The sequence below is a fragment of the Marmota flaviventris genome, chromosome 11, assembly GCF_047511675.1.
Source record: "Marmota flaviventris isolate mMarFla1 chromosome 11, mMarFla1.hap1, whole genome shotgun sequence".
Lineage (NCBI taxonomy): Eukaryota > Metazoa > Chordata > Mammalia > Rodentia > Sciuridae > Marmota > Marmota flaviventris.
The window spans coordinates 20,150,711-20,294,254 of record NC_092508.1 but is presented as its reverse complement, the minus strand read 5'-3'; the positions used below and the strand labels follow the sequence as shown (position 1 = coordinate 20,294,254).

The following is a 143,544-nucleotide window of genomic DNA, read 5'->3' as shown; positions in this document are numbered from 1 at the left end:
GTCTAGATGGTGGGAACATAGAAATGACACAACCCTATAGGGAGGGGGTAGAACCTCCTTCTAGTAGATGAAGACTAGCTGTGAAGTCCACAAGTAGATATACAGTAAATGCTTTGTGGTCTGGTGGCTGTGCAACCACACAGGAGGGTCACTTCATCTAGGCTGTGAATATCAGAAAAGTTTGATCTGGGAAAATTAATGTTGCTGGAATTTCATTCTTAATAACTTAAGAAGGAACAGGAATTATGTAGCTGGTTGAAGTACCTGAGGACCAGTTGAGGATGTCTAGCTCATCCTGTGATGATCATGAGCAAAGTCACCAGCTAACTTTGTCCCAACAACTAGCAGACAAATAGCTAATGAGGGAGCAGAGGGGACTGGTTTGGAGGTTGGGCTCAAACTACACTATGTGGGTTTCCTGATTCTGACTGTCCCCTAGCTATGTGACTCCAAGAATATATTTAATTTCCCCTGCCCTCAATTTCCCTATCTGAAAATGGAGCAAATAACAGTCTCCATCTCAAGGAGCTGAGTAGAGATGAGATGAGGGGAGTGCTCTACAAAATACTGAGCAAAGACAGAGGCCTATGCATGTTAGCTGGTATTTTTATCATTATTATATTTGATTGCATGGACTAGCAAAGGACCTTGCTTTCTTGGTACCCACAGGGCCTGCGCTAGATGGGCCTGATAGGCACAGGCTGGGCATTGAGCAAGACAGGAATTAATTAAGTGGATAAGCGGATGCAATCAATGAATAATGCATTGACCCTTGTACATACCATGGACGGGTAAGTGCATGTCTGATTGGGTGGCTCTGTTCCCTGTGAACTCTCTGAGATGTAAGAGTAGGGGTGGTCACACAGCAGTAATGTGCTGCCACATCCTGTAAAACAGAATCAGAGTCTTTGTTTGCCTTGCAATCCTCCTTTGGGTCCCTAGAGGGAAAGAGAAGGCGTGACTATGACTGCAAGCTTTTCATACTGGCCATCTGGCCACTTTCAGCCTTGGTTCACCTTCATCTGTATGTATACTCCCACCTCTGACCCCCACTCCAGCGTGCTTCCCCCATACACCCATCGCAAATGAGAATGAAAATGAGGCTCAGGAAGGCGGCCGGGCTGTGTTCTTGGAACAGAGGCTGGGCAGGCATCAGTCTGCACTCTCTGGTTTACAGTCTCAATTTCTCCCTACTCATGCCTGGGTCAGCTTTTAAGGAGTGCCTCTTCCCCATTTGTTTTACTTACTTATGATTCTGGAAACTTTGGAAAGAGGTTATATTTAGAGCCTTGGTGATTTTAGAGTTGCTAGAAGGGCTGATGAGAGGTGCTGAAAGAGGGAGGGACAGCCCCTTTCCTTGTGGGTTATTTGGAGTGGGGAGGGCTTCGTGTCCTGTCATCTCTGTGAAGGACCAAAATCTGTGTTGGAGGGGGTGGGTAGGAGGCCATCTCTTTGACAGTGTGTGTGTGTGTGTGTGTGTGTGTGTGTGTGTGTGTGTGTAGGGTCTATACATCAGAAAACATCTGATGTTTTCAGAGGGTACCTTGGTTTGGAAGGTGGTGGGTATGGATTCCTTCTCTGTTATCATTGGCTATAGTGCCTGTTATATATGAGCTTTGGGGGGCTTTCTAAGTCCTAAAAAAAAAAAAAAAAGATACTCAAAGAATGCTGCAAGATCAAAATTAAGGTATGTTGAATTAAAACTTCTCCTTATGTCTTCTTTATTATTAAACTTTGTATTTAAAATTTTCCGATGTAAAGTTTCAGCTAAGGTTGTTGTATTTTGCAGGAATCCCAAAGAACATGTAATAAACATCCAGGGATTATAAGTGACCACAAATTTATTATTGTTTTTACTGAGATGGGGTCTCACTGTGCTGTACAGGCTGGCCTTAAACTCCTGGGCTTAGGTGATGCTCCTGCCTCAGGCTTCTGAGTAGAAACCAGGACTATAGGCATTTGCCACAGTGCCCAGCTAGACTGATGTTCAAACTTGAAAAGCAAAACTTGCTTTTGAGTTTGCATGGACAAAATTACTTATTTTGATGTGTTGGATTGGTATACAGCTTTCCCCAAAACAAGTATCCAGTTGGCCTTGCCAACACCCTTTACCAGCAGCTTGGCTTCCTCACATGTTTTTTGTTCAGTGAGGGAGCTGAGCTTGAAATCCAGTTTCTTCTTTACCTCACAACCTGTGAATAGTTTTATTTTTTCTATTCTTTCTTTCTTTTTTTTTTTTTTGAGATGGGGGTCTCCCTTGTCAAAAACAGACACCAAATGAGACATTGCTGACTTTGATCTGTTTTTGTAGGACAGGATTTCAGTATGTTGCCCAGGCTGGCCTGGAGCTCCTAGGCTCAAGTCATCCTTCTGACTCATCCTCCTGAGTAGATAGGGCTATAGGTGCACCACTGCTCCTGACCCCTGTTTTTCCTTCTTTTATCAGTGTATTTTTCAGCCCATAAGGTTGGACAGATGCCATTATGTTTGTATGTGAGCATTATGGATTGAATGTTTGCACCCCCATTCATACATTGAGGCCCTAAATCCTGCTGTCTGTATTTGGAGATAGTGAAAATGTGGTGAAGGCTAAATGAGCTCATAGTAATGGGTCCTAACATGTTAGGGCTTGTGCCTGGTGAAGGAAGGTAGATACACTGGAGATCTCTCTCTGCCATGTGAGGACACCATGAGAAGGTAATGGTTTGCAAGCCAGGAAGAATATTCTCCCCAAGAACAGAATTAGCCCATGTTTTCAGTCAAGGTTCTCCAGAGAGAACCAGGAGGAGATAGATAGGTAATAGCTAGCTAGATTAGTAAGAATGGATTTGTTAGAGAAATTGGCTATTGTGATTTGGGAGCCTGAAAGTCCCACACAGGCTGTCTGCAGACCATGGGATACTAGTAGCCGAGTTCAGGCACAGGACTGAGAACCAGGGAAGCTCGGTGTAACTCTCAGTCCAAGACCAAAAGCCTGAGAACCTGGGAGTTTATATGTAAGTCATAGAGTCTAAAGGTCCTAGAGCATGGAGTTCTGATGTCTAAGGGCAGGAGAAGATGGGTATCCGGTTTTCAGGACAGAGAAAGAGAAGAAAAGAGAGATATTGCCATCCCTCTTGTCTTTTTTGTTCATCTGGGCCCCCAGCCCACTGGGTGATGACCATTCATATTGTTTCCCATTTGGTTCACCAACTAGTATGCCAATCTCCTCTCATACCCTTACTGACAACACAGAGATGATGCTTTACCAGTTCTCCAAGTACTCCCTAATTCAGTCAAGTTGACACTAAAATTAACCACCACTGCCAGCACCTTAATTTTGTGCTTCTAAAGCCTCCAATTGTGAGAAATTTTTGTTGTTCAGGCCAAAAATACTAATCTGTGGTATTTTGTTCTGGCAGCCTGAGCTGAGTACTACAGTAAGTACATCTAAAGGTTAAATCAACAGAAATAGAAACACAGAATCATGCAGTAAAAGAGTATATGTATTTACAAATTTGGTAGAGGGTACCCACTTTTATTCCTACCAGCAACAATGTGTTCACCATCATGCAACATCAAACTGTATGCAAACTTATGGGTTTTTTTTTTCCTATATCAGGGTGAAAGTGACCATTTAATATTATTAACCAAATTTTTAAAAATTGGGGTGTGGGGGTATTGGGATTTGAACCCAGGGGTGCTTAACCACTGAGTCACATCCCCAGCCCCTTTTATTTTTTTTTTTTATCTTGAGACAGGGTCTACCTAAGTTGCTGAGGCTGGCTATGAACATGCGATTCTTTTGCCTCATCCTCTTGAGTCACTGGGATTACAAGTTTGTTCTACCATGCCCAGCTTAACCAAATTTATTTACCAAGGAAACATTCTATTGTTATTATAAATGAAAACCTAGCATATTTTTCATAAATAAAATGTGACTGACAAAATAAAAGAAAGTAAAACAAAAAATACTGTTATATTTGTCCTGGATGCTGTTGTCTACAGAATGGTCTGAGGCTGAGATCTGTTAAAAGGAGAGGTAAAGAAGTCTGTGATTTTTTCTTTTTTTCTTTTTATGGTACCTGAGAATTGAACATGTTAGGTAAGCTCTCTACCCCTGAGTACAGTCCCAACCAGAATGAGGAAGCTAGAAGGGATGTTAAAGAATAGGCCCAAACTTGCCAGGAGTAGTGGTGCAAGCTGGTAATCCCACCTCCTGGGAAGGCTGAGGCAGGAGGATCTAGAGTTCAAAGCTAGCCTCAACAAAATTGATGAACGGAGCAACTCAGAGACCCTGTCTCTGAATAAAATACAAAATAGGGCTGGGGATGTGGCTCAGTGGTTGAGTACCCCTGAGTTCAATCTCTGGTACAAAAAAAAAAAAAAGGCCCAAACTGAAGCTTCATGTTGATGCATCAGACATCATCGTTCTTACTCTGGTCCCAGATATGCGAGAGCTGCCACTGTGTAGCTGAGGGCTGAGTGGCTAAGTGTCCCTCATTTTAAATGCTCAGGACCAGAAGTGTTTCTGATTTCAGACTTTTGTATTTTATTTCTTTAATACTTGTGCATAATATATGGGGAAGTTTTCTTGGGGATGGGGCCCAAGACTAAGCATGAAATTTATGTTTAATATGCACCTTAAACACATAGTCTAAAGGTCATTTTACACAAAATTTTTAGTGCATCTGTGCTTTGACTGTGACCTATCGCATGAGGTCAGGTGTGGAATTTTCCCCTTGTGGCATCATGTCAGCACTCAACAAGTTTCAGATGTTGACGGGTTTGGGATTTAGGGATACTTAAACTATCTGGTATTAAGCGAGCATATACATGGTGTTCCATTACGAACATCTTACTTAGCATACTGTATTTATTACAATTACTGAACCAGTACTGATACATGGCCATGTAATAAAGCCCATTGTTTATTCAGATTTCCTTAGTTTTTACCTAATGGCTTTTTTCTATTCATGGGCCCCAGCTGTTAGTAATTGTTACATATATACAATTGAGCAAAGTACAAATAACTGGATTTCTGCCCTGGAAAAAAGCTAGTTAAACGTGTTTCTCCAAACTATCAAAGAACTACAGGTAATTTTTCTGGCATCAGTTTTTTTGTTGTGGTTTTTGCATGACTGTGGCATCCAGGATGCATTAAATTGAGGTGTCATGACTCCTCAGACTTTTCTCAGCCATGACACTTTCTTAGACTTTCCTTGTTTTGATGATTCTCCAGACCCAGAGGAAGAACTAGCTCAGTTTCTTCTACTCAACACAGGCCACTTCTGTGATGCGGGTGTGTGAAGACTGCTCCCTGCCAGTAAGAAAGCCACTGAGTCTGCAGCAGACACCAGCTGCTGTCCTCTAATTCACTTCTGTTCTGACACTCTTCCTGGAAGTAGCATCAGATCCCACAGGTTGAGGGCTCAGTCTCAAAGACTGGCCCCACTTACTTTAGGTGCCAGTTGCAAGCCTCAGCTTGTGACCTGTTCTTCTGGCTAATCAACTATAAACTAGCGTTCTCACAACCCCCTCCTCGGAATTTTTAAGTTTGGTGGAGTAGCTCACAGAACTTAGAGAAACACATTTACCAGTTTATTACAAAGAACACAGATGAAGAGATGCATAGGGTAAGGAATGGGGGAAGGGGTGTGGAGGTTCTCTACTCTCTGGGCACACCCACCCTCCAGGATCCTTCCGCTCTCTGGAAATTATCTGAACCCTATCTTTGGGGGGGTTTTATGTAGTCTTCATCGCATAACCATGATCAAAACACGGACAACCCTGTAGAGATGTGATTGGAACTGGGCATGGTGGCCCTTGTTTATAATCCTAGCTATTCAGGAGGCTGAAGCAGGAGAATCTCAAGTTTGAGGCCTGTCTAGGCGACATAGTAAGACCCTGTCTTAAGATAAATATGAAAAGGGCCCGGATATAGTGAGTGGTAAAGTATCCTGGGTTCAATTCCCAGTACCACAAGCACACACAGAGAGAAATAAATAAATAAATAAATGTGATTGGACACAAAGGGTGTAATGTAATGCTAATAGACTGACTGGAGAAACCCCACCAATTCAGATTTTCTTGGCTTCTCTGTGCAGCATCCCTTTCTCTGGGGTATGGGGCAGGATCCTTTCTGAAATGAGGGTCTTATGACTTACTTAATCAGGTATGGTAGGTCAGAGAATTTCTTTTTCTTTTTTTTTTTTTTCCACGCCAGGGATTGAACTCAGGGGCACTCGACCACTGAGCCACATCTCCAGCCCTATTTTGTATTTTATTTAGAGACAGGGTCTCACTGAGTTACTTAGCACCTCGATGTTGCTGAGGCTGGCTTTGAACTTGCAATCCTCCTGTCTCAGCCTCCTGAGCTGCTGGGATTACAGGCATGTGTTACCGTGCCCTGCTGGAGAATTTCTTTATGGTCAGGTGAAGATTAGGATTTTTGAAACCTGCCTTGGGGAAGAGAAGTTTAGTTTCTGTGGCCTGCCCTTAAGAGGGAGTTATGAGCCAAGAACCACAAACAGAAAACAAAAGATATATCATAATGGTCATGATGACCTTGACAGTTCTAAGGAGCACTGGTCAGGTATTTTGTAGAAGATCCCACTTTTGGAATTTGTCTGATGTTTAGTTTCATGAGTAGATTGGGGTTCTGGGTTCTAGGACAGGAAGACCACAGAGTTTAAGTGCTATTTTTATAACCTCGGAGCAAGTGAGCAATTGCTATCGATGTTGACCTTGATCACCTGGCTGAGAGAGTGCTTGTCAGGATTCTTCACCATGCAATCCCCTTTGCTCTCTTTCCATGCTTTCTTCTTCGGAGGGAGGTCATTCTTCACAGGCCACCCTTAAGGAGTTATGCTCCCTCTTCTGGGGGCAGAGTATCCATATAAGTTACTTGGGATTCTCCTATAAGAGATAAATGAGAGATTTATTTTTTCAATCATATATTTATATCAGTGTGGATTTTTGGATATTTGTTTTATATGTACTACTTTATTTTACTGATCAAAATTTTCCAGCTTTGTCCATTGGAGTCTCTTTCAGTTGGTTCATATTTCCCTTTGACATTCTCCCATCATTATAGATTTAATTTAATTTAATTACTCAGAGGCACTTGACCACTGAGCCACATCCCCAGCCCCCCGTTTTTTTCTTTTATTTAGAGACAAGGTCTCACTGAGGTGCTTAGCACCTCGCTTTTGCTGAGGCTGGCTTTGAACTCACAATCCTCCTGCCTCAGCCTCCTGAGCTGCTGGGATTACAGGTATGTGCCACAGTGCCTGGCTTGTAGGTTTTATTTATTTATTCTATATTGAGCACTTCATTACTTTCTGGCATTACAAGATGCTTCAGGCTTATTGAATATTTGCCACAGTCTTACTATAATCAGGCATTTCTTCAGGGAATTCTACTTCTTTTATAGGACAAAGGTATTAGAAACCAAGATCTGAGTGGTCAGTGTACTTGTTGCTATTGGGGTGTCAAATCACATTTTTAATTTGCTAATAGCACTCAGGATACCCATATTTCTAATCTCTCCTTAACTTCCTGATAATTTCCATCAAAAACAACTGATAACCTCACCGTTTCCCCAAATTTTTTTTTTTTTACTTTTTTATTTAAATCTTTGCTCACACTTTGCCTAAATCCCTCCCATCCTTAGGGCCTCTCTCTTCTTTCTGCCACCTGTTCCCCAGGTTCTTCGATGACCCTGCCTGGGGAAATTCTGAAAACTCAAACGCAACAGAAACCTAAGATACTTTTAGAAAGAGAATTCCATAAACATCAAGCAGGATGGAATAAAATAGGAAAGACAGCATCTATGTAGCATCTTTGTCTTCATCTTTTCCTGAAACAGTTTTGATGTTTGAATCCACATAGCCTAACCATTGAGTTTTATTAGGGCCTGCCCCCCACCCTCCTTAAATTTTCTGATAGAATCCACTAGGTTGAGTTTTATGATTCAGAACCAGAGCTGAACTATGAATCCTGTAACCAAGCATAGCACCTGTGCAGCAGGTACAGGGAGAAGCAAGGGAAGTAGGTGATGCTTTGAGATTGCTTTATCCAGCTTCTTCATTCCAGTTTTATGGACGGAAAAACTGAGACCTAGGGAAGAAAAAAATCATGCAGTGATTAAAATAGTTTGTTCTAGAAGAAGTTTGATTGCTGATATGTGCTCTTTCTGTTGTGTTAAAGGCTTAAATAATTCCCCCCCCCAATAAATTTATTTTAACATCTCTATCCTGTACCTACATAGGTACCCAATGACACCCTGGTGGAGGGGGCAGCCCAGTTTTTCAAAGATGCACAGGTTTTGGAATAAGCGAGACCTGCATTGAAGCCTAGCTCCACCCTTAATAGCCATTTGATCTGTAGGCAACTTCTCAGAGTCAAGTTTCTCATCTGAAAAATGGGTCTGGGTCACAGGCCTGGTCTGTAGCTAAAGCAAAAGTATGGAGACGAAGGCACCTGGAGCGTGCCAAGTCTGTAACCTGTGCTCAGAGTTTGTTCAAGAATCTGAGAGCTGGGATGCTTCTGTAGCTCCTCACCTGCACAGCTTGGACCTGGAAACAAATAGGAAGTGCCATTGCTTTTGCTTGTTTAGTATCTTTACAAAGCTGGACACAGCAGGTGCTCAAAAGCACTCCCTGGATGAAGGAATGCCACAAAGCAAAATCTGCCCTTTGGAATTCCCCCACAGGCAGACACTGGCCTGGGAGTATATGAAGCCAAAAAAGAAAGCCTGCTCCAGGCAGAAGGCAGGTGCCAGGTGCAGGAGGCAGATGGCCCAGAGTAGCCCAGCCAACCTCTCATTTTATGTACAAGAAGACTGAGGTCTCAGGCAGGTAGGTGTGGGGTCAGATTTGCGGAGCTGGGCCTCTGCCCATGGTCAGGGTGGAGGCTGAATACAGGATCATGGGGCCTGGCACCTCCATGCTTTCATTGTTTCCAGCCTGCCCGCCCTGTCTGGGCCTGGGCACATCCACAGCTGAACAAGATGTGGCAGGAAACCATGAATCCTGGGGGCAAAGGAATTCATGAAACCAAGCTGGCTTCTCTGTCTAAATCCCTTACCCTTTGCTTCCAGGCTTGCTCTGGCCTGTCATCCCTGCCTCTTGGAGGCTAGTGGCTCTGCCTTCCAAATCCCATCAGGAGCTGGGTGACAACAAGAATCAGGGCTGGCTAGGCATGCATCAAGTCAGAATCCAAACCCCAACTTTTATTGCTGCAGGGAAGGATGCCCTTTTTGAAGCATGACTTTTTATGAAAAAGGACGTTTTCTTGGCAGTAAGTTTATCTGTAAGACAGCATGACATGGAGCTGGGGTCAGGAAACTTTTCTGTAAAAAACTAGAAAGTACATATTTCAGGCATTGATGGACATGCAGTCTCTCCTGCAAACACACTGTCTTGTCTGTTCAAGCACAAAAACAGCCAGACGTTGTAGAAAGAAGCAGATGTAGCTGAGTCCTGATGAAACTTTATGGACACTAAAATTTGCATTTCATACAATATTCAAGTGGTGTAAAATATTAACCATTTTTCAACAATTAAAAATATAAACCCCATCTTAGTTTGATGGACATACAAAATTAGGCCCAGGTCAGCATGCAGAAGGTAGTTTATAGACTCTAGCACACAGCGTGGACTTGGGAGTCAGACAGACCTGGGCTTAAATCCTAGCTTGGCCACATGTTTGGCATCTGACCTCTGATGGGTGACTTGATCTTGAACCTCAGTTGTCCGATCCCTACATGGGGGTAAGAATGTTTACCTCATAGGATTTTAGTAAGCAATAAATGAAGTAAAGAGTACCCGAGACTGATATGGATTATTTGAAGTCCTCAATAGGTAGAGGTTATTATTATTATTATTGATTTTTCTCAGCCTAATCTCTAATCACACTAGTAATGAGAATGGAGAGTGATATTCCATTCTTCTTTGCCTCTCAGAATCTGGGAAGTCTATGGATAAAGACAATCATCATAGGCTTCCAATAAAACTATAGCCTTTTGCTCTTTGCTATAATTAACTCATCTTTTTTGTTTCTAGTTCACTTTGATTTAGCGCACCCTCACAGAGTACAGACTGTAGGGGCTCAGGTGCCGCAGGAATGGAAAAATGAACTTGACAAAGAGAGATATCTTAGTGGGGGAGATAAGATGCAAACCCAAGCAACTAGCAAAACAGCATGTGGCAATAAGACACCTTTGGAAGCCATTGTGTGTCTCATTTTTTGAGCTCTAGGCCCTGTGCTAAATTCTTTCTGTATATATGTGAATCTTTATTTATAAGCCCATGAGAAAGGGATTATTATTATTTCCTTTGAGAAGTAGTGAAATGGAGACAGGGAGATGATGTAGGTAGTGGCCAAAGGTCACAGATCCAGACCTGGGTGAATGGAGAACACAAACCTAGGCCTGGCTGATACAGGGCTGGAACTTCCCATCTCTGGAGTTCAGAAAATCCATCTGGCCCGGAAGGTTCTGGAAACTTCACCGAGAGAGCAGCTTTCCAAATGTCCCCTGAAACCTAAGGAGAGCTTCTTTAGGCATTAGGTAGGGACAGGGATGGGAGATTCAGGCTCAGGAACAACATGAGCAACTATCCCTTGGTGGGAATGTGGCAGGTACTAGGTGTGTTTGGGGAGTGCAGGGTCGGGTGCGATTCATACAATTGCTCCCTCTTCACTGGACTTGCGGCTGCCTGAATTCAGGAGGGAGTGGAGGCTCACATAAATAGATCTTCCTCTGGACAAAGTGAGACCTTCTCATTTTGAAGCAATTGCTGTGCATGGCAGTGGATTCTTCAAATGTGCTTTTGTGTCCTTAATTCCTCCCTGGCTTCCAGAGGCAGCCTTCCTGGGGCAAAGAGAGGTGTGGTGGAAACAGCGCAAGGCAAAGCACCCAGCAGGAGCCGTGTGACCCTGGCCCGGTCATGTCCCTCCACTTGTTTTCTTCAAATGTAAAATTAGCAGTTAGGTGACCTCTTTTCAGTTCCGAATTATGGTGCACGAAGCCCATTTCAGTAAGGGAAGCCTCCTTCACCTCTAGCTTACTACAGGTGAGGCTGCTATGTGGCAGCATTTAATGGTTAACTGTTGTTCCTAGATATCTTGGGGCCTTAGTTTGAATTCCAGCTGTACCAGCTCTCTGTGATGTTTGAAAATTTCCAGACTCTTTCTGTGCCTTAGTTTCCTCTTCTATAAAATGGGGATAATAGTGGAGGCTGCCTAACAGGGTTGTGAGGATTGAATTGATTAAATATATTAAGTGCTTAAAATCACTCATGGCAAGCAGGAGGTACAATATAAGCATTTGCTATTACTATCATTCAAAGCATTTCTTGTGTGCTTGGTACTATATTAGCAGCTTTTTCTAAATAATTCATTAATCTTCTCTAAGGTAGGCAGTACTAAGCCTGCTTTTTATATGGCTGGCTCATGCCTGTAATCCCAGAAAATCAGGAAGCTAAGACAGGAGGATTGTAAGTTCAAAGCCAGCCTCAAAAACTTAATGAGACCTTTTCTTTCTTTTTTTAAAAAAATTTTTTAGTTGTAGGTGGACGTAATACTTTTATTTTATTTATGTGGTGCTGAGGATCAAACCCAGGGAGACACACACACAAGACAAGCACTCTACCACTGAGCCTCAGCTCCAGCCGAAGATCTTTTCTTAAAGTAAAAAAAAAAAAGGAGAGGGGTGCTGGGGATGTAGCGCAGTGGTAAAGCTCCCTGGGTTTAATCTCTGGTATTAAAAATAAATAAGATGAAAGGAAGAAAGAAAGGAGGGAAGGAAAGAGGGAGGAAGGGAGGGAGGGAGGAAGAAAAAGAGGGGGGAGAGAAGAAAAGGGAGGAAAATATAGAAGGAAAGAAAAAAAGAAAGAAACTAAGGTTTGCAGAGTTCACATGACTTGCCTGAGGTAAACCACTGCAGGGGACACATCAACAGGACCAGATGAGAAAGGGCTGGGAAGAGCAGGCAGTTGCACCTCCTGTCCCTGTCACTTAACTTAACGACCATCTCACTTGCCTCCCCTCTGTACTGCTTGGTTCCGGCTCCAACCCGGACTCTTGTCTTGAACCGTGTGAACTGTCAGCACGTGAGAAGCATTTGCAGCGACTGGGGAGCGAGGTGATTTAGGAGCAGGGGAGGGAGGCTCGGTGAGACCGGAAGACTGCCACTGCATGGTTCATTTTGGAGCTGCCTCTCAGCCAGACCAAATGGGAAACTTCCTGTGTAGAAACAATCAGGACATTAATCCTCAGATGAGTGAAGACACACATGTCTCCACTAATATCCCAGGTGGATCAGACCGATTATGCTGCGCTGTAGTGCAATTTCCTCTCGGTTTTTATTTCTTTGGCCTGACATTGTGCAGATGGCAAGCTCTGCTTACTGGAAGTAGGTATGGAAATGATAAGTAGAAATACGAGACATCTGAGTATCACTTAGGCTGAAACTTGGCACCGTAGGCCTGACTGAAAATCCAGCAGGCCTCTCTCATGACCCTTTGTCCTGGCTCTTCCTTTGCTAGGAAAGGCGCCTGCTGGACTCCCCCAGCTCCCTCCAAACCCCACTGTTGTTAGCTCTGGCTCTGTGAGCCTGACTTCTTCTCACCAGGAACGTTCGACCAAATTATCCTCACCGCTAAAGTGCCAGGGTGCATGCGTAGGCACATGCGCACACACGGACACAAAACATACCATGAATACATACATGCATAATGCACGCACACACACACACCACACATGCACACACACCACACACGTTCATGCATGCACACATCATGTGCACCACGTACCACACATATGTAGGTATGCACACACGTCATGCATATCACACCCACTGTACGTGCATGCCATCCGCACATTGCACCACAGGCCACACTACACACATGCAGACATATATCTCCAGATGCTGCTCAGATTCCCACCTAGTAGTGCTAACCTCCTCAGCAAGGGCCTCCTTCCTGCTGCCCGTTCTGGCTCCTTGAGTTTGTTTCTTATACTTTCTATAGGACAAAGCACCCTCCTCTGTCCTTGAGCTCTGTGTCCTTTCTCTTTAGATCCTAGCACCTGGAGTGCCTCTTCCAGAAAGTTCTTCACTCAGGTCCTTGTCTTTGCCTAGCTTTCTGTTTGTCTAGTAGCTTGTACCTGTTTTCAAGTCTGCTCTTGACACAAATACAACTTCCTGAAGGCCACAGGATGCCTCTTCCCACGTGTTGGACCTGGAGCCTCACTCCTCTGTCCTCCTGTGCCGCCCATATTGACGGCAGACTCAGATGCAGCGTGGCTCCACAGAGTACCTGCAGCAGGTCTCATGGGAATTCTTGAAACCCTCTTCCCCACCCCACTCTCTGGATAGACCAATTTGAGTTTATCCAAACCTCAAGACTGTATTTTTGCCTGTCCCCTTTAATGATTAACTTGCTTCGAGGAATCCGAGAGCCCAGACACAGTGGCTCCTGACCTGGTTACTGACCCCTCCTAATGATGTCTTTCATGGGGTTTATCCTCAGGACTCAGCCTATTTCCTGTGAGAAAGTGACTCCCATTGGGTACTGATTTTGCTTCTCAAGCCAGGTGGAAATACTGGCCCGCCCCTTGACCCAACTGTGCATGCAGTTTGGTGAATAAAGGTCTGTAGAGTAGAAAGGTTTGAGATTTGGGGTTTGAATCTCTTTAGACGCATTTTGAAGCTCATTCAAGACTGATCCTATTAAGAAAGACAGCAGCGATTGTGCTTCTGTCGCACAACTCTGAGCCATCTGGGGCCTGCCACTCAGAGCTCAGCTGAGGATGGTAAGGGGCGCTGGGTTCCCCATAGCCTAGGGCAAGGCACAGACATGCAGGTGGCCAGCGCTCCTGCACAGGCCCCTGCACACCCTGCAGACTTGTTTCTCGAAGGCTCTCCTGAGTCATTGCTATCTACACCCAGGCAGCTATATTAGAGCACCACAGAATAAGGCTTTCAAACAACAGAAGTTGATTTTTCACAGTTCAGGAGGGGAAGGCTGAGATCAAGATGTCAGCAGGATTGGTTTCTCCTGAGTCCTGTCTCCTTGGCTTACTGTCTTTTCCTATCTTTACACAGCCTTCCCTCTATACTGTTGGGTCCCCATCTCCTCATGAGGACACTTATCATATCATATTAGAACTCTCCCCAATAACCTCTGTTTAACTTTGCTTTTCAAAAGACTCTCCAAATACAGTCACAATCCAAGGTGCTGGGGGTTAGAAAGTTGACATAAAAATTTTGTGGGGAACACTCTTTAGATCATGAAACTCTACTTACTTAATGTACACTGCTTGGTTTTAGGGCATCCTGAACATTAAGTTTGCCTTCTTCGGGAACATTTCCTCTGTAAAATGGAATTAGTCAGAATTCTGCTGTCTTCAGGTTGTTCTGAGGAGTCCATGCATGTAAAGCTTAGATAGTCTGGCCCATGTTGCTTAGTACATGTCAGAACCATTTAAAGAAATAAAAGTGGTGACATTGCTGAGAAATACCACATTATTAGCAGATTTCTTGGTCACAATGGCGTTCCTTCTTTATAGCATGTGCTGGTCATTTGGCTTCTGTCGCTTTCATTTTGCTCATTTCTTACCTGGAGTCTTCACTGTGGCTGCCTAGCACCCCAGATTCAGGTCAAAGCCCTGCTCCCCCAGCCCTGCCCACACGAGGGTTGTGCAGTGCTGTGGCAGGATGAGGCCCTGGGCCTGCCACCTCGCCCATCTCCTCTTGGTAAGCAGGAGGTCTCCAGACTTCCTGACTTATAACTCCTCCACTCAGGCATCTGCTTTTGACCTTGGCACTTCCCCTGAGCTGTGCCAGGTCCTGGGGCACTTGCCAGCCCTCCCAGGCTGCCAAGCCAACTCTCTTCCATCATTTGAATGATGTGGGAAATCCCATCTCCCCTCCTGCATGGAGTCTCCCTGGATTGATCACAGGAAGGTGCTGACATTCAGGCACATGGTGCTGCCAGTCTCCCTTACCCAGATGTGTGGCTTGTGCTTAGAGCCCCTTATGATAAAAGGCTTTCTGCTCAAAATTCCCTCTGTCAACAAGCATCCAAGTGTCCACCTCTGTCAGTATTTTTTAAAATCTTAACTTATAAGGCTGGGTCTCATTCCATTCTCTGTCCTATGCATTACATGTGCATAAACATGCCCAGAGGAGAGGCTGGGTCTCTACAGTTTACAAAGCAGTCACGCATGAGCACTTTCTCCCTTCTCCACCCGGTTTCGTGCTTCTATGACTTTGCAGCTGCTGGTTCCCCTCTGCTTGAAAGCACGTCTTCTGCTTTGTCCCTGGGGGGACACCTGTCCTAAGTCACACCTGGGCCAAGGCTCTGGGAGTTGCCTCACTGACCCTGGGGAGAGCCTATACCTCCCTCCTCGATGGCTCCTTTGTGCCCTTGGGGGCATCTTGTCCACATTCACCCACTGTACTGTGGTTGTCTATGTGGCCTTCCTGACTGGACTGGGAGCTCCTTAAGGGCCGGGATAGTGATTCATTCATCTTTGTCTCTGCAGTGCTCAGCACAGAGCTGGCTGCAGATGAATGAAGCCAGCGAGGAGAGCTCTGGGCCCCGGCCATGCTGGGCACTGCCTTTCATGGCATTTTCCGTTTGGCCTCACCTCTTCCTTTGTCCTGTTTTTAGCCTAATTCCTTTCAAGGCTCTGGCATGGGACTCTGAGCTCATTTTCATGATTGCTTTAAATATTTGGGGCTGTTGGCATGCCAACACGGGGACCCACGCTAAGGAGGGAGAGGAATTCTCTAGCTCTCTGGGTCCTGCCCAAACTCAAGGAATGTGCCAGAGGCAGGGGAGGTTCTGAGAAAGTGCCAGCTTGGGTCGAACGAAACAGCTTTCCTACCTGGCTTAGAGAGCCAGGAATTTGAGTAGGAGACAAGAAAGTGGGAGAACACAGAGGCCTCGGGGAGCTGGAGTGGGAGCCGGGGAGGGACACTTTCCGGGAAACCCAGGAGGAGCCCTGGGTGGAAGAGAAGGGCAGCAACAGCATTACCTGAGCTGGAGACACAGTGTCTCCATCTGAAATGGCGAGAGCTCCATGGAGTAAGGCCGGGACAAGGACAGCACCAGAAGCACTTCTGAAGACCAGAGAAACAAGAACTCTGAAGTCTTGTCGTGGGATAACCCAGAACATTCAGCATCAGGAGGGACTTGGGGTCACCCCATACTGCCTCTGTAGAGATGAGAAAAGGAGCTCAGAAGATGACCAAGGCCTTTGGTTCATGGTGGTGTCACTAGGACTGGCACCCAGGTCTCCTTATGTTCTTTCCAAGACTTCTGTCTTCTCAAGTACTGGAGAGGAGCTAGAATCAGGATGCTCAAGTTTTCTAAATAGAACAGAGAGCTTTCCCTCTGCTTGGTGGATTCTTGCTATTTGGCAGGCACAGTGTTGTGTGGTTTACATGTTTTATCTCTTCTCAAAGTGGCTATGTGAGGTAGACATACTTATCCCCATTTTAAAGATGGGGAAACTGAGGTTCAGAGGCTAAAAGCTTTGCCTTAGATCAATTACCTACTGAGAAATGAGTCCCCTAGATTCTAAATCAAAGACTGACTCTGGAACTCAAGTTTTTAACAACCGTTTTCTAAAATCTTCCTGCTTGACCTTTACAGTTCTCAAGAGACTGGGTCAAAAGAAAGATAGCCTCCAAGTTCCTGATGGAAATGTAGCACCTCAGCCCTCTTCACAGTGGGACTTCAGGCATGGGTATTTGAAGGAGGTGGGACATTTTTCTTCCTGAAGATTCATCAATCCGAAAGAGGCTTGTGGTTATAGTGGTAGAGAGGGACAGATGACCCATGCTGGAGCTGTCAATTCAAGAGTGGCTTCAAAAGAGGGCAGCCCCAAGGAAGGAGACAGGGTTTCTGACTAGCTTCTCTGGCTGGCTGCTGGCTTTGGAGTTCTTGCTTCCCCTCCGGCCCATGGCACTTGACATTTGTACAGCCATATTCAGCTTGCAAGTGTTCCCTGAATCTGCTGTTGGTTCCCCTCACTCCGTACTAGGGGCTGAACTCAGGGGTTCTCTATACTTAGCTACCTCCCCAGCCCTTTTAATTTTGAGACAAGTTCCCACCAAGTTGCCCTGACTGACCTCAGGCTTGCTATCCTCTGCCTCAGCCTCCTGAACAGCAGGGATCACAGACATGAGCCCTCGTGCCTGGCTGGCATCTCCTCAAGAGTTAAGACAATATCTCCATATGGTCTCCAGTGGATCCTCTTCAGGACTTTTTGACATGCACTGGATCCATGGCTACACCAAACCAGGCCAGGACAAGTGGCAAAGGAATGCCATGATTGTCTTAATCTAGTCAGGGTAAAAATAGCAAGTGCTCCATAAATATGACGCTGATTATTACGTGCCAGGCACTGTTCCATGTGCTTCACACACATTATCTCAATGTCATTAGTAATGCTTCAGGAAAAGTACTGTGTTTTCTTCCCCCTTGGCGGTGCTGGGGACTGAACTCTGGGTCTCACACATGCTAGGCAAGTGGTTTACCATTGAGCCACATCCCTAGCCCTCAAAGGGTTCCATTAATGGCCTCATTTTATTTATTTATTTATTTGTTTATTTATTTATTAAAGAGAGAGGAGAGAGAGAGAGAGAGAAAGAGAGAGAGAATTTTAATATTTATTTTTTAGTTATTGGTGGACACAACATCTTAATTTTTTGTATGTGGTGCTGAGGATCGAACCCGGGCCACACGCATGCCAGACGAGCGTGCTACCGCTTGAGCCACATCCCCAGCCCATGGCCTCATTTTATACATGAGGAAATGGAAGTGTGAAATTTAAATAACTTGCTCAGGGACTGACTATGAGGCTAGGAAGTGGCAGGCTAAGGTTTGAACTCTGGCTCCAGCACCTGTGTCTTAAACTATTCACTAGGACTAGGAATGAGGTCTGCTTCTCTAACCCAAAGTTGTGCAGACTTGAACCAAAGGAGAAGAGCAAACAGGAACAGAATTGAACTCAGTCAAGAAGAAGAAGGGAAAAAGGGTGCTGGTTAGTGTTTGCTACCATGTACCCCTTTGGCTCTTCCATCTATAGGTTTCCTTGTGAGCAGGCTAACAAATATTTGAATTGTTGAAGCCATTTTGAGAGTTTCTCCAACTCTTACCTGTAGCTCTACTCTCTTAATTATAGTGGGTCATCATTGTGGACTGCAGTGGTCAGAAAAGCCTTCAGGGAGGAGAATACTTTGAAGGATAGACAGGATTTAGAGCAAAGGGACATTCTAGGCTAAGAAAACACAAAAGGCCAGGTTCAGAAGGCAGAGCTAGAAATAAAGGATGGGGTCAGGTCTTTGAAGTCCTTGAATGGCACAGGGAGGCGTACGGCTTTATTCAGCTGGCGAGGTCTGCAGAGGATCCTTGAGGGGGGAAATGTTGGGTGTTTGGAAAAATCCATCTCCTAGCTGATCAAAGGAAGGTGTATGCGGGGGACAGCTGGTTGGCAAGAGGACCTGCTTTGTGACAAAAGTTTGAATAGGAGGATAGTATTAGAAATGTAAAAAGAGAGACAGTCCAGGAGAGATGCAGAAAAAATAATGCATGGGACCTGATAACTGCTTAGATGCTGGAGGCTGGTAAGGGGTCCAAAGTGACTTTGAAGTTTCCAGCTGGGGCAGGAAGATGTGAACCAAGAATCTGTCTGAGGGAAGTAGAGAAGAGGGAGCAGAAAGTTGTGGATTTTGTGTTGGACTTGGAAATGTGAAATGATGGCACATCCACACAGAATGAATAGTAAGTGGGATATAGGAGTAAGATCTTGGTGACACCTAAGAATAAGGGGTACCAATTAGGGCGTAGGGGATGGCTGCAGTGGATGAGACCTGTGAGACAGGATGCAAAGAAAGGGGAGAAGACTGCTGAGGTCCAGACCTCAGGGACTATCCAGCACCACCTGGTCCCAAGAAAGGGGATGTAAGGCAGGAAAATTTTGTAATAACTAAAAGTTTGTTGAACACTTTCTCAACAGATGATGCAGTATTAAGAATGATATTGTTTTAAGTACTTCACATTGAATAACGTCCTTATCTTTAAGACAACCCTATAAGGTAGGTACCATTAATACTTTCTACGATAAAGAAAATGAGACACAGAAAAACTGCATTATTGAGCAAAGTCTAAGAACCAATGAATTATGACATGGGGATTGAGATGGGAAGAATAGCTCTAAGGCTCCCATGTTCTTAACCACCAGGCAGTCTGGCCTCTTGAAATGATTAGAAAGGAATACAAGTCTCACCCTGAGGGTATTCATTTTGATGTTATAATAACAGGAAATAATCTGAATGCCTAACAGCTGGAGATTGACTAAAGAAAATATGACCTCCAAATGAGGCCATGCTATATAGATGTCAAAGCTCATCTTGTAAAATACTCAATGACACGGGGAAATGTTGATGATCCATTTTTAAGTAAGAAAAGCTGTTTTCAAAAGAGTATGAGCCCAAATATGAAAAAGGAAGATATTTGCTATTATTCACATGTGTAGATATTGGCAGCTGAACCGGGCTAGATTGTCTATGCTATGCCCAGGTACCCTCTTCCAATTTCACCCCGCCTAGCCTGAGGACCCCACCAATGGGGGTTCTTGTCCCTATGCCAGTTGACTAAGTGCTGTATATTTTAAGAAAGGAAAGATAAGCGATGCACGGTGGAGTTTCATGCCCAAGGTGTCACTGTCCCTTCAGATAATTCCAGGAACACTTTCCAGATGAAGCAGGATTCTTAGGGAGTGCTGACTAATGGCAACAGTGGGGTAGAGTTTGTAGAAAGAATATCTCAACTGTGTTGCCGCTTGAGAGAGTTCAGGGAGAGGATGGGTCTCTCAAATATAAAGGATCCTGCAAAGTGCCTGAGAGGAGGAATTCTTTCCCCATGAATTGTGGAAGATGGGACCACTCCCCACCCACTCGGGGCTGCCAGCTTTGCACTGCAAGCAACAGAGCCTCAAGATGATTTAGAAGCCCCACTCAAAATCCTCTTGGCTTTCTGTCCCATACTTCACCCCAGCTCTGCATCCATGTTCAGGCAAAGCCCAGAGCTGACTGCTTAGAAAAATATTTAATTGAGATTCCTCCTACAGTGCCTATTTCTGTCTCAATAAGGCCTTGGCATGCCATGGGTGGCTAAATATATTGGCTGTTTCCTCTCCAATGCCAACCTAGTTTTTTAAATGTTCCCAAGTACATCTGCCCAGCTTTCCTCTGAGAGAGAATTTACAGCATTGGCCCTCTGTGACCTAAAAGAAAAAACTCTAAGACTGTTAAGACAGTATTGGCTTACTTAGAGAAGAGAAAACAAGGGATTATGTATGTATCTTTCTTCATTCCTTCCTTCTTTCCCTCCTTCCTTCCTTCAAGTAAATGTCTGTTTAGCTCTTTGAATTATTGTTGGCACTGCATTTAACATTGATGAAATTAGACCTGATCTCTGACCTCAATGTTGTTCATAGTTGTTCATTGTTGTATTCATAGTCCAGCTCTACCAGATGTACAAAATATCAAATGTGGAAGATTTGTAAAGCAGAACTGAGAGGAGGGTCTTCGATACCTTAGAAGGAGAATACACGTTTTCCCGAATAGAAGCATCTCTACCTGTCCTAGAAGTACCTAGCAGTCAAGAGAATGGGCAAAGCTGAAGGCGAAGCACTAAAGGTAGATGGATTTTACATGCATGTTACTTTGGTTTGGGGTCAATAGCTTGGGCACTTTTCCTGGGAGAATTATTCTGCTGGATTTGATAGCTGATTCCAAAGAAGTCTTAAGTATAATTAATTTTTCTTCTCTGGGCTTTCATTGCTTTACAAAATTTACTAGTGCAGCCAAATGTTTTATAGACTCTTTTTTTTTAGTGCCACAGAACTGTTTTTGCAAACAAAAGCATATATGGTATTCCAACAGTTAAGACCGACAGCATTGGAGCCACTGTGATTGAGGCATAGATAGGAGATCCAAAACCAGTCCTGATCTCTCACCGTCTCCCATTAACACACCTCAGTGGACTCACACTGGCTGTAAGCCAGTGTCTTGTATTGTCTTTCTAACCTCTATTCAGCCACATGGATGGTCCTTGCCTTCAGGAGGAGTCAGCACTGCTACTTGGGACTTCTGATGGAGGCTGAGGGCGGGTGATCTTGGAGTGTTTGGGCTCATCAAGCCCTGAGAGCAGTTAAGTCATAGTTCTTTGGGTGGGAAGAAGGTAGTTATTCTCTGATAGCAGAAGGAGTATTGGCAGCCAAAAGGATAAGTCCTGTCTGATGACCCCTCTCACCTACCCATAGAGTGCTTCTGGAAGATGATCTAGGGTGAAGAATCCTCATGTTCCCCTCTCTTTGGCTGATACTCTCTTAGTTCATAGGTCTCCCTGGATCTTTTCAATGTGCTAGGGTCTTTGACGTATCAGATGGACTTTATTCTCTGCAATGTCAAGTGAAGCAATCATGGAATGGTCTTCCCATTGAATAGATGTGAAAACTGAGGCCCGGTGTGATTGTCTCTTTCACAAAAGGACACTGAGACTCTGTTGAGACTATGTCTTTATCTCACTTCTCAGACCGCCCCCCCCCCCCAATTCTCTTCTCTTTCATCTATTTCATTGATTTAAACTGTTTCCTCTATGTTTGTCTCTTTGCTTCGAATTTTCCAGAAAAACTGAAATTGGACTTCCTTTCCTACTCAATATTGCACAGAAAGCAATAGAAATCTTAGGGAGTCTGAACGAATGACCCACGAGAGTTGTGTCATCTCTGTTCGAGAACAATGTGGTGGTAAACTTGGCAGGACACTGGATGGCGGACCTAATACTTTTAGGATGAGTGTGATTTCAATCCTGGGGACTCTATAAATCTCTAAATCTTATTAACATTGGCTCTGAATACCAGACGTTCCTTTGGGTCTATGTGCTGATATTCTCAGCCTTTTCTAGCAGTTTCTCTACTAGGCTGAAACCTTTTAGGGCATTCCAAGCCCCTGCCCCTCTCCCCGAGTCCCAGGCCTGGCCTGCAGTCAAGCATCTTCACACTCTGCTGCTTCCATCTGGAACTTCCTTCCTCAATTCCTGATGCTGGCTGCCTCTGAGCCTGCTTGCTATTCTGGTGCCCAGAAACCCACACAGCTTTGCCAGCCAAAGCCATGTTAATCTGCAGCAGCAGATAACGGGGGCTCTCCTGGAGGCAGAGTACATAAGCAAGAAGACCGATCCGTGGCACTTTGACAATCCATCAAAGTGTACCTTAAAGAAAGTGGAAGGATAAGGCAAGCTGGAAGAAGCTATTTGGAATACATATAATCCAGGAAGGACATTATTAAGAACATAAACAGAACCTCTCCAAGTTTCCTTTGGGCCCAAGGATTCTAATATTCTCTGTAGTATTGACTCCCCCACCAAGACATGAGACTTTGCCTGGTATGGAATCAAATCCTTTCCAGAAATATTTCTTCTGAAAAAAGATGGAGGTGTCTGACCAGCCTCAGCAACTTAACAAGACCTGAAGCAACTTAGTGAGACCCTGTCTCAAAAAACAAAAAGGGAAGGGGAAATGGCTCAATGGTTAAGTGCCCCTGAGTTCAATCCCCAGGACAGAAAAAAAAAAAAAAAAAAAAAGATAGAGGAGTCTGAGCACTGCATGAAGGGAACACTAGCTGATGTCTCCAGAGACCCAGCTAAGTCTTAGTAAACACAGGTGTTGAGCACACCTCTGGCTTCCTCTGGACAGATTGTATAACTCTCCGCCTCCAGGCAGATGGAGTTATGGATTCAGCTGAGTTTTTAGGAAACATGATACTGGAGTACTGAGAGGTGGGGGTAGAATTAACTAGAAGGGGAACCAGGCTCTCCCCCTCAGGGGTATGCACTCTCTGGAAGAGATCCACCTGGAGGCCTGTTGTTCAGGTGTCTCACATAAACTTGTTCAAAATGACCAAATGGTTTGCTTCAGGCAACCTCCTTTCTAACTTCTGAGCTTCCAGTGCTGTCAGTGTGCTTCCCTGGCCATCCTGACTCAAACCAGGAGGCCCTCCGCTTCCGCTTCCCTTGGGTCCTCATGCCAAGCTCTTGGAGAAGCTCCCCTCCCTCCTTTGCTGAGGAATTCTCCCACTGGTCCCTCCGGCTGCCTCTTGCCTGGAGAGAGGAGAAGCCTTTAGCATTCTTCTCCATATAACTTGATCTCATCCTATCAAAACCTACCGCTGACCCACTTCCAAGGACAGCAGGGCCACCCTCAGCCTGGCTTTTCAGTGTCCACACACCATGCCCTACTCTTTCCCTGTCATTTTGTGCTGCTCCTCTCCAAGGCTTCTCTTCTTTCTCTGATCAGTCTTGTCTGTCTTTCTACACCTCCACAAACACGTTGGTCTATTCCTCCCTCCATCTCGGGTCCCGAAATGCTAGCCTCAGTTCCTCTCTAACTTCCTAGTCCTTCAGAACCCATCTCCTCTGGGAAGCCTTCCCCCTCAGGGCCATCCCTGTTATGCCTTTACTATTTTTGTATTGATTAGTTCCAACCTGGCGCCAATTTGGTAGTTTATCATATAGTTCTAAGGAGTCTTTTCAATGAGGTTGTATCATAGTGGTAGGGACCTGGTAGGACCTGTTTGCATCATCTTGCTGCACTGACATAAAGATGTAGAAATAGGAGAATTAACATTTTTTAAAGTCTTTAAATAATTTTATCATTGTATCCTTTCAACTCCAAGATTATATATATATATATATATATATAAATAAACTGGGGCTTGTTGACAATGTTAAGCACTTTCACTATTCCATGTCTCTATTCCAAGGTGGGCTGTAGGGTGTTCAGAAATGCATTGAATCAAAAGAAATAGTTTGACATATGAAGTTGATGTGTTTTCAGAACCACTGCAAATGGTTCTATGTTTGTTTTTATCATTCCCTGAAAGCTTACATCCTAGACTAATCTACTCTAATGCTCTCCCACCACCCACCCCAAGAAGTTAAAGAATTTAAAGGCAATTTTTTGATTGATGTCTCTTTTAAAATATCGTATTTGTTTTCTGGGGAAAAAAAGAATTCTTTTAACAAACCCAGGGCTGTCTGATGCTGCTTCTGAACTGGACAGACAGGGAGATGGTAGAGTGTCTCTCTGAAGGCTGGTGTCTGCTAGGGTTTGGATAAAGGTCCCCCAAGGGCCCATATGTGGAAGGCTTAGTCACCAGCCTAAGGTACTAGTGGGAGGTGGTAGAACCTTCAGGAGGTAGAGCTAGTGGAAGGAAGTTAGGTCACTGGGGTGTGCCTTGAAGGGGATATTGGAATCCTGGCCCCACCCTGTCCTAGCCACCATAAGATGACAGCTCATTTCACCATGTACTCTCATCATGATGTACAGCCTCACCACCTGCCTAAAAGCATGGCTCAACCAACCATTGATTAAAGTCTCCAAAACTGTGAGCCAAAATAACCCTTTCCCTTCCTAAGTTGATTTATTTTGGGCATTTGTTAGAGTAACCGAAAGCTGGCTAATACAGTGCCACAGCAGAAAATGTCCCTGCCTTTGCATAGGAATAGATTATAAAAAAAGGAACAAGGTCATGGAGCAAATTCCAGAAATATACATACCTCATTCAGGTTCCCAGATGTTAGAAATTCCCCATGACCCCAAAAGGAAAATATCACATTTTGTTAAATTGTGGAGGGGAGAGAGAGCAAGAGTGAGGGCACATGGAAGTGAGTTTTATTTTCATCATTACAGAAGTAATCCATGCCTTTTGATGTACAGATAAAGAAAATACAGGAAAGGAACAGAGGAAGGCTGGAAGGAGGGCTAGTAGAAGGTTTCTCTTAAGAGGATGAATGTGTCTTGAGTACCTTTCCTCCCCAGTTTTTTTTTTTTTTTTTTTTTTTTTCATACCCCCAGCAAGGGAAATACATGGCCTGAAGGTTTGGGATTTAGGCTGAGTTGAAGCAAGCTGGCTGGCGTTCTCTGCTCACCAAGCTGGATTTTACCTGGCCAGTCCCTGTGCTGCTATGTCCTGTCTCTTGGTCCTTCCACTACAGGAAAAAGGAGAGGATATGGTTGACTAATTTCATCTCAGGCAATACCAGTACCCTTGACCTTGATTCCTAAGGACACTTACTCTAGAAAACAAAGATGACTAGGGAATAACAAAAGAATTCACACAGAGCTTTCTGCAGATGTAAAAATGGCACCATGCTCTTAGTTCTTGCACTCAGTCTCTGTGTATCTCTTCATGAGCCTTCGCAGTCGATTGTTCTGAGGGAATTCATAAGGCCCAGGAAACAGAGGAGATAAAATTATAGAATTCACATTTTTCTCTGTTCTTGGCTCTAGATATCTTGTGGCCACAAAACCCACAGCCCTTCTGGGGCCTTGGCAAGAGGGGCAGGTGTGGGTAACAGTGAGTCTCTGTGGTTTGCCTTCATCAAGGTCAATGCCCAAAGGACAGGCATTTGTCATAGTCAGACGATGGGTCAGGCAATGCTCCAGACAGTCCCTACTTAGGTAAAAGTGCTTCACCTCCCTAAAAGGAAAAGCCTGTTTCACAGAAGCTGACATACCAGAGTGGAAACAGAGGGGCTGAAGAATCCTATATTCCTGGATCAAATCCTAATTTAGCCACCAAATATTGTGTGATCTGGTAGTTTTATCTGAGCCCACGTGTGGCCACCAAGGATGGTTGTTTTTTTTTTTTTAATATTTATTTATTTTTTAGGTGTATATGGACACAACACAATGCCTTCATTTTTATGTGGTGCTGAGGATCAAACCCGGGTCCCGCGGGTGCTAGGCGAGCGCTCTACCGCTGAGCCACAATCCCAGCCCCCCAAGGATGGTTTTGAGAACTGAACAAAATAGGTGCCAGAGCGGTCCTTCATATCTTCTGGCTTTTAGAGCTGACTCCTGGAGTCCTTGTTGGAGGAGTTGTGGGAATCTTCAGGAACTGGAGGTTGTTCAGAGTTGTAGGGACACAGCAGGTGGAAGGAGGGTCTCAAGCATGGAAGAGACCCAGGCTGTGGGCGATGGGGAGGGGGAAGAAAGGAAAGGAAATAAAACCAAACCAAACTGGGCTTTCCTTTCCCAGGAAAAGGCAGGCCATTTCTTCCCCCCAACCTGCTCATCCCATCCATCCCTTGTGAGCACCTCAACGTACACGTTATGATCTGGAGCAGCCTCTCCAAGCACTGATCTTGCCTGTGCCGCTCGGTGGCAGTTTTAAAACACAGCCCCCCAGTTCTTTGGCCCTCCTCCCACCGAGAGGTGGCATCTATCTCCCCTCCCCTTGAATTGGCCTTGGGACTCCTTGACAAATGAATACAGTAGAAGAGGTGCTGTGCCAATTTCTGGGCCCAGGCCTTCAGAAACTGGCAGCTCGCACTTCCTGTCTCCTGAGACGCTTGCTCTTGGAACCCAGCCACCATGCCGAGAGAAAGCCAGAGCGGCCTGGGGGAGGGAAAGCCCACGTGGAGCGGAGCCGAGCTGTTAGCCCACAGCTCTGGCCTAGCTCCTGGGCAACACCAGCATCAGCGTGCCAGCCCTGGGGGCAGACATACTGGACACCCCCAGTCAAGCCCAGCCCAGATGAGAGCAAAGGAGCAGAGATGAGCTGCTCCAGCAAGCCCAGCCCAGGCCATACATCAATGGGTACAACAGAGGACCACCACCCTTTCACCTTTAGGTCGTGAGGTGATTTGTTATCAGCAATAGAACACTGGAGCACCTGGCTCTAGAGAGCAAGTCCCTCAGGCTGCCACATGGTTACAGTTATTTTTCTTAAAACAGCACCCACACCAGCCATCCCGTGAAGCCGCCCTTCTTTGGCCAAACAAAACTCAACCCACAGAGGCACTGTCATGCCCACCTGTAATTCCAGCTACTCAGGGGGCTGAGGCAGGAGGATCACAAGTCTAGTCCAACCTGGGCAATTTAGGGAAAGTCTGTCTCAAAAGAAATAAAAAGGGCCGGGGGTGTAGGTCAGTGGTAGAGTACCTCTGGATTCAATCCCCAGTACTGTGAAGGAAAAAAAGAAAGAAAAACGGAAAAACAGCCCATTACTCTGAATGGAAATGGGGATTAGCAGGAGCCCACTAGCCTTGCCTTCTCCTCTCACTCTCTCTTACAGTCCAACCCTTCTATTCTTCCCTCTTCCTCTCCTAGCTTTCTGCAGATGTAAAAATGGCACCATGTTCTTAGTTCTGGCACTCAGTCTCTGTGTATCTCTTCATGAGACACACAGACATCTTCTCAACCCCAGGCACCTTGCTGCAGGCCTTGGAAGGATCTTTGCTAGTGCGCCTGTGTGTGCAGGTGCCTGCTGAGGATGCTGATAGAGATTGCGGGTGGATAGCGGGGAGTAGGTGCTGATCATTGCGCTTACTCATGTATTTGGTGGGTCAGTTGGAAACCAACCCTTTTTCTTTTTAACCATTCTGCATTTTCCAAGTGTTCATCAAAGGACATGGATTACTTTTGTAATGATGAAAATAAAACTCACTTCCAATGCCAATGTTCAGAGCTGAACAGACTTCACCTTCTGGCGAATTTCCTTCCCGCCTTTTGTCTGTATTCAAACGTCTGCCAGTATTTGTGATCATGCCAATAAGTAGTTTTGGCTCTTGACTTTTCTCTGTCCTTTATATTTTAGGAGTCCCTCTCTCAATTAATATTTTCCAAACTCGATTTCTAATGATTTTATAGTGTCCTAGCATATATAGTTTTTTATAGCATAAAGAATTTACTCTCTTGTGGGTGTCGTGGTACACCCGCCTGTAATCCAAGCAACTCAGGAGGCTGAGGCAGGAGGATTGTGAGTTCAAAGCCAGCCTCAGCAACTTGGCAAGGCACTTAGCAACTCAGCAAGACCCTGTCTCTAAATAAAATACAAAATAAGGGGCTGGGGATGTGGCCCACTGGTTAAGCACCCCTGAGTTCAAATCCCTGGTACTGAAAAAAAAAAAAAGAATTTACTCTCAATTATTTAATTTGTTTATCAGAATTTGACATTTAGGTTGTGATTTTATATGCATATATATACATATATATATGTATATATATGATTTTATATACATATATATGTGTGTGTGTGTGTGTGTAAAATCAGCCCAGCCAAGCACTGTGGCTCACACCTGTATACATACCACAGTTCTCTCCATATATATGGAGAGAGAGAGAGAGAGAGAGAGAGAGAGAGAGAGAGAGAGAAAGTTGTATATTTATATGCACACATGTGTATGTATGTCACATCCTTATACATAAATCTCTAAGTCTTTGAATGCTTAGATCTTTCCACTTTGATTTCTAGAGGTGAACCATGCAGGTTAAACATTAGGAACTTTTAGAAGGTTCTTGGTATATAGTAGAAAATGGCAGAAACCAGACCTTCTGTACGTCTATTTGCCTTCGGACATCATCTCCTTATCATTTGGACATCTCTTGCCCTTTTATTCTCAAGAAAAAACCAGGAATGGGGAGTCCAAGGGAAGAAAAGACCAGGTAAAGTCATGGGAGAGAGTAAGCAGATGGCAGAAAAAAGTCAACTTAGCTTATGAATATTCAAATGACTTGTGAGATAGTTTTTTATCTTCCCAGTCTAATGAGATGAAGGAAAAGATGGGGACTAACAAAGGTCACATGAATGATGTCACTTCATCCGCACAAGGACTGAGCATTTGGACTATTCCTATTCTGTAAATGAAAAACTGGGCTTTGAGGGGTCAGACAGTTGGTAAGGGCGGAGCCCAGATGTGGGCCCAGGACTCTCCAGCTCAAGAACCAGAGGAAGGAAACGCTCCAGAGGCTCTGCCTTTCTACAGCAATGTAGGGGGGAGGTGAATGGGCTTTGTTTTTCCCCCTTCCTCCCTCTCTTCTTGCCGTCAGTGGCTCTTTGTCCTTTTGAATAGGACTGACTGACAAGGAACCCCTTCCTGAGGGTCACAACATCCCCCAGAAGTTATTGAACCTGGTCCTTTCCCCACAAGATGTTTGAATCTGAGCAAAGCCTCCTCCTTGAGGGTCTGAAGCTGACCCCGCCTGGATGACCTCTGGGTCCCTGCTGGGCCTGGAGGATTGCATGGGTTGCTGGGAGCCCTTTGTGGCAGTTCTGACCTGCATTCTTGCAGCACATGTCATCTAGGAGCAGAGCGTGGGCAATGAGGAGAGGGAGGGCGCTGCTGGCTGGGAAACCCCAGGGAGTCCAGCAGATCACGGACTATTAACAATGTGGCTACTGGCTATGAGGCCTGTTCCCAAAGTCTGAAGCAGGCAAGGGCCACAGAGGGCAGTGGAGGGCAGGGGACGTTCATGCCACTCTAAACACTGCATTTGCACCACAGCATGCCACAGGAGGACTGTCCCTAATCAGAGCTTCTGTCCAGCCCCCATTCTTCCAGCCACTAAATTGCATCTCTTATCCCTTCAGATTTCCTTTGCATGATTTGTCCTCTTCGGAAAGCCACCCCAGATGGACCCCATGTGGCTCTGTTTACATGCCTCATTCCATGTGGGCAGCTTCATTTAGGGGTGACAATCAAGTTATTTAAAAACAGTAAAGATGAGTCTAGTCCTAGACCAATCTGAACAGACAGCGACTCTGAAGGTGGGAGTGGGCTCCCAGAGGCCCCAAGCAGAGGCAAGGGTTAACTCATTAGCTGCTGTGCTGGAGGGAGGTGCGAAGATCCCAGGAGGGAGAGTGGTGAAAGGCCCATGGGTGTCGGGGGAGTGACTATTTCCCAAAGCTGCAGAAGTGTTCCAATATTTTAAAAAACTGGTAATGGCTGTGCTAATACATACAGATATGGTTGGGGCTCTGCCACATAGGCAAAAATGGAGAGGGCTGGGGTTGTGGCTCAGTGATAGAGCACTTGCCTGGCATGTGTAAGGCCCTGGGTTCAATCCTCAGCACCACATAAAAATAAATAAATAAATTAATTAATTAATTAAAGATTCATTGACAACTAGAAAGTATTTTTTTTAAAAAAATGGAGAGCTACCTATAGCTTCTCAAGGTCATTGTGTGTCTTTTCTAACTCTTTTAGAGACATGGCATAGGCCCACCCACTTCCTCTGTATCTTCATACACAGAGCCTAGTGGTGGTTTTGGAGTCATGTTCCAACAGCTGGCATGGTCCAGCTCATGAGAGATGTGCCTAACCAACACCTGTCTCCAGTTCCAAAAATGAGGGGCCCGCAGTCTTCAGGCCCCCAGTGCATATGTAATTCCTGGTGCTTGACACCCAGTCAAATGTGTCTGGCAAAAAAAAAAAAAAAAAATAGAACTTTGGGTCAGTTACATTACGAATGAATTCCATTGGGAATTTGAGTTAAGGCCTGCAGTTCTCAAGGGCAGTGTGGCTGGGGTGACACAGTCTGTCCCCAAAGGACTTCACTACTCCTCCCTTTCATACTGCTGAGACTGACCTGGGATTCCAGAAGCCGGTTCCACCACCACCAAGGGTAGGTCTCTCTGGGCTCTCTGTCCTCTACTGTAGAACGAGGTTTGGGAAAGCTGGCTTCTCGAGCTGATTCAGGTTCTCAAATGATTAATTCTGTGGTCCCCTCTGATTGTTACAATGCTACAGTGTTTACTCAGGTTAAGAAAGTAGACTGGTGAGCCAGTAGGTCAGAGTTCAGCACTGGACCAGGTAGATGCCACCCTTGGGCAGAATGGTAGGGACAGTAGTAGATTTGGGAAGGTTCAATACATTAAGTTCATACTGGGGATTGTTTAGAACACTTGATCCTTTGTAAACCCTCAATGAATGTCATTTATTTTTGCTGCCTTTAGTTAACCCATAGGTTTCATAAAGGCTGGGATCTTTCATTCCTATAAACAATGCCCAAAGCAGCCAAATTCTAAACCTTGGTTGAGCAACCTGCAAGCAGGTTACCACCAACTTCTTATCAGAAGTAAGAGAACTGCTGTCCATTGAGGTTGTACTCTGGGTCAGATGCTGTACCAGACCCTGAACATATACTATCTTATTCTCATACCAGTGACAAGCATTCAGTTTTATTCTTCCCTTATTTTACTCCTAAGGAAATAGAGGCTACAAAAGAATAAAGCCACATGGCTACTAGGTAGTGGATTATGGAATCAGACACAGGTATATGGGTTCAAATGGCAGAACCAAAGCCTATGCCAGGGAGAAAAAAAATGAGTTCCTTTGGAAAGACAGTTTCCTGTCCATTCAGGCTCTCCCCAGGGCAGAAAGATGACACTTGCATTTAGAGAAGGATACCATCCTGCAGGGGAGGAGGGTGAGCATTTCCTCTAAAGCCTTTTCCCTCTTCGTTCCAGCCAGGCTTAAGGATCCAAACCACAAGCAAAGATGAAAGACCCTTGTTGATGAAGTCCTCTACCCTGGGAAGAAAAAAGATTAAAAAAGAAAGGAAAAAGGAAGGAAGGAAAGAACAGAGAGGGGGAGGACAGAGAAATCCTTGACAAATATTTCTGTTAATAAATTCCATTTTGCCTCTAAAATGTTTGCCAACTATCTAAGCAGGACAAATATTTCACATACCAGGGCAAACCATCGCCGAAATGCCTTTCCAATCAGCCTGCCCGCAGACCCTGTTTCCATAACCTCCCAGGCAGCAGCTTCTGGTGGACTCTCTGTGGTTCTCCCCTGAGAAGGCCTTCTTCCCTGTGAAGGAGATTCAGGGGGATTGAAGCACGACTTCCCCCAGACCAGGGCAGAGGGGCCCTAGCATCCCTGCATGGCTTCCCGTGTCCCCACCTTCCTCTCCTTCCCCCTTCCATTCTCTTCCCTCCTGTTATCTGGAATGTCCCCCAAAGGCTCATGTGTCCAAGGATTGGTTCCCAGTTGGTGGCACTGTTAGTAGGTGGTAGAAACTTCAGGAGGTGGGGCCTAGGTGGAGGAGGTGGGACATGTCCTTCAAGGGTACATTTTGTCCCAAGACATCTCTCTTTCTCTTGCTCTCTCTCTGCTTTGCAGGAGGTGAACAGCTCTGCTCCACCATGCCTTCTCTGCCATGATGCTCTGCCTCACCTCAGGCCCAATCAGTGGAGTCAGCAGACCATGAAGTGAAACCTCTGAATCTGTGAGCCAAAACAAATCTTGCCTCCTTTTAGGTTGTTTTTCTCAGGTGTGTTTTCACAGTCAGGAAAAGCTGACTGACACCACCCCCTTCTTTCCTTTCCATCTCCTGATCCAGATGTTAGGACACTTGTCTTCATGGCTCTCCTGGTCCCTTCCAGCCTCATCCACCTCTCCGCAGGTGGGAAGAGTCTTCTTCTTTCCCTTTCCTTTCTCCTCTCCCTCCATCTTCCTTTTCTCTTTGTTCTTCCTCATCTTTTCCCTCCTCCCAAACTTGGTTGGTTTTGCTGGACTGGGAGGGAAGGGGTTCTCAAACCATTAGCATCATGTGCCTACACTTCCAACCCTCTGCCTTCGTGCATTAATGGATCCAACATATCCAACATTAGGGCCTGCTGGTGGATTCCATTTTGAAAAGTGCACCAGGTCTCAGTATTGAGTTTGGAGACAATTCCAGTTAGTGCCAAGGACTTGTTCATTTTGTTTTATTGAATTTACTTAGGGATAGACCTTTTGAAGGTCCTGTGAGTAGAGGTATGCCAAGACATACACCATCCAGGGACTCTGGAAGCCATCTGCAGAATATCTGGATGAAAATGACAGGCATTTGTGAACATCCTTCTGCCAAGCTGGAGAGCAAATGTGGACCTAGTTAAAATGAAAATGAGGCCACAGCATTGGCTATTTTTTCTGATGGACTGTCTTTTCTACTTCCAGCTTGACTTTGCCCTTCCAGCTTGACTTTTGCCTGAGTAGAAAGAGGCTGACTTCTCTCACAGAGTCTTTACAGGACCAACTAGGGGAATTCATCCAATATGGCTGCTTGTCTCAGAAAGAAACATGTATTAGCTTCTGTGGCCTGGCCTTGGGGTGGAATAACTCTTATTTTCCCCTGATGGTATACTTTGGAAACTTTCTGAAAGCCTTATTCTATGAGATCACTTCCAACATTTATTCTTATTTATGTGTGAAATAACACTGATATGTAGCATTGGTTGGGCATGACCTCTAGGGCCTGGGCCCAACCTCCATTCAAAATAATCCTGCCTACCTCTCTCCTTTAGCAACTGTTTATTGGCACTTCCTATCATCTAGGCATGGTGTTAGATGCCAAGAATGCAATGATTATTATATAAGACAGAAAGATTCTTGCCTTCATGGAACTTATAGTCTAGTGAAAGAGATACAGAAACACAAATATATCTCAGTCAGTGTTGTGGAACAAGCTTAGTAAGAGTCAGCTTTGATCTTTCTGATATCACATACTTTGACTTTTGCAATGAAAACCTTCATTTCTTAGCATAAGCTATTTGACCTGGTAATTTCACTTCCAACATTTATTCTTATTTATGTGTGAAATAACATTGATATGTAGTTATAACAATATAATAGAATAATGTTTGGTTATAATGACATTATTGTTGTCAATGTAATTCTTATAATAGCAAATGATTAGAAATATCCCAAAAGTCCATTTAATAGGGCATTAGTCAAATTAGTATAATTTATCCACATAATAGAATTATTTTCCACTATAAAAAATCAAAATGAGGAAGTTATTTTTGTACAGACCCGCAGGAAGTAATCTTTAATAGATAATACTGAGAGAAAACAGCAAGGTAAAGAACAGGGAGTATAGTGTGTTATCATGTGTGTGTGTTTGTACAGAATATCTGTGGAAGGCTACTAGATAGGGGAGCCACGTGGCTATGGGACAAGAGTTGAAATCAGACTGCTCACTGTGTTCTCTTTTTCACACTTTGACTTTTAAACATGTGGATGTAGAACTTCTTTGAACATTTTAATTTAACTTTTAAGGAGAACAGGGAAAGAACAGGAGACATGGCAAAATGACATGTGACTTTGTGTGGTGGCAAAAATCACACAGTTTTGTCCATTATTGGTGGTGGTAGGGATGATGCAGGTTCAATATTGCCAGGTTTTCCAGTTCTTCAAGAGAAACCAGAAATAATATGTTTGAGGAAGCATTTGGTATAAAATGTTGGCTTAAATAAAAAAAAATCAGGGTGCACGAAGCGGGTGTAGAACTGTATCCTGTTAGAGCCCATCAATGTGGAATCCTTGAGGGTCTCCAGCACCCCTTAGGAAGCTGCTGTGTTTTTTTTAGGAGAGAGGTGATGAAGACCACCTGCAGGTGGTGGGATGCCAGGGCAGGAACAAATGTAGTGGATAGAGACAGTGTATGGTGGAGAGATGGGGAGGGGAGGTTAGAACACAGAGTCAAGTGACATCTGGATGCAGCAGAGAAAGAAGGCGCAAAGACTCTGAATTGGAGCTTGAGTGGTTTGTGGTAGAGTGATTAATATACAGCCTGGTGTGAGAGTGGCTGCAACTTCAGAGACTTGAATTCTCATTTCTCCCACCATGTGGGGCAATTTTTTAAAAAAAATCATTAAATGTAGATGTTAGTATCTACCTTATGGGATAGATACTAAAAAAAAAAAAAATGCATGTCAAATGTTCATACCGCTCAAAATGTTAGTTGTCCCAGACATTTGCTATTTTTGGTGGCCCTATTTCCAGATTAAGGAACTTGTTGCCTTTTAGAGTCTCTGGTCCTAATGGAGCTCACTCTCCCTCCAAGAGGCCAATGGATGATCTTATTCTCTTGGCAACAGCACCAATTTGGGGTGGTCCTATGACTAGGTCATGTGACTAGTTCTAGACCACCCAGAGCCCATTGGAACTGGACTGGGGTTAGAGGTGGGAGCCTGGACTGCTTCCACCATCTGGCCACCATGGAAGAGAACAGGTTTGAGGTGGAGCCAATCATAGTTCACAGAGCTGAGACATGAGGAGAAAGAAATCAAAGCCTGATGGCTCTCAGCTTACAACTGAGCTGGCAGCACTTTCCCTGTTGTCTTGAATAAATGTATTTAAGCAAACAAACAAGCACAGGTATCCACAGACAGAACACAGGCCACTTGGTGTCCGGTGTCCTGGCATCTTGAGACGCCCCAGCTTCCTAATTCCCTTGGAAACCCTGTGAGGTGGGAGGTAGTGAGACAGCTGAGAAGTCTTGGTGCGCACCTGCCACAGCCCTGTGGCGGCATTGTAGGAGGCTTCCAGATTAGTGAAAACATCCTCAGGTGTGAGCCAAAGGTGAAAGAGAAGGAGACAAAGGGCTGGAGACAGACGGGCGGGGGCAAGACTGGAGGGCTGAGGTGGAAACTGATGCTGCGTCTGGATTCCTGGGTGTGAAGCTCTGTTCAGGGCCCTGGGATTGCACGGCACTGAATTGAGTGGGTCACTGCCAGCGCCTTGCTGCCCCACATCACGTAGCCCCTGCGAGCACTAAAACAACAACTCTGGCATGGGGCACCTGCAGAGAAACATCAAAGGGCTGATGGTGTTCAGATGGGAGATCGTGAGGCCTCCCTGCTGGCCAGCACTGTGCCCTGAACTACCACCTGGCAAGACTTGTGTCTGTCTTTCATTGGAATGGTCAGGGTGGGCTTCAAGTTGCACTCATCTCAGTACCCTTCAGAGGAACCAGCTGAAAAAACTAGAATACAACGTGTTTTGCAAAAAGCAAACTAGAAGACTTCTATGGACTCTTCTTCCTAGAGTAGCAACCTTAAACACGTGCACAAAACTGGGGACAGAGGAGCTGGACAAACCCTGTTGTGAATTTAGAAAGCAGTATGGGTCTGAGCCCCTCAGAAAGATGTCAGTCTTTGGGCTGTTCCTTTCCCTGAGGGATGTTATGGGGATTGGGGTTAGTTGCCTTGACATCAGGTTTCCTTGCCCTGCTTCACTGGAGCTGCAGGCTCAAGGGCATGAGCCTGCAAATTAAAGGCTCTATTTGGGAGAAAGACAGCCCAGAGCTTCAAGCTTTGCAACCCAGCTCCCCTGCCTTTAAGGACCAAAGATGATGTACTGTGTTTTGAGGAGGCTGGCCCTTTAATTACTTTCCAAGCTATTAACTTCTAGATGATTCTGTGACAGCTTCTAAATGATCTGCCCTATTCTGTCCTCACTCCCTTCCCAATTAAGCACCTGTGCAGAAGTCCCTGCGTCTCAGTTGGACTCATTGGGCAAAGAAGCTGTGTGTTGCCACCTCATACCTCAGACTTCCTTTGGGCAAAAAGAAAATCTGATTTTTAAGAGTAGGAGGAAAAAAAATGACTACTGGAGTGGTTGGAAGATTTAAAGGCTTCTTTGATTATATATATATATATATTTTTTTTTTTTTTGTGATGCTGGGGATTGAACCCAGGGCCTTATATGCAAGGCAAGCACCCTACCAACTGAGCTATATCCCCGGCCCTTAAAGGTTTCTTTGGATAATTTTTTAAAATTTATATATGACAGTGGAATGCATTACAATTCTTATTATACATATAAAGCACAACTTTCTATATCTCTGGTTGTATACAAAGTATATTGACACCAATTCATGTCTTTATACCTGTACTTTGGATAATAATGATCATCACATTCCACCATCATTAATAACCCCATATCCCCTCCCTTCCCCTCCCAGCTTCTTTGGATAATTAAAGACCTAGGTTGTGACCCTCACAGTGCCACTTATTAGCATGAGGGCTACTGAGCAGTTCAAATTAATTTATTCATTCAGTGAATACCCGATGAGAACTATGGGCCAAGTACTATGCTGTGTATCAAGGATTCAAAGCTGACCAGGGAATATTTTCTTCCTTCACAGGCCTATGGGGAGATAGGCAGCCAGTATAATTAATGACACCATAGGGTGATAGATATAGGAGGAACTCGGATTCATGGGGTTGTAGAAGAGGACCCCCTTCTGTGATCTTCCTTCCCTGTCTGTGCATTAACTGTGTGACAATACATCATTAAAAGAACGTGAGACTTTGACATATCTGGCAAGGTCATGCCTTGAGAAGGAACTTGGACTCAAAGCAAACACTGAAGAGTGCTTCTCTAACAGGTGCATTAGAATTAGATGCATTCAAATTAGGATGTGGTAGAGAGCTTGTTTATGAAGGTATATTCTTGGACCTGATTCTACAAGTTCTGATTGATTGGATTGGGGTAGGGCCTCATAAGAAGTACCTTGGGTTGATTCCGATGCAGTTGGTTCATGGGCCATGCTTCAAAAAAGATTGTCTCTAAAGTCCCGGACAACTCTAATGTAGTCAAATATCCCTGACTATGTACCTGTACTTGGAGTTAGCAGATGTTCCTGAGAGGGCCTGGATTTTGGCTTCTCTCGCATGTATGGTATATGCTTTGGTATGGGCTTTGACTTTTTTGCTATAGGACTAGTTAGTAATAATAGCAGGCTGTTGGTTTGTCAGAAATCATGCCTATTCATGCAGCTATTCTTCATTCAGATGCTTGCAGAGAAACAACTGCAATATGAAATCTAAAATAGTTTCTTGTTAGAAAATTCCATGAATGTCCTAAAGAAGACACCAGTGAAAAGTATTGGTGAACAGCCTGGGCTCTGAAGCCAGTATGCCCAAGTTTGCAATCTGAGCTTTTTCACTTACTGGCTTTGAGACATTGGACAACTTCACCTCTCCAAACCTTGATTTCCTTATATGAAAATGTAACTGGGAATAGCCCTCAAGGGGTGTTGCAAGAATTAAATGAGTTAACATGAAGGATAAGCACTTAGCACTTATAAAGAAGAAATACTACCTGTTATTGACAAAGCTGAGTGCACAAAAAATATCCAGGAACTAAATACCAAGAGGGAGCTGAGACTAGCAAAGCAAGAGAATGGTTGTCCCTCGCAGTTCCCAGGGACAAGGGGTATTGGAGCTCGTGTTAGAGGGTTGGGTTTTAATACTGTCCAGGGACAGGAAGCAGTCTTGAGCCAGAGGGAGATGACATGTTGGCACTGAAACTTCCACATAAAGCCAGGACCCTTGAAGGACAACATGCTTTTAAAAATTGTAGGGCATAAAAAGTCAATCTCTAGTGTGGATAAATGAGAAGAAAACTTGTTTATCTTGAACTGAGCTCTAGCTCAGAAGGGGAAAATGTCTCCCTGAAGAATTCTAAACCACTGGCATGAGCTTTTGGTGGGTTTGGGGTTTGAATAAATAGTTCCTGTACAACCTAGAAATCCCTAGGCTAAGAAATAACATAAAATTTGGTCTGAGCCAATTATACTCTGTTAGAAGCAAACACTTTGATTACACTGATTTCTCCAGATTAAAGCCCTGCTGAAGATGAGCTCACAATCTGAAATCATGCAACACAAAAGAAAAAATATGAGCCAGAGTCTGCAGGTCCAAAAAACAGCAGGATTAGAACTTCTAGAACCTTAGATTACAGAGCTGTCATAGGAGATCATAAACTAGGTATGTTAAAATAGCTAATAACATACGGTGAACCTTTAAAAACAAAAAGTTCTAGAAAATGAATAAAATTAAATCTTAAACATAAAACAAATAGTACTTTTTCTCAGAAATAAAAAGAAACAATCATTAAAAATTGAAACCCCATGAATAGGCTAAGTAGTCCATGGACTACTTGGTTGAGAAAGAATTGGAAAACTTGGGGATAAAGCTAAGAAATTATCTGGATGGTGAGACCAGAGATGAAAACTGAAAGAGATATTAGGAGAAAATGAAAAAGTCTACCACATATCGAGGAGGAATTCCAGAAGAGAAAATAGAGAAAGGTAATGGGGGTGAGGAAATGTTTGAAGAGAAGTTGATTGAGAATTGATGAAAGATGAGAAATTTTCAATTCAGAAACTACAATAAACCCTAAACTCGATAAATAAAACCCACTCATCTTTAGATACACCATAATGAAACTGCAGAACACCAAAGACAAAGAGAAACTTCATCAAAGAGACCAGAGGGGAAAGAGTGAGATCCCTCACAGCGGAGGGAGCCAAGAAAGACATGTGAATGGGAGCTCCAGCTGGGACTCATGGCCTGGGAATGGAGCCAGCACAAGTGTCCTACAGTGAATCAAATGTGACATGGTTGGTCAGAGGCTTCAAAAGCAGGCAGAAGACAGACTTGGTACAGAAGGGTTCTAGGAGCATTGTTGCAAGGATAAAATGAGACAAGATACATAGGCTTGTTAACTAAAAGAATTTTCCAAAGAATTGTTTTGCAGTGACTGTGGTGTGGAAATGAACCTATTCTGGGACTTTTTGTTCTCAATTCCAAGCTGCTGATTTGTTTTGTCTTGCTCCCCCCAAACCCCCTCCCCTTCTTTCTTTTCTAACAGCACAGAGAGGTTTTGCAACCATCTGAGGTGCTTTGAGAAAAGTGTTAAATCAGTTTTGAGCAAATGCTTTGCTCTTTCGCTCTTGATGAACAATTCTATGAGACTGATCCTAACTGATCCCCTCCCAGGCAGCACCAAACGTGTATTCTCTGGGTCTGGGGAATTTCTCTGATAACTATGATTTCATATGCAGATTGGTATTTTTATGTAGCCTCCAGTCTTCTAAGCGGCTGTTGAAAAATGGGAAGTTGGGAAGCATTTGCCCAAGAATCTTTAATAAAGAATCTGAACAGCCGGCTAAAGAATGTGAGTGAGTTAGCAAAGGCTGGCCCCAGGGCAATGAGGAGATGGGCTGGGTACCACTCAGCTTCCCTGTATCATTCACCCAGAAACTTTTATCTCAATGACCTGTGACTTGAGGACACATCTGGCCCAGGGAGAGCCTGTTCTTTCAACACTCTTTCTTTGATGACCGTGAGACAGTCAATGTACACAATGTGCTAGGGACACTGAGTACTCCAGAGTCCTGATGCCTGGAGCTTAGAATCTAGCATGAAATGCAGAGAAGCTGTTATGATATAGCTTTGTAAGTGCTAGAGGACGGCTGTTGTATCAGCACAATAATGGGAGACTTAAGAACCAAGACTTAAGAGGACTAAGAGCAGCTGAGGGAATCATAAAGAGAAATATATGTTGTTCCATTTTTATGGATCACCAAAATGAGAGGGGAACAGCAAGAAATGTTCCTGGTAAATCAGGTAGGAGCCAGCTCAGAAACAATCCTGTAAGCCGTGGTCAGAAGAAGCCTTGATCTGGAGGACTCTGAAGGGTATTGTGCAAGAACCTGTTCGGATTTTCTTTTCAGAAAACTTAGGATGTGCTGACTGAGGAGACATTAGGGAGAGAAACGGCAGGCAGGGAAATCCATCAGGTGGCTTATGTGTGATTATAGGAGGACCCAGGTGGCTGTCGTGGAGATGCTCAGCTGTTTCGGCAGGAAGCTTGGTAGGGCTTGATGTCTGATATGGGCTTTCATGAGAGAGAGGGATAGTGTTCTGAGTTCTGGCTTGAGCATTAGGAAGTTGATAGGAAGAAGTTCTCTTCCCCTGTGTCAGGACAGAGCTATAATCTGCAGGGGAGCAGAACAGATAACGTTCAAGGAAACCTGGGGCCATCTTCATGGGTGATCAACCTGTGAGCTCTCACAGGCTCACACTAGGAAGGACCTTGTGCTTGATTGAAAGCTCTGATGGCCATCTTGAAATCTGCAATAATCTTATCTTTAAACTCGTGTGTTGTAAGCAGAGACTGATGGGACAATGGAGCACGATTATGAGCAGAGGAGATATGTGCAAATGTGTCTTCTGTTCCTGTCTGCACCCTTCATTTAAAACATTCAGGATGCCCATGAGCACTAAATCCCAGTGGGCACCTTGGGCATGGAAGTTCAGAGACTCAGATGGGTACAAGATTGTACGTCTGGAAGCTGGTGGCTTTTAGTCTCACTGAACACTGGGATTCCCCACTCCTGTCCCCTGTAAACACGACTGTGAGTGGGGCACTGATGGCCCTGAAAAACCATGCTTGCTATTCAAATCAGAACTTGTTTCAAATGCAGAAAGAAAGTGTTCTGAGACACAACACGACTAGGGAAGAATTCTTAGTCATTTTAGCTAATCATGAAATGATTGACCCATGCAAATGATGACCCAGAAGGGAAGGGAGCTACCAGGCAACACAGTTTCCTTCAGGTAGAGAGTGTTGGCTGGATGCACATAACTCAGGAACAGTTGAGTTAGTTTTGTGCAATGTTTTTGGTTTTTTTTTTTAAATTTTTTTAGTAGTCGATTTACCTTTATTTTTTTATATGCAGTGCTGAGTATCTAATCCAGTGCCTCACACATGCTAGGCAAATGCTCTACCACTGAGCCACAACCCCAGCCCATGATTTTTACTCTTCTGGCAAGAATGAAATAAATTTGCATGTCTGAGCTACAAAATGCAAATTGCATAATTTCAGTGATTCTAAGTTAATATTCTTATATTTGCATTTAAAACTGGTGTTGCACAATATAAAGCAATATAAACAGCAATTTCATGCTAATAATCTGAAGGTTTAATTTTTGTTTACTTAGATGATATCTAATAGTAAATAAAAACATTGTGACAGCAAGAATGCAAAATGGTATGGCCACTTTGGAAGACAGTTTAGCAGTTTCTTACAATGCTAAACATTGTCAGCAATCACACTCCTTTACCCAAATGAGTAAAAAACTTGTATACACACAAAAACCTGCATATGAATGTTATAGGATCATTGGTTATAATTGCTAAAATTTATAAGTGAATGAGATGTTTTTCAACATCTATTTGTGAATGGGTAAATAAGTTGTGGTATATCTAGGCAGTGGAATATTATTTAGCAACAAAAAGAAATAAGATATCAAGCCATGAAAAAATGAGATATCAAACCTTAAATACATATTGCTTAGTGAAAGAAGCCAGTCTGAAAAGACTATATATTGTATGATTCCAACTATCTGATATTCTAAGATAGGCAACACCATAGAGTCAGGGAAAAAGATCAGTGGTCACCAACAGCGTGGGGGAAGGGGAAAAGGACAGGAATGAGTAGGTGAAGCACAGTGGATTTTTAGAGCAGTGAACTATTCCATACGATACTGTAGAGATGGATACAGGACATTATGCACTTGTCAAAAACCGTAGAATGTACAACAAAGAGAGGCTGCTTACACAGCGTGGCTGGCGACGGTAGCCCCGACTCTGTTGTCGCCACCCAGAAGGCAGCCAAGTGCAAGAGCTAAACTTATCTGCCTCTGTTTTCAAACAGACTCATGTTCAACTTTTGGTCATGGTGGGGAAAAAAAAAAAGCTGGGAAGATTTCATTAATCCTTATTTTTTTAAAAGTCAATATAAAATTATAGCAAAAAAAAAAAAAAGGAACCTGATCTTTAGTAGCACAGCTGGAATAACTTGCAGAGATGGCTGTGGCAACAGTGAGAGATTTAATTCAGTTGGTCTTCTGTGGTCGTTGGTTATCCACTTGTCTCCGCAGTAATGGAAGCTACACATGTTTTTAAAGGGACTGAGAAGCTGCTAGAGGTTTGGTTTCCACAGCAGTGACCCAACATGAACCAAGGAGCTGGGGACCTTGTCATCTTCCAAGATCTGAGTAGAACATGCTTTTGAAGGGTGTGTAACGTTCAGTCCTCAGTGTGACTATTCAAAAATGTTTTCTAGAGCTGGGTGTGGTGGCGCACGCCTGTAATCCCAGTCATTTGGAAGGCTGAGGTAGGATGAACGCAAGTTCTGGGCTAGCCTCAGCAATTTAACAAGGCTCTAAGCAATTTAGCAAGACTCGCCTCAAAATAAAAATAATAAAAAGGGTTAGGGATGTATCTCAGTGGTAAAGTACCCCTGGGTTCGAAAAACATTTTTCCTTCTGAAGACATAAGGTACAACCCTCTTGCTGATACTCATTCCCCTGCTGAAATGTGCTTGGGACTTCAGTGGCTTGACTCAATTCAGCACTTCTCTTATTCTCTGAAGAATTTCATGAAGCCACTGGGCACGGTGGTGCATGCCTGTAATCCCAGGAGTTTGGGAGGCTGAGGCAGGAGGATCTCCAATTCAAAGCCAGCATCAGCAACTTAGTGGGACCCTGTCTCAAAATACAATATAAAAAGGGCTGGGGATGTGACTCAGTGGTTAAGCACCCTTGGTTCAATCCCCAGTACCTCATCTCCTGCCAAGGAAAAGAATTTCATGAACCCTTCTCACCAAGAGTACCCACACCACACAGGGATTTTCAGGAAGAAATAGGGGTTTATATGCACTTTTTCCAAATGAAGCAGTGTATTTTATGGGACATATGATTTCTTTTTTTTTTTTTTTATTGGTTGTTCAAAACATTACAAAGCTCATGACATATCATCTTCCATACATTTGATTCAAGTGGATGACATATGATTTCTGAATGTTGGTACTAGTATACTCTGAATTTCCCAGAGTTGGGTAATCAGTGGACCTGATCAAATCCTGGAAATTTTGACAAATGAGGCCGACCTACAGTTATGAACAAGTCCTGCATGAAAGGTGGTATTGCCATGAAGGATGTCTTCATGAGAATGGAATTCACGACCCGATGCCAGGTTCTGTCATTGATGCCACAGTGTTTGTAAAATCCTTGTGGGTAATTTGATCAAGTGGAATGAAAGTGGACAGAATGCACTGGACTATTCACATCACTCCAGAACCAGAATTTTCTTGTTAGCTTTGAAACAAACTCATGTCAGACCTCCTGTGATGACCTGATGGGGAAATTGTAGAAGTCTTCAGGTCAGGAAAATCTGTGTTTGTTAATCAGAGTTCTAAATGCTGCACAGTGTTTTCTTCAGCCCCCAAGACTGAAGATTTTAAATGTCTTGATTGCCAGAGTGCTGTTCAATGATTACAATTTTGCTTTTACTAATCTTGCTAAGAAGCAGCAACAATAGCAGCGTTGATGAAGAAAAATGAAGAAAAAACACCAAAAGAGAACACACATCGAAAGTGATGGCTGCTTTCTAGATGTCAATGTTGGGGTCTTTGCTTTTCATAACCACAACCTTGTAGTTGCAGAAAAGCCTTCATAATGATAAGAGCCCAAGTAATGATAGTGTAATCATTCTGAATTGAATGCATTATTCTGTCAAGGACTTAGATATCTTGCATGAATTCTCCCTTCTGTGTGTTGGTATTTGCTATAGTTTCTATCTTAAGTGTCTTCCAAAGGTCTAGGTGGTAAAGGCCTAGTCCCCACGCATGACACTACTAGGTGGTAGGTAGTACCTTTAAGAGGTGGGGCTTGGTGGAGGGGTCTTATGGTCTCTGAGGGGGCGGTGCCCTTGGAGGGGATATTTGGACCCCAGCTTCTTTTTATTTTTCTACTTCCCAGTCATCAGAGGAGTGTTTTTGCTCTGCCACACATTTCCACCATGATGTGCCACCAGAGGCCCAAGGCAAGGGAGCTGACTGGTCATGGATTGAAACCTCTGAAACCGTGAGCCAAAATAACCTTTTTCTCAGTATAAGTTGATTATCTCAGGTATTTATTATGGTGACAGAAAGCTGACTAGCACAGCATTCTGTGCTATTCTTGACGTGAAATTGAAGTGCACATAGAAAAACACATTTTACTATGTGACACTTTACCATAGTTGTGAAAATGGTCTATTTGGCTTGTGCACAGCATACAGTTTCTCCCAGTATCATCTGAATTCCTCCACAGATGAATTTTCATCCTTATTAGGCATTGGCCTCAGCCGGGATTGTTCTATTAAATCGCTGGGATTGTTCTATTAAATCGCTGTCAGAGTTGGGTGTATGTGACGCAATGCCTGTAATCCCAGTGACTTGGGAGGTTGAGGCAGGAGGATCACAAGTTTGAGGCAAGTCTTGGCAACTTAGTGAGGCCCTGTCTTAGAAAATAAAAAGGATGGTGATGTAGCTCATCCATGAGTTCAACTCCCAGTACTAGTTAAATAAATAAAGAAGCTGCTGCCAGAATCTTCTATCTGGTTACCCCCACTTCCTAGAATATATTTCATATTCATGTTATGAAAACCAATTTCTGTATTATAAAGATAGTTTTTACAACAGTAATTAAAGTTTTTTTTTTTTTCCCCACAAGTCAAATCTTCCTTTGTGTGTGTGTGTGATCCTGGAGACTGATCTATATCTCCATCTTTTCGTTTTTAATTTTGAGAGAGGGTCTTGCTAAATGGCCCAGGCTGACCTTGAATTTGGGATCCTCCTGCCTGGGATTACAGGCATGCACCATCATGCCCAACAAGTCTAATTGATTGTAAAGGCTAGAGAAGTAAATGTAGCTCAGTGGTAGAGCATTGTCTAGCATGTGCAAGGCTTGGGTTCCATTCACAATACTGCAAAAAAAAAAAAGAAGAAAAGATTCCAGTTATTCATTTTGTGCACCATTATTTAAACATTACTACTCCCGCATTTGTAGTCCTTTAATTGATTTCTGGTCCCCCAAATAAAGCAATACACTGTTGCACTTGGGTTCATGTAATAATCTCATGCCTAGGTAGAGAAGTGCAGGGGATGCTTCCTGGCTTAATTTTCTTTAAGGGCATGGAGATTTGGCCTCCTTTTGAGTGGCATGGGCTCTTTTGGAAGACAGTGACAAAAACAATTTTCCCCAGTGTGGATTAGCAGGGATGATCCAGGAGAGTCATAAACTGAGATTAGGGAACTGACTGAACTCTATGGTAACCATGTGCTGCTCTGGGCTCCTCAGCAAATGAGAGAACTTCTAAAGAGTACCATACCTTTACAAACTTGCTAAGTAGGAATCATATAAAAGAAATGTTTATCACTAAACTGATTAGGAAAGAAATCTAGCATAAAAGTTGTACTTGATTCAGTAAGCCAGGCCAGCGTGGATCATTTGCTTTAACTTTGACTTTAGCAGCCATTTCTACAAATTCCCATTAGTAGTGTACTGTCAACTGTTGCTCAAAGCAGAAGCCAAGGTTTTTCCATCTTCTGATCATATGACACATGGGAGTGTTCTGACTTCATCTGTCCCTTTAACTATGGTCTCCTTTCACTGTGGCATTCACAGGATCAAATAAATGACTGTCCAAAATGAGAACATCTAGGTTGTTCAGATATACACCATGAAGCAGAATATATGAAAGAATGAATACATAAAACACAACATAACAGGGTTCCAAAATATTCAATGGGAAATGTTGAGTAATGCAGGCTTTCTAAAGTTGACCTTTTTAAGCTACATTTGGAAATACTATGGAATTTTCTCCACTGAGAGAACAATGGTCGACCAAATTTTATATTTGTTGTCCTCACAATTTTTTTTTTTTGGTAATAATTTCTGGTTCTGCATCAAAACCAGAAATTATTGTTATTTTTGTCTTTACAAATGAAACCCTTTTTTGTGTGTTTCTAAACATGAAATCTGCTTAGTTTACAATCAAGTGGTTGGAATTTCCTTTTGACTTTTATTTTAAGCACATTGTTGATGGAAAGTTTCATTGAGGAAACCTGAATCAATGCAATCAATTTGATTCTGTACTGAGCAGGGCACCTAATATCTCAAAGAGCTGTTTTGAGAACCAAAACTCAAAGTGGATCTTTTCCTTCAACAGTATCCCAGTAGATTTAATGATGTTTATTAGCTAGAGGTATTTTTTTCCCTAAAATATTTAAGAATTCTAATGTTTAAAGTCCACAAAAATTTGTATGAAACAAAGCCTAGAAAAATAAAGACTGTAAATCCAGCATAATCTAATCCTAGCATGATAGAGAAAGTTTTGGGTGCCATAATTTCTGCCTTCATTGTTGGACTGAAATAAGTTGAAATGTCTTTCTATACCACATTTTAAGCTCCAATAAGAATTTGTTTAATTTTAAAAAGGGCAAACCCTAATATGACTACTGACTTTGGTTAGTAGTAATGTGTCCATATTGGCTTATTAATTGTAGCCAATGTAGCACACTAATGCAAAAGTAGAGAAAGGGTTTATGGGAGCTCTCTGTACTTTCTGCTCATTTTTTATGTGAAAAATAAATCTATCAACTGGAAAAAAAAATTTAAAAGAAACCTTAGTTGCGTAACATATTGACTTTGGGGCAAGTGATTAAGAAGCAGAGGTGACAAACACTCTAGAAAGTCCCCAGAGTGACCAGCAGGCCTCTTTCTCTCAGCTTGGCCCCCCTTCTTTGTCAACAAGGAGTGGAGTGATCAAGGACTTTGTCACATGCTGGTACTTCCTCTGGGCACTGCCTGGACTCCAGGTAGTCTTTGCCAGAGACTCAAGTGGTTTTTTTTTTTTTTTTAAACTCTGGGTAGGGCATGTTTTCCCTGCAAATCTAGAATTCATGGGAGTCTCTGGGCATCCAGTTGGTTGTTGGCATTACCAGAAAAATAGGCTTTAGGAGACTTGGGATAGAGCACTGGCTTATTATGCTCAAAGTCTTGGGTCCAATTCCAGCATCAGAGAGACAGAGACAGAGAGACTGACTTTAGGACCCTCTCTGCCACTCACTGGGTTATCTTGAACAAGCTGCTTCACCTCTCTGGGACCCTCTTGACCTATGTATAAATGAAACATGATGGGAAGAGTTAGGCGAGTTTTCTAAGAAAGCTGTCAGAGAACTTCTGTATGTAGTAGAGGGAGCGGGCTCCTGTGGCTCAAAGCAGGGAAAGAACCCTGAGTCTCAGCTCACCTCCCACCTGTCCTAACTCATTGGTACCCTTGAGCTATAGAAATTCCAGAAACCCCCAGATACTATGGAGCACAGTTTGAAAACCCCTGTCTAGTCCACTTCCTCATTTTATAAAGGGAAGGGCAAAGGATTTACTCAAGGTCACACAAGGAGTTAGCAGTCATGACAGAATCAGGCCTGTGGCCTCCTGACCTCTAGGTCAGTGCTCTTTCCCTTCACGGTTTTGTCCCAATCTGTTGTGGCCACTTTTTGTTTATTGAGTGGGAAACACCCTACAAGCCCAAACATGAGCTCTGCCCTCTGGGAATGGAAACAGCAGCCCACACACAAATCGTTGCCCCCATCCAGGACTCCAGTGAGACAGCTCTGACTCTGGCAGGTTGTTTGTGTTTGAAACCAAGCAAAAATGCTTTTGGAGCTGGGTGCAGGAGCTGGAATTACACCTGTAATTCCAGAGACTCGGGAGGACGAGGCAGGAGGATCACAAATCCAGCTTGGGCAATTGAGTGAGACCCTATCCCCAAATTTAAAAATAATAATAATAATAAAAATAAAAAGGGCTGGGGATGTACCTCAAAGATAAAACACTCTGGGTTCAATTCCCAGTGCAAAAAAAAAAAGCAAGTCCTCGAGTTCTCAGGGCCTCTGATACGATAAAGCTCTGTCTAGGACTGGGATGAGCTGTTGGTTTAGATTTTCAGGCAACCTTAATCACACTCTATTCAAGGCCATCTGACCTATTTCTACTTGTGAAATGGGAAGGGGAACAACATCAGAAGACAGTGCCAGAGAGAGGAGAGGTTTTGAACCTATTAGAAGGGCATGCTCCCGATGCTCCCAGCATGGCTAAGGTGAAAACAAACTAGGCTTGCAGCCAATGACAGCATAGTAGAAATGGCACTACCCACTTGGAACATGTACTGGGGTAAACCCTTTGGATCTCCGGGAATACTAAAAACAACCTTGAATGGACTTACTCTTATCACATTGTACAGATGAGGGAGCTGAGGCTCAGGGGAGGGAGGTCACTTGGACAAAGCATCAGAACTGTGATTAGAACCCAGATAAGCTCACTTCAAAGCCCAAGTTCATAGGTTCATATCAGGATGACCAAAGGCAATATATTGTAATGTGTTTTGAAAGATCCTATGGGTAGGCTGGGGTTATAACTTAGTAGTAAAGTGCTTGCCTTGCACGTGTGAGGAACTAGATTCGATCCTCAGCACCACATTAAAATAAATAAATAAAATAAAGGTATTGTGTCCGTCTACAACTAAAAATATTTTTGAAAAATCCCATGGGTAGTATAAATAGCTTGTGGATCACATTTTTTTCCATAGCTTTCTGCCTGACCTTTAACCTTCTGCCAATTTTGCTGTTTTCCCCCCTCCCATAACTTCTCAATTAATTTAGGATACCAAATAAAATGGCTGAAGAATATAGATCCAGTGATTCTGTAAACCAGGTATATTGTCGTGGTTCAGAGACCTCTAGGGATAGGGCAGGAGGAGTGCTGGTTGAGACATTAACAGCCAGAGATGGAGTAATGGATATAGATCATCTGCAGGATTTATCCCATCCCCAGAGGGTAATAAGCACTTTGAGGGTAGGGAACATGTTAGCAGTTAACATCCTAAAGTCACAACATGTTTTAACTGGAAGGAACATTGGAGGTGACTTCATCCTATAACTTTATCCACAAATGGGGAGGCAGAGGCTCAGACAGGGAAAGGGTCATGTTCATGGTCACCAGTTCCATGGTGGCAGAGCCAGCTCCAGACACTAGTTTTCTGACTACTTCACCATGGTGTGCTATTGTACTCGACAATGACTAGGTGCTCAATATGCTGATGATTCATCCCGCGATTTTTACCACTAGCTCAGCTGTCTCTCCAGAACTCTTGACTTGTTAATCCCACTTCCTACTCAGCATCTCTACTTGGATAAGTAACAGCCATTGCCACATGTCCAACACTGAACAGGGAGAAGACTGTGTGCATGTGTGGTGTCAGGGGACTGGGAGTCAGCACTTGTCACACATTAGCTTTCTCTTGGCTAGAAACATTGCTCTAGCCAATATTTGGGGTGCTAATAGATTACACATAGTGAGAGCAGGCATGTGTGCTCTCTGTAGCAGATGACAAGAAGCAAAGTTGACATTGTGTTGGGGAAATTTCAGAGCCTGTCCTTACTCTTGCCCAGACATAAAACTAGCACATGCTGGCCACTGAATATATGTGCATATTTAATGTCAGAGAGTGTTCTAACACTTATATCATTGATAGGTTGAGACTGCTATGTTCGATTCCACTTAATATAAAACAAACTGCTTCTGAGAAAGAATTTTATTATGGCCTCTGTAGTGCTTTATATATATTTTTTTAAAAAATCTGATTTTCTTTTTAAGGGCTTTATCCTATTGGGATTGTCTATGTGAAAAAAATTTCAAATGCATCACAAAGTGGGAGAATGATATTACTTTGTATATATAATTGATCAGAGGTTGAATGAGCACCTACCAAATACAGATGCCATCATTGATGCTAAGTTTCTCCCTCTGACAAAGATAATCAACACATTCAACTGCTCTGTAAGTCGGTGATAACAAGACAGTGTAAGCCCTCCAATTTTCTATGGCAGGAAATCATGCATCTGGTGTCCTTAATGGCCAACCAATTTGTTTAGCTGACAGAAGGAGTGCTGGTTGGGACAGGAAAGGCTCCGGAAGGTGTAGTCCTTAAGCATCTCTAAAATGGGAGATTGTGTTTCCCATAAAACAATCCTTCCTCCTGATTTCTGCAGTTGAGTTACCATATGCACTTTGAATAAAGAGTAATATAAATCAGGTGTGCTGGTGCACACCTGTAATCCCAGTGACTTGGAAGGCTGAGACAGGAGGATCACATGTTCAAGGCTGACCTCAGCAACTTAGCAAGATCCTAAGCAACTTAGTGAGAACCTGTCTCAAAATAAAAAATGAAAAGGACTGGTGATGTGGCCCAGTGATTAAGCACTGTTGGGTTCAATCCCTGGTACCAAAAAACAAAAACAATAAAAATAATAATATAATCAAGAACTATGTCATTTATGCTGCCTTCTAACCTTAACTGAAGATGGGCCATCCGTTAAAGAACCCCTCAGAAAGTCTTCCTGGCATTTATTATGTTTCCTCTTGTAGTATGAGAACAATTATATTCTAAAGCAAGGCATGGTGGCACAAGCCTGCAATCTTTGGCAACTTAGCAAGACCCTGTCTCAAAATTTAAAAAGGGCTAGGGGAGTAGCTTAGTGGTAATGTGCCCCTGGTTTGATCCCCAATACCTGCCCCCCCACTAAATTATATTCTAAACTTTATAGAATAAAAATTAGGTATAAAACAGAAAAGAAAAAAAAGGGATGCAGAAGAAGACCAAGGCACAATCAAGTTCTCGGTGACAAGTACATCCCATGTGTGGTTCTTCCGCATCCCTGGGGAAGCTGTCTTCCCTCCTGAGGGATTTTCCTTACAGTGAGGCAAGCCCAATGGCCCCTGAGATGAACACTCTATTATTTCATGAGTTGTGCCCCACCCAGACTGGAGGCCAAAGGTGACTTTGTCTCTTGTCTTCAATGTATCCAAGGATTCTGTCCCAACAATGGAAGAAGAGAGCAAAGGAAGAGTAAAATGAACTTCGGAGGCCTGTTGTAGTTTGAGAGAAAAGGAATCAGCAAGGGGTTGAGTGAGGTCTTGCTGTGACGTGCAGAACATGATGACGTTGCTTACAAGGTGTTTTTATTTTTTCTTTCTTTTTTTCCATTTGTTTCTTAAAAATATTCTTTTAATCAGCTGCTCATTTATCTAGTGCTGTGAACAAACCACTCCAGAACTTAATGGCCTAATCCTAACCCTAACCCTAACCCCTAATGGATGAGAAGTCAAGGGTCCTGGGTTCCAGTCCTAATGGCCTAACATAAGCTCCTTTTATTTATGAGTTTTCAGTTTGGTGGGGCTCACTGGGCCGGCCTTCAGGGGATCTTCCAGGGTCTCCTAGGCAGCTGCATCAGCGACTGTAGAACCCTGACCTTAACTCCTTGTGGTCTTTGACCTTCAAAGAGGCTAGTGGGCTCCTCTTCACATGACAATGACAGCGTCCCAAGAGAGTGAAAACAAACCCTGCAAGGCCTTTTAGGACTAGCCCCCAAGTCATAGAGTGAGGCTTCTGCCACATTCTGTTGATCAAAGTTAGTCCCAAGGCAGCTCACATTCAAGGTATGGAAAAGTCAGCTCCCCCTCCTGACTGAAGCCCTACGTGTACTTGACCCAGCAAAGGGAGGTAGGCACAGGGGAGGCGTGTCCACTATCAGCACCCTAAGGCCATTGCCAGGGTTAATTGTTAGAGCCAAAAAGGACCAGGACTGGAACCCAGGACCCTTGACTTCTCATCCAAACCTTTTCCCACTGAGCCCATTGTTCCCAGCTTCAAATGTGGAGAGCCTCCTGCCCCAAGGGAGCCCCAGCTTCTTCCCGCCCTTCCCCAATCTTCACGCACTATTTTTATATGCGTTCTAGACTCAAAACATTCTCCATAAATTTTAATGAGTTGGTAAGGAATTTCTATAGTGAAAACTTTTTTTTTTCTTCCTGAAGAAAAATCAAATAACAGCAAACACTTCATCAGAGGGGCGTCTGGGAGAGCAGCCATTTTTTAAAAGAAGAGTACACGAAGTCACAGGCACAGCTGATTCACTTTGCAGTGTTACCATACATGCCTAACTAAATATGGAATGCCAGGAAATACTCCCTGTGCATCATGTTCCAGAAACTAACTTTGCAAGTGGTCTTTTAAGATGTGCACATTTTGTGTATTTGAGGTTTATAATATCTATTTCCCTCCTAGCACACTGAACTACTACTCATGCATTTAATTCATCAGCATTATCAAAGGGAAGTCCTATTAAGTACATAATTTCAGATGGGGCAGGGCAAAGAGAATTCCCCAGGCCTCATCCTTCCTTCTAGAACAGTGGTTTTCTACTAGGAATGATTTTGTCCCCAAGAGGACTTTTGTCAATGTTGGCAGCACTTTGTATTGTGAATTTTGGAGGCACCTACTGGGTAGAAGACAGGGATATTGCTAAACATCCTACAATGCACAGGATGGACCCCCAGACAAAAAAATAGTGTGGCCTAAAATGTTGCTCGTCCCACAGTAGGGAAACCCTGCTTGAAGAATTTGGGATTATGACCTGGGGCTCACCTCTTCCATGTTAATGAAAATGTAACTGTGGAGCTCTATTGGAAAAGTTGCTTTCCTCCATTCAAATGTGTTTTAAAATATTTGGAAGAACAGGCACATGGGAGCACATTTCTGGTAGGAGTTAAGTTATGAAATATGTAGTTTAAGGGAGATTATTTTCCATGGTGATGAGGCATCCATCACAAGGGCGGGACAACTAAATACATTAAAGTATAATTGCCAGGTAAATATTTTTTCTGACTCCAAAGAGATGTCATGGGGTTTTACTCAGGGATGGGGAGCTCAGATTGGCTGCTACTTGTCCTTCATTTTTCTGATTCTGCTCTGGAGGATGGTCAGCATGCCTGATAAAGAAACAAGGCTTTGGAGACCCTTCCCCATTACTAATGGGGAACTAGGTTCTTCCCATAAAAGGCCTGTGTAGTCAGGCCTGGTGAGACCAGGAGGGTCTGTCCTTGTCAGCTTCTGAAATAGGTGGTTGTGGAATCAGATCTTCTCTCCAAGGAGTCCCTTGGCGATCAGCTTGAGCCTGGCCAGGTGTTGGTAGGTAGTCTTATCTTGTTGTGAGGGCCAGGAAGTCTGGCCCAAGGAACTTACATGATCTAACTACATATAACTGGGAAGAACCGAAACAGTTCCTGAAGCCCTGTCTTCTCCTTTCTAGATTGGGTCACTTTCTCATTGACCAGGTATGTTGGAAAAAGTACTGGATGGAAAGTAAAAAATAACACCAAGTTTTCTGTGACTTTGGACAAGTATTTTTTTTTTGGGGGGGGGTAGGTACTGGGGCTTGAACTCAGGGGTACTCAACTACTGAGCCACATCCCCAGCCCTATTTTGTATTTTATTTAGAGACAGGGCCTCACTGAGTTGCTTAGCTCCTCACTGTTGCTGAGGCTGGTTTTGAACTCGTGATCCTTCTGCCTCAGCCTCCTAGCCCCTGGGATTACAGGTCTGTGCCACTAAACTCAACTGGACAAGTATTTTAACATCTCTACAACCACATCTTATCTTCCGTAAATAGCAATAATAACTAGGGTGTCCATGATCTCTGATAATTTCCACAATCTTGCTAGAGGCACCATCACCCTCAAGACTTTTGAGAATTCTAGTTTCTTCCATCTACATGGATGAGGGGTGGCTGACAGATGGAGGATAGAAGGCTGCTGCTGCGTGGGTGAGGGGTGAGGGAGAACAGGAGCTGCTGCTTCAACTTAGGCTCTCTCTACTGGAGCATCAAAGAGGCAGAGAACAGAGAGGGTGTGATGGCATGAGCCACACAGGATGGTGGATAGATTGGGACTGTAAAAGCAGCAAGAATAGAAAATTCAAGCTCAGGAGAAGCTATACAGAATGCTGAAAAGCATCATCTCAACTCTTTAGTGTACAGAAAGTGTCATCCATCCATCCATCCATCCTTCCACCCACCCCTCTATCCATCATCCATTCATTGAGTTTAGGCTCTGCTCAGGCACCCAGTGGAGAGCTAAAGTTAACTGGTTCCCTTCCTTTCTGGGGTTTGACATGGATTAGGGCATGGGTGTGGGCATCAACCACCTGGGTTTGTTTTTCAGCTCTGCCAGTTTATTGGACAAATTCTTTCAGCTATCTGTAAAGTTTGAATAATGACAGTATTAAAAGTATTCTCAGAGGATCCAGTGAAATAATTTAGATAAAGAATGTAGCACAAGATGGATTCAGAATGAGCATCCCATCAATGCTAGCTATTGCCATTTCTGTTAAGGGATGAGACAGATGGAGATGTAACCAGGCCACTGTTAGTTCTCCATGGAGCCCTGAAAGATGGTACTCATTGAAAGTATCTGGAGTAGTAAGTCTCAAAACAAACAACAAAGAATGAAAAAGATGACCTCCCCCCAAAAAAGCCATTATGCATTTATGTATATGGCTGGTTTTGTTATTGTTTATTTTGCTTCCATTTGGGGAGAAGAATAAATGTATAGAAAAGTCTCTAAGAGGCCACTAAAATGTAGATAGTACTCACCCAAAGCCAAGCAGGTTGCTCCCAACATGCCCCTGAGGTCTCCTTTGATGTGAGAGCAAGCCCTAAGCTAGGTGCCACCTCCTGTGCCCAGGTCCTAATCTTTTTTTTTTTTTTTTTTTTTCTAGGGTGGCTGTACCAAAGCCCCACAACCTGGATGTCTGGAAACAACAGAAATTTGTTTTCTCACAGTGTGGAGGCCAGAAGTCTGAAATCCGCTTCACTGGGTCAAAATCATGGTGCTGCAGGAGTATTCATTTGATAGGGTTGTCATGACAAGAGCCACAGACTGGGTGATTTAGGCAGCAGAGGTTGGAAGTCCAAGGTCAAGGTCAGCAGGTGGGTGTCTCCTGAGGCTGCTCTCCTGGGTTTGTAGACAACTGTCTTCTCACTGCTGGGTTCCTCCTCTGTGTACCGCATCTCTGGTGTCTCTCCCTGTTTATAAGGACACCAATCTTATTGGCTTCCTCAATAGCCTCATTTCAACTCACTTCTTAAAGTCCTTATCTCCAAGAATGGTAATATTCTGAGATAGTAGTGTTGGGACTTCAGCATATGAATTTGGGGTGGGGATGCAATTCACTCTGTAGCAGTAGGATCAAAGTACTCTCTTGGCAGGCCCTCGGGGACAATCAATTCTTGCCGTTTCCAGATGTCGCATTCCTTGACTTGTGGGCCATGCTCTGAGCTGTGCCTCAGTGGTCACATTGCTCCGTCTTCTGTGTGAGCAATCTCCCTCTTTCCCTCTTATAAGGACATTTGTGGTGGCATTTGACATCCACCAGGATAATCTCAACTCAAGATTAGGACCTGGGGGGCTGGGGATGTGGCTCAAGCAGTAGCGCACTCGCCTGGCATGCGTGCGGCCCAGGTTCGATCCTCAGCACCACATACAAAGATGTTGTGTCTGCCGAAAACTAAAAAAAATAAATAAATATTTTTTAAAAAATTCTCTCTCTCTCTCTCTCTGTCTCCCTCCCTCTCTCTTTTTATAAAAAAAAAAAAAAAAGATTAGGACCTGGGTATCTTTGGGGGGCAGATGTTTTCAGTCTGTCACACTATCCCATTAAACATATAGGAAAACTGAGGCTCCGCATAGTAACACAACCTGCCCAACTTTGTGGAGAGAAAGGCAGAGGCAGAGTCTCCCACAGAGTGGTCTCAAACTCAATCAGCTGCTGCCTCCAGTCCACGTAGCTGCAGCTGTGACAATCAGGATGAGAAAAGTACACCCTTAAGGAGGAAGAGGAGGAGCTCTCTGAGAGGCTCCCCCTCAGAGGGGAGCACAGCTGCTCAGCAAGGACTTTGGGGTGCGATGACCCCATTATCGGTTTACTTGGGGTGACACCAGAGACTCATACTGTGATCAAACAAGTTCCTAGAAGCAAGGAATGTGGTGTGAGCTTCAGATCCAGAGAAACCAAATTTATTTTGGAAAATGTCTCAGGAGTGAAGGGCCAGGGCTGCTGGAGGAACTGTGGCGATTCCAGTGGGCAGGCCACGGGGGGACCCAGTGTTTACCCTCCTCAGGAATGAAGCAGAGGACCTGGAAGAACTTGCCGGGTCTTGTTCCCAGAGACACTGGAAGGCAGCCAGACAGAGTGAGGGTGGCAGCCTGCTGTGAGATGGGACCTGGCCGTGGGGGAAGGTGCTTGCTGGGACCCTGACAGGTACTGCCTGAGCAGAGGGAGCAGGTAGAGGGACCAACCCACCCTGGTTTGCAGAAGACTCATTCTTCCAAAGCACTGAGAGTTTCATATGCCAGGAAGCCCCTTATTCCTGACAAACAGAGGCAGTGGGTTGCCCTGGTCCCCGAACTCATGTGAATGTAATTACGGCCCCTGAATCTATTTCAGATGACAAGACCAAAGCCACAGCTCTGCCTCCCCAATGTCTGTGTAAATTACTCCCAAGCTGGCAACATAAGAAAGAGATGCATTCATGGCCAAAGAATTTAGTGGGCTTAACAGAGATTAGAAATAACTGCCCTAGACTTACTAGAAGGTCATTTCTCTTCCAGGTAGCCTGGGCCCGCACAGTTCAGAGCTCGGTACATTTCCAGGATCAGAGGACCCAGGTTCCTTTGATCTTGTTGCCACTCCATCACGGGGTCTGGCTCCAGTTCATGGGGTCTACCATGTTTATGTCCCTGCCATCCTCTCTTGGCCTTCTCAGCTCTCTCCCATCTCCACAAAAACCTCTATGACAAGTCCCCTGCTTAAAGCATTTTGAGTTTTCTGCTTCCCTAGTTTGCTGACACAGTCTGTGACCTAAAAATGGGAAGAGCTAAAGAGTCTGGACAAAGGAATGCCACTGATGTCCCTTGCAGACATATCTCACAAGACCCAGGAGCCTGGGCATCTGGGCTTAGAGATGGGGAGAGTCTTCATGCAGAAGGGTACATACGCCATTTGAGCTGCATGAAGCTGCTGACTGTAAACCTGGGTGGAGGCTGTGTCAATGGCCTCCTGAGTGGAGGACCCAAAGATAGGAGTGGACTTAGTAACAGAGCTGGGGTGAGGACAGGTGGTTCTCAATGGATTGGCTGGAGGATGTCCCGTCTGGCAGGACACATTAACGTGGGCAGCGAACCTAGATGGGCAGGAATGAAGGGACAAGAGACACAGAAGGATGGCAGCAAGACAGGAGTTCTGATCAAGCTGCAAACTTTTATTGTTCACACAGGGGTATTTATATGCTGGGGATGGGGAAGCTCTCTAATCAGCAATTGCTGGATGTGGGTGGTAAAACTGCCAGCTGCAAGATGTCTGATGATCCTGATAAAGATGTCTGATGATCCTGATAACCGCAGGATGTTCCAGGGAGATAGGTGGCTGCAGGATGCCTCCCAGGGGGCTGTCAGGCTATTCTTTGAAGGAGAATTTCCTTCTAGTCCCTGACAGGAGGACGCAGGGGTGAAGCCAAGAAGGATCAGGAATGGGCCAGCAGTGGAGCTATCAGGATTCTGGAAAGAGGAGAGAACAGCTGTCAGTAAGAAGAGGTGGCAATCTTAGCTACTAGAGAGGCTAAGGCAGGAGGTTCATGAGTTTGAGGTCAGCCTGGGCAACATGGTGAGATTTTTGTCTTGAAATAAAAAATAAGAAGAGCTGGGGATGTAGCTCAGTAGTAGAGAACCTCTGGGTTCAATCACCAGTACCACAAAAGAAGGAGAAGGAGGAAGAAGAGGAGGAGAAGGAGGAGGAGGAGGAGGAGGAGGAGAAGAAGAACAAGTGATAAGAGACTCCTGGATGGTGAGGAAGTTCAGCAGGTGTCATTAGTTAAGGCCTGTTATGAAATGAATTGTGTCGCCATCTCTACTCCCCAAATTTATATGTTGAAATTCAACCTCCAGTACCTCAGACAGTACTATTCCTGGAGGCAGGGTCTTTAAAGAGGTAATTAGGTTAAATGAGGTCATTAAGGTAACCCTAATCAAATGTGACTTTTGTCCTTATAAGCAGAGAAAAACAGGACCCAGACATGTACAAAAGGAAGATGATATGAACACATAGAAAGAGAAGTCTCATAGATCACCAATCCTGCTAATGATTCCATCTTGGAATTCTAGCATCCAGAACTATAAGATAGTTAATTTCTGTGATTTAAGTCTCCATATCTGTGCTATTTGTTGCAACAGCCTGAGCAGACTGATACAGTCTCGTATTTATCAAAGCATTTTGAATTTTCCCTGCAACCTTATTGGATCAGAGCATTTTGCCTGATCAAACATTTTTCATCTTTCTTTTTTTATTTTCTTTTAGATTTTAAGAAATTTTAGGACAATTTAAAAATGCATGAAAATACAAAAAATATTAAACACTCATATCCTTGTTATGCAGAGCTAACAACTGTTAAAAAATTTTCCCATTTGATTCCAGATCTTGCAATAAAATAATTGAAGCATAATAAGTATGATAAAGTCCCTTTGACCACAACCCTCAGATTATTCTTCTCCTCCCTCAGAGGAAATCACCATCAAGTAAGTGAGTGGATTTTTTCCATGTATCTATGGATAACATTTGGTATTGATTTATGCAAGTTTTTCGCGTTTGCTACGTGTTTTGTGAATCTTATTCTGCTGCTTGTAACCTCGTGTTTGGTATTTCCCAAAGTAAACCACAGTAGAAGAGATGATGTTAACTGGACAGGGACTTGGGGAGTGGGCATTAAATAACACTGAATAGACTGAATAGTGACAAAATTATTCCCTGTAGACTAAGTCAAAGAAAAGTCTCAGGGAGGAAATATTTATTAAATACCTGTTAATTTTCCTCTTTAACAAAGAGAGAGTACAGGCTCCATACTGTCAGCAAGCACAGTCTCTAACTAGATTTTCATACCACTATTGATTTCTATGTATTTATTTTTTATGATTACCTTCTATTTAAGGCCGATGATATGGGTCTCTCATTTATGACACTAGTTACCTTATAAAATGTAATTGCCCTATATGACAAAAGTAAGTAAATTTTAACAGAAAAATATTAAGTTAATAATATTAAGTTAATAATGATACAGTTGATATGTGGATACTGAAAGTTATTGAAAGGTGTTCATAAGGAAGACGTGGGGAAAAGCCAGTTCTGGCCATGGCATGGTGTTGTCTATATTTATTGAACACTCTGTCTCTGGTACAACAGAATGTGTCCTATACATTATTTGTTGTAATACTAAAGAAGGGATGATTAGTTTCCTTTGGCAAATTAGAAAGTGGGGCACGAAGAGATAATGTCAGTGGCCAAGCCTATATGCAGTTCCAGTGTATAAGTTCTACCTAATGATTTGCAGTCTTGTCTATAGAATGAGGCATAAAGAACACTTGCTCTGAAGAATTCTAAGACTACTGAGTCAGAATAAGGCAATGGTGTCCATGTGAAAACTGCTTCGTGTTCTCAAGGGTTTCATAGACATCTGACTGGGGTTGATGGTCTACGGCCGCCATCTTGATTCCTAACTTTTTTTGACTGTGTTGGTAAGTCAATTCAGATAGAACAGTGGACCATTCACAGAAGCTTGGAGCCTAGGCTTGCCTTGGGTGCATCTCTTACTATGTCCCTGGGATTCTCTGCCTGGTCTCCCTCTTCCATTCCCATCCACAAAGACAGTCACCCTCTGCCCAACGTATTAGTGGGCCATGTTCCCCTGCTAACCTACCCTGACCTGGGTGCAGGAACAGACAGGGCTGGAGTTGGCAAGTTCCTCAAGGTGTCTCCCTTGGGGCAAGGTGTGGCAGTTCCTCCCCAGACTTTCAGTGCCAAGACTTGTTTAGTGGCAGCTGAGCACCCTTCATCCAGAGACCCAGAGTCCAAGCACTAAATTTGCAATCCCTAGGGAAATTGCCTGTCCACTCTGGGGCAAGGCAGTGATATTCTCACAGGAAGGGAGGATTGACTTCTCAACCCCTGACAGGCCCCACTTCCCATTTTGCTCTGGACTCCATAAAATTCTGTAGCTCGAACTGAGTGTCTTCCAAACATAAGGGAACATCTCATGTGGGTCTGAGTGCGTTCTGTGTGCATCCATGTGGAAAGGCAAGACACAAAGGAAAAAGGCCAGAAGATAGAAAAACTATCTGTTGGAAGTCTCAAGGGGTGGAAGAATCTGCACAGATATGGCCAAATACAAATGGCAGAAGTCCCCAACCTCAGTGATCCTCTCAAATCTACCAACTTACAATGGGCCTCTGTTTACCAACCTATAAAATAAGGAATGGGACCAGCACAGAGTCTCTGAGAATAGAATGGGAATCAATGGACTGTGTCCTGGAGAAGTTAAACAAAATCATAATTCAATAAAAATTCAGAACCCTAACATTCCCACGTAACTTCAGACTATCACAGCCTTCCCAGAAACCCATCGCTGGACCACAGGGATTTATGGTGAGGAATTCCAGGACCTGAAATTCTCTCAGATTCCTTCAACCAGGCAGTAAGAGTAAACAGTTTAAGAAGGCTGCTGGGCGTGGTGGTGGCACATGCCTGTAGTCCCAGGGGTTCATACCTATAATCCTAGGGACTCAGGCTGAGGCAAGTAGATCGCAAATTCAAAGCCAGCCTCAGCAACTTAGCTTAGGACCTAAGAACTTAGCAAGACACTGTCTCAAAATAAAAAATAAAAAGGGCTGGGGATATGGCTTGGTGATTGAGCTCCCCAACCCCCAGGTTTAATCCCTGGCACCAAAATAAATAAGTATAAAAATAATAAGGCTCAATGGAATGGGCTGATTTTTTTTTTTTTTAATTTAGTACTGGGAATTTGAACCCAGGAGTGCTCAGCCATTGAGCCACATCTCCAGTCTTTTTTTTTTTTTTTTTTTTAATTTTAAATTTTGTGACAGTGTCTCGCTAAATTGCTCAAGGCTTTACTAAATTGCTGAGGCTGGCTTTGAACTCCTCCTGCCTCAGCCTCCCAAGCCGCCAGGATCACAGGCAAGCACCATCCACCACTGCAACCATTTTGAAATGTTAAACTCTCTAAACCAAAGACAAGCTTAGAGAGATGTGTGGAAAAAGTCCAATGAAGAAGATGGCAGCGTGTCTGAAGAGTATAAAAGCTTCCCAGGAAACCAGTCAGTCAATTGGGGAAAAAAAAGACAAAGGAAAACAAAGTTCACTTCCAAAGAGCAGAAATTGATGGGTTAGCAGCTAAAGACATTGAGGAGGAGTCAGAGACTGCAGGAAATGGGAGCATTCCAAGAGGCAGAGCTGAGTCACCAAGAAATATTTGCGCTGATGACCCCCTGCGGACCTTACCTAAATCCCACAGTGGGAGTGACAGCTGCCAGCCTGGTCTCTGATGGGCCACTGAGAGCTTTTAGGGGCCAGCTGGCCAAAGCCCTGGAAAAAAAAAAATAGAATGGGTGGACATCGGTTCCAAAGAAAGCAACTCAGGCCCTGGGGAAAAGTAAGGAGGGAGGCGGAGAACAGAGCAGAGCAGGGCAGAAATGCTTCAATTCAGGAAAGGACAGCCCGGGTGGGGAGAGAAGGGAGGAATGACGCATTCAGGGGGAAGAGGGGACCACCAGAAGGCAGAGGGGGAGATGGGAATTTCTGCGTCGGTCAGAAACGTGAGCTGTGGGTGTTTTTATTGGTGGAAGAGGTTGTGAGTTCTTGTGTTCCACATTCCATACGATAATTGCATAATTTGCACAAAATTTAAAAGCCACATGAAACAACACCAGATGTTACTCACCAACACCTGGACTGAAACAGAAGACTCTCCAAGGAATGGGTCAGGCTGAACCCAGTGGGGAGAGTTACTTTTTCCAGAGCATATCCCCACTGCCACCCTGCTGAGTTACACGGATGGGTCAGGAAGAGCTCTGGGAATCAGATCCGGATTGAAATCTGTACTCTGCCACTCTGAGCAATGTGATTGTAGTTATTTAAGTTATTTTAAGTGCTGTTACATTATTCATCAAAAAGAGAAAGTGGTATTTGTGATGCCGGTACAGCAGGGGGCTTACAGGCTCCTGTGGAATAAGTGTGTGTGTGTGTGTGTGTGTGTGTGTGTGATGGCTTCGTCAGCTGTAAATCACTTCAAATACACCACATTAATTCTTTGCTCATTTATTTGTTTATTACCAATCCAACTACTCCCTTGATCCCAGCTAAACAAAGTGTTTTCACAAAGTTAAACAAAGTCACAATACTATAATAATTCAGTCCACTCTGTCCTTCCTTTTATTGCTCTGACGAGTGAGACGTGGGCCTGGACAGGGCTTTATCCAGTCATTCTTGCACGTCTTTATTTTTTTATTGGATCATTATTCATTCAACCCCATGGTGACTGAGACCTTGATGAGGGCCAGAATCCCACAAGTCACCAGGGAGAACAAATGTGACACTTTCCGGCTTGGGGGAGAACATTGGCCAGGGAAGGCTTTTATGTCCCACCAACAGAAAAGAAGGAATTCTTTCCATTCTCTCCCTTCACATTGGAGCTCATCGAGGTTCTATTTTAATTTTTGCAAAGCCAAAGCAGATCTTCTCTGTTCTAGAGATTCGTTTGGCTCCTCCCTGGGCTGCTGCTGGCTTCCCTCATTGTAATTTCCCTGAGATCCACCAGTTTTCTGCATACAGTGTAAATCAGCCCCATCCTTGAAAAGATAACTTCTTTTTTTTTTTTTTTTTAATTTGTCACAGCTATGGACACCCTCTCCTCAACAGCCTTGTTTCTCCCAAATGACCCAAGACTTGAAGTCCTGCAGCTCAAAATATGTTGAACGTACTGGCATGGGAGTCTATCATTGCTCTGGGGAACCCAATACTTAAGAAGGAGGCATGGACGCTTCTCTTTAGTTCTGTTCCTTTCTCTGATGACATCCCATTCCATGAAAAGCCAAGTCCCAGCCACATTTGTGCCCTTTGGAAGTTGACCATAGCTGGCTGCAGAAGTTCACTCAAGGGCTGTAGGAGGTATTGTGAAGAGGTGGAGGAAGGTCATGATTGGAGGGAGGGTGGGACAAGGGTACTGTCCCAGGGAGGGCCAAGACTTTCTTTGGCCACATAATGTGGATCACAGTGGAAACAATATTTAATGCCAGACACAAATCTTGAAGCCTCCTCCCAACAATTTACTTTAAAAAAAAGAATCTACTGACATCCTCTGTGACAGCTCCTCCCCAAGTTCATGTCTCTACCAACTCACTGGCCACCCCATGGCTCCCTACCAGGGTTCTTCCCCTTTTCTAATCCCTTCTACTGCACATCAAGAAGTTTTGTTTTGTCTTTTTTTTTTTTTTTTTTTTTCTAAACACAAATTCTCCTGCGTCTGGTGCTTCTTCCAGGCATGCTTAGGGGTATCCATACTTCATCTTCCCCCAAAGAAACTTGCCCCAGGGGTTGTGCTTCCTCTAAAGACTTCACCTCCTGACTCTCCTGGGAGCACAGCCGCCATGGCTCCCATAGACCCAGTTCTTAAGATTATTCCACTGCCATCCATTAAATGCTTTCTATTTCTTTGTTGTGGTAGAATATACAAAATATGGGATTTTGCCATTGTACCATTTTAAATTTGAGTTGTTGGGGATTTTTTGTTGTTGAGTTGTAGGAATTCTTTATCAAATGTGAGTACTGATTCCTTGTCAGATATATGAGTTGCAAATATTCTCTCCCATTTTCTGTTGTTATGCTCGAGTTTGGGACCCCCAAAAGACCACCAGAGACCAAGATTGATGTAAGCAGCAAAGAGGTGTTTATTGCGAGCTAGCTCGGTCCTCTGCGCACACAGCAACTGGTGAAGCTGAGAGGCCCCAAGCCCAGGGTTTGCAGCAGTTTTATACACTCTTTGGGGGAAGGCAGGGACTTCACATACATCATAGCATCTCTTAGCAAATCATCACACACCTCTGGAAAGTCAAACAACAACTCTTAACATTGATTAGCACATTCACTGGCGGGAACAAGTTGGGTAAGGGTAATTAGTTAGTACAAGAGGGGGATTCGTTTGAACTGATTGGTTTAAGCCATGAGGGGAGTACGTGCTAACCTACATGGTTTCCCAACATGTTATCAACCACCATAAACTACTGGGGGTCATCTGGCATCCCAGGTATTTTCTCTGTCTCATGCTGATTGGTGGTTTCTAGGGGGTTGCTACGAGATAGAGACACCTTCAATGCAGATCTCCTGTTATTTGCAGACAAACAACTCAGCAGGGTGGGTATGTGCCTAGGAGTGCTTTGTGGGTTTTTTCCAAGGACAAGGGTCACGCCCCCTTCCTTGGACAGGCTTTGAGGTAGAAGCTTTTTTCAAAAATGGAGTCACATCAGTTTCTTGTTGTCAATCCATTTTCTGTTGATAGAACAGAGAACCTGACACTAGGTAATTTATAAAGGAAAGAAGGTTATTTTGTATCATAGTTTGGAGGCTGAAAGTCTAAGACTGGTGGCTGCATCTGGTGAGGATCTTGTGCTCAGCATAGCATGGCAGAAAAGTAGAAGGGCCTGTGGATGTGAATGGGAGAGAACAAAGTGAGAGAGTCAACCTCTCTATGACCCACTCCTCCAGTGACTAACCCCAGTCCTTTGAGAAAGACAATTTGTCATCTTAATAACCTAATTACCTCTTGCTGGGAGCCATTAACCAAGTAGGTATGACAATTTCCTTGCCAGCGTACCCCATGTTGCTGACATGTTGCAGCGACATTGAATGTAGGTGACCTTGCTCAAGGACCAAGGCAGATTAGGGTGTTCCCGGTTTTATGATAATCGTGTTTAGGGCGTTCCCAGTTTAGGTTCCAGGTTTAAGGTTTAAGATTATTCCTCCTGGGAATAGGGCGTATCCTGCTGCCTGAGTTCCCCTTGAGTTCTCACGGGATTCAGACAGTATATTTTGGAGATAGAAGCCCAGTGGAGGGGAACTTGGGCAGAGAACGTGGATTTGGGCAGAGAACGTGAATTTGGGCAGAGAACGTGGATTTCCCCAGAACGTGATTGTAGACGGCTGGTGTGAGTTCGGGAATAAAGAGTTGCTGTTTGAATCTACAAGCTGTGTGGTGGCTCGTGATTTTGTGCCCAGCCAGACTGCGGCATTTGTGCCCAGCCAGACAGTGGCATTTGGCGGCTCGTACGGGGAACTTCTGAAGCTTGGAGGTAAGTGAAATTGCTCGCCCCTGAGGAAGAGAGAAAGAATGGGTAACCAATTGAAAAAACAATATGCTCTTGTTTTGATTTATTTTGTTTTTATTTCAAGTTGCCTGTTCCTAGAACTTTCTCAGGCAAACTGGGGAAAATGGTTGACTCAAGGTTTGAAGTTGTTCGCCTCTGAGGAAAAAAAATTGTTAGAGGAAAGAGGCACCCCAGTAAGACCAAGAACAGTTAGGACATATGTTGATACAATACAAAAATGTAGCCCATGGCTTTTTAAAGACAAGTTATTAAGTATATCAATGGGACCATCATGGTATCCTGTAGAAGGATTTTTCTTCAAGAAAGAGATGACTAGTTCTGTTTACTACATTTGTCTAAGATCTTGGTTTTTACAGACATCTGATTAATTTACAAAGCTAAAGTGTTAAAATATCAACCACTAAATATGAAATCAAGTACTCTTTACTTATTAAGTTCCATAAGGTAATATATTTAAACATTATGTGTGTTTTCATAAATTGGTAAATGGAAAAAGGTTTAATATTGCTTTGTGTCTGTGTCTTTGCTAAAACAAGGTTACTAAGAGTTAAGATTCTATCGTGTAATTTATATACAAAGAGTAGAAAAATTTTCAGTTGGGTTTCAATTATAGTATTATAGTATCATAAAAAACATGAAAGTCTTCTTATTAAAGTGGAGTAATTTGTCTAAATCAGAAATTTTATAAGAGTTGTTTCAGAATGTAAATTTATAAAAAGGGTTAACAGTTAAAAAAGAGATAAAAAGATTCAAGATGTGGAAATATATTTTAATATGAAAGGTTAAAGGAGAAAGAAATGTTTCTAGATGAGATAATCTCTGTGTGGTAAAGTAAAAAGTTGTAAAATGCCATTTAAAAAAGATTTTGAGGAAACTAGACTTACTTTAAAAGCTTGAGAAAGGAAGAAAGAAGAAAAAGATATTTGTACATGGCAGATTGAGACAAAGCTTCTCAATGGAGTTAAAAAAAAAGGCCTTTGGTTGAAGGGCAGCCATGTAAACTAACATTGAAGCGATTTAAACAAAATCTAAGCCTCGTTTAAAAGAGTGAAGTTGTAGGTGGTGAAAAAGTACATTTAAAAGTACAGTATAGATGATAATTAAAAGGTTAAATTGAAGGTGGTCGAGATACCTTCATGGTGGAAAAAAAATTGCTTTATTGCATCATTCGAAGCCTAGTTAATCTTAAAGGCATTACTTAAAAAAATGGGAAGATAATAGGATAAAATATACTTAGATAAAGAAGATTAAAAATTTGAAGTGAAAAACTTTAAAGACAGAAGAATAGAAAGTTAAAAAGAAAAAAAGATAAAGAAGATGTAGAAAGATAAAAAAGATGTAGGAAGACAATAATTTTAAACCCACAAAATAGAAAACAACAACAACAACAAAAAAAAAAACTAGGAGGAAAATAAGCAACTAAGGGTAAATATACAAACCTTAGAAAAAAAAAACTAGAAGATAGAAATAAGATAAAAAATGGTTGAAAATGTCAAGTAAGGTATTTCAGATAGAAAATACAAAAAGCTAAGACAACTATTAGATACAGACATATACTTATTAAAGCAAAAAGAGAGAATTGGAAGGGGGTATATATCCCCCAAAGATAAACTTAAAATAACGCTTTTTACTCTAAACTTTTTAAATTTGGATTCATCAGGACTTAGTGCTGCGGAAAGGCATATGTATCCAAAAAATGTACATAAGCCTAAGGTACTTTGGAAAGATATTCTAACAGGACAATGGAAAGGTCCTGACCCAGTGATTGTCTGGAGTCGGGGGGTCTGTTTGTGTTTTTCCACAGGGAGAACAGCAGCCGATTTGGATTCCAGAGAGATTAACTAAAACAATTTCTACAGATCGAAAAGAAGATGATTTGACTCAAATCCATAACAGCTGATATCCAGAACTCCAGCTTGGCCATTCTTACATCTGCGACAGTGATTAACCAGGATGCTTTTTTCAATAGCTATTTTATTATTGCATTTTTCCACATCATAAGGTTCTATTTTTATTTTTTGAGCTCATACAAACCTAGGTTAATGTTTTTCTGATCAGTTTTATTTTTTGACTGTGGAGTTTTTAAACATTGCAATGGAGATTTCACCTAGGTAAAGCTACAAGGCCTTTACTATTTTCTTATGTGTTGTACGTTTATGTACACTCTTGTGTTTTGTGTTGTATGTCTGTATGTGCGTATGTCCATATTTCTTATATGAGGAGCGCTCATGAAAAAATGGATCCGAATTATTATTATTTTTTTTATTCACGTGATTTAAATGGTTTAATTTAAATTAGGTAAACAGCTGTTAAGGATTGTTTTTAAAGGTGGTTAACAGATCTGTTTGTTTACTAGTTTAAATTAGGTAAAAGGCTGTTAAGGATTGTTTTTAAAGTAGGTTAACAGATCTGTTTGTTTACTTTCACCTTTCCTTTTCATTATATTTAATAATTCTTTTCAGGATAATGTCTCTTTAGCATCATTGCCAGAATTCCCATCTCCATCCCAGTGCCGGTGAAGAACTCAACAAGTAATGCTCAATCAAAGAGTCAACTTACTTTGGGAGGAAATGGACATATTGATAGATTCCTCCGCTTTGAACTGCTTGCAGAACTTGCCTGGACTATGTAACTATCGTTTGGTGCAGCGAATTGTGGTAATGCTGGCATATCTTTGCTGATGGTGTCACTAGTGATGCAATTTTTATTTCCTTGCCAGCGCACCCCATGTTAATTGTGGTAGTGCTGACATATCTTTGCTGATGGTGTCACCAGTGATGCAAATTTTTCCCAAGGAGCCGTCAATTGGCTTGGTGTCGTGGCATTTCTGTATCCTCCTCCCTTCTGCTAGTGATGGTCTAAAATTTGGGGGCCAATGGCTTATGCTGGACCGGTAGTCAGTGACGGGTATGATCCAATTGCAGTGGTATCAACCTAAGACAGGAGGCTGACGCCTAAAGGTCAGTTTTCCGATGACGGGTAAGAACCATATGTTGAATTGGACAACCTACCAGGCACGGTCCTTAAGCCACATTGCTTGTTGTTTAATTAATCAGAAGGGGGGAGATGCTGGGAGCCATTAGCCAAGTAGGTATGACAATTTCCTTGCCAGCGTACCCCATGTTGCTGACATGTTGCAGCGACATTGAATGTAGGTGACCTTGCTCAAGGACCAAGGCAGATTAGGGTGTTCCCGGTTTTATGATAATCGTGTTTAGGGCGTTCCCAGTTTAGGTTCCAGGTTTAAGGTTTAAGATTATTCCTCCTGGGAATAGGGCGTATCCTGCTGCCTGAGTTCCCCTTGAGTTCTCACGGGATTCAGACAGTATATTTTGGAGATAGAAGCCCAGTGGAGGGGAACTTGGGCAGAGAACCTCTTTTTTTTTTTTTTTGTATCAGGGATTGAACTCAGGGACACTCAATCACTGAGGCCACATCCCCAGCCCTATTTTGTATTTTATTTTTAGAGACAGGGTCTCACTGAGTTGCTTAGCGCCTTGCTTTTACCAAGGCTGGCTTTGAACCTGAGATCCTCCTGCCTCAGCCTCTCAAACCGCTGGGATTGCAGGTGTGTGCCCAGCTCTTAATTACCTCTTAAAGTCCCATTCCTTTTCAATACTATTGCATGGGGGAACAAATTTCAACATGAGTTTTAGAAAAGACAAACCTTCTTCTCCTCTCCTCGTTCTTCTTCCTTGCAATACTTGGGGTTGAACTCAGGGACATTCTACCCCTGAACTACATCCTCATTTCTTTTTAAATTTATTTTATTTTGAGACAAGGTCTCACTAAGTTACCCAGACTGCCCTTAAACTTGGGAGCCTCCTACCTCAGCCTCCAGAGTTGCTGGGATTGCAGGCATGTGCCACTGTACCTGGTGAAAAAAATCATATTCAAATTATGCCTTTTTACTCTTTTGCACAAAAGTTTTTAATTTTGATGAAATCTACTTAATCTATTTAACTTTTATTGTCTGTGATTTTACTGTCACATTTAAGAAATCACCATCAAATCCAATGTCATGAAAACACTCCTGTGTTTTCCTCTAAGTGTTTTATAGGTTTAGCTCTTTTGATTAGGTCTTTGGTGCATTTTGAATTGATTTTTGTATAAGGTGTAGGGTGAGGTTCTAACTCCATTCTTCTGCATGTGGCTAGCCAGTCTTCCCAGCACCATTAGTTGAAAACACTATCTTTTCCCCATTCGGCAGCCTTGGGACCTCTACTGAACTCAACTGTGCATATTTGTTACTCTTCTCCTGAAGTCTCCTCTCACCCACGTCCCCACCTTCACACCTTCATCCTCACTGCCATTCGTCCAGTACTTGTGTGGCACGTTAGTTAGGGGACTGCCTGAGTGGCAGGACCCTATTTTACTGCTGTTCACTGCAGATATCATCATTGATGCAGGTGGTTCTTGACCTCCTCAGATAGTGCCCTCTAGTCTGATTGAAATGTGGCATCCAAAGAGCCCAGAAAAACAAATTTCAATAGCTTTGAACTTGAGCTAATGGTTTGCTCACTCCATAAATGTCACAGAGGCCTTAGGCAGGAAACCAGTGACATGGGCCCGGGCTGAGGCTCTGCACCCTCCATGTGGAGATCAAGTAAGTCCATATCCACATAGGGATCTATCTTGGCCTGACCGCAGCCACCTTGCCTGCCAGGTGACCCTGGAACACATTCCAAACCCTACAGGATTAACAAAGTCCTTTATTTTGTGCCATGACTGAACTGTTTCTTGAGGAATGTTTGATATGTTAATAGTTTTTTTGAGAAAGGGCCCATACATTCCAGTTGACCTTTGTCTAGCTTAGCACATAAACCCCTTCCTCTTGCCTCACGTTGAAGTGCTCTCCTGTTTTACTGTCACTGAAGACACATTTCTGTCCCTAAGTCCATAATAAAATTGCATTCTGTACAATCCTGCATTTAGCCACCTTTTTCTTCAGTCTCTCAGCACCTTCTGGTTTGGTGGCTGGTTCTCCTGCTTGGGTTTTTTTTCTGAACCATACATTGCTGAGCATGATTGTCGTGATCCACACAGGAGTCCCTCACTTTGCCCCATGCCTGAACACTGCCTCCAACCCAAGCAAGAGACAGTTCATCATAGAGTAAGTCTCCTATTGATGCCTTGACAGTGTGGAAGTGATAATAAATGGGGTTTGGGCCAGACGAGGGTGCTGTGGCACATGCCTGCAATCCTAGCTACTCAGGAGCATGAGACAAGTTCAAGGCCAGCCTCAGCAACTTAGTGAGACCGACTATCTCCAAATAAAAAAGTGCTGGGAGGTAGCTCAGTGGAAAAGTGCCCCTGGGTTCAATCTCCAGTACAAAAAGCAAACAACCCCCAAACCAAAACAAAACAAAACACTAAAAACAGTAAAAGAAAAGAAAATGGGGTTCAGTAAAACAGAGGTCAGCCTTCAAGACTCCTGGCCTGGGCTGGGGATATAGCTCAGTGGTACTTGCCTGGCACCCTGGGTTCAATCCCCAATATCTCAAAAAAACAAAAAAAGCACAAAAAAAACATTGAGGAATGTTTGATATGTTAAAAAACAACAACAACAAAAAAAAACAACTCACGGACTTTAATCTTATCCTCAAAAGCATGACCCTGTCTTCTGTGTGTCTAACCAAGCAAATTCTCATCCCAAAGAACTAAATGATTGGAGAAAATTTTCCTCCATATACCATCTTCTGCAACACCCACACCTACGATCCATTTACTGATTTGATCTAAGGCAGCATTACAAATGTTGGTTGGTTGAACGTTGGCCTTGGGTTTTAGCTCACTCCCTCTAATCCCCATCAATGCCTCTCCCAAATCCAAGCGAACCCTCTTGCTTCTTTTCAAGCACAGCTTCAAGATACATCCACAAGAGGCCTTTCCCTCCCGAATGCCCCACCCTCTGTTAAGAGGACTGCCACCACTGCTGTCCTGGTGGCAGGGTCACGCGTACTTATCCCTTCTACATACATCATAACTGTGCTGGATCCCCCCCCACACACACCCAGGCAGCTGCTCCAGCTCCCACCAAGCTCTGATGACACCCTCTTTACCTTCCTGTTTCCCTCCATCTGTTGATTCAACCTTTGGTGATCACTGAGATCTGCCCCAAGGGAAGGAGCCTGGGGCCATGGTGGAGCACCTAGCACTGAAGTTTGCTAACCAAGCCACCTCCCAACTCCGGTTCCTCTCAGCGCCTTCCTAGTTGGATGAGGGCAGTGGAACCATTTCCAGTTCCACAGGTCATGGTAGTGTTTACTTTGCTATCCCCATAACTTGTCCAGATGCCTCAACAGCCAGCCTGTGGCTGGGTCTCCAATTCCTAGCAAGTTTTCCTTCCGACTTCCTGCTGTGCCCTTTTCTGCTCGTGCCTGGCTGTAGCTTGTGCTGACCATTTGTTTTTCCAGCCTCATGTCTCAGATGGTGAGGTGTTTTGGGAATCAGATCAGGCCCCAAGTTTGCTTTGTTTGCTCACTGTTACTAAGGACTCCTCTGGACATTTTTTTTTCTTTCTTTCTTTCTTTTGGGGCACTAGGGATTGAGCTCAGGGGCACTTGACTACTGAGCCACCTCCCCAGCCCTATTTTGTATTTTATTTAGAGACAAGGTCTCACTGAGTTGCTTAGTGCCTTGCTTTTGCTGAGGCTGCTTTGAACTCGCCATCCTCCTGCCTCAGCCACGGCACCCAGCTCCTCTGTACTGAAGGATCATTGCTCCACCCCTCACCTTAGCTATTGTGAACATTTTTTTAGCCCATGTTGCCATGTCCAGCAAGCAGATCTACCCAGTGCTGGATCTACACCTTCTGAGGATGCATTTTTCCCAGGCATTCATCTGACCATTGGAACCAGCCAGGTTTACTCTGCTAGTGTGTATGCCCTGTCCCCTAACGAGTCCTAAAGGATGCTTAAAACCAGCCCTGAACCAGGCCTGTGGCCCTGGCCTGTCTGGAAGCATCATTCTGCGAGGTGTGTGCTATGCTGGTTCCTAGACTTCTTTCTCCTCTGGCTGAAGCTCTGGTTGCTCTCAGTGGTCGCTGGCCTGAAAGGTGCCCTTTATTGAAGGCCTTCCTTGTCTATCTCATTGCTCCTCTTCCTTACTGCTACTTCCTAGAATTGACTCTCAAATAAACTACTTGTCTCAGATTCTTGTCTTAGAGTCTGCTTTGAGTGATCCTCAAGCCAAAACACATTCCCTGCTCTATCACCCCCCAGCTGGTAGCCTCACTTGTGGAAAAGCGAAGGCCAGTGGCAATCTATGGGGAGAGGCCCCCATTTGTCTCTGTTTCCAAATCTTAAAACTTCTAAGTATTTTCACATGTTTTAGCATCAGAAGAGACAGACTGCCTGCCTTTCCTAGGGAGTTCTTTCTATGTAATAGGGTTTTCTTTCCTTTTTCTTTGTGGTACTGGGGATTGAACCCAGGTTGCTTAACTACTGAGCCACATCCCCAACCTTTTCATTTTTTTTATTTTAAGATACAGCCTCAGCTAAGTTGCCAAGGCTGGTTTTGAACTCACAATCATCCTGCCTCAGCCTCCCAAGCTGATTATAGGCAAGTGCCACTGTGCCTGGCCCACTATTCTTTTTTTAATAACCTTTCTTCCTTCTCTTATTGAGTTCTTCCTTTCTGCCTTTAACCTGTTGGAGAAAAAAACTATACAACTTTCCTTGGACCTGCCCCATAGCTTATCGCCTTCCCGTATTCCGAAGCTTCTCCCAGAATTGTAATATTCATTTTCATTTGGCCCCGTGTGTCACTCAGCTTTACCTCACTATAACCAAAGCTCTCAACGAGAACAATTTATAAGAGGAAGAGTTTACTTTGGGCTCATGTTTTCAGAGGTCCAGTCCATGGTTGGTTGACCTCGTTGCTCTGGGTCCGAGATAAGGCAGAACATCATGGTGGAAGGGTAAGATGGAGGAAGTTTATGGCAGCTGGAAAGCAGAGAGAGAGAGAGAGAGAGCAAGGAGCCAGGCACACAATATAATCCCCAAGGGTATGCCCCCAGTGACCTACTTCCACCAGTCACACCCCATCTGCTTACATTTACCCTCCAGTGTCCACTCAATGATTAATCCATCAAATGGCTTAGTCTAACAATTAGGGTTCAGCTCTCAGAATCTAATCGTTTCACCTCTGAACATTCCTGAATTGCTTAATATGAGCTTCTTTGGGGACACATCATATCCAAACCATATGCCCTGCCTATCCATCCCTCTTTCCTCTGTGACCTGTTCTCCACCCAGGTTGTCCCCAGGGTGTCATGACCAGATCACCAGAGATGCCACATTTTCCAAATTCATTGGTCTTTGTTTATCTTCCTGTGTTTCTTAACTGTTCATCTTTCCTCCTCTTCAGCCTGCTTGTCATAATTAGCTCCAAGTAATATAAGTGTTGTGATCATATATTATTACTCTCCTACCAACTTCTTTTGGAGAGCTCCTAATGTTAAAAGAATAAAACTCTATTCAGGAAGCTGATGTAGGAGGATTGCAAGATAGAGGCCATCCTAGGCAGCTTAGAGGGAACCTTCAAAATAAAATTTAAAAAGGTCTAGAGATATTGCTCAATGGTAGAGCACTTGCCTAGCATGTGTGAGACCCTGGGTTCAATCCCCAGTACTGCAAATAAAATGGAAACAAAAAAGGATATTAAATTTTTAAAAAAAATTTTTGCATTTCAAGCAAGAAGTAGAGGAGCCCTAACTTTCCAACTTATCTTGCAGAACTTTCAATAGTGGTCTACTAATTAGCCTTAAAGTATCCAAATAACCATTATTGCTTAGAGATCCCTCGGCCAGATGACCTCATTTCTTCTGACTTATATAAGCCATTCCTCAAAGTTGTTCCTATTTTCTCCCAGGGCTGATTCCTCATCTTTGCTCCCAGGGGCACCGTGGACTGTCTGCTTTCTTATTTTCCAACTCCTTTCTTCATGCCTGTGCCTTTCTCTTTAGGGAGACAGGGGCTGTGACTGACCTTCATGCCTGATATGTGGCATTCCGTGTAGGGTTGTGGTTGACAAAGCTGAAACAAAACACCTAAGCCAGCCCCAAGGAAGTCATACCCTTGCTCTCCTGTGCCTCCTACTCTGGCATTTGAACAACTGAGACCCTCCTCCCTCCCGAGGAGACAGGCATGGTGGTGAAGCTGGCTCTTCGGAGCCTCTTCTCTCTTCCCTCCCTGGACATCATCCCAGGCTCTCACCCTAGGTTTACTGTCTATGACACTACTTTGGAGGCTTGTGAGAGGCAGGAGACCAAATTATCTCTGGCGGAAAAGTGCTCCTAGGCCACAAGAGGGAAAGCAATTGTCTAAGGACAATATGCTAAAAAGAGGCAGAGTCAAGATTAGAATTCCTGTCTCCTAGCCAGGCGGGCACCATGACCCATGCCTGTAATCCCAGTGGCTGGGGAGGCTGAGGAGGCTGAGACAGGAGGATCGCAAGTTCAAAGCCAGCCTCAACAAAAAGTGAGACGCTAAGCAATCAATGAGACCCTGTTTCTAATAAAAATACAAAATAGGGCTGGGGATGTGGCTCAGCGGTTGTGTGCCCTGAGTTCAATCCCCGGTACCAAAAAAAAAAAAAAAAAAAAAAAGAATTCCTATCTCCTACTTCTCAACCCAGAGTGCCTGCTGAAGGCCTGTGAACACTCACTGTACCTCTGTGGGAGCAATGAGAGAATGTCTAGCATCTAGGAACAGACCACAGCTCTGGAGGCAGCTGGGCCTGTCACTTGCTCTTTAACCTTAGCCAAATCACTTACTCTTTGCATGCCAGTTTTCTCATGTACGTAAATGGGCATAATGGCCCCAAGAGCACACTGAATCGTGTGGTGTATGCAAAATGACATCGGGAGGCCAGAGCGGGCTGTGTGGCAGGGCAGGGCTTGCGTTCCAATCCTGACTCTAGAACTTCCTGGCGGTGCAATCTAGCGAGAGCTGTCGGACATCTGCTCTCAGGACCTCAGCTTCCTTTTGTGTAAAAAGAGGGTCACTGTGGGTTGGTTGTACTCTCTCCAGAGGATAAAAGGGGACGATGGTACTTGGTGCCTGGCACATGGTGAGCCTCCTGTTATTAGAGGCAATCCCCCGATTATAGGCACACCCCAGACTTTCAGGGAACGTTCTTTTCCATCCTTCCTTTGTGAACAAATACAATAAACATGATAATGGGAACCATATTTTAACTAGGAGGGAGAAGGGAAAAGGAGATTAAAAATGTTTTCTGGGACTTTAGAACCTTTTAGATAATCACTGTTACTAATTACCAGCCCATTCTGTTATTTGTGTCTGGGTTTCTCTCCAGCACTAACCTACCAGCAGCCCCAGGGTTTGGTCATGTCTATTCATCTTTGGTTTCCCAGCAAGTAGGACAGTATTGGAGACATAGTAGGTGATCAAAAAATGTTTGCTGAGCTGGTGGCACATGTCTGTAATCCCAGTGTCTCGGGAGGCTGAGGCAGGAGGATCACAAATTCAAATCCAGCCTCTACAACTTAGCAAGATCCTGACTCAAAATAAAAAATAAAAAGGACTGGGGATATAGCTCGGTGGGAGAACACCTCTGGGTTCAATCCCTAGGACCCCATACACATATGCAAAAAGAAGTTGCTGAATTATTGTCATATATTGACTGCGGAAAAATTTTTTTAAACTATTGCATAGACAAGGAAGTACAAAGTAGCATGAATATTTACTTGGTGGGATATAAATATAAATAATAAAACCCTAGGGGCTGGGGTAAAGTGCTCACCTAGTGTGCATGAGGCACTGGGTTTGATCCTCAGCACCACATAAATGTAAAATAAAGATATTGTGTCCATCTAAAACTAAAAATTTTTAAAAATTAAAAATAAAACCCTAGACTGTTTTCTGCCTGTCAAATACCGTCCTGAGGCCATGAGGATGTACTTAGACCTGACTACAAATCCATGGAATGTGTGCTGTTGTTGTTCTCATTTTATGGATGAAGAAACTGAGGCACAGAGCAGTTAAGAAACGTGCCCAGGGTTACGGAACTAGGAAGTAGCAGAACCGTGGTGAGAACATAGTGGCTTGGCTGTAGAGCCTGGTCTTCCGACTATTATTCTGTGCTCTCCTTCCCCTCTCAATTAAGCTCTAAATTGGTTTCAGACAGTCGTGAGGATTACACGACTGTAATGCAAAATGCCCAGAGGTGGCACATGGTGGACGCCCGGGGACTATTTCATCCTTACAAAAAATGTCCCACTGAGTAACACGGCTCACAGCACCAGAGCTCTGTGCCTGACAGGCTGGCGAGGCCAAAGGGCTTACTTCTGGCAGAGTGTTTGCAATAATAATAGGGTTGCCTTTTAAAAAAAATGGATTTTTTGCTGACTAATTAAGCAGCCTCCCCCTCTCCCCACACCTCCATCCCTACACTCTAGTCTGCAGGTCAGGCAGACTAGTCCCTCGTGTGGTCCCAACTGGACAGAAAGCTCCTCGAGGAGAGAGACTGCTTGTGCCTCATTAATCTTTCCATTTCCTGCCGTGCCTAGGACAGTGCTTGGCACCGAATAAACGTTCCATAAATAGTTGTGGAACTTTTGAACTAAATTAAATCTTCACAGTGGAAAAACAAGAATGAAATCGTCCATGAAAAATCAGAAAGTAATCTGCACCGTCACAGTGCCAATGATTTATGAGATTTTATGCCTTCTTTTCAATAGGCTGATAATGCATGTTCACAGAAGAAAAAATGAGAAATCATCTGTCACTCCACAGTTACCATTTTCGTTTATTTCCTTCTGCTTCTTTTGCTTGGTCTCTGCCCACTGTTGATCATACATACAGAACCATTTGGGTGCAGTGAGAATGCATGTGATCACTTTTCCCCCTCTATTTATTTATTTTTTTGTGGTACTAGGTGTTGGACCCTACGCCTCACACATGCTATGCAAGTGCTCTATCACTGAGCTACATTCCCAGTCTTTTTTAGTTTTTATTTTGAGCCGGAGTTTCGCTAAGGTACCCAGGCTGGCCTCCAACTTGTGATACTCCTACCTCAGCCTCCCGAGTAATTGGGATTATAGGAATGTGCCATCATACCTGCTCCCTTAATTTTATTTTGTATAGGTTTTACTTTACATCCACATGTTCAATAAAAGAGTCTTTACTATTAACATTCATTGTAGTTAATTTGGAAGATCAAAATGCTAGGAATAAAAAAAAAAAAGAGTAAAAAAACAATTACAACACCCATGGTTAATGCCTGACTCCCTCCTTGTTCTTTCTCTCTCTTTCTACACACAAATACACACACTAACATTGACATTATATACATAGTTTAAATCCTTAAAACAAACCAAAAAAAACTCTTATAGCTGCAAACAGTGGTGCACGCCTGTAATCCTGGCAATACAGGAGGCTGAGGTGGGAGGATCACAAATTCAAGGTCAGCATGGACAATTTAGGGAGACCTTGTCTCTACCTAAAAATGAAAAGGGTTGGGAATGTAGCTCAGTGTATTGCACCCTGGGTTGAATTTCCAGTACCTTTTAAAAAACAACAAATGACTCTTTTGCAAATACTTTTTCTTTTCTTTCTTTTTTTTTAAAAATATTTTTATTAATTGTTGATGGACCTTTATTTGATTTACGTATTCATATGTGGTGCTGAGAATAGAACCCAGTGCCTTACAGGTGCTGGGCAAGCACTGAACCACTGAGCCACAACTGCAGCCCCTGCAAATACTTTTTCTATGCCTTCTATGTGTTCTTCAAAAGTATGAATTTCCATGGTTACCTGTCACTCTATTAGGTGGATGCTGTCATATATGTTTTTAAAGGGCTATAGACTATTTAGTAATGGGCAAATATTTAAATGCCCAAGATTCAAAAGATGAATCGTTTATAGGCAATTATTTTTCTTTTTAAAGCAACTTTATGGAGGTAGGAGTATAGTTTGGTAACTTTTGGTAAATTTGTACAACCACACCCATAATCCAGTTTTTAAATATTTCCACGTGGCTTAAAGGCAAAAGTCCATCATTTCAGGTGGGCGTGGCAGAAGACAGGTGGGAGTTGGGCCATCTTTTTGCAAATTTGCACCTCATCTGGTCATCTCCACTCCCCAGCGACACAGGACACAGTGTGCCAAGACAGGGAGCCAGGGGACCTGGGAGGCCGGGCGCTCTCAATTGCTGTGCATTCCTAGGGAGTGGCTCCGTTCTCTTCCAGCATCTTTCCGGAACCCCTCAGAGCGGCAGAACTTTCCATGCCCCAACTTAGCAGATCATTTTAAGTTTCACATCTGCTTTTCCCTTATTTTCCCTCTTTTTCTTGACGTTTTGCCCTGTCTGTTTCCCACTCTCCAGGACTGAGGCAGGTAGAGCAGCTCTCCTATCAGGCATCTCTGGCATCTTGTCATTTAGACACCAACTCCATTTTCATCCCTGCTTTGGTCTCCCTGAAATCCGATCTTTAGCCTGCCGCCGTCCTGGTCCAGATGTGATCAGAGTGTGATATTGCACTGCCCGAAGTTGTCCTGTGGCTTCTCATCACATAGAGTCAAATGCAGACTCGTTGATATGGCTTTTAAAGCCCCCAGGCCTGTTCTGCAGCCTCTTTCTTTCTTCTCCACTTACTGTTTTTAAGAAGACTTCTTTCTAATCTCAGTTGGTAGAGTGCTTGCCTCACATGCACAAGGCCCTGGGTTCTAATCCCCAGCACACCAAAAAAAAAGTCTTCTTGCTTTCTCTTTCTCATTTCATTTGATTCGTGGTGAAATGTACCTCCTTAGAGAGACCTTCCAAGACTACTAAATTGAGTGTGGAACGTGCTACCATGAAACATGGCACTGTGGGGGCCTCTCTCTGGCTTTCCACCACCTTTCTGTGTCAGAGTTGGCCAGGAAAGAATTCTCTAACCTTTCTCCCATTACAGTAGATCATAAGACCTTCATGTGATAGGTGTCCTGCCTTGTACCTGGAGGAAAGGAACAAAGACACAGAGATACCCAGAAAAATCTAAACAAATGGGCTTTGTTAACTTTCCCTTAGCTTATTACCATTAGATCATCCTGTGTTGTCCAATCCTAGTTCTATAGGACTGTTCTTTACTGAACCTAAGTATAAATAATAATAATAATAATAATAATAATAATACATAAAACCCCTAGTCTTTGGGTCTTTTATTTATTTATTTATTTATTTTTGGTACTAGGGATTAAACCTAAGGGCACTTAACCACTGAGCCATATCCCCAGCCCTATTTTGTATTTTATTTACAGTCAGCGTCTCACTGAATTACTTAGGGCCTCACTAAATTGCTTAAGTTGCTGAGGCTGGCTTTGAACTTGCCATCCTCCTGTCTCAGCCTCCCAAGCACTGTAATCCGCTGTGCCCAACCAGGTCTTCATTTCTAATGTCTCCCTGGTCACAAAAACTTGGAGAGGTCTGGGGTGATGGCTCAGTGGTAGAGCGCTTGTCTAGAATGTATGAGGCATTGGGTTTGATTCTCAGCACCTCATATAAATAAAATAAAAATAAAGGCCCACTGACAACTAAAAAAATATTAAAAAAAAAAAAAAACTTGGAGAGCTGGGGATACAGCTCAGTGGTAGAACACTTGTCTGGCATGCACAAGGTCCTGTGTTTGATCCCCAGTATAGCCAAAAGAAACAAATCTAAACTTATTTGTACGTTTTACTCTTATTAATCTGGCTTTTACTACAGGGGGTCGGCATGAACCTGTGACAGGTGAGGAAAAGATCTTAAAATTTTCTCCCCTATACTTCTCTCTTTTAATGTAGCTGAGCTCTCCTCCCTCATCACTCCCCATCCCTGTACCTGCCTTGCCATGGTCCTCTCTACAGCAGGATCTGCAGTTATAGAGTAAGTTCAACACTCACTGAGTGAATGACATTACTGCCTCATGGAGACATAACCATAAAAGTATGATCTGGATGATCTGACTTTATGGTGGTACTGTGCTTTGAATGATGGTGTCCTCTACAAAATTCATGTTGACACTCCATCTTCAGTGACACAGTATTAACAGGTGGGGCCTTTAGGATGTGATTAGGCCATGAGGGATCTGTCATTCGTGCCCTACAAAAAGAGTTGAGGGGCTGAGCTACCCCTCCTGGCTTTCTTCCATGTTAGGACACAGTCGCTGTCCTTTCTGGAGAATGCATCTATGTGGCACCATCTTGAAAGAGGAGATGGGTCTTTCCTAGACCCTGAATCTGCAGGTGCCTTGATCTTGTGCTTCTCAACCTCCAGATTTGTGAGAAATAATCTCTGTTCTTTGTGAGTTCCCAGACTCCATGATTTTGTTATAACAGCACAATGGAACCAATACAGAGTGTGTAAGAAGCCTGGAAATCATTGGGACTTCTCCCAATAGTCTCTGCCATTCATTGCCTGACTTTGGATCCACCACCTGAAATAAGGGATGATTTATAGTGTCCGCCTCATGGGGACTTTAAGAAGACTAAAGGCTCCTGTCATCATTATGATTGTCACTCTAATTGCCAAATTAGGGGCCTAGAATCTTAATAATGTCTCATGAGAAGCTGCTTGGGCATCATGTAGAGAATTACCTGGGCATCCTTGTAGTATTCCCAGAGGCAGAGCAACTGTTCTCAGGTCCCCGAGGTCATCCACATCAGCATCACCTGGGAGTTCATGACAACTTCTCAGGCCCCATGGCAGACTATGAAATCAGAAACTATGGTGGGCCCAGCAATCTGTGGATTTTTGTTTGTGTTTTTTTTTTTTTTTTTTGTCTCACTGGCAATTGAACCCAGAGCCTCATGCGTGCCAGGCAGCTGCTCTACCACTGAGTTACCTGCCAGTCTCGTCACCTGTGTTTTAGCAAAGTTTCTGGGTGACTCTGATGCATGAATTTGAGAACCATCAAGAGGAGACAGAAGACTAATCTGCGGGCCGAGTCAGGCTCACAGATATACTTGCTTGGCCTTCATGATGGTTGAAAATTTTGAGATCAGCTTTTAGCTAGCATTTACTGTTTTGGAGATTTGACAAAAAATTTTAGCTTCCTGAGGCTCTGCTGGCTGGTGTGCAGTTGAAGCTGCCCTTTAAGACACAGGGAAGGATTGCTGTTGCTGCTGTGTTACACCTGGCCCTGTCACTCATTCTCCCTTTACCAGTCTAAACCCTGCACCAGCTGTTACAATGTACATATCAGCATAAGGGGCTGGATTTCACTTATTAGAAGCCCCCCTTGGCCCAGACAAGAGTGCAAAATTTCCAGAGGGGAAATTGGCCAAGTCTCCACAGACCCCAAGTAATGTGACTCCCAAACCCACTGTCTTAGGGAACCAAGAGGAAGAAAGGGGCCCAGAGAATCAGAGCCATTCAGCACCCTCAACACGCCAGCCCAGGGCAGGACTCCAATGCTAAACACCAAGGTATTTTCAAGGGCGACTTTAGCCAATAGACACCATTTCCCTTTTGCCTAGGCATTTGCATGTGAGGGGGCTGGCAAGCTCCTGATGATCTGTTAATTATTTTTCTGCTCAAGGTGACAAAGGACACTGGGAGGGGCTGTGTCCAAGAGGAGCCCAGATATTAGGTTTTATCACAGAAAGCTGGCATCCCTTAGACATTAGCTGAAGCTGGAAGGCTCTGGCTCAAGTGACCAAGGCCACTGCTAAGTGGCCTTAACTCTGAGCAACCAGGGCTATTTGCTTTTCATGCTTCCCAGGGTTCCCCCAGGAAGAGGAGGAGCACTCTAAGGCAAGCAGTGGACCGGCAGGCAGTGGCCAGCCATGCAGGGGCCCTTGGGTACACTGTCTCCAGCCTTTCCATCCTCCTTTCCCCGCCACTGCCACCTCTCCTCTGCAGCTGGCTGGGAAGAACACATCTTTGACCCTTGACTGTTTCAAGGGCTCCCCTTCCAGGTGTCCTTTCCAGCTCCTTCTCCCGCCTCCATCCTTTACACGCTTAATCCCTCCCCCCACCCCCCAGGAATGTCTTCCCCTCTGAATTGACCCAGGCTCCAACTTCATTGGCCCAAACCTTGCTCCCTTCAGTTCCTGCTCCCTGCCCATCCCATTCCTGGTTGCCTTCCTCCTCTCGGGCCAGCCCAGCAACCGCCAGTGCCCCTGTCTCCCACTAGTCTGGCAGCCAAAGCACCTTTTGGTTATCTTACTGTGGGAGGGGCCTGGAGAGGGAGCTGGACACATAAGGGTCAGGGAGGGACCAAAGGCTGAGGTCTGTGATTCAGATGACGGAGGAAAGGATAAGGATGAATGTGGAGTGAGGACGAGAGAGAAAAAGGAAGAGGAGCAAGAAGAGGATGTAGAAAGGGGAGGAGAGGAGAACCATGTTTACTTGAGGGTTAGAGGGAGCCAAGGGGTAGAAAAGTGTGAAGGTTAGAATTATGGGTGTTAAAAGAAAAAAAAATTCTATGATACGTGTTAGAGCACAGCAAGGAAGACTTTGTTCAGGAGGATTGTGAGAGGTACAGGGACAGTGCACTGTAAGGGGGTCTTGCAGTGTGGGAGACAGATGGCGCTCAACTCTGCATGGGCAGGTGGTGCAGGGGGCAGGGGGCACGGTGCAGGTTGGGGACCAGTGGATGGAAAATTACTGAGAAACATCAGGGATGAGAGGGATCCTGGCCAAACAGACCTAACAGGAAACTTGCTGAAGCCAGGTCCTTGGTGATCAGATTCCACTTAGGGACAGGGAGATGGGAGATATGGATCAGATTTTAAACAGAGTTATTTGCCAAAAGTGGATTTTACAAAGATGTGCACAAATGTACCTAGAATGTGCTTCAGACATGACCAAAAGCCTAGCCAAAAAACAAATCCTTGTCATGGGGAATGGTAAAACCTAAAGCAAGTGTTGCAATTTTGGCTGTGGGGAGCACAGGAAGAAACATTTTACATCACAACACAGTTCACTGCACTGCTCACGTGTGGACACGCAGCAGACTCAAGTTTACCCACTTACCCTTTCTCCTTGTGATACTCCTATTTTTCTATTATACCCTTCCTTTTTTATATGCTTGACTTTTGTTATATAATTATAATACATACTTATTAAACACAGATAATACTATACTTATTAAAGTGATTTCACAACCCATCAGTAGTTCATGACTCACAGGTTCTACAACAATGACCTGAATATAGCTCATTGGATGTGAAATTTATTATTGGCTTCTAAATTGCTGAAGGATGATTAACAATGACAGTAGTAAATAATGATAGCACACATACATGGTTCTAAGCACTTTTTTAAAAAATACTTTTTTTTAGTTGTAGATGGACACAATACCTTTATCTTATTTTCATGTGGTGCCTTCATACTTAAGAGACAAGTACTCTACCAATGAGCTACAACTCCAGCCGGGTTCTAAGTACCGGGTTCTAAGGATGCACTGTTTTATCCAGTCTTACAAATCCTTGAGGTACTATTATTATTCTCATTTTACAAAAAAAAAAAAAAAAAAAAAAAAAAAAGAAGAAGAAGAAAGAAATGGACACAATGCGAGTTTATATGGTTTTTGCTCAAGCTAAAAAGTGGCAGAACCAGGATACAACCATGATGTCAGAGCCATGTTCCAGGGTTTAGCTACTTCTGCACCAGTGATCAGACATGTTTATGGAGTCATTTGTTCAAAGCTTTGAGCTCTGTTTTCTGAGCTACTTCTTGAACGGTGACAAGGGAGCAGGTATGGAACAGGGAAGTACTGACATGTGAGGACCCAGGGAACCACCGAGTGGAACAGATGTTACCAAGGCTGCCCTGCACCTCATGGACAGGCAACTGAGGCCCCAGGATCCACTGAGCTGGAAGTTGAGCCTGGCAGAAATCCAACAGCTCTCTCGGCAACCAAATCTGTTCTCCTTCCTCCAAGATCCTCCCTGCAGGGGTTACGAGAAGCCAAGATTGGACAAATATTTGTAGTTGTCTTCTGGGGATTCTTATGAACAATATCATGAGGTCCTGAAAAGAGAAGGGGGCATATGTTCAGTTCCATCCTGCTGTCCCCTACCACCTGGCACCAGCTGGGCACACTACACCAACTGTAGGCATCATGTTCATTTTCTTTTCATTGTGAGCTGCCTTGTCATTTCTCTGCTCGACTTTTTCTTGCTTTTAGATAATTCTCGTGGCATTTGATATCTCCCCAACCCCTGAGAACCATAAGCAACTTGAGATTGTAGAGTATATACTTCATTTACTACCATCGACTGAATTGGTGAATTGCTCCTGTCTAAAAGACAAGAAGGAAGGAAGGAAGGATCAGGTGGGGGCGGGGCATCTTAGGCTTCCCACCCTAATGCTGCTCTTCCATTCCTATCTCTGAGCTTTGCACATAAACTCTGTCCACAGATGTACTTTGTTTGCTTCCTCAGCAACCGGGAGTAACTCTTGCCCGTGGATTGGGAAGCCAGGTGCAAGCAACTCAGAGGGGTTGAGCCTTGTGGTTCATTTCAGTTTGTGAATAAAATGGCCACCAGGCAAGGTAAGCCTGGCCTGGCAGGATCCCTAAAAGTCGCTCCAGGCTTGCTTTGGATCCTTGCCCTGCCCCTGAATTTCCGGGGTTCCTTTGCTCTCCTTCTTCTAGGTAACAATGGCCGACTGGAGGAACCCACAGATCAGTGGGGAGGGCCCCCAGGACGGGGGCTGAAGGCAGGTCATTCCTCCCCCAGTCCCTCCACTTCCTGCCGTCTGGGGCAGCAGCTGTGTCTCCTTCTGTGGCCCCAGTTCCCTCAGGGTAACCTCAGCCGTCCCGCTGGATGGAGAGAGGCCAGATTTAATAATTGAAAAACAGGGCACCAGTTCCATCTGAAACTGCAGATAAACCAAATGTGTTTTTTACATTAAATTTTTTGATTATGATCAAATTCCATAAAGATAACATGGCGATTTTCACCACAGAAACCATTTTAAAGCATACAATTCTGTGCCATTTCATATATTCTGTGCTAATTTTTTATACTAGGAAATATTTGTTGCTTATAGGAGATTCATAGTTAACTGACACCCTGTATTTTAGGTTGCAACCCTCCCTGTAGACTGAGACATCTTTTCTGTAGTCCCTCCAGCCTGAGGAGGTTTTTCTAGCACCTAGGGTTACCAATTTCCTTCACTCAAGTTTCTGGAAAAAAAGACTTAGGGCTGGGGGGTGTGGCTCAGGGGTAAAGGTTTGCCTAGCCTGCGAGAGGCCCTGGGTTCATCCCCAGCATGGGCAAAAAAATAAAATTAAGTTTTAAAAGATCTAGAGGGTCCCTACCCCTCCCACTTTCCTGGCAGGACCCTGACTGATGCAGATGAGAAATATCTACTCTTCAATCACCAGGAGCCCAGATATCAAAATAAGGTCCCCGAGTTGGCTAAGCAAGTAGCAGAGTTCTCCGTCTCACCAGCCCCTATCCTATCACCAGCTCTTTATCCTCCGTCGCTCCCAGAAGCAGGCCAGGTGTCGTTTTCCTTCTCAGGTGCAGCCCCCACTCCCTGCTGGGGTGATTGGTTCCACGTGTCTGTCTGCCCGGGTCACAGGGTCCCCCGCCCCTCCGCCCACCACCCGCCCACCTGCCTTCGTCCCTCACAGCTCCTCCTCTCGCTGAGCCCTTCCTGTGGCACGTCTGACACGTCCCCTACGTCTCCGGGCTCTCCTGCCCCCTCCCTGCCCCCTTTCAGACAAGACAAAGGAAAGAAAAGGGTGGCTCTGGCTGCATTCACGACTTTTATTAATGAATGCGTGAAGGAAAACAGCTGGCCCTGCAAACCTTCCTGCCCAGCTGGGGGATTGTAAAAGGAGATGGAATCTGGCATTTGGGCTTGGGGAGGGACTTTGGGAGCAAGCTAATCAACTCCTGTACAATACAGGGGCCTCTCCTTAAATCACCCAAACCAGAAACTCAGTGCAAGAGCCTCTCGCCAACCCTTTAGACTGGAAGGAGCAGGGGGGTGGGGGGGGGGGTGAACAGTTCAGCCACCGAAATCCAGACAAGAGATTCCTTTCAGCCCGCAAATGGGTGCTTTACCTCCTCAGAGCCCCAGCCAGGTGGATTGGCACAGTGCTACCAGTGTGTGGCCCCCGGGCTGCCCTGGGTATTGTGGTTAAGGCATCACCACCATGAGGTGAGTAAGCATTTAGAAACTTCTAGGACAACTTGGCTTTGGTGCCTCTTCCCAGCGCCTGATCCTTTTTAGAATTTCATTGTATGAGTGCCTTTTGCAAAAATGTGTAAAGTCAGGGGGCAGTCTGGCCCTTCGCCAGAAGTAACTCATACTTTCTTTCTTTTTTACTTTTTTTTTTTTGGCAGTCCTGGGGAGTGAGCTCAGGGCCCTACCTACATACAAGGAAGGTGCTCCTCCAACTGAGCTACATCCCCAGCCCACCTGAAAGTAGTTTGAAAAGCAACATATAGAGCACAAGTCCTGGCACTGTTGGTTGGGGAAAAAAAAAAAACAACAGCATGTTGAGGGAAGTTAACCTCTGTATAGCTCAGCGTCTCCTCTTTGGGCTATTGTCACAGAACTGGGGCCTTCAGGGAAACCAAGGCAACATAAAGACCACCCCCCCCCCCCCCCCCCCCCCCCCGCACTTCAAATCTCTTTTCTTGTGATCGAGCAGAGTAACAGGCAATGAGTTCATTAGAAGGGATGGGAAAGGGTCAAAGGGACACTCTTGAGGGTCCTCTCAGAAAGGTGAGGGACAGAGTGGCTCTCCTGCACTCCAGTTTTATTAGGAATTCCAGAGAAGTTTCCAGAAAGTCCTGCCCAGGTCCACCTCTTGACTTTTGACTGACAGCCAGGTGACATCAGACTTTCAAGTCCCCACTGTCAACTTTAGGTCACTTTGGCCCATGCTAACTGGCTCTAACTGGATTCTGGACCATAAATTCTTACAGATTTTATGGTTAGGAGGAATTCTTATCTTCCTGATTTAGGGGATCTGGTCTGGGAGAGGGATCACAAAGGTTTTTCCCTTCAAGGTAACTTGTGTTTTTCTTATTGACATTATTTCAGACCTCATTTCCCCTGCAGATAACAGGTAGTTTGCTGAGGAATGAAACATAGCCTGTCTACAGAAGCCAGGCAGAGCTGCAGGGGAATTGCTTCTCTAAAAAGAAATTATGTGGTGGTGGGGGGAGGTCCGCACAGTGGGCATATTTTATAGAATTATTCCCCCAAAGTCTTGTTCCCCCCACTTGCATCTGTCTGTCCCCTATAAGCACGATAATGGCTCCTACCTCTTGGGATTGCTAGGAGAATTCTAGGAGCTGGAGCTCATGACATAAACACTGAGGGGTACCTGACACACAGTGACGGGCATGTGCGACAGCCATTATTACTCCTTGATGCTTCTTGAGTTGAGTTGACTAAACCACAGAGACCAGTTCTGGGGAATTTCTGAGGACGTGGCTAGTGCCATTTCCTTGTTTGCTGGCATAGCAATTACTGATCTTAAAGTTCTCCCCTTTTCATGTGTGAAACAAAGTTTATGAGGGCCCATTGTTTTGCACTGAGCTTCTTCTGTACTAGGCCCCATCAAACCAGAATGGTGTCACTTGTGCTAGCTGCCATATAATCAAATTGACTTTGAATTGAATTTTGCCAGTTCTTCCTAAAAACCAGATTTGTGGCAACCAATTGAAAAGGCCTAGTCTACCTGAGCCAGCACCATGATGTCCCCGTGTCTTAACCTCATAAAGAGAGTAACTTCAACAACCGATCTGCATTTTGCTCCTCATTGCTGCTCTCTCCAAGCCCTTTTCTGCCTACAAGCCAGCTCCCTCTACTCAGCTCGCTGGAGAACTTTCTTTCCCCCTAACACGCACACTCACATATGCTGAGGATTGAAACTGGGGCCTCTCGAACGCTGCTTTTCAAGGACAGCAGAGGATAGACCATTAGAAATAACTGCGGGGTCAGGTGGCAAAGTTCCAGCAGGCAATCTAGCCCATTCAGCTTTGGAGAGTCAGGCAGATGCCTCTGCTTCTGCCTCAGAATGCTGAGGATGCTCTCTGAGGTCTGATAGCCTATCCCCACTTTCCATATGTCTCACTTATTCCAGGAAGGGACATCCTGGCAGATGCTGTCACATGGTGGAAGAGAGTCATCGCCACATCTGCTCTCTGGCTCTTTTCACTTGGTAGCACCAGGCAGGTCTCCTGGCCTCTGAGCGAACTCCCTGTGTCCTGGTTGTTCTCTTGTGGCCCACTCTGTCTCCGCTTTCCTTTGTATAGCTCTGCTGCTAGAGGAAATGTCTGTACCTGGGCCTTGCCTACCAGTCCTAAACTCACATCCAGCTCCTAGGTATGCCAGGTTTGCTTTGTGCCTGATTTTTCTTTCCTAAACTTGAATTACTTCCCAGTATTTTCAAATTGGGAGGATTCGTGTAAAAATCTGGAGAGCTGGTTTTGCTATGAAAACCAACGACCTTGGCTACATTGGATCCTTATTCCTACAAGGTCACAGCCAGTTGGAGCTGAGCAATGGATGGCCTTGTCAAATGGCACGTGTCTCCACCCCTCCTGATCATTTGTTCCTCTGCTTATCTAATTTGTTTATGTTACCTTTCTGGTACATACACACATCTGAATTTGCAATGCTGGTTAAACTTTGAAATCTTAAAAAGTTATTTCCTTTTTTGTTGGTGCTAGAGGTTGAACCCAGGGGCATTCTACCACTGAAATGTACCCCCAGCACTTTTTAAAAAAAAAAAAAAATTGTGACAGGGTTTCACTTAATGTTCTTAAGTTGGTCTTGATCCTTCTGTCTCAGCCTCCCAAGCTGCTGGGATTACAGGTGTGCACCACCTCGCTGGGCTTGCTTTCTTAATGTGAAAGCAGTGAGGATTCTCATGTGGTGTCTTCCGCTGTGGTGGCTCCACCGAGGCTGGAGAGCTGTCTGGGTCATTGATCTTTCCCAAACCACTACCATTGTCCCTGGCTCCCCGCAGGTGCTTGAATGCCTCACACATTTCCAAGTGTTTCAGGGCAGGCTTATGTCAACCTCCAATCCTAGGTTGTCTAAGGAAGGCATTCTTCATCTTGAATCATTTGGCCAACTTGTATTGGGACCACCAGTATGTGCTGATGTGGAGGATACAGAGGACCCACTTGTCTCAAAGGGGAGAAAGATAGCAATCTAGGAAGTAATCTGTCAAATACAGAATAACAGTAAGGGCTTGGCTGTCTACAGTGTCGAATGATGAGTTTATAATAAATGGAGCTGTTGAGAGTCAGGTGCAGTGGCACACCTGTTGTCCCAGCTACTTAGGAGGCTGAGGCCAGAACATTGCTTTAGCCCAAGAGTCAAGAGGATTGCAAGTTCAAGGCCAACCTGGATAATTTATCGAGAGCTAGGCTCAAAATTAAAAGAGGGCTCTGGATGAGTGGTCCTGTGTTCAGTCCCAGCGCTGCAAAACAAAGGAACAAACAAGCAAACAAGCCCCACAAAGGATCTGTTGGGAGGTCATCTATCAAGGCCAGCAATGCCTCATTTGCTATCAGGTGCTTTGGGTAAGCTATGTGACCTTGGGTAAGTCATTTTAACTTCTCAGAGCCTCACTTTCCTCATCTAAAAAGTGGTGATGATAGGAACTGCTTTGTAGAGTTTTTGTGAGAATTCAAAAAGATGACTTTTGTAAATCACTTTGCTAAGAGACTGGCACATGGTGAACCACCCAGCTAGGCCTCTGTCCTTCCATTTCCCCTTCTTCTTCCTATTCTCTTAGTGTCAGCTAGCTGGCTTCCCTGGCTTCCCCAAACAAATAAATAAATATTCGTGATTAAATAAATCCATTCCTTCTTCTCTGCAATTTGGAAGGTGACTGTCCTAAAGGTCCATGTGGTAAAGACTTGGTCCCTTGGGTGGTATTGCGGGGAGGTGGCAGAGCCTTTAAGAGGTGGGACCTTAGGCAGGCATAGTGGCATACACCTGTAATCCCAGGGGTTTGGGAGGCTGAGGCAGGAGGATCACAAGTTCAAAGCCAGCATCAGCAATTTAGTGAGGTCCTAGGCAACTTAGCAAGACCTTGCCTCAAAATAAAATAGAAAAAGGGCTGGGGGAGGTGGGACTTTTAAGAGGTGAAACCTTTTAGAGGTGGGACCTGGTGCTGGGTGTGTAGCTGAGGGATAGAGTACTTGGCTAACATGCATGAGGCCCTGGTCAGATACACAGTACGAAAAAATAAATATATAAATAAAGAAAGAAGGAAGGAAGGGAGGAAGGAAGGAAGGAGAGAGAGAGAGAGAGAGAGAGAGAGGGGTGGGGCCCAGTGGGAGATTTTAGGTCACTGGGGCATGTTCTTGAAGTGAACTGAGAGTTCCTAGCCTCTTCTGTCACAGAGAAGAAGTTTCTCCAAAGAAGGGTCTGAGGAGTTCCCAGAGAAAAGGGGGAATTTGACTCAGGACCAGTGGGGTAATAGACATAATGAGGGAAAAGAATTGCAGCACATGCCAGTTCATGATTTAGGTTTATTTAGAAAATAGATTCACACACAAGGGAGAATGTGGGCTATCTAGAGTAAGCAATACCTTTTGGGGGTTCCCAGCTCTTCTTTTAATGAAACTTGGTGTGGTGTGGCGCAGGGAGGCAGATAGGAATGATATAGCAGTCTGGTGATCTCAGAGGGTTTCTGGTGTCTGGACAGTCTCTGGGGCTTTAGGTTGACATGGTCTTCATCATCTGTTCAGTAGATAGCACTGGAAAGTCCCCTAAATTATAGGTTTCTTAAAATACTGTCTCTCTCTCCCTCTGCTTAATTTATTTATTGGGGGTTAATTAAGAGTGCACGGGTAGATTAAGAGATTTCCCAGGAATGGGAGACCTGGTAAAAGAGACCGGCCTAGGAAGGGACAGGCTGGGAGAAGCACGCAGAGCTTCTGAGTTAAAATCTCATTTCCTGTCCTCCCTTCGCCGCCTTCCTGGCTGCCTCTGATTTCTGCAGTCCCACCTCACTTCTTTATGTGTTGATCTGCCACATGCTTCCACCACGAAGTTGCTATCTTGCCTCAGGCCCCAAAGCAACAGGGCCAATGGATCATGCACCAGCACCTCCAAAACCATGGGCCCAGACGAGCCTTTCCTCTTTATAATTCTCTCTGGCATTTGTCAGAGTGACAAAAAGATGACTAACAGCTCCCTTCCGAGTCCGCAGTGCGGCCCGCGTAGGAAGCAGCTCACTTACAACTGTGGACGGCCGTGCCTCAGGACGCTGGGTCTGAGGACCCTGTTAGTTTTCTCTGTCCTCCGTGGCTCAGCACGTGCAGTGTGTCTCTCCTAATCCGATGCCACTCTGGCCTTGGGTTGTGTCCCACTGGTGAGCAACTGATGAGGAGAATGGCACCCACTCAGCCCTCGGTGGTGCTGGAGGGAATTTTGACCACTCCTCATAGCCGATATTTGAAATCAAGTCTTCTGATATAAGCCCTCCAATCTGGGCGGGAAACCCTCTGTAGCCATTTTTAATGTGAAGTGGTAACAGAAACATCTTCTCTTTATACAGTGACCTCCCCTGGCCCTTACTACCTGATGGAGAATCTGAGCAGGCCTGGGACTTGTGTTTCCAGAAAGACCTGGGGTGGGGTGGGGACAAGAGTCCAGACTGCAGTCTTCCTGGGAAGTTCACGTTCACTTCGGGCATTCAGACATTCAGAGCAGCACTGAGAGCAAACTGGAACGAGCCTCCGCCCCAGCCTTCCAGGGGAGACCGGATCCCAGTACCGACTGTTATTGAGAGGCCCCACTCACCCCACACTGTGGCCTAGAAAGGACCAGAACCAATGGAATGGTCATAAACAACCCCACTGGTTCCATCTCACTGAGCTTATCTCTGCAAATATTGACTCTGAAGGCTCAAATAAGTGGCAAAAAAAAAAAAAAACAACCAAACCACAATAATATTTTCTCCCAGAGAGAGGGTCCTGTTCCAGACAGCCAGGACCAAGTAGGATGGGTGGTGGCAATTAATGGCACACCTGCAAGGTGAAGGTCTCCACATAAGGGTGCTGCTCTGCTTTGGTGGGTCTCCTTGGATTTTTTTACAGCCAGGAAAGGAGAAAAGGGGATCAGGGTGCCAAAGAGTGGCCCAAGAAGAATACCAGGCACCCCATATTCTGGTTCATAGTTTTCAAAGTTAGGATGTTGCCAAGCGGCCAGTGCCCCACATAAAGACCCAACTTCAGAGTCAGGCACAGTGGTGCAAGCCTGTACTTCCAGCAGCTTGGGAGGCTGAGACAGGAGGATGGAGAGTTCAAAGCCAGCCTCAGCAAAAGTTAGGCACTAAGCAACTCAATGAGACCCTGTCTCTGAAGAAAATATAAAATAGGGCTGGGGATGTGGCTTAGTGGTCGAGTACCCCTGAGTTCAATCCCTAGTACACCCCCACTAAAAGACCCAAACTTAGGCCTGGTTTGCAGACACCTTTGCATTGAAATTGTCCCTCTTTGGGCCAGACACCTTCATGAGTAATTCCATTCAGTCCTTATAAAAGCCCCGTGAGCCAGGCCGTCCTACCTCATTTTCCAGGTGAAGAAACTGAAGCTCCAAGCAGTTTGGTGACTTACAAAATAAAAGGTCACATTGTGTTACCCAGCAGTACTGGGAATGAAACCCCCAAATGACTGCCCCTGGAGGGTGCTGGGCTTGTTGTTGTTACAGCTCAAATGCCCCTTTCCACCCTGAAAGTCCAGAGAACAGGATTCTGAACAAAGAGCAGGGACCGAGGTCATTAGCTTGGCTGAATCTCTGGGTTGTTTATTATTTGTAAAGATTGGATGGAAATAATTATTGATTCAACATTCTGGCTTCTGGGCGGGAGCCACAATTTGGAAAGTATTGGCAAGGTGCCCAATGCTGCAACCCAGCCATGCAGTGTGCTTGTGTGCACGTGTGGTATGTGTTGGTGGCTAGTGAGATCATGTTTGAGAATTCACTGTGACTCTCTTAACCTTTTCTTCTGCCCAACCTCCAGACAACGTCACTGTATAGTTTCGTGGCCACTGATTATCACTACAATATAGCAATCCAGCCTCCCCTCTAGCTGAGCATGGTGGCTCATGCTTGAAGTCCCAGTGACTCAGGAGGCTGAGGCAGGAGGATTGCGTGTTTGAGGGCAGCCACCACAATTTAAGGAGACCCTGTCTTAAAATGATAAAAAATAAATAAACAGAGGTGGGGATATAGCTCAGTGTCAAAGTGCCCCTAGGTTCAGTTCCCAGTGTCCCCTAAACAAAAACAACCCAAACTATTCTCTACAGAAGCAAAGGGCTGGGTCCCAGCTACAGACCTTCAATCAGGTGGAAGGATGAAAAATGACATTTTGAAGAAGAAAGGGAGTATAAAAACTAACGTTCTCAACCAGCTTTATTTTGTATTTTATTTAGAGACAGGGTCTCACTGAGTTACTTAGCACCGTGATTTTGCTGAGGCTGGCTTTGAACTCTCAATCCTCTTGCCTCAGCCTCCCAAGCCGCTGGGATTACAGGCATGTGCCACCACACCCAGCAAAACTAATGTTCTTAATGAAGAAGATAGCAATGATGGTAGGAAAAGGGACAGAGAACAGAGAGAAGAAGTGACACAACACTAGTATAAGCTACAGTATGACTGAGGGGATCAATAAAGAGAGTAAAGTGGTGCTCTGATCAATCTCAGAGAGAAGAGAGGGAGAATACTTTACAGAGTGAGGAACAGGATTTTCACCAGCAAGACCTGAAGAGAGAAGGCAGTGTACCCCAGAAGGTTATGGACAGAGTGGGTGCGTGGGGGGCTGTGGAGAGGATTCAGAGCAGCAGAGGGTGACGGTGACACTCCAGAGACACAGCACGGCAGCCTCGCCATCCTCCAGTGGTCTCCAGTGGTCTCCAGAAAAGCACCTGTTGTCTAGGCTAAAACTCAATGATAGGGTGGGGTTGAGGTGTGGCAGAGAGAAAAAGGATTCCAGAAACATCCTCACAACCGAGGAGACGGCTGCTTTCCAACACTTCCTCCAGGAAGCCCTCCCAGCCCACTATGTAGGCTATCGAGGTCCCCAGGATTCTTCTAGAGGCTCATTGTCTCCTTGCTTTGGATTCATAACTCTCTAGTATTAGCATCAGGCTTACCATCCTCGAGAGGCTCTTTATTTGTGTTTTCCATGTGGGTGTGCATTGTTCCTTTAATAGCCTGCGCACATCTCTATTTCTGTTTTATCTCCTTTGCAATATCTGGTGCAGAGCTCCTGTTCTTTGGAGTCTGTGCAGTAAGTATCTCTCCTGCTTCTCCTTTAGCAATCAATGTACATGTCTTAAACTTGCCCAAGTGTATTCAGTTTTTATGCTCTTCTCCTGTCATGTCTATTATTAAAAATTCTCTCCCCACCTCATAGCTCTTTAGACTGTCCACTGTCCCTTGTGAGGTATTTAATATGTCATGAAAGCAGAGTAGGCATGGTTGGTCCCATTTTTCAGATAATGGAACTGAGATTCAGAGATAAGTGTAAGTCACTTAATCTGGCTTAAAGGTGAAAATATCTCCCACAAAGGGTACTAGATTCTAGATGGTTTTCTAAGAAATATCTTTTTTTTTCTTTTTTGTGGAACTGGGGATTTAGCCCAGGGGTGCTTTACCATTGAGCTGTATCCCCAGCCCTTTTTATTTTTTTTTAATTTAGAGTCTCACTAAGTTGCCCACGCTCGCCTTGAACTTGTGTTCCTCCTGCCTCAGCTTCCTGAGTAGCTAGAATTATACACATGTGCTACCACAGCCAGCCAAGAAGTATCTTGGTAATATATTTTGTTTTCACATACAAAAGAAAAAATAATATATTAAACCTGTGATTTCAGGGTATTATTGCTTGCAATGTTTTATTTAAATAAAATAAGTGAGTTGTTTTAAACATAAACATTGGCCAGGCATTGTGGCACCTACTTATAATCCCAGTGATTTAGGAGGCTGAAGCAGGAGGATTGCAAATTTGAGGCCAGCCTCAGCAACTTAGTGAGTAATCAATATGAATCAAAGTTACAGCAAAAATTAGGAGAAGGTTCTTAAATGGCTGATGCTTGAGAAACCCGGCTTAGTTTTGTACATGGTGGTACTCTGTAGTAGTGTTTTATTGCCTGACCATAGCCAGGAACAGCTGGTAGGAGGGCCAGTTACTTTGGGAGTGACTGCTGGCTTGTCCAATGACAAGCCAGGAACTTCTTTTCTTCAGGCCAGTTCTTTCATTTATGCAAAGGGAGTTAGAAGGCTGCTCCCATGGCAGCTGGGAGAATGGAGCCATCTCTGCCATGAGCAAAGCCAGGCAGGGAACTTGTGGGGAGGTGGATGAGAGGACCAGTCCCTTCCCTTGCTGAACTTTCAGTGATATCAGGAGGTTGAGGAGATGGAGGTAGGGCACAAGAGGAGACAAACACAAAGGGCATAAACTCTGACTTTAGGACGGCCTTCAAGAGAGATGCTCCATTTCTGAGTTAGGAGCAGTGGATGGGGATACATAAGGTTAGCCTCAGCTTCTGGAAGGTGTCCGCAAGAGCTGAGCCAAGAGAGCCTTCCTCCCACAGAGGAAGTGAGACAGGATCTCACTAAGTTACCCAGGAACTTGGGATCTTCTGCCTCAGCCTCCTGAGTAGCTGAGATTACAGATGGGTGGTCCACGCCCAGCCAGGGTAATACTTTTCCCATAGAAGATGATTCTTTTCCCCTTCCACCCCCCAAAGGCCTAGTTTCCAATTATTTCATCATTTCCTCTCATTACCCTTGTCCTCCCTTCCCCCTCAGTCTCTCTCTAGCTGACTTCTGACCAGATGGGAGAAGCTGTAGCTCACGTACAGACCAGAGAAGCCAGGTCTGCCTGTGAAATCATAGTAAAGTCTATGCATCCTTCTCCCCGGTGGGGAGATGAGATGGTGCGGTTCAAACTCATTTTCCACCACCACCCAGCAGCGATTTTGTCTGAGATCAAATGTTCTATAGCAACTTCTTGCTCTCCATGGCTCTCTGCTGAGGCAAAGGATTGCCTAGAGAGGAGAGTTAGGGCAGAATATCAGCTGTGTTGAGGGAAAGGACTGAGGGTCAGGAAAGGGGAGAATTCCTTGCAGCTGGACACACAGATTCTGCCACCTGCCTCTGTAGTGGGCTTGGGCTTCAGCTGTAGGAGGGGCTCAGCAGTGTGTGTGTGTGTGTGTGTGTGTGTGTGTACTCGCACCCTACAGGGAGGCTGGTGCCCAGGGAGGGTAGAAGGCAGGCTGAGCAGGGAGCCTGGATTTCACATTGCCAGAGCCTTGGAAACGCTGCTGGGTTGCTTCCCATCCTTTATTTGTTTAGCTTAGCCGGCTTCTCAGTGGCCCCAAGAGGGTGAGAGTGAGGGTAAAGGGGAGATGAGATAATGGTAGGGGCCTGGACAAGTTTGCTCAGACAGTATTGTGTGGCTCAGACTCATTGAGCCAGCAGGAAAGAGAAAGAGAGACAGAAAGACCCCCTGGGAAGAAAGGGAATGGCGGAGGGAAACCAAGTGCAACCCTGAATGTGAACTTGAAGACTGAAAGCAAGAATCCGGAGTGGAGAAGGACCCAAGGTGGCAACTGGGTGCAAGCTCTCCGAGTCCCGAGCCAGGGAGTGGTGCAGGGCAGAGATGCAGGCTTAAGGAGTCTGCTGTGTTATAGGAGTAGAAATAAGATGGGCTGAGGTTTGCCAGGGCCTGAAAGGTTTATTTGGCAACTACAGATAATCACCAAACAGATGTAGTCTTGTTCCTCGAAAGAAAGGCCAGGCGGTGGCTGGGAGGAGGGGGCAGGCCCAGCAACCAGAGGCTTGTTAATTAAATTTTTCACAGATGCTGTGCCCTGCTTGAAACCTGTCTAGGGAAGCCAGTTCTTTCCTGCTTGAATGTGGGGCATCTGCCCTGTCTCCTTCTGCCACCTGTCTCAATTTCCTTCCCCTAAGAAGACTCAGGGAGAGCCCTTTCCTACGCCCAGACCTGTCCTAAATGAAGAGAGAGGGAGTCACCAGGGCCGGGCCAGTTGCCAGATTGGGCTGGGATTCTCCTCTTGTGGTGCTGAGGACTCAAGACACCTCACTGTGAGATGCTGGGAGAGTAGGGACCCTCATGAAAATCTGATGTTTATGGAGCTGGTCTTTGCAACAAGCATCCTGTTGCTCCTCGGGGTCACGTGCAGGGATGCTCTTCTGGGACGGTTGGATGCAGGTGGGAAGTGACACTTCAGGCTCTGTATTTTCTCCAGGACATGAGAGCCTTTGGGATTCTGCTCTCTAAAGTGGAGAGGCCCCCCGAGCAGGGTTAGCCCTCTACAGTCTGTGGGTCAGTTCTGGCCTCCATCTGTTCTTGTAAATAAACTTTTATTGGAACACAGCCATGCTCATTTGTTTGAATATTATCCTTGGCTGTTTCTGCAGTATAATGGCAGAGTCGAAACGTTGCGACAGAGAGCACGTGAAGCCTGCAAAACTTAAACTACTTTCCACAGGGCCCTTTACAGAGAAAATAAGTTGGCCATTTCCTAATCTAGAGAATTATGGCCAATGGATGCTTCGATCAATACCTCTCTCCTTCCAATGGGCTCCAAGGTCCTGAACCGATCATGGACCTCCACAACTGTTTAACCCCGACAACCTTCTAAAAATGGAAGGGAAACTGTCATTTGCTTCCCAGGTGGAACCTCTCCCCAAGGCTCTGTGTGCCTGGGGGCCTCCGAGGCTGGGAGGGAGCGGCGGCCTGGGTAGGGTTGACTCACTTAGTCAGATTAGCCTTGATGCCCAGACAATGGCCAGCAGTTGGAGAAGCAGAGGGTGTATGGAGTGACTCTTTGACTCATCAGGAAAAGGCCTGGCAAACATACAGATGTTCTCAACCGTGGGGAGGATGTGGAGGCTGTGTCATTTATGCTTTCCAAAGATGGCCTCAACAATATCCTCTGTCCCACATGCTGTTTCTCCACCCGCTTCAACATGGACTGGTCTTGTGACTGTTTGAGCAGTAGGATGCGGAGGAAGTGATACTGTGGGACTTCTGGATGCCAAGATGCTTGCAATTTCCATCTGGTCTCTTGGAGCACTCCCTCTTGGGACACTCCCTCTCGAAACCCAACCACCATGCTCTGAGAAGCCCAAACCACAGGGAGAAGACATATGTAGGTGCTGGTTGTTGCCCATCCAGGGAGAGCCCTTTCCGGTGCCCAGACCTGTCCTAAATGAAGAGAGAGGGACAGTCAGGATAGGGTAGCCTATGCTGCAATCCCTCTCAGCCAGCAGTCAGCATCAAGCATCAGCCAAGGGAGAAAGTGGCCCTCTTGGATGTCAGCTCAGGGTGTCTTCAGATGGCTCCAGTCCTGGATACTATCTACTACAACCACATGAAAATTCCCAACTAGGTCCGGTCAATCCTAGGTTCACAAGAGATAATAAAAATGGTTGTTTTTAAAATATAAGCCTTGGGCCTGCTTGAGAGTTAGTCAGCTTTTTGTCACTGTGACAAAATACCTGAGGAAATCAATTTAAATGAGAAAAGGTTTATTTGGCTCATGGTTTCAGGAATCTCAGTCTATGGTCAGCTGGCTTCATTGCTTTGGGTTTCAGGTGAGGCAGAAACATCATAGAAGAAGGGTGTAGTGGAGAAAAGCTACTCATTTCTTGGCAGCCAAGAAGCAGACACAAAGAGAAAGCAGAATGATCTGGGGACAAAACACTGTCCCCAAGGGAACACCACCAAGGAACAACTGCCTTCACTTAGTTCCCAACCTACTATAGTTTCCACCACCTCCTAAAAGTCCATTCAGCTATGAATCCATCAATGCTTCAATCCATCCATGAAGTCAGAGTCCTCAAGATCTGAACACTGCTGCACTGAGGACCCGGCCTTCCACACCTGACCATAACCATCTGTTACAGAGTGAGAGATGGCTAGAGGAAGGGCAATGGCAGTGTGGGCTGAGAGAGAGTGACGGCTGTTAGTTCCCTGTGGGGTTCAATGGCTTCGGGCTGGAAAGCCTCCTTTAATTGTAATTTAATTGTAATACCTCTGTGCTTTGGTATCTCGTTTTTCGAGGAGAATCACCACCCACTCCCTAACTACAAAATATAAATCAAGAAAGGTTTTTTTCTTTTCTTTTTTGAGCCTGCAACATATACCATATGCTGAGCTCAAATAATCCTTACAACTACTCACTAGGTAGGTATTATTGACCAAGTCAAAGATAAGAAGATAAGCTCAAAAGGGTTAGACAACCACGTCAACATCACGTCAAAGTCGGGATGTCAACTTAGATCTCTGGTGCATGTTCTGACTTTACTTGAAACTGACAGCTCCTAATGCTTCTGGGAAAATAATGCTGCAAAATAAAAGTACCACTTAATAAATAATAGTATTTACAACGTTTAGGCATTGTTTTTAACTTTTAAGTGTCTAAAATGTTATGATATTTATATGCTCAAAACAACCCTCTAAAGTACGTATTATCAGTATTTACATTCTGTAGCTGAGGAAATTGAGGCACATAGAGGTTAAGTAACTTGCAGATGTTCACACAGCTGGTAAATGGTTGCATTAGTCAGGATAGGGTAGCCTATGCTGCAATAATAAATATCCCTCCCAAATCTTAGTGCCTTGATACCACAAAGGTTTATTTCATACTCATTATCCATATGAGGCAGCTGGTGGGAGGCTCCCTTCTCCATTCTACCATATTGTGGCCTTACCATTTAGAGCATGAGGGAAGCAGAACTTGGGGAGTTCTGGAGGGCTTGTTTAATTGCCTCAGCCTGGAAGTAACATATGTCACTCAACACAGAACTAATCATGCGTGACTACTTCTGTCCAAGTTGGGCCTCTGAGTGCTTAGGAAGGAAAGGAGGACAAGATATGGGTGGACACAGCAATTTGGGCCAAGACTTGAGCCAAGGTAGTGTGGCTACAGAATCCACATTCTTCATCACACTAGAAAGCCTCCATAAGTTATCCTTTCTTTCATCCAGTGCCTAAGAATGCAACTAAGAAATGATGCAACTTGTACATGCAAGATAATTTCCTTAATTTCTAGTTCAACCCCGCTCTTCCTTGAGGAGAACTTGTAGTAAAGTATCACATTGTGTTCAAGGCCACACACCCTAAAGTTGGCAGATGTTGAATTTGCATCACTGTTTCTTGCTCCCCTGGAGTAGTGGAAGTGTAAGGTTTTGTTTTTGTTAGAGAGAGAGAGAGAGAGAGAGAGAGAGAGAGAGAGAGAGAGAGAGAGAATATCTTTGTTTTAATGTAGATGGACATAACACAAAAAAATGCCTTTATTTTTATGTGGTGCTGCGAATTGAACCCGGGTCATGCCTGTGCTAGGCAGGCGCTTTACCGCTGAGCCACAATCCCAGCCAGGAAGTGTAAGGTTTTGACATACTGATTGGGTGACCACAGACAGGTCACTTAACCTCTCTGAGCCTCCTTCAACATTTAGGAGAATAAAATGAAATAATACCTGTAAAAGTATCTGCACAGACTGTTACTTTTGTTCCTTTCTTGTCACTGTACGTCACTACCTGTCACTATGGTGGTACAGATCAACTTAGAGTAGGGAGAAGGTCCTAGAGGGCCAGTGTTCGTGCCTTCTTCCAGGCCTCGGAGGACCTCAGGGCTCTGACTGGTAAGTGGTTGCTTTCTTGTCGTTCTTCACACTTCTGCTAGAAGTGGTGTGCATCCAGTTGTGTGTGCCTCACTACCCCTGGGGAGCAATTCCACCCTTCCCACCACACAACTCCTCAGTTCCTTCCCCCTCTGCAAATATCTTCCCAGCTTCTTTAGTGGGAAGGGAGTGGTGCTTTCCTGACCTCACCCCAAGGAATTCTCAACCTCGCACAGTGCAAAGGACAGGGACCCCTCCTCACATGCATAAGGTAATAAGAATTGCTCAGTTATCTTTGGTTAAAGGTTGTGTTGCAAGCAGGACTTCTTCACATTTATTGTTTTGTGTACTCTTTGCAATAACCCTCTGAAACAGGCACTAGTATTGCTATCCTCTTATTACAGATGAGGAAACTGAGGATCCAGGAGCCTGGCCTCAAAGTTCTTTCTCCTAACCCTGCTGTAACTTCCAGAGCTCCTATTCTGATTCTTCCTTTTTTTATTTTGTGGCCTTTCCATCTGGTCACTTTGGAGTCATCCAACCTGATTCAGAAGCTTCAAGGGTGCAAAGTCAGACAGAAGCCTGATCTAGCATCTGGGAAGAAGATTGCTAAGAATTTCTGAAGACAAAGATGAGGATGGATGCCAGATTCAACAGTTGGCCTGGTACTAGAGACTTGTTAAGAAAATCACCACCACTGGGCATAGTGGTGCCTGCCTGTAAGCCTAGCAACTGGAGAGGCAGAGGCAAGGGGATCTCAAGTTTGAGATCAGCCTTAGCAACTTAATGTGATGGTCAGTAATTTAGTGAGAACCTGTCTCAACTTAAAAAAAAAAAAAAGACTGGGGATGTAGCTCATTGGCAAAGAGCCCCCTGGGCCCTAGGTTCCATCCTCAGTACAAAAAAAAAAAAAAAGGAAAGCAAAGAAATTAAATCACCATCAAACATGTGGCCTTGGCCTTAGCCCATCTTTCACTCATAATCTTTTTCATAGTGATGCTGCTCCTCAGACTTCCATTATGGAGTTTCCAACAAAGCACTTAAGTCAGAAAGACCATAGATCCTTATCCTTATTCATTGTGTTTCACGACTCACCAAGGAGGAGCGGGTGCTGGTCTATGGCCAATTCCAGGGGAAAATATGGAGACTAGAGAACACTTCCCCTGCTCAAGGCATGCTCTTATCCTTCAGTGCCTCTTTCCTTCTTTCTAAAACAATAACAACTCGAACTAAAGCAGAAATCCCAATAGTAAAAAAGAATGCAACTCGTGCATGCAGGATAATTTCATGTGCTACCCAAGAGATTCAATTTTGATACATGGTATGACAGTATATAACATTGTGTGATGTTACTTCCTTTTAAACATTCTTCCTATTCTGATTCTATCATATAAAAAGATGCTTGGGCTTGGGGGTGTATCTCAGTAGTCAAGTGCTTGCCCTAGGTTCAATCCCCAAGATTGTTAAAAAGAAAGATGCTCATCTTTATCTGTCATCAGAATAAAACCACAATGAGATACAACAACATATCCATCAGGACAGGGTAAATTGAGAAAAAACTAAAAAATGCCAATTGGTGGCAAGGACAGGGAGCAAGTGGAACCATCATGCCCTGCCAACAGGAGTATAAATTTAATACATATACTTGGCAAAACTTGTCGGCTATAGCTACTAAAGTTTAATATACATCTCCTCTATGACCCAGAAATTCTATATCCAGGTGTGTAGATTCAACAGAAATGTGTGCATATGCTCCTTAAATGGCATGTTCAGAGAAGCTTATAGCAGCTGGGTTCATAATGTAAACCATTCATATATCCATCAACAGTAGAATTAATATGTAAATTGAATGAATGGTAAATTCATACCACAAAAAGGTCCCAGCTAATGGAAGAGAATGATCCTCAGCTACATGCAAGGATATGGATAAATCTCACATTCATAATTCAGAGCAAAGTAAAAAGAAAAAAGACCAGAGACCAAAATAATTCAGATTGTATATTTTCATTTACATAAAATAAAATACAAAATGGGAGCCAGGCTGTAATCCCAGTGGCTCAGGAGGCTGAGGCAGGGGGAGCACAAGTTCAAAGCCAGCCTCAGCAATTTTGCAAGGCCTAAGCAACTCAGTGAGACCGTGTTTCTAAATAAAATGAGTGACCCTGGGTTCAATACCTGGTAAAAAAAAAAAAAGCAAAACAGGTAAAATTCATCCATGTTCGCAGAAGTACAGGTGATGTCTACCCTGTGGGGAGTGGACGTAATAACTGGAGGGTGTGTGGAAGGATCTTCTGCATACTGTTAATATTCTCTTTCTTGGGCTGGGGCTGTAATTCAACGACAGAGCGCTTGCTTAGCACGCATGGGGCACTAGGTTCAATCCTCAGCACCACATACACACAAAAATAAAATAAAGGCATTCTGTTCACTTACAACTCCAAAAAAAAAAAAATATATATATATATATACATATATATATATATATATATATATATATATATATATATACATATATATATATATATATATATATATATATATATATATCTTTCTTGATCTGGTTGCTTTTTAAATGGTATTACCAATTTGTGGATATTTGTCAAGTTTTTGATTTCTATACTTTTTTGCATATATATTACATTACAATAAATCATTTGAAAAATATTCCTATTTTTCTGATGACTTAGCAGAGAAAATCGCAGCTTGGGTCTGGCTGTCCTTTAGCATTTCTTTCAGTCTAGCTCATCTCTTTTAAACAGAGGAGGGTGTACCAGGCTCAGAGGCTTCAGCAAAGCAACAGTATCCAGTTTGAATCAAATACCACAGTTTTGTTTTTATTGTGTTTATTTTTATGGTTACCATCTGTATATGACCATCCATTACTGAGATTCCATTTATGGTAGTGATATAAAGTTTCCTTTTTAAAATGGCCTCAAGTTAAAAAGAAAAAAAAAAAGAATGAATTGACTCACATTAAACAATTATGTAAATAATAGCACAGGTGGTACTTAGTTATGGTAAACCATTGGAGGGTAGAGTTTGTGCAATATGGTTCAAATGGAAAAAAGGAGGGATTAGGGAGAAAGGAGAAAACCAGTCTCAGCCTGTCCCATCTCTCAACCAAGCCCACACTGCCCGACAGAGTCAGGCTCTCAAGCCTAAGGATGTAACATTTACAGAGGATTCATATGAAATTTAAAGGAACAATGGGCAAACCAAGAGATGAGCAGAGATCTTAGGTTCACTCAACTAATGTTTATTGACATCCATGTGCCATGTGCTTTTGAAGACTCTGGGCTGACTGTGATATACAAGTGATTAAGTCTCAAGCCAGCCAGTAACCAGTTCTGGGGCTGTGGCCAAATCTTTTCACATTTCTAGGCCTTGGTTGATTAAAGTGTCGACCAGTTCAAATGTAGAAAGTATAAGAATAAAAAGGACTTCATTTAGACCTTAGGAATTATAATACTGGGGACAGGTTCAGAGAGTTCTGAATTAGTATTTCGAAGAAGGTAGGAAAAATGGGTGCTTATATAAATTACTGAATGATGAGAAAGAACAGGGGCTATGTGATCAACCTGTGACCATGACCAACCCATGACCATGACTGTGACCAACAGCAGATAAAGAAAAGAGTGTATATATTTAGTAAAAAATGTTCATAACACATGTGTCCTCTTGAAACAAACCTTCAGTCTCTGCACACAATGTGATGGTTCTGTAGTCAAAAATGTGGAGGTGACCAAAGTTCACATCCCAAGCAGCAGCCTGAGACATGCACAGGTCCCACCTCTGTAAAGATCCCTCATTCCATTTTCCAAAACCCTTTTAATGTTGCTTTCATTGTGATTTTTCTTTTAATTCATAGAAAATGTGCTGAGGCTCAGGCCTCAGTGGTAGGAGGTCTTTCTGGCATGGAGCTCTGAGGCTCCTGGGGGTAAGGAAAGGATTTAAAGAGAATAGGTTGTTGTTGAGGTAGGTGTACTTGTGGGGTAGGTGTGGGAAGGGTAATTGGCTATTAACTTGGGAACTAGCAGAAAAGAATTAGGGTGTGGTTTTTAGACTCATTAGAAAGAGAAAACCATTTCGAGTACTTTACTTTTGTTAAGTCAGCATTTCTTTGCTTGCTCATCTCTACAATTCTTGGCTAACTGATCAACAACTTAAAGGAAGGTGAAAGGAGAATGAATCTCAAAAGACAAGTGAGTAGCTAAAAGATTGAATGAATGTCTCTCTCTGCTTCCCAATAGATTGATCACTATCTTTCATCCCAGCTGCTGAGCATTGCAGAGAGAGAGTGAGAGGCTGTGGCAGGGTGACTTAGCAGAGAAAATCCAGCTTGGGTCTGGCTGTCCTTTAGCATTTTTGATTCCCATTGATGCAGGAGGATGGGAAGTTCAAAGCTGCTCAACAATGTAGTAAAATTCTATCTCAGATTAAAAAAATAAATAAAAAGAACTGGGATGTAGCTCAGTGGTAAAGCATCATTGGGTTCAATCCCCAGTACAAAAAAAAAAAAAAAAAAAAAAAAAAGAGAGAGAGAGAGAGAAGAGGCCCTGTCAAGGTTATTTTTAGAGTCAATATTTTTATTAATTCAACAAACACTTACTGAGTGTCTGCTAGGTGCCACAAGGTCTTTCTAAATTGCCCAGGCTGGCCTTGTACTTGTGATCCTCCTGTTTCAGTCTTCCAAGCAGTTGGGATCAGAGGATTGGGCCACCATGCCCAGCAAGACCCTGTATTTTAGACCCCTGAGCTGGCCATTTTGGTAGTTACTAGCCACATCTGGTTACTGAGCATTTGAATTTTGGCTAGTTAAATTGAAATGTTGAAATGTGCTGTAAGTAGAAGACATACCAGAGCATGAGGATTTAGTATGAAAAAAATATTTTCTCTCTTAATGATTTTTAGTGTTGACTCATTAAAATATTATTTGCGACATACTGAGCTAAAGTATATATTTTAAAAGGATGTAGCCTGTAATCCCAGCTGAGGCAGGAGGATCACAGATTTGAGGCTAGCCTGGGGCAACTTAGCAAGACCTTTGTCTCAAAACAAAATTTATAAAAGAAGGATTGGTGATGTAGCTCAGTGGTAGAGCATTTGCTGAACCTACATGAGATCCTAAATTCAATTCCTAGTAGGCGGGGGCGGCGGGGATCACCTTTCTCTTTTTTACTGAATGTTTTAGTTAGGTTTTTCACTGGTCTGACCAGAACAATTTTAAGCGAGGAAAAGTTTGAGGGCTCACGGTTACAGAGGTCTTAAGGTCTTTACAGAAAGCTTGTTCCATTGGTCTGAGATCAAAGTGAGGCTGAACATCATGGCAGAAGAGTTTAGCGGAGGTAAGCAGCTCACATAGTGATTCAGGCAACTGAGAAGGTGAGAACAACCCCACTGACCAGATACTGTGCCCCAAAGCCACGCCCCAATTCCCACCTCCTACAGCCACACCCTACCACTTCAGTTACCACTCAGTGAACCCCTATGGGAGATTAAATCACTGATTGGGTTAAGACTCTTAAAACCCAATCATTTCTCCTCTGAACCTTCTTGCATTGTCTTCCACTTGAGCTTGTGGGGGACACCTCCCATTCAAACCATAACACTATTTTTTAAACATCGCTACTTGAAAAATTTTAAATTGTACATTCGTCTCACACTTGGAGTTTACATTAGATTTCTATCCGGCAGTATGGGGCCACACCTCAGAAGGAACTTGGTGGATGTAACCAAGAGAAACATGTTACCAGGCAGGCACCAGACACGGGGACACAGGGAGTGAGGTGACCAGGCGCCTCCCTGAGCCCATGTATTTTTCCTTCTGTAAGATCTGTACTCTACATAGCTCTAGTGATTGCCAGAGGTCCAGCTTTGTCTATATTCATTCCTGTACTCAAACTTGCCTGCTGCATCCCTGCTGCCTAACAAATTAAGCCAAAACTCCACATGAGTCAATTGGATTTCCTGCCAATCCCTCATGGCTCCTCCAGGCACGGTCTTTGGAGGAAGTGGAATGACTTTTAATTTCTAACCTCACTTCCCCGTCTCTGCACCCTTGCTTTGGCTGATCCTTATGCTTAGGGTGCTCTTGCTACCCCTTCATTTCCACTGAGAGAATTTCCAAGCTTCAATTTTTGCCTCACCTGGGAAATTCTGCCCTCAATTCCCTGCACCACCTCTTCTCTGAACAGTTCTTTCTCAAAGCCTCTGACAACCAGTTTTACCAATTTCTTCCCCACAACTCTTCAGCTCTTGGTTCCTTAAGATCTGGAACTTGCCTTCCTGGAGGTCTCTAACTCACCTTTAGGGCCAGGTGCCACATGATTAGCTGCTGAACTGGATCAAGTAGGCTCTGAGTACTCAAGTTAGAATGTAGTACAGAAATCTGGTGGAAGAAAGGTGGCATTGGAGGTATTGGAAATTTAAACCTGGAAGCTAGCTTAATAGTCCATTCCTTAGGAGAGACTCTCTGACAAGGGTCTTTGTTAGGGTCACATACCAGGGAGATGGGTGAATAATTAAGGCTGAGTCCACCCTGGAATGACGGGGACTGGGGGGGGGGGCAGCTTGGCTGGTGACTCAGTAAACCAAACAGAACAATGGAAGCTATGTTTGTCTATCTGCATTATTGAAGAGAGCTTTAATTGGTCCTGTGTCAGGGCTTTCTCTCACACTTAGGGGTCTGACCTGACCTTTCCAAGACCCGGCAGCAGGGCAAACAGGGTTATCTCTAGCAGCAAATGCCTCGGATCTGTGAAAGGTGGCCCGGGTCTCTAAGGGATCATTAAGGGGAGGGGATTGAGAGGAAGGGAGCAGGTTTCTCAAGGTCTAAAAATCGCTTTTCTTATATGTTGTGGCCATGAGTTCCTTGTTGGGAAACTGCAATGGTCACTAAAAGGGGCTGTTTGGGGCTAGCCTGGTATAGACGGGTCTGAATTCCTCAGGACGCACCCAAGGTCATGGTTCTGAACAACGTGTTAGGTATGGATGATACCTCGAGGATGGAGGGAGTGGATGCGAGCCCTGAAATCTACTTGAGGTCAAGATTGTGCCTTTGTGTTTCCCTAACAGCTAGCTCACCGCGGGCCACAAGGGATGCGCCCAAACTTAAGTCCTTTCAAACTGAACCAAAGGGCGACAAAAGCCCCGGCTCTTCCCCACTCCCACGCCTATCCTCCCCAGGCTCGCAAGTAATTCTTATTCTCCGGAGCGAGCGAGCCTCGTCTAGAAGATCCGGGAGGGACCGGGTCAGGGAGAAGTGGGACCCTGGAAGCAGGGAATCTAGGCGGGGTGGACGAGGGGGGCGTGTGCGCACGCACGTGCCGGCGCGCAGGAGTGCTGGGGGAAGGGGGTGGTCTCCGAAAGGGGGAGGGGAGAAGGCAAGGGGCGGGGAGAAGCAGGCTTTTTAGGACCCGGCTGCGGCGGCGAAGGAGAAAGAAGCGGAGGAGGCGGCACCCGCGCTCGCAGGGCCGTGCCACCTGCCCGCTCGCTCGCTGCTGTCGCGCTCCCCACCGCCAACATGCTGCTGAGACTGGGCGGCCCCGCGCTGCCGCTGCTCCTGCCGTCGCTGCTGGTGCTGTTGCTGGGCGCGGGCAGCGGTGGCCGCGGAGTGCGCGCCGAGGTGCTGTTCCGCTGCCCGCCCTGCACGCCAGAACGCTTGGCTGCCTGCGGGCCCCCGCCGGACGCGGTGTCCCGGTCGGCCGGCGGCGCCCGCGGGACCTGCACTGAGCTGGTCCGGGAGCCGGGCTGCGGCTGCTGTTCGGTGTGCGCCCGGCTGGAGGGCGAGGCGTGCGGCGTCTACACCCCACGCTGCGGCCAGGGGCTACGCTGCTATCCCAACCCCGGCTCCGAGCTGCCCCTTCAGTCGCTGGTCATGGGCGTGGGCACTTGCGGAAAGGGCCGGGACGCCAAGTACGGCGTTAGTCCGGAGCAGGTTGCAGGTAACGCGGACTGGGACAACTAGTTGGGAGAAACTTGGAGGGCAGTGGGGCGGTCAGCTGGCGGCCGTTAGGTGTAGAAGGAGTGTGCGGCAGGACCTCAGAGACTTTAGTAGAGGAAGATCTGAATCCGTGGCCAGATCTGGGGGGATCGTTGAGGGCGGGATCCCGAAAGTCAGGCTCGGAGTGGGGGACTGGAGTTGGAGCAAGTGGAAGAACCCTGGTTACTAATTTAGTGGGGATAAATTGGAAGAGGAGACTCATTGTAGTTACCAGCCTTTCCCGGGTGGACAGTCCTCTCACTTTTATTCTGGAGGGGAGATTTACTGGGGAGGAGGGTGTCGGTCAGACCCGTGGGAGTGGGAACTTGAATCTTATTTGGGGCACAGCTTGAGTCGGTGAAGTCAAAGGGTCCCGGTGGGAACGCTGTTGGGAGGCCCAAGCCACTGGATGCCGGTGACATCCGAGACCTCGGTGAGGAGCGGTGGAGGCACCGGCGCACTGAGTGAGAGACCCTTCCTTCTATTGGGGTTGTGAGGTGGGAAGAAAGGATTTGGTGCTTTGTAGGGTGAGTTGCTTAGAGCAATTAAAGAGAACGTTGCTATCTTACAGAGAGAATGAAGGGGGCTATGTTGGATGGAAAAGGAAAACGGGAGGGGGGTGTCTTTGGGAGGCGTGCAGGAGACCCCAGCAGTTGAATCGGTGTAATTTAAGCCGGATCGCCGGCTGCATTCCCAGGACCCGGGCAGCCAGGCTGTGCGTTTAAGCATCTGGGCAGCGGGTGGGAAGGCAGGAGGAGCCTGGGTGGGGGAATGACTGTTACGTGAGCTGTGTGATCCCCCCCACCCCCACCCCAAATCGGGGAACTCTTCTTATCCTATAAGATGAGGAACCTGGGCTCTTTGTTAAAGGGTCCTCATCCCTTGCAAAAAGTTACTTGAAGGACACAACCAAGCTATCAGGAGTTTTTTTTTTTTTGTTGTTGTTGTTTTTTTAATTTTGAATTTACAAAAGCCTTCCCCGTGGTCTGAAGGAAGCTATAATTATTTCTTTCCTCTTGGAGATGGTAGTGAAATGTGTCCACTGTCCGCTGCTGTTTAAAAAGCAAGCTAGTCTGACCAAGTTTTTCAAACTGAAAAAAAAAAAATTGGGTGGGGGGAGAAAAAGTGGGAACATTCCTTCTGGCTTCTGAGCGTCTTTGTAAGCCCCCCCCTCCCTCCTCGCACACCACCTCCCTTCTTCTGGCCTGCCATTGTTTTTTCCCTTTGAGAATGGAATTAGGGGTCAGAGTTGAAATCTTTATTCTATTTCTCCCCACATTTTGACCTTGAGTACTGAGCAAGGTAAGGGCTCCCTCTAAGTGGAACCCCTCTGTTCCTTTCTTCTCCTAGCCTGCCTTGAAATTAACCCTTCCCTCCTGCTTCTCTTAGTAATAATAAAAGGAAAAAGAGAGCAAAGTCCTCTCCCTGTGGGATATCGTCCCCCAGTCCTGGGACCAGTCCTCCCCATAACCTCTGGCACCCTGGAGTCCACCCAGGAGGTTTTCTGCAGTTTCTGAGCTGAGCTCAAACTAAACATCTTCCTCAGCAGGGCGAACTTTTCCAAAGGCCTCACAGAACCTTTTGGATTTTGACTGTTTTAATAAAGTTGGTGTGTTTTCTTCCTCACCATTTTAATATTTTTTTCCACTCTTCGTTTGTCTCACTGAGCTTGAAACCCAGCTCTCCTGCTTCCTAGATCCCTGAAGCAGGTGGGGTCTTCAGCCTGCAACAGATGCGGGAGAGAGGTCTCCCCCCACCACTTCTTGTATCCTGAAAGGGGGTGGGGGTTGTCAGGGAAGCCCAGGGACAATGGGGTGAGTTCATGGGAAGAATGTCACTCTGGATTTTCTGCCTGGTTATGGGACTCTTTCCGCCAGCTAGTCCCAGCTGCCTCCTGAGCCTTCTCCTGGTGCCTGATGCCTTCTACATTTTTCTCTTGTGCTCCAGTCTGGGAAGGTGGGGGTAGAGGGATAAGGGTATGGGCGGGGGATGGAAGCTGAGTAGGTGACGGACAGCTGGGGTGGCTGAGCCAGGAGGAGGGCTGGGGAGGGGGCCCTGTAGGGAGAAACCTGGGCTCTAGGGTGCAGGGAAGAGGGGCAAGGATGGAGGCTTTTGTGCCTGCGAGAGAGGGTCTTGGTTTGGGGCAGGGATTAGGTCCCTGTATGGGTAGGGTGGGGCTTAGTGCTGCTGCCTCCTGCTCTGCATCTTCCATCTCCTCCCCCCTCTGAAGAAGGAGTCCCCCCACCCCCCAGCCTGCATTCCTCTTGGAGCAGGTTGCTTTTGAGAATTTTAAACATACCCTCTTATTTCGAGGCAGCAAACCCCAGCAGTTCCGGCTTGCTGTTAGCTCTTTTGTCTTTGTTCCCGGGACTCAGGGGCTGTATTGCTGGCTTCCTGGGGATGGCAGGGATGTAGGGGGGTGGGGTGGGCACATCGGCAGCAGAAGTGGGTGCTGGTGAGCCTGCATCCCTGGAGGGTGATGGGCTGGGACTTGTTGGTTCACCGAAACCAAGAAGCCAGACTCTGGGTCTGGGGGGTAAGGGTGGGAGAAAAATGCAAAGGGGATACTGAGATCAGCCTGAAGTCGGGACTTTAAAACTATGTGAGTATGGAAGGTGGTGGAGTGGGCAGAGATGCCTAGAAAAAAGTGTGTGTGGGGTGGGGAGTTAGGGGGCAGCCTTAGACCAGGCCTGGCCCTTTCAGAATTTAGGCCTGGCTGGTTCTTCTGCATCCCCGGCCTCCATCCCTGTCGGGTACAATGAAGGGGATTATGCTGAGGGGCGGGGCTGCCCAAGTGGCCGTCTGGCCTTCTGCACATATGAAGGTGCTAAGGAAATGTGCAGTCCTTCAAAGTTCTGGGCCAACAAGCAGGCAGGCCCACCGAGGGCAAGCAAGCTAGGTAGCAAGGAAGTGGGGAGGTTGTGCATCTGCAGTTGCTGGGGGAGAGGAAGCTGGGAGAGAGGCAGGCACTGATTTACAGTGGTTCAGTGCAGCTTCAAAAATGGGGGGGGGGGCGGAGAAAGCAACGGGACTTCTGGCTCCCAGCACTGCTTTGCATCTCGTCTTGCATAAATTTGCATACCGAGTTCAAAGTCGTAAAATAGACTTGGGAATGAGTGGGACCCACTGTCACTGATTGTTAACACCACTACCTCCTCCTGTCTCCCCTCCCCGCTTCTGGTCAGAATTCCCTGAACTATCTCTGCTGAGCTGATCCCCTGTGTCACCACAGGTGGACCTTGGAAGGAGGAGATGGGGGAGCCCAGGGTTGCTGCTCCAGGGTTCTGTCTCTGGACTCAAGTTTCTTGGTTAAGAGACTAAGTTGGGCGTGGCTCTGTGGCCCCAAGCCTAGGAGGCAGTGCCTGACTGAGGGTGGTTGAAGGGTTTGTGAGGCTTACAGGTGTGTTCCTCTCAGTGGCCAGCATTGGCTGGGATTTGAGGAATCCGTAGCATCAAGAGTTCTTTTTATTTTATGTTATTGATTTTTTTGGTGTCGGAGATTGAAGCCAGGGGTGCTCTATTACGGAGCTACATGTCCAGCCCTTTTTATTTTTCATTTTGAGACATGGTCTCGCTAAGGGCCTCACTAAAGGACTGAGGCTGGCCTCGAATTTGCAGTCTTCCTGGAATTATGCACCCGGTAGGAGTCTTCTTTCCTTGAAGTTTCCTACTTACCTTCTCAAACTGTACACCGTATCATTTCCTTGGTGTAGTAATAATGACCCAATTCTGTAGAGAAGATATTTAAGGGGGAAAAAATCCTGCTTAACAGTGTTAAAGTACCTTACAAAAACAAGCCTAAAGGACAAGGTTAGAATAGGTGGGAGTGTAGAGGGAAGAACTCACTGGCTGGGGTCATGAGGGCCTATTTACACTTTTTTTTTTTTTTTGCCAAATTGGGCTACTGAGTTTCCTGGCAGGCAAAGGGAAGAGAGATTGTTGCTGTGAGCCTACCTTTATTTTTGTGCTTCAAAATAAAAATTTTGGGCACATCCTTTCTTTGGGTTAGGGAGTCAACGGAAATTAGTCTGATAAAAGTGCCGTGGATTACCTGGGAGCCCCCAGAGCATACTTAGTCACACATCATCAGACATTTGCAGGTTTCCCTTGAGAATCCCTGTGCTCCAGCCTGGTGATCTGTGTAACCACTCTCTGCCTTGGAAATGGGACAGATTGTTTTCAGAATGGATAGAGGAAGTTTTGAAAGTTCTTGGAGCTAATCGAAGTACCTACCTGGACGGGAAGGGCCTGGGCTGCTGAAGGGAATGAGGGAGGAGCAGAAATCGCCAGGCTACATCTTCCTTCCTATGTGCTACATGCTAAGTAGGTGGATAGGCTTCAAAGTGGCACGAAAATATATTGGCCCCATGCTTCCTCAGATCCAGTTAGAAGGAGACTATGAAGGTGACTGGAGATGGAAGTGTTGAAAAAACTCAAATGCTTGAATGAGGCTTGTTGACTGGCTGGGCAGGGGACATGGCGCTGTCCTTGTAAGGGGGTCAGTACTAGTGCTGCTTCTGCTGAAGCCCAGGCGCAGTTGGGACTGCGCTTGGCTTCACCAGGGGAGCCGGGGATCTGGTTGGCAGATGTTCCAGGCCCTCTGCTTCTCCTGTTATCTCTGGCCAGCATTTTCCTGAGGTGGCAGCCAGCCATCAGGAGATGGTTGTCTGCACATCTGTCCTTATCCTGTCTTGAACTTACTCCAAGCCTGCTTTGTCTCCCGTCTCCCTTTGTTCCTCTCTCTCTGACTTTTTTTTTTTTTTTTTTTGGTGGTGCTGAGAATTGAACCAAGAGCCCAGAAGGCATGCGAGGCATGGATCCCTCCGTCTCACAGTTGTGGGGACAGGTTCAATTGAGGGACAGGAGCTGAGAGACCAACCTGGCTACATTCCTCCAACCCCTCTGCCTCCGTGGCCCAGTAAGGGGTTGGGCTCTTGGCAGCAAAAAGCGTTTGAGCCTCTGGGCCAGAATTTGATCGTGGACACCTGCCATGTGCAGGTGATATAGACAAGCCACAGTATGTCACTGCTGGATTTTGATGATTTGGGTTTTCTTGACTTTTTTGAGAAGCCCAAGTCCTAAACCTGGGGGACTTCCAACATGTAAGTGGCCAGTGTTCTGCTGGTCGTGGAGGTATCTAGAGAGAAAGAAGAGCTGGTAGGTGGCAGAAGGGGAGGCAGCCTGGTTTGTACTGTTAGAGTGACCTGGTTTCACAATGCCAGAATTGGTGAAGTGGGGGGGATGTCGGGCCCATTGTGACAGTGGAAAGTGCCTGGCACATACTGGGTTCTTCCACACGATAGCAGCCTGGATCTTGGCCAGTGACATCTCTCTGCCACTGTGGTTAATTGGCCCTGAAAATGGAGATCAGACTGGACAAGCCAGGTGTCTAGAACTTAATAGTCATCTGAGGGAAGTGGTTTATTCTCTCCGAGCCCCTATTTCCTTGTCTGTAAGTCAGAAATCAATCCTCCCAACTCCATTGGGTGGCACTTGCACCCACAAAGCCCGAGCACTTGATTTTGGTAAGGAGTCCCTTGATTTCCATCTGTTCCCCTATAAAGAGGGACTGTCTACACCTCTCTGACTTACTTCCACAGGCTGTAACGAGGCCCTCTATGGAAAGGGTCATGACACTGTACTTTAAATGCAATATAAACCCAGTTGACAATAAATAAAGGGTTTCAGGGCAGCAGGCTTGCATTTTTTATTGGTGAGTTAGGCAGTGAATACTCTGGGGCCTGTGTCCTAATATCTGGGACTGACCATTCTTGGGATATAGTCTGCACTTCACTTTAGGCCCAGATAGAGGTGGGAGTGGTCCAGAGCTTGGGCACCTGGGTTCTTGTGGCAGCTGTGCTGCTTATATAAGCAAGTCACAGAAGATGGAATCCTGCTTTCTCCTGGCCAGTCACTCCCAGCGACCTGGCCTTCCATCTGCCAGCACCCGGAGGGCAGGATATCTGAGGCACCTCTGGGTCAGTAGCAGCGTAGGTGGGGAAGGCCCTTTCCCTGTAGGTGGCCCTCTCAAAGAAATCTACTAGGACTCTGGCTTTAGAATAATAGGGTCAGGTTCACCCCAAGTGGTCCTAACACACTTTGGGGGCATCCATTATGTTCAAGGGCATGCTCAAAGCCAGTGAAGATCTTGTGGAGCCTGCTTCCTGCTCCAGGAAAACGGGCCTTTCAAACTGGCCTCTCCGAGCCTAGGATGCCAGAAAGTTGAACGTGATCCTGGCAAAGGAGAGGGATGTTCTTTCCAATATGACGCTTCTCACTACATCGACTCCAGAGTTGACCTCGCTGCTGAGAGGGGGAGCAGCATCTCATTTTGCAGAGGCTCAGGGATTCTCTACAGGAACCCTGGGTTGGGGAATGTTTGCTGAAGGCTGAGGCCTTTCTCATGTTAGATTCCAGAAAGCCCGGTGTGTGGAGGGAGGCCTGTGAGGGTTCGGGCCTCTAAAGGAGGTGGTGCCATTAGAGAAGGTAGATGCAGGAGTCAGCATAGACTTAGGATGAAATCCAGGACAGTGGAGACAGCATCGGATTTGCTGTTGGGAATTTGGGATGGGTAGTCCCCTTAGACTCTGGGGCCTTCATGGTGGGGAGAAGAAAGGAGTAGCTGATTTCTAGGTGGAGTGGTAGAAGTGTGTTGGTTCTCAGGTCTGGAGTAGCCCCACCCCCACAGTGAGTAGGATGAGTGGACATTTTTCTAGTGGAGAACAGACCCACCCCCCTGGCCCTCCTCCTCCTTGGCTCCTGGCCCCCTTTTCTTTCCCTGCTTTAGCTACTCCTGTTTTTTTTAACAAAGCCAGGGAAGATCTGGGCTGGCTCAGCCCTGGGTGTCAGTCAAGATTCAGGGAGACTGTTCAGAAAGCTGGCTCCCCCGGAAAGAAATACAGTCCACTGTGGTCAGGAATTTTTTCTCTCCCACCCCCACCTTTTTTTGGGGGGTGGGGTGGTGGGGGTGGGTTGGGGGGCTTGGCACTTGGAAGCCCTTTGGAGCCCTTCTGGCTGCCAGCCCCACATCTCCGCCTGGCTGTTGGGAAGCAGGGCAGGAGTGAAGACCGGAGAAGGGGGCCGGGGCTGGCCAGTCTCCAGCTGCCAGGCGGAGGAATTGGCCCACAGGGCCCCATGAAGCTGGCCTGGAGCGAGGCCTGGGGAGGTTTCTAATTAGTGGCGGGTGTAGGTGTGTGTCAGCCTGTGTTCATTCAAGGAACTGAGTGGAGCCAGGAAGTCGAGGACGGAAGGGAGACTGCCCCCACTCAAGGCCTTGGTCTGTTGGGGGTGGGGAGGCCAGAGGAGGCCGTTCACTGTGTTTGCCCAAGATGGGGCTCTTCCAGCTGGGGGGACCCAGGTTAGGGTGTGGGGGTATGGGGTTGTTGGCAGTAAGCAAAGGATGCCACCTCATGGGGCAGATAGAACAAGAATTGGAGTTGCTTTGTTCTGGACAAGTGCTTCTACGAAGGAGTCCACTGTTTGTTTGTATTTTTCCCCCTCAGCTCTGTGGTAGCCTCAGGATTCCCTCCACTTGTCAGATGAAGAAATCAAGGCTGGCTGCCTTCAGGGTCCGGGGCCAGGGCAAGCACAGTCTCAGCATTCTCACCCCAGGCCTCTGTTTCCAAGATCCTACTTGCACAAAAGCAGGGAATCCCATATTGCTTCTTGGAAAAGCGCTTTTCCTGGGAGGTAGTCTTTAAGACATAACTTCTCAAAATGCTTCTTTATGCGACTCTGCAGGGAGATTCTTGTAGATTGTTGTCTTTACTTCTGGATGGAGAGGCCAGGTGGTCTCTGGATGGTACACTTAGTTTCTAAAATGCTGAAGGCCAAGAAAATAATGAGAATGGCAGTTCTCCTGTACCCTGGGCCCAGCCCCTGTGACTCTCCGAAAACCCTGGGTGGCAGGGAGGGTGTGCTGGGCAGGATACAGGGGGTAGAATGGGCTGGGCTTACTGGGTCATAAAGGCTTTTGAATTTCGATGGGACCAGCTGCCAGAGGACTGATGGCCTCCTTCCCTGGGAAGATGGGGGGCCCTGTTGAGAGGGGGAGCAACAGGAATGGAATGCTGGGGTTACTGGGCTTGGTTAGCGTCTGTCTCTGATGATGTCAGTGACGGGATACCATTCTAGTTGGTGGAGAGCTGTGAAGCTAAACAATCTGGTTTTGGTTTTGGCTCTGTCGCTGACTACATGACTGTGTGCAGTCGGCCTCCGACTCTATGTGTCTTTTATCAAGCATGAGAGGAGGTAAGGAATTATCAACCTCATGTGATGGCTTGACGATAAAACGAAGTTGTGTATACAGACCACGGAGCACAGAAACTCACATAATCAGATGACATTATACAAGTTCCGATCCCTTCCTTTCTTCTGCCCTGAGCTCAGCAAAGAGAGCAGGAGAAGGGCCAAGGCCTGTTCAGATGTTTTCTGATGGGTCATCTTGGGAATCCTGGTGGTGGGTGGTGTGGCTCCCTGGACAGCTGCTGTCTGCTTAGGAAAGCTCTCAGTGAATCCGGAGTGCAGAGCCCAAGGCTGAGGGGTTTCCATGGGGTGGTCATGGCCACGAAGTTGTCTTTTTTTATGGTTCTCTCAAGCTCAATGGCCAAACCATGGTCCATTTTCACCCCAGCGATGAGGTTCTCTGTGGAGGCTCCGCTGGTCACCTCTGGTTTGGTTTACTGCTTTTAAACCAAGACTGCAGAGGCAAGAAGGGCGACAGATGTGATGCTGCGTCAGATCAGACACAATCAGTGAACTTTTAGTCAAAGAAGGAGAAAAGCATGGTGACCTATTTAAAGACACTTATTTATATTCAGGACACTTCTTGTGCTGGTTTGAGAGTGTGGCCGGCAGTCCTGGACATCTTTGCAGATTTTAAATTTCTTTTTGCATCCAGGGTCCGGTTTGTCATGTTGGCGTACGTAGGAGCAGTGTTAGGGGAAGAGGCCCACGGAAGAGGAGGGTGGAGGGGAGGGTGGGAGGCTCAGTCTGCGTCGCTGTCTGGGGGCTGGGCAGTAGGGTCACAGCTTCAGAACCGAGCATAGGAGGGCTGCAGGTGTAGCTGGTGGTGAGGTGCTCTCCTAGCATGTGGGAGGCCCTGGGTTCCATCCCCAGTACCGCCAAAAGAAAGTGTAAGGGACAGTGGTTTGAAATGGGTCTTGGGAGAGGCACATGTCCCTCCTGTCCCATTTCAGACTTCTGTTTCCTCACTGCCTTTCTTTACCCCTAACCATTCTTGCTGCTATGGGGTCTGGGTGGTGAGGGAGAGACCAGAAAAAGGAGAAAGAGAAATAGTGTAACAAGATACACTTAGAGGTGAGATGCTCCCGGCCCAGCCCGCTTTTCTCATGTGTGAACTTGGGCTGAGTACATCCCACATGCAAGTTAGCGAACCAACTGTATAAAAGCAGTTGTCTTGCTGGAAGGGGATAAGAAAAGCATTGTAAAACATCAAATATAATCTGAGGATAAACCATGTCCAAAGAAATGTCTATTCCTCAGATGCAAATAAATAGGTGACTCTTAGCCTTTTGGCCAGGGCTCCCAAAAGATCTTGATGTTAAATTATGAGATCCCTTTGGGGTGCGTAAAGTCACAAAAGAAAGGGAATCGAAATTGATAGATATTGGAAGAAAAAAGCACAGCAACTTCCTCCCAGAAGAGCAGATGGAGCACATGGGTTGTCTCCCTTCCTGTCCTCCTTTGATTAAGTATAATTTTTTAAAGCTCTATGGAAGCCAAGACCAAGCTTGGGTCTTCCAGAAGCTTCCGTCACAGAATCACTGCTTTTCACTGAGGGCCTCCAGGTAAAATGCTGGGAAGAAGTAGAGTTGAATTACTAAGGTATTCTGGCCAGTGGCGCCTTTCATTGACTCCGACAAGTGGACCTTGGACACTTGGAGGCCACATTGTCCATTCCTCTTTCTCCTCAAAAGCTTCCCCTGAAACTATAGCAGAATAAGTCTGTGATTTTCTCTTATCTGCAATTTGTAATTTGTATATAACTCTTGGAGGGTTTCTAACCTGGTCTCTCTTGTTTTAGTTGAAGCTGTTTTCTCTCTGGTCTTCAGGCAGACAGAACAACCATCCCCTTTCTATTGGGTGTTACTGGCCGGCTGTTGGACATCTCTACCACTTTGTCACCCTGCAAGTGTTCCCCCTCCCCAGTCCCTTGGGGCTGCACCAGTATGAGCCCATCCCCCGTCTTTCCATTTTCTGGCGCGATCCATCTTGAATTCTTCATCTTGCTCCTCTTAATTCAGTGACCCTCTTTTGCTATTTATGGGTCTTTGCCCTGACTTATTTCCCAGTTCTCATGGCACAGAGATATAGCTAGGAACCCACAACAAGCTCTGTTTTGTGGGCAAGTGACCTTGGTGGCATTGCATTAGCTAGGAAAGTGGTGTTGAAGTCTGCCATATCACTATTGTTAGGCCCTCTTCCAGGGGCACTCCACTTTTAAGGATAACTCCTGCTTGACAAGGAGGGTGAGGGGTGGAGGGCGTGAGAAGCAGTCCTGGGAATCAAACCCAGGCTCCCGTGTGTGCTACACCAGAGCTATTCAGCTACATCCCCAGCCCAGAGGAAAAAAAAAATTTTAAAAGGAACATTTAAAATGTAGAAAAGTGGGGCTGGGGTTATGGCTCAGCAGTAGAGTATTCGCCTCGCACGTGCAAGGCCCTGGGTTCGATCCTCAGCACCACATAAAAATAAATAAATAAAATGAAGTTATTGTGTCCAAACACAACCACAAAAAATAAATATTTAAGAAAAAAATGTAGGAAAGTACCAAGAACAACGGCATAATAGCAGTCTACCGCCTAGAACTACAAGCAGTTAATATTTTGTCTACTGGCATGAGTACTTAGCACTTATTTTTCTGGGCTAAACAGATTTGCATGCACTATATGATGGATGCTCAATATCACATATTTGCATAAATGCACATATATGCATATACATGTATGATGGATGGCCAACATTCAAGTTGTTCTCTGAAAATAAGTTGAAAACGCCTGTAAAGAAGCATTTGCATTCCTCTGCTAATTGCATTTATTCATTCACCTATTGAAAGACTTTTGAGTCAGGTTGCTGATCGTTTTTTGCAGCTCCAACCAATGCTTGTAATGAACGTTTTTGTGCACACGGTCAGTCAGGTGAGTGCTTCCTGTTCCCATCATCTCTGGTACAAGTTTGCACCAACGTGCTCTCTACTCTTTTGGGCCTTCACCAACAAGGTCACCTTGCCAGGCTCCCCGATGGCTTGAGTCCGAGGAGAAATGTTCAGGACTCATGGGAAGGAGTGAAAGCTGATAGTGCTGTTTGCCATCTTGATATCAGTTTCTCTGGCTCTTCAAGGACAGCGCAGCTTGCACAACCTCAGAGGACCTTGGCTGAATTTTGAACATGCTTTTGTTTTCTCAAACTGTCTGCCTTAGCCCTGACCCTCCCTGGGTCTTTGAGATTCCAGGAATGACCCTGGTGTTTGTAAAGCAATCCTTTAGAGTGTGCACAGGTGGGGAGGCTCTGGAGAGGCCTCGCCATCTCTGCTCACTCAGGGGGAGCCTGAGATGAGCCCGCAGTGTAAGGGCATGCTCTAGAAATCTCCCTGATGCCTGGCCAAGAGAGGCCTCTCTGTGTGTCCAAGTGGATGTGTCTGTTTACAAACCACGAGCAAATGGGTAGAAAGAACTTCTGAGGTCAGGTCTTTGTGAAGTGTGTACGTGAGGCCTCTTTCTCCCTTCACCAAGTTCTTCAGGAAATCTAGATTAGAGGGAATCATGAAGGAATGGGAGCCCTGGAAAGGCCAAAGTTCATAATATGGGTCCCTTGGCCCTTGCCCAGGCTTGCTGTCTCTGAATCTCTAGGGTTGGCTCCAGGGAGATTTTTGGCAAGTTCTTCAGATGATTTCTGGTGGACAGCAGTTAGACCTAGTCTAACTCCCTGAACTTAAAGAGAACACGCTGAAGCCTACCCAAGTTCAACACTGTCCAGCATCGCTCAGGAATGGTGAAGTCAAAGTCAGAAGCTTGATTATCTAACTTTCAGGCCAGGCTAGGACCGGTTGGTCCAGGCTTTGAACCTGAATCAGTGTTCCTGGGAAATTCACCAAGAGTTCAGGCGAGGAGGGGATTGCTTGGCCAGGGAGTGGGTGCTCCATTCTGTCCTCTGGGTGGTGCTTGTGTCTGTTGGGCTCTCTGTTCAGCAGTTTTCTGAGTTCTTCACTCACTTGGGTGGTGGGTCGTCCGTGGGAGCTGGGTACCCTGGTGAGTAGTTGAGGGGACTTGTGGATCCTTCACATTCACAGAGCCATTTCCTCCCACGAGGGAGATTTAGGGAGGAGGTGCCATGAGGTGCCACCTATTATGCGGTGACTGGCCCGCTGGCCTCGGAGGAGTTTCCCAGAACATGGTGGCATCTGAGAGACATCAGGCTTTGCTTGCCTGGCTCCCTTGCAGGGCTCAGGGCCCAGGGGATAGGAAAGGATGGGAAAGGAGTTTGGAATGAAGTGAAGCTGGGTGTCGGCAGTGGGTAGGTGGATCTAGCAGCTGGGAGAAGGTCAAACTAAGCTGAAATGTGTCCTGGGGGGCCAGTCTGCACCCAACTGACACGACTGTGCTCTACAACAGACATCCCATGCATGGTGCAGAACTCTAGCGTGACAGGCCACTGCTGCCTGTTGCCTCTGACCTTTTTTTTTTTTTTTTTTTAAAAAAAAGGTGGGGGAAGACACATAAACAGTGTCACTCACCCAGAGAGACTAAGGTCCTCAGGTTAAACTTTAGCTCAAAAAATAACAAACAGGACCCTCTTTCTAACCTCTGGCTTCTCCACCTGCAGCATGGCCTGAATGACGAATCCCAGCCTGTTGGTGGGCTGTGCTGTAGACACAGTGGCCACATAGATGGAACTGGTGACTATAATCAACAGTCCAAAGGGACTGGCTTCACATTCTCTTCATTTCCTGTGTATGTTGGCCAGTGTCCCCTTGCAGGCATGGTTCTTATGAGCCACTGCCCCTTGCTTCCTTTGTAGTTTCTTCCTTCCCCTCCCCTAAATTCTGTAAATATAAAAGTTAATTTAGGCAAATCCAATTTTGCCCAAGAATTTCCATCAAATGGTAGAGAGCTTTGATAGTTAGCAACATAGAGTTTAACACAACAGAGCTAGAGATGTGGATCAGTGGTAGAGCATGTGCTGAGCATCTGAAAACCCTGGGTTTCATTCCCAGAACCATTAAAAAAAAAAAAAAAGACAGGGCTGAGTGTATATGCCATTGGTACAGGGCCTACCTAGCATGTTCCATTCCTAGCACTGCAAAAAAAAAAAAAAAAAAAAGAAAAGAAAGAAAGAAAGAAATAAAAATAAAAAGTAGAATATTTTTTCTTCCTTGGACCTTGGGAAAACAAGTGACAAAATAACATAGCACACACACCAAAAAAAAAAAAAAAATTAAAATTAAAAAAAAAAATAACAGCACAAATGAAACTCTCCCTGAAGCACTAAAAAGCAGAATTCAAACAGCTGACAAAGTGAAGCTTTAGAAGAAATATCCAGGTTTGGGGGTTTAACAGCTTTAGCAGCAGAGAACTTGCCTAGCACAAGAAAGGTCTTGGGTTCAATCCCCAGCACTGCTCCCCCCACAAGAAAAAAGAAATAACCAGGCAGTGTTGAAGAACTCTTAACTCAGTTTTTCCTTGCATTTGGGGGGAGCAGTGAGGTATCATCAGCCCATCTTGTCGTAGCAGATAGTATCTTTCATTTATCCATTCAAGAAGTATATCATTCATCCACTTATTCTAAAGCTTGATTTTGCCCATAATGGTGAGGCACTAAGCAACTCAATGAGACCCTGTCTCTAAATAAAATACAAAATGAGGCTGGGGATGTGGCTCAGTTATTGAGTACCCCTGAGTTCAATCCCTTGTACCCCCCCTAAAAAGAATAAAATTGTATCCTGCTTTTTGTGTGTGTGTGTGTGTGTGTGGTGCTGGGGATTGAACCCAGGGCCTTGTGCATACGAGGCAAGCACCCTACCAACTGAGCTACATCCCCAGCCCTAAAATTGTATCCTGCTTAAGTAGTAACCATCATTTGAGCAGAATTATTCCCATTTTTCAGACTTGAGAAATTAGAGCTCAGACAGTTTAAAGGGTGTGGCCCTTTAATGAGTAAATGGTGTGCAGAATTTGGGTCTTGGTTCCTGATGCTCTTGGCCCATTTGAGTTTGTTGATGAATGGTCCACCACCATGGATACTGACACACATTATATCTTTTGCAGTTCTGGGAATCAACCCAGGGCCTTGTGCATGGTGGGCAGGATCTCTATCACTGAGCTACACCCCCAGCCTTGCTTGCCGTAGATACCAATGGAGAAGTTGCCTGGGGAGAAAGAGGAGAATTATGGTTAGAATATATTCTTTTGCCCAATGTATGTCAAGGTTAAGTGCATTTGGGGAGAAGTTAATGAAGAAGGAGCCATTGAGTTCTCTACCAGGGTGGAGCCAGGAAAGCAGCCAGCATTCATTCCTCTGGCCCGACACTCAGAAGCAATCCTCCAAGGGCTTCCAGTGCCATAACCTGCAGCAGGAGGTGAGATCACTGGGGGCAGGACAGGTCCAGGGTTGGATGAGAGCATTTCATGGTTTCAAGACAGGTTTCTTAGGTTTCAAGACAGCCGTGCTGTAGGAGAAGGCTGGAAGATGGGTAAGATTTCTTCAGAATAAATAAAAGAAAGGGAAATATGTAGATCTATTTGGAAGACCTGTGAGGTGTAAGGGGAAATGTCTCATGTTCTCACCAGGCCTGGATAGGGACCAATGCCACATACTCTAAGCAAGAAGGACTGGGAGGTTTTTTTCCTAAGAGTGCTTTAAGTTCTCCCCCAGATCAGGAAAAAACTTCCAAGTGGAGTGTTGAGGTCACACCATAGCAGTAGGAGAAGATAAAGCTCTGTAAGACACAAGGGTTTTTGTTGTTATTTTTATTTTTGGTAATGGAGATTTAATCCAGGGGTGCTTAACCACTGTGCTACATCTCCAACCCTTTTTATTTTGAGATAGGGTCTTGCTAAGTTACTTAGGGCCTTACTAAGTTGCTGAGGCTGGCCTGGAACTTGAGAACCTCCTGCCTAAACCAAGGGTTTTGATTCATTAAACAAGGTCATTGATGCTGCAATCAAACTAGATTGCATTGGGGGAAAAGGGATATGCCAAATTAAGTTTGAGCACCACTGTATTTATGCACAGAGGTAGACACAAAGCTCTTTCTGCCGGGGTATGAGCTTTCAGTGGGCCTCCTTGTAGTGGGTCAAAGGACAGTTTGGGGGGCCACAGGCCAATTGTGAAGGACCTCTGAGAGGGCAGAGAGGGTGTGTTTGTCCCTGGAAATCCAGATGGGAGTTTTTCTGGGCCTCAGGTTTACATCTTTAAAATGAGACAATGATCCATCTCCTCTCACTCCAGCTATGTCTAAGGTAGAAAGAAGTGGTGCTACACCCAAGGCAGGACTCTTCAAGCCCTCTGCTCGGTGGCACTAGTTTTGTCTACCCCCTCCCCCTGTGGAAAAGCCTTACTTTCTTTATATCATCCTGCAATTCCCTGCTTCAGTATTGACCATTTCCTCAGTTGCTGTGTAGGGGAGAATAGCGAACGCTTACCAATCCTTAGGGAGAAACTCAGAGTCTCTTCAGGAGCCTTGGAAGTCCCTATTAGTTATCTTTCAGCCTGAAGCCTTTTCCACGGATGTCATTTGGGTTGCCAAGAACCATTCTTAGGGTGGCCTGTGTGCCGTGCCATAGCCTGCAGAGCTGCATACATAAGTGGTTGTTTAATAAATATTATTCTGGACCTAACTGTCTTAGCAAAAAATGCAACTTGGTAATTTTGTTCCGAGGGAAAATTCCATCTCTAGCTACAACTCCACATCTGGAATGTTTTCCTGCAGATGGCTCCTGAAGCCTAGAAGAGAATATATGGGAGGAACTTGGTAGATGTGACGATGCCCTTGTCTGACTCAGGTGGAGGGCTGGTGGGGAGGAAATGGAAGCAGTTAGCGGCCAACCCCTGTGCTCCTTCCTGTCTTAGCAGCCATGGGCACTGGCATGCAGTGTCCCCTGGGTCTTCTCAGTCCATTTGAGCTGGATGCCATTTGTCCTTGGGGAGCAGGTGAGCAGGGGAGACACAGAGGGCTTCAGTAACTTGCCTAGAACTGCAAAGCTGCATGGAAGAGCTGTAGTTCAGACTTAGGCAGTTCAGTTAAGCTCTGGGGCCTGAGTTCTCAGACCTCTTGGCTGGGAACAGTAAGTAGTAAGGTATCAGAGTTTTTCTCAGCCTCTAGTCTGCTCTGCTCTCTACCAGTAGACATTTCATTTCACTTCAAGACGTGTTCCCAGCTGGTCACTGACCTCCGGACCCGAAGCCTGTTCCAGAGAAACAAGTGGATGCTGTACCGCCTTTGAAAAGAGCCTGCGTCAGCAAGCCAGGCCCATGGATTTCCTCATCTTAATGGCATGTTTGTTGGCAGGGGTGAGATCAATAAAGAAATGGAACGAACATACCCTTGAATCCAGATGGCCTCTGTGAGGGTGGACAAACTGACCTTCACCTCAGAGAGATGGGGGACATGTTAGGACAGGATGTCAACTCTGTCCTCCCAGGAAAAAACTTCCCAGTGGAGCCCTGACTTCTGGGATCCTGAGCCAGGGTCACAGGATTGACGTTCATGGGCCCTGGACATTTTTGTCTTTGTATGCCCCTTTTTCCAAAAAAGCATTTTAAGATCACATTATGGCCGTTTTTCTAAGAGCAAGCATATCAATATGGTATATATTAAGACTTTTTGACTAAAAAAAAAATTCTTTTTTTTTCCTTCTGATTTTCTAGGCACCTAAGTGCTGTGCTTGCTTTGCTTAATGGACAAGTCTGGCTGCTTTCGGGCCTGAGCTCACATTGGTGTCTGTGTGTCTCTCTTCAAATGTTCCCAGAGGTGGCAGAGTGTGTTGGATTGACCTTTAGGACTCAGTTTAGGGCTGCTTCTTTGGCCACTGTCTGTGGCACCAGCTCCCAGGAGGGCATGGGAAGGGGGAGCAGCAGGCAGAGTGCTCTGGGATGCTCAGAGAAGGCCTTGCTCCCTGCTGGGGACCGGAGCGGCTGGGGATAGAGGGTGGTGGCTGGGTCTCAGCCATTGCAGGAGAACGTAGCGGAGCTAAATGAGCCATATGTGGGGCCTGGGAGCTTCCTTTAGAGTCGGGTTGACTTCAGTGATTCTCAACCTGGAATCAGTGTTTGCTTCTCAGGTGCCATTTGGCAAAGTTTGAAGACATTTTTGGTTGTCCCAACTTGGGAGGGTGCTAGTGGCGTCTGGGTGGTAGAGACCAGGGATGCTGCTCAACATTCTGCAACGCGCAGGCCAGACAGATCCTGTGACAGAGAGTTATCTGGTGAACTGTCAGTCCTGCTGTTGAGACCTCAGTTCCATAGGATGTTGCAAGCAGTGGTTCTGGTGAGGGGAGCCTCCTCAGAAGCTGCAGGTGGGTGAGCTGCGTTTTTCTTTCTTCCACCAGAAAATATGAACTGTAGCCATCATGGAGACTGGCTGCTGTTGGCCAGTCCTCAAGGTGGGCCTCTTCCCCAGAGGGTGGAGCCAGGTGAATTTCCGAGTCATAGGCCTGGAGCCCAGGCTAGAAGTTTCCAGAAGTGATGGAACTGTGTTGTCCAGCAGATTCCCAGAGCCCTGGTCTTCTTTAAGTTCATGGAGTCCAGTCTGAAAGTGGTGTGGAAGTCTCCAGAAGGGAGGAAGCCAGCTGGACAGGACTCTGAGGAGAGAGTCCTGAGGGAGATCTTGGGAGCAAAGGCTTGGGTGAGGGTGGATGGAGGTTCCCATTGTCTGCCACGGGGAGAGGTAGGGAGCTTGCGATCCTCCTGTCCAAGTCCAGGCAGAGAAGCTGGTCTGGCGGTGAGAGCAGGACTCGGGCAGTGAGGATGGGGACGAGTCCCCCTCTGTGGCAGCATCTGCCTGGTGCTTCAGAGGTTGGTTTTAAGGAGATGGAGATTTCCGTGTGGAAGAGCATTCCTATCGTCCGGGCTTGGCTCACCCCAGCCTTCTGTCCACCACGTCTGTGTCCATCTGAAGAAGTCAGGGGCGATCTTAATGGTTGACCCCTGCTGCATGGCCCAGTCCCAGAAGGTGACCCTCTGCAGACCTGCTGGAACAGAGGAAATCCGCGCAGCATGACAGGGTGACTTGGTGTCTCTATTCTGGGGAGCCTGGCAGGCAGCTGAGCAGGAAAACCCAACCTGTTTCTGGGGCCCTTGGATTTCTGCTGCTGCCCACCTCAAAGCCCAGCAAGGGGGAGTCAGGATGGAAGAGGAGAGCTTGGGTCTGGCTGCTGGGGCTGATTGAACCATGGTGGAATAGGTCTCTCACCAGCCTGACTGCAAACACTAGGTCCTCAGCCTTCCCCTGCTGGTGCTGGGGCAGCTGGAACAGGCTTGAATCTTGTGTGATTTATGGTGCGATTTAGGCTATTCAGCACCCCTGGAGAAACAGCCATTCTAAGTGGAGGAGATTTCCAGGTTTCAGAAGGTTTGTAAAGTTAAGAAATTTCGAATTCTTCTTCTCTAAAGCTTAACAATTTTGGATAGAAATCTCTTTTAATGCTGAGCACTGGACCCTCTCCCCTTTGGTGATACTCCAGGGTCATCATCATCAATAAAATTCTTGTTTAGGGCTAGAAAACATGTTTGCTTTGCAAAAAAAAAAAAAAAAAAAAGCCCCTGAAGTCCTTATTATGTTTGTTTGTTTTGGGGTTCCTGGGATTGAACCCAGGGGCTGTCTACCACTGAGCTACATCCCCAGCCCTTTTTATTTTTTATTTTGAGACAGGGCCTTACGAAGTTGCTGAGGCTGGTCTCGAACTTGGGATCCTTCTGCCTTGGCCTCCTGAGTCGCTGGATTAGTCATGTGCCACTGTGCATGGCCTGTTGGTTTCTTAGTGTCCTTTTTCCCTCCTGTTTTTGGATACTGCTTGTCACCGTCCACACATATTCCTTCTCTCTCCTTTCAGTTTCATTGATTTTAGTCTGCGGTGGGCTTGGACAGCAGACATCCAGAAGGTAGGCTTCTTGGAGCAACGGTGTTGGGAAGCATCTTCATGTGATGGTTCTCCTCGGGTCTCAGGAGATTTGAAAATGCATGGACATAGTGACAGCTGTTTTGATGCTCAAAATCTTGTTTTCCTTTGCTTCCTGGTTCCGAGGCAACAGATAACTGAGGCAGTCTTCATCCCGTCAAAAGTGATAACCATAAGCAACATGCGTAGTGTTTCTGTCCCAAGCAGTTTTACCTGCTTTACCTACAGCATACTTGCAGTAGTTCTAAAGAACGAACTATTATTATCGAGCCGTTTTCAGTTAAGAAAGCAGAGGCACAGAGAAGTTACATTCAGGGGAAACACAGCTGATAGAGCAAGTGGCAGAACTGGGACTTTACCTGAGTATACCCCCCCTCAGCCAGCACTGCTGCTGGTGGATGCTGGGTAGTCAGTGAGAACCCACTAGTATCTGCCCAGTGGGAGGGGAAGGGCTGGGGCGGATACCTTTAATGCTTCTGATCTTGGAGACTATGTAGGACACCCTCCCTTTGTATCCCTTGTCCCCAGGCTGTAGCTGGTATGGAAGAGGTGACCCTCCCTTAGCTGAACACAATTCACAGCAGCTCAGAGGGCATTGCGGCTCCTCTTTGGTGGCTCTTTCCACCATGTAGCACTGCCCAGGTGAGGGACCCCGGGGTCCACCAAACTACCTGAATTCTAAAGGGACCACCATGCATTTCTTGCCTCATCTCAAAGTCCTGTGTAGAAATATTTTAAGAGCCATTCTGCTTTGTGACCAGGATTGTAAGTTTTATAAGGCACATTAAAGGGGAAGAGAAGATGGAAGATTTGTTGAAAAACACCCCCTCTACACCCACCCAGCTCTTTCTGGGACCTGCAGACTCTGGCTCTGGGCAGCGTGGTCCAGGTCTCTGTTTGCTCTGCCTGTGTTCACAAGGGGCCCTGGGGCTGGGTTGTCACTCCCTGCCCTTGTAGAGCATGCTGGGACTTGTCTCCTTGGTTACAACTCTAGGCAATTCTGTTCCTCTCGCCCTCCTCAGCCAGGGTGAAACTGTGATAGCTGGGCGCTACACTCAAGGTCCCCTTACCTGGGCTGTGCACACAGTAGTTTTAAGAAAGTCTGAAGAGACTTGATGTTCCTTGGACAGCATCTTGATGAGGCCTTATGCCCTGTGACAAGCTGATACCAGAAAGTCCAGGAAGCCAGTTCCTGTTCTTAGGGTTTCCAGTGTGATGGTGTTGGGGTACAGAGCACAGACTTGGAAACAACAGAGTCAGTAGGGTGGTGCTCTAGCAGCCTAGGAGCAAAGCACTATGGGAACTTCTCAGCAGGGAGGTGGAATGGCATGCCAGGGACTGGTTCTGGTTGACAGTGTGGCTCTACCTGACACTGCCATGCTGGAAGTGCCCAGTGATCTTTGTGGCATGAGTCTTTAATCTGCACCTTTCAGACCATAAGTGATGAAGTACTTAAACTTGGCGTTAGTGGTGGGTCAACCTGAGAGGTACTGATGAACTCCAGAAAGGACCTAATTCTATTCTATGCTGAGAGCCTTGGGTATGTTCACCCTTTCCATGATCCTCTGCTCTATCCTGGCCTCATAGGATGGAGGCAGAACAGAGTAGGGGGTTCCCTGTTATTTTATTGGAGTCACATAGACTGGGTTCAAGTCCTAGATCCATGACTTAGCAGGTTTATGATCTTAGTCAAGCAATTGGCTCGTGTGAACTACAACTTCTCCATCTAGAAGTCGGGCAGGGTGCCCTGGTACCACTAAGAGTTACTGTGAAACAAATGGATGGTCCACATAAATTACCATGCATGGGCCCTGGCACGAGGTTGGCGCTTGTTGGGCGTTGCTGATCTCTGTTCTGCCTGTTGTGAGGGGTCCAGGAAGGCCCAGCTCCCTGGGAGTGTGTACCTGGAGCTCTTCCCTCCCTCTCTCTGCAGACAGTGGAGATGAGAACTCTGAGGGAAGCCTGGTCGAGAACCATGTGGATGGGACCATGAACATGTTGGGAGGTGGCGGCAGTGCTGGCCGGAAGCCCCTCAAGTCAGGCATGAAGGAGCTGGCTGTGTTCCGGGAGAAGGTCACCGAGCAGCACCGGCAGATGGGCAAAGGAGGAAAACACCACCTTGGCCTGGAGGAGCCCAAGAAGCTTCGGCCCCCACCTGCCCGGGTCAGTGGGGCCGAGTCTGGTTGATGGGGGAGGGCATGGGAAAGGAGTCTTCTAGCTGGGGAGGGCACCCTCTTAGGACCACGCGCTGAGCTGCTGTCTCAGAGCATTTTTGTTCCCATTACTGCCACTAACATATTCAGTGACCTTTGGGCTATAAGATGGACTCGATATGGTTTCTTGAAGTTTATTCCTTCTAAAACCTCTGCATTTCTACTTGACTCTGGGACATCGGTGAAGAAAACAGCCCCAGGGATGATGAAGCTTGCTCACCCTTGCTGCAGCGGGTCCCTTTCCCCTTTCCATCTGAGTCTTAGTATCTCGGGTCTGGGCCCTGATTGGGTTTGTGGCAGAGACAGGTGCTTGAGCCATGGGTTTGGTATAGACACTCTGGAGGTAGCCCATTTTGATCTGTTAATCACAGATGGAGAAAAGGAGTGAAGGAGTGAAAATCACGTGCATATGAGTTTCTTTAGGGATGGGTTGGGCACAGTGAAGTCACCGGACTGGTTGTCATTGGCCGTACTTACTAGCTGCGTAGCCTTGGGAGTCTCTTCCCCGGGGGCATGTTGCTTTCAAGACAATATCCAGGGCCAGCATTTGTGTGCCCGTTCTTCTCACTCTGTGCCTGCTGCTTGCAGACCCCCTGCCAGCAAGAACTGGACCAGGTCCTGGAGCGGATCGCCACCATGCGCCTTCCTGATGATCGGGGTCCTCTGGAGCACCTCTACTCTTTGCACATCCCTAACTGTGACAAACATGGCCTGTACAACCTCAAACAGGTGAGTGTGGGTGCTAACCCGGGCCAGAGAGGCTGCTTCTCAGCCGGGGGCCCTGGTGGGCCTGGTTCCTGCCCCACCCACCCTTAATCCTCTGAAGCCTGAGAGCTGACGCAGGCTTCTGTAACCATGGGGATGGGATGGCAGTGCCAGCTGCCAGGCCAGGGAGGGTGGGGCTGACTCCACTCTGCCAGCCACCTGCCCATGGTGCTAGTGTCCAGGTGGGGAGGGAGCCTCCAGGAGAAGTGGGCATAAAGCAACCACCTCGGATTTTACAGAGGAATACAGTCACCTGAAGCCCATTTCTGGGTCCACACCCAGAGGCTGATTGGGTGTGTTGGATGGGGACCAAGAGTTTGCATTTCTACAAGCTCCAGGCGATGCTGATGGTTGTCCATGAACCACATTCTCAGAGTTGCCAATTTAGTCCAGTGTCCAGGTAGCTGCTCTGGTTTTCAGGATCTCAGGGGACGAGAATCGGGGATAGAGAAATACCATTGAAAATATTTCTGAAAAAACGACCAGAACATGGTTCTAAGTACATGGGAGAAAGTGGAGGAAGTTTACCAGGAGCCCTTTGCCCTCCCGGCTTCTGCTTTCTGTTCTGCTCTCCTTTCTGTATTTGAACGATCGATGTGCATTTGCAGTATTTCCCTCTTAAGATTCTAAATATTTTCCACATAGATCCATGTGTGGCTTATCACTGTAGTGATGAAACATTGATCAGTTGTCAGTTTCCGTAGCCCACCCCTGGCTTCCACCTCCACATCCCTTTTATAGGGAGGAGTATGCATACGATTCCTGTAGGAATGAGACAGAGACAGTGCCGTCTGCAGCTCATTCTGTTTTCAGGCAGAGGTTCTCAGCCCTGGCTGCACACTGGGATTTTCTGGGAGCTTTATAAAATATGGATGCCTGGGTTTACCCCAGAGATTTAGGTTCTGGGGTCTGGGGTGCTTTCTGGGACAGAGTTTTAAAAGCACCCTTAGCGATCCTAATGAGCAGTTGGCATTGAATTAAAGGGTGGATGCATGGAGCCAGGAGATGGGGTTCAGGGCTCTGTTGATCCCTTGGGGGGTCTCACTGCCCCACGTCCTTCACCACATCTTGCCTCTTAAAACATTACTCAGGTGTTAAAAGCTATTTGTAGATCTGTCCATCAGATGTAAGGCACCTACTTCATTTGGAGCGCAGGAGAAGTAATGATCTCTTATGAAAAACAGGCTGTGTACTGTACCTATAGGCAACTAAAATGATCCATAAGTGTAATAGTTAACATATGGTTTAGGGAGTGGGGACCCTGGAATGTGCATGCCGAGTTTGAATCTCAGCTTGGTTCCTTACTAGCTGTGTGACCTTGGGCAAGGTTTTTGACCAATGTGCTTCAGTCCATCCCCTACCAAGTGGGGATCATAATGGTAACCTAGTTGTCAAGGTGGTTGTGAGGATTATGGGAATGGTGGTATATCTCTTATATAACATATGGCACACACTTACTTTTATTCTGATGTGAGTTTTTTCACCTCACACTACACTGGGTCCTCCACTGGGGGGACCTCCTTGAGGGTGGGAGCTGGGCCTTTGCCCGTGGGAATCTCGAAAGACAGCCCTACTGACAGCAGTGATCCCTGGTCAGCAGCCTCCGCGTCACTGTGGAGCTTATTAGCAGGCAGAGTTGCAGATCTGCCTCAAACCTACTGAATGGGAATTTGTATTTTGTCAAGATTCCCAGTGCACCTGGGAGGTTGGGATGTGCCACCCTGCAGCACTAGCTCAGCTCAGGGTGGGTGTTGAGTAAACCCTCAGCTGAGTGCAGGAAAGAAAGTGGATGGTTGCTGGGGCATCTTCTAAGTTCTCCTCTTGTCTCTTCCAGTGCAAGATGTCTCTGAACGGGCAGCGTGGGGAGTGCTGGTGTGTGAACCCCAACACTGGGAAGCTGATCCAGGGAGCTCCTATCGTCCGGGGGGACCCCGAGTGCCATCTCTTCTACAATGAGCAACAGGAGGCTGGTGGGGCGCATGCCCAGAGGGCACAGTAAGCCACAGTCAGCCGGTGCCTGGCCCCCGCCACCTCTCCAAACACAGCGGAAATGAAGAGTGCTTGGGTGGTGGGTGTGGAGGATTTTCCAGCATTTTGACATGTATTTATATTTGGAAAGAGACCAGCACCGAGCTCGGCACGTCCCCCTCTGCCTTGCCCCTCCCCAACTAGAGATGCTTGCTCCCTCCCCTTCCTGCTTCTCCCTGGGGAGGAGGGGAGTCTGTGCTGGGGGAGTTGGGTGAAGGTTTGGGCAGGGGTGGGGAGAAAGAAATTTTTATTTTTGAACCCCTGTGTCTCTTTTGCTTAAGATTAAAGGAAGGAAAATTAAAGAGTGTGTCTTGCCTGAATCTTTGGGTCCTCCCTGGGAAAGAGTTCCTGAGGCTTGTTGAGCTTCAGGAGAATGGGAAAGGTACTGCTCTAGCCCCCCACCTCCAAACCCCCAGTGGGAATTAGCAGGCAGCGGGAAGGGCAGCCTCCTGTGTCCAGATTGAACACCTCAGTGCAGCCCCAGGAATCTGCTGTCTCCTATCTGTACTCTTAGGGGAGACTTCCTGCCCCCATGGGGACCCTGGCTGGCCCTTTATAGGGGCAGGGCAAGTGGTGGGAGAGGAGAGGAAGAGAGCATAAGTCTGTGTGTTCCTCTCTGCCACAGTGAGATGACATTCTAGTGGAAGACAGGGAACTGGAAACACTGACATTGGGGCTCTCTGGCCCTAAAATGAAGGAGAATGCCCTCTTGCCCCCAAGGGGAGGCATTTCAACTCTGCCTCAAGGAAAGAGTTGGGCTGTTGTTGACCAGCCTATCTGCAAAGGTCTGACTCCTGACAATTCAGGAGCAGCTCTCTGAGGGGCCCCAATAACTGTCCCCCTGACTGGCAAATGTCCACTGGGTTCAAAGGACTGTATGTGTGTAAGTCAGGCTGAGGGGCTGTGGAAACGGGGTGACAGTACAGGAGCAGGGGTTATTTCTTAAGCTCTGTGTCCAAGCTCTATCACTTTGTTCTGGTCCCCCTAAGACCTAGTGGAGCCTGGGGGTTCCCTCCCCCTGCGTTGCAGTGGGCCACGTGGTGAGGAATGGCGGCATCATAAGGCCCACTGTCCCCCTTCTCAGCTCCTGGTGCTGGCATGACTTTTCGGGGTACTCCCTGCCCTTGTCAGACCCTCTGGCCACTGGGAGGCCCCTCCAGTGGCTTTGCCCTGTGCACCTCCCCCCCCTTCTGTCTAGAAAGCCTGGAGAGGCTGAGGACACAGGGGTCCTTGCCAGGTGTGACATGAGCTTACTTGGAGTGCGAGAAATCCTAGAGAACAGAACAGGCCAGGGCCAGCATGAGTCCAGCTGCCCTGAAAGTACGTGAATTCCATTCATCCTCGCGAACTCATGAAGAAGGCATTGATAGTAGTTTCACTTTACAGATGAGGGAAAGGTCCTCAGAAGTTCCCCAACTGCTGCCCCGGCCCCTGGAGGCCCCCCAAATCCACAGCAGGCTGCTGCTCAGCCTGGGTTATGCTGCCCCCCTGTGGGCAGAAGCAGGACATGACGCCTGGAGAGACTGGAATGGTTTTTGGGCACTATGCTGAGAAGCACAGTCATTCTCTGCCTTGGCGCATGTTTGAATGGACAGGGACACTTAAATGCCAATGTCAGGATCTCATCTTCAGAGATTCTGGACTGATGGGTGTGCGGGGCAGCCAGGCAGGGTGTTTTTCTTTTATAAGGTTTCAGGTGTTCTGATGGGTATAGTCAGGGCTGAGGTGAGATGGATGGGTTTGGATGGTTCCACCATGCACTGCTGCGTTCCCACGGGCTGTGTCCCTGTCCTTTTTTGGGGGGTGGTGGGTATTGAACACAGGGGTACTTAACCATCGAGCCACCTCCCCAGCCCTATTTTGCATTGTATTTAGAGACAGGGTCTCACTGAGTTGCTTAACACCTCATCTTTGCTGAGGCTGGCTTTAAACTCACGATCCTCCTGCCTCAGCCTCCCGAGCCGCTGGGATTATAGACGTCCACCACTGTGCCCAGCTGTCCCTGTCTTTTTTGAGCTACAGTTTTTATTCTCTGCCTAATGGCAATGCTTTGATCCTTGAATAATGGTGATGTCCCCAAGAGATTGTGGGTGTGAAGTGCTTGTACAACAGAAACACTACCAGACAGGGGGAAATTTTCACGGGATGTTGCTGGATCAGCTCTCTGCCAGCCCTGGGCCCCAGGGTTGCCACCTTGCTTAAGTCCTTTCCTGTAACATTCTCCAGAGGGCTCCTGAGATGCTATAGCCATTCTACCCATTTCATGTCCTTTGCCCATAGGAGGAAGGGGACTTCTAGTGTGTGAGCAGCACCTCTGCTGTAGTTCTGCCCACAAGAACCACACTAACTGTAATATAGTGCAACCAGGAAGCCTTTGTTGGAGGAAGGTTTAATTGCATCTATGTGGGCAGGCAGCTGGCCTGCAGGGATCTTGAAGGTGTCTCACCTGAGTTCAGGCTCTAACTTCAAGGTTGGCTATTGCCAAATGAGGGTCTATACTGTCACCTTGCGGCAGCCTGAGGAACTACAGCTTAGCCTATCTTGGGTGGTGAAGCCTTATTTCTTGAGAGGCCATCCTAGGAACCCAGAAAGAGTCAAATGGGGATGCTCCTTAATTGTGGAGTCTTAGACCCCTCAGATTGCCTGAGTTAGGAGTGCAGGAAGGCACCTGTGAATATGCATTTAAATATACTTCCTGTGTGATTTGTACATAGGACTGGAGACTTAAATTGTAGGGCAAAATGAAAAATTGGAGCCCCCTGTTCAGGAATCACTAAGCATTTTAAGACAGAGACAGAAAAGCATTAAACCAAGCACAGGGCCCTGTGTGACTGCACAGATGCAAACCACCCAGATTTGCAGAATCCCTACTGTAGTCACTGAATCTTATGTGACTTTGGACACATTTCTAACCTCTATGAACCTCATTTATTTTCATCTTAAATATTGGGGTCATTTCTATCTCAAAGAGTAGCTTTGAGAATATGAATTTTTTTTCTATCACAGAGTAGGTGTTGCTTAAATACACTTATCACTGTATCCCAGGCTCAGTGACAGGGTGTCAGGGTGCAGGGATGAAAAAAATTATGGCCTTTGCACTGCAGGGCTGATATCCCAGTGCAGCAAAACAGCTTCATAAATCAGCGATACAGTCACGGGATACAGTGTGATGGAGGTGTGCCCTCCAACAGGTGCTCTAGAAGCGACTGGGAAGAACAGGCAGGTCTGCTGCCAGGGAAGGCATCTCAGAGGGAGGTGCAGAGATGGAGTTGTAAGGAAGAAGCAGCAGTTAGGGGAAAGGACCATGCGTGCACATGTGTGTTTGTGTGTGCATGTGTGGGAATTCATGTGTGTGCATGTGTGTGAATTCATGTGTGTGCATGTGTGCAAGGAACAAGATTCAGGAGCAAAGGCTTCAGTCCTGAGCTGCACCATGAACTTGGAGATGTGCAGGTGGTTGAGATTGTGTTTGCTGATGGGAGATTCAGGCAGAGGACAGCTGAAGAGGAAGCCAGAGAGAGGCTCCTCGGGAAGGACAGTGGGTGTCTTACTAGGGCCTTTTAAACCTGGGGCAGAAGTCAGGAGGCATCAAGGAAGGAATTTAGGCTCAGGTTGTACAAAATAATTGGATCTGTGTTTAGAAGGTGAACTGATGTAGCAGGGAGCCCAGGACTCGGTGACATATTGGATGTGGGTCTAAGGGAGGCATCAGGACTGGTACCTAAGGGTCCAGTTCAGAGAGCTGGGTAGATGGAGGTGCCATTGCCTGAGACAGGAGGAGGAGCAGGGGGAGGAGGACAAGGGCAACACAGAGGGTAAAGAGAAGAAGGAACAGGGATGGCTCCAGGGAAGATGATATTGAACTTGAACTTCGTAGGGTATAAAATGTGGTGATAATAGAGGCAAGTACCTGCGCTCCAGGATGAATTCACGAGGATATGCTGAGTTTGAGTCTCTTGGGGGGCACTGGTGGGGAAGGTACTTTGCCTTTCCCCTAACCCTCGGGTTCTGCACTGTGCGGGAGGAACTATGTTGGAAGGAGGGGCTTCTCCAGGGCTGAGGTGCTGCCTCCAGGCAGGTGAGGCCCAGACAGAGGGCAGAGTGGGAGGGCTGAGGGATTAGGAAAAAAAAAAAAAATGGGCAAGACTTCATCCTGACTCTTCATTAGGCAAAATGCTGGCTTCGTGGGTTTTGCCCCATTTCCCTCATTTAATAGTAGGATTGACATGAAAGTGGGATTTTTTCAGAGTTTAGATGTGGAACCCTTCAGGGTCCCAAGGCTCGAGCATAACAAAATGGATGGGGAGGAAGACCCCTGGAGTTGGAGCTATGTGACCTTGGACCACCACACCCTGGGTGTGAGGGTGGGAGTCAAGCAGATGCTAGGCCCAGCTCAGTCTGTAAGTCCCCCTCCCCCAACACCCCCTCCCCCCGTGAATCATAAGGTTGCTAAGGTGCCTTTTGAGTTAGACTGAATTGTGCAGGTGGAGAGCAAGGGGTGGAGTGGCCAAGACCCAGAGTCTTAAATGGCCATATACCTCGTGCAGGGAGTTAGATGTGGAGGGAGTGGGGGAAGGGTGTGTGGGCTAGGATCATGATAGCTGGGGATGAGATGAGCCCCAAGGGTGAGATGAGCCTGGGGGAGATCCTGGCTCATGCCCTCTCCAGGCATAGTGTGGATGACCGATTCCCAGGGAGATTCCGGGGAGGCAGCATCCTGTGGCTGGCCTTCCATGCGTTCCTCTTTTTTAGGGGGGTGGGGTGCTACCGGGGATTGAACTCAGGGCACTCGACCACTGAGCCACATCCCCAGGGTCTCATGAGTTGCTTAGTGCCTCACTTTTTGCTGAGGCTGGCTTTGAACTCTCAATCCTCTTGTCTCAGCCTCCCGAGCTGCTGGGATTACAGGCGTGTGCCACAGATTCCTCTTCCCATCTCCTTTCAAGGTGCCTGGAGAAGGAGCCTGTTCCCTCTCTGCACCTCCTGCCGCACCTGCCTTTCATATGTTCCACCTTCTGTCCCCTGCTGGGCACTAGCTGCCCCACTGCAGGGTGGGAGTCAGGTGGCCCAGCATCTGGAAGGCTGTTCCTGGTGTTTGGGGCTAGACCGACTCCTCTTGAGCTGGAGGGAACCTGGTGCTGGGAGGTCTCAGGGAAGAGTTTCAGCCACCCCAGGAGGATATGTGCTTATTGAAAGGCCAGTCCCCTTCATCAAGGCAGGGACACCCCAATAACTCCATGTGACTTGGAGCAAAACACCAGGGTTCTCCAAGGCTTCAACCGTTGAGCTGGGCCAAATACAGATGCCACCACCTCTGTCTCCCCAGGTGTGGTGATGGCCTGGGAGGCCTACAGGGCCCCTCGGAGGGATCCTGAGGGGCAGCCTGCTCTGCTAGGCTCTGTGATTGAAGGGAGGAGGGAGAACAAGAGAAAGAGCCGAGGGAAAAAGGGGCATGGGAAGAAGGAAGTCACGGAGTCTGAGGCAGAAGGTAGGGGCTGTGGCTGAAATCTGAGGGGCCATGTCACATCTTTGCTCTTCACTGGGCACAAACAGCAGCGGGGGCTGGGTAGAACTTGGAGGTAGGAGCCACCTTGACCAGAGGTTCCCAGGAGCTAACTGCTTAAGAAGCACCAGAATAAGTGACTGAGGAACATTCTAGAAATGGCTTTCTGAATATCCTCTCCAAGGAGAAGACTCCTCTTTTGCTTAAGGTGGATGGAGACCACTTTAGTAGCGTGGCTAAGATGAAATGATATAATAATGGTAATAGTCCTAACAGTAGCCAGACATGTACTGAATGCCCATAATCCTAAGCGCTTTGTGTCCATTTGATGGCTGTCCCCTTATGAGGCTGTGTCCACAGAAAGGGAGGCCCTGACAGGTGGAGGAATGAAGAAGGGGGTACTCCAGTTCTGGAGGGGGGGTTGTCTGAGGGGAGAAGCCTTCCTCCATTCAGGGGTCCCCTCTGGAGGGAGTGGGCCCTGGGCCCTGACCCTGCCTAGGTCCTTTGTCCTTCCCTCTGGTTTGTGACCTGCGGGCTTCCCCTTCTGCCTGTCTTCCCTGCGCCCCCGGAGGAAGCCGACGCAGGCTGACCGAATGCATAACTTTATTAAATAAATGCTTTGTCATGACAAGAGACAAAGATCAAGGAGTAACATAAATTATAAGTTGAATAAATAGTATACAGCAATCTTCACTTCTTAATAAAACGTGAGATTCTCTGTTTTTGTTTTTTTGTTTTTCTTTTTATTTCCTTAAGTACAAAATGCTAAACAGGAGCCGAGCTCTTCCGCATTCAGATGATTTTTTTTTTCCTGCCTTTTTTTTCCACAAACTGGTTTTGTTTGTTGGTTTGTTTATTTTTCCATCCTTTTCATCAGTAAAGATTATGAGCATTTATTTATTTATTTTTTCTTAAAAAAGTTGAAAACAAATGAGAGAGAGAACAGAGCTATGGTATGTCTATGGTATGTAACACTATAAAGAACTACAGTAATATGCTGTGGTTTATTGCTGTCCTAAAAAAACCAAAACAACCGGTAGGCAACTCGGAATCTGAAGGAATCTTGTCTGACAACTGTGCTATCCGTGTGGGCTACTGTGTGACGGTGGTGATGGTGGAGATGGGGCTGAGGCTGGTGACCAGGGTCCAGAGAAGTGGGGTGAACGAGCACAGGGTGGCTGGGGACCCCTTCTCCTCTGTCCCTCCCACCTTCCCTTCCCCATCTGGAAATATCTGAGGAGTGGAGGCCAGAGTCTGTGAAATGGCGAAACTATAAACTCCATTAGAAACCCAAGAAAGGATGTTTAAAAAAAGAAACAAAACCTAAGAGAGAGGGGAGAAAAAGGTGGAGAAATAGTGCAAAATAATTCTTGCACTTTAGTGGTTTTTAAAAAATAAAGACAGTACGACACCCAGGTTGCTGGTTGGTCAAACCCTGTTCGCTTCTCCCCTTGTTTCAAAACTTGGCCTCGTTTTCTCGGAAGGCCAAAGGTTCCTCGGAGACTAGAGGGTCTCTTCTTCTGGGGCTACTCCTCTCTCAAGTCCCCATTCTGAACTGGAGCCCTTTAGGGGTCTGAGTGGATGGATGGAGATGGGGGGCTGCCCTGCCCCAGGGGCCTGGCAGTTGCCATAGCAGCCCCGTCTCTGCTAAGGAACTGGTGGTGGGAGAAGGGTGGCTGAGGTTCACCTCCCCCAGAGGAGGTTAAACTGCAGGGTTACCATGGAGACAAGGGGGGGTGATGGGAAGAGGGGGTGAGGGAGAAGAGGAGGGGCCACACAGGGCCTCCTGGGCCTCCCTTCCTCCCAGTGTGGGGCTGGTGTCCCCAGGCCTGTCTGCCTAGGCCTGGCTGTCAGAGAAACATTGATCTCTTCCTCCCCAGGTGCCCTACTTGGTGGGGTGAGTCAGGGCGGGCTGGGGGAGGAGAATCAGTCTTGACCAGGCCCCCCTCAGTTACCTGGCGATTGTGGGGGAAGACAGAGGTATCTTCTCCACTACTGGAGTGAAGCATGAGTCAAAGGGCAAGGGGAGAAGCTTGTGGGAGTGGGCTGGGGGCAGGCAAAACTTAGACCTGGGCCACAGATAACCCCGAGACTAAGGCCTCTAGGGGAACTAAGAGTGGCCAAAGGCCAGCTGGAGCTCAGGACTTCCCACCATTGCAAACCTGCCTTCCCACTCCATTGGTAAGGGATAGATGGTTCCTCTGCCCTCAGTGACTTCATTTCTGTGGTCTCCCCCACCTGGGCTTGGCCACACATCCCATTTGGGAGATTTAGTTCCATCTGTCCATGCAAGTCCAGCTTCCTTTAGGGAGAGGCCAGCTGCCCAGATGCACCCCTGCAAACCTGGAAGCTTGCAGTTTGGCTTAGTAGGTGGGACCTTAGGAGACCTGAAGTGATTGGCGCTGGTGTTAAACCAGGCCATCACCCCCGACACTTTTGCTGTGGCTGACAGCAAAGGACTCTCACAAGTAAGTGGCAGAAGCCCGTTCCAGGTCCAGCAAACAGTGGGGTAAAGACAGAGGCTCTCTCAGGAATCAGGTGCAGGCCTGGGGCGGGGGATGCAGTTCCTGGCTCAGTCTTTTCTTAGAGGAGATGGCACCCCAGTATCTCCTTGGCAGATCCCAGTTAGATGACGACTGAAGAGCCAAAGAGTGGCAGAAGGGACGTGGAAAAGCTTTAGGGTACTGGCCTAAGATACAGAGAAGTGTGAATCGGGGGTTTGGGGACAGTTGTGCAGAGAGATGGGGGTGTGCTGTCCGGGAAGGTCCAATAAGTCCTCACAGCTGCCATCCCCATCGGGCCCTTTGTCTCGTGAAGATGGACCACCTTTCTCATCCCCAGCCAACTGTCCTGTCTGGGGAGTGGGGGACACTTCCCAAGCTCCATAGCAATGAGTTGGCCATCAGCTGGAACAGATTGGCTTCTTCTCAGTCCCTCTCTGTTGCCCCACATTTGGCCCTGGGGGTGTTCTCCAGTGTGCCGCACGTGCCTTCAGGAAAGAGGGCAGAGAGCTGTGTCCACAGCAAAAAAAGGGTCTCCTTTACCAGTGTCCGAGCCCCTTTTCCTGGCAGTTATCTTTAGGTTTAGAGGCCAGTCACAAGGCTTCCCCTTTGTTGAGGAAGTCAGTGGAGAATGGGATTTTCTTGGATCAGAATTTGGCTGAGAGATGACAGCATCAATTCCCAGATTGTCCCAGGTCTTCTTCCTGTCCTCCATTCCAGAGAGGACACACTGACTGGCCAGGATGGACAAAGGTCTTGAAAGACTCTCTGACAGTCCCTCCTGGTGGGCTGAAGGTGGGACATCTGAGCGCATCGTCTTGTCCCTTGCAATGCGTGGCCAGTCTACTGATCCTTGTTCCCAACCCCGCTTCTCGGGTCTAAAACCCACCTAAAATTAGTCACCTTCCCTGGCTCTTTGGCCTGGCGTGGGCTCATTTCTGTCTCATAGCCTCTTCCCCCATTTTCCTCCCTTCTTCCTCTTGAATCCCAGAAGGCTTGTAAGGTGGGGAAGCCAAGGAAAGTTCTGCTGGCCTCCCTGCTCCGTTGCTTGGCCCTGTCTCTGCACTCCAGCTCCTGTCTTCCTCTACCGAAACCTCCCTCCAACTTCTCCCTCTTGCCCTCTCTCAGGTCGGTCTCTCTCTGGCTGTGCCAGCAGGCAGACGGAGGGAGGCTTTCAAAATGCAGTTCTGCCCAGGTGCCAGGGAAAAGGCTGGGTCAGGACCGGCTCGTTTGGCGTGGTGTCCAGAGACCACACCTGAAGGTTTGTACGCTGCGACGGGGTGGGCTGGGCAGCAGAGTGTGTGCACCATTGGGTGCTGGCAGCACCTGGCTGGTGGGTCCCCGTGAATACACGCGGGAAATCATTCAGACATCCAGTACGGCGCCCCATGAAGAGCTGAGCTAGTGGCTCATGGGAAACCACTGACCAGAGGCAGGCAAAGCTAGTGTTATGGGTGGTATTAGGAGAATATGGATTTTCCTGGTTTTCCCAGAATGAGGAAGCTCCTCAGTGCCCCATAGGAACTACTTTGAAGAGATAATGCAAACCCTTGAAAGAGAGGAAGAAAGAAATAAGAAAAAAAAAAAAAGATTTATATGCCTATATATGACTATACGGAGCCTTGTAGATAAATACAAGCCCACTTTGTCCCCAGCCTGTCCTCCTCCACAGAGGCTGCTGTGCTAGTTGCTAATTGAAAAACAACAACAAAAACAAGGGGCGGAGACCCATGTTTCGGCTCATCTTGAGTCACCCCGGAAGAACAATTCTTTCCCATGTGGGGGTGTGTGTTGATTTTTTAAAATCTGCACAAGGAGTGAAATGTGCACACAGAATTCATATTTATGAATCGCCTTAGGGAAACCTATCGAATATCACTTGGTTACGAATTTGCCTTGTTTTCAGGGGCATGGAAGGCATCTTCATCTTCTGAGTCTAGGGGGAGAGACTAGGCTCCCCCCGGGGGTGAGAAGAGAGGAGGAGACCGACCTGAGAGGCACTGACCAATCCAAACCGGGAAAACTCCAAGGGGGTCACTGATGTCACTGATGTCACATTTCAGGCCACACCTAGCGCTCCAACTTTTTGGAGCCCCAGGTCAGGGCTGGATGCAGCCCTGGTCCCTGGTCCCTCCTTCCTGCCCAGCTTGCTCTCTCTTCCTTTTCCTAACCCTCTGTCTTCCAGCTCCTCTACGCAAACACTCCCTTCCCTTCTTTCTGTCTTGTTCTTCCTCTCGTTCCTTCTCTGTCCATTCAACTTGCCTCAAAAAGAAAACCATTTTCGGGGTGGGGGGATCTCCTTATCTTTTCCATCTCTGTGGTTGCCGTTTCCAACGTTGAGCCCTTGCTAGAGATTCCGAGGTCCTCAGTTTCCTCAAAAAAAGTATATATATATATATTTTTTTTCCCTTAAATG

The 143,544-nt window shown here is 45.8% G+C and overlaps 2 protein-coding genes and 1 pseudogene across 3 annotated transcripts in view; 2 read left to right on the top strand and 1 right to left on the bottom strand.

Annotated features, from left to right (window-relative positions):
- Positions 1 to 31,996: 31,996 nt before the first annotated feature.
- Positions 31,997 to 133,095, top strand: Igfbp2 (insulin like growth factor binding protein 2). 2 transcript variants are annotated; one of them, XM_071619354.1, is made up of 4 exons: positions 31,997 to 32,079; positions 130,052 to 130,281; positions 130,920 to 131,060; positions 132,931 to 133,095. In XM_071619354.1, the coding sequence occupies exons 2-4, from the start codon at positions 130,108 to 130,110 to the stop codon at positions 133,093 to 133,095; spliced, it is 480 nt and encodes a 159-aa protein (XP_071475455.1). In that variant the 5' UTR covers positions 31,997 to 32,079; positions 130,052 to 130,107. The 2 variants fall into 2 exon arrangements, with proteins under 2 accessions (XP_071475455.1, XP_027797437.1); XM_027941636.1 differs by lacking the exon at positions 31,997 to 32,079 and adding an exon at positions 108,524 to 108,944.
- Positions 42,358 to 43,796, top strand: LOC114097692 (S-adenosylmethionine decarboxylase proenzyme-like; annotated as a pseudogene).
- A 6,118-nt stretch (positions 133,096 to 139,213) lies between the features above and the next one.
- Igfbp5 (insulin like growth factor binding protein 5) overlaps positions 139,214 to 143,544 on the bottom strand; it is a 19,814-nt gene continuing 15,483 nt past the window's right edge. The window contains exon 4 of the mRNA XM_027942031.2: positions 139,214 to 143,544. This exon is cut by the window's right edge and continues 228 nt beyond it. The gene's annotated coding sequence lies outside the window, so the exon portion shown is untranslated.

Excerpts from the sequence above, each read along its gene's own strand:
- Igfbp2 (XM_027941636.1), top strand. The coding sequence starts at position 108,524 with ATGCTGCTGAGACTGGGCGGCCCCGCGCTGCCGCTGCTCCTGCCGTCG. Across the intron at positions 108,945-130,051 it reads TAGTCCGGAGCAGGTTGCAG|ACAGTGGAGATGAGAACTCT; the intron begins GTAACGCGGACT and ends CTCTCTCTGCAG. Across the intron at positions 130,282-130,919 it reads TTCGGCCCCCACCTGCCCGG|ACCCCCTGCCAGCAAGAACT; the intron begins GTCAGTGGGGCC and ends TGCTGCTTGCAG.